Below are 138512 nucleotides of genomic sequence, written 5' to 3' on the forward strand. Positions count from 1 at the left end.
TCCTCCCCACTGCCTATTGGGTGGACATGAAGGGGTGCTTTGGATAATAATCCACTCTCCTGTGACTCAGATAACTTCTCATATTGATTTGAGGCATTCATTCACTTCAGAGCCACCTACATGTCATCTTCTAGCTTCTCTCCAGAGAAGACCATTGTGCCTCTCAACCTAAAGCTATGGAGGCTGACTTCCCTGCCTTTTTCAGGTGAAGATTATCTTCAATCAGTATTCTCAATCAATAGCTATTTAGCTTACTTCATGCTTCTTAATAGCTTCTCTCAACCAATAGCTATGATGATCTCTTCTTGGAGAGCCCATCCAAGCTATACCAGGAATCACTTAATCAATAAACATTTATTAACTACCTATTATGTACCACTACTGTGCTAAGTATTAGGGATACAAAAAGAGGCAAAAGACAGTCCCTTGTCCTCAAACAACTTACAATCTATTGGGAAGAAGAACAGAAAAGTTCATGCCGAGATCAGCTCTGCCCTTTGACCTCTTCTTAGAATTCTTCAGTTAACAGCTTTTCTTCCTCTGAACTTCTCTCTGCCCTGTTTTCCTCTTCTCTGCTGTGTCACTCTCTTTTTGACTTAACGGTCACTGCAGTGCTCTCACTCAGCCTTAGTCTCTTAACTCAATTGTTAACACATTTCTGGTCAGAATACCTTTTGAAGATTAATGATGATGCTCTGAATCCCCCCCAAGTCATCTCCTTAGGGCTCCATTTCTCCCCAATAGAATACAGTGATACTGTAATTAAACAAAGTTTTACTATTCTCCCTTCCCCTACCCTCCAGCAGTCACTTGTTCCATACACACAGAACAACTCCCAAATTGGATAGAGAATGTTCAAAGACTTTCTATGCAAATACTAACTGCCTGACTGGTAAGAATTCTGACAGACACTGACCTTTCTCCCACTTTTCCTAGCCCCAAGTGACAGCCTTATAACTTTCTTTGACCTCTCTACATAGATAACATTGTACTTACTTCTTCCCAATTGCACATCGATTATTCTTTGTAAATCCTATTTGGCCAAAGAAGAGAGCAGATTAATGAAAATGATGATGCTGTCACCTAGAAGAAGACTATTTAAACATGGTATTACTACAGTCCCCTATCCCCAAGAGACAGACCCATTATCATGAATATTTATTGCTATACTAAAAATTTACTAATCACGTGCAGTGTATTTGGCTTTGTTCCAAGTACATAAAAGATGGAGACATGCCAAGAAGATGTACACTGTTGACATTTTGATGGTGGATTTTCTTTTACAGAATGTCACTGGCTGGGATGATTATAGGCTAGATTACCATTTCCTTGGAGAAATGGCTTGTTCTCCTTATTGTACTGCAAGTTGTCCTTGAATTGGGCTCTCCACAAGGAGAAGGATATCTGCTTGTTGGATGGGAAATGGGATGTTGTTATTCATAATGACATTGCCCAAAATTTCCCCTGGAGATATAGGGTCTAGTGCCAGCACTGATAAATCAAGAAGTTATGTGCCAAGAATTTGAGGGATGTGTTAAAGGACAAATATTTTTTGAGTTACCTGACTTTCCCTAGGTCTATCCTATTTGGCTATGGACTCCAAGCATTATTCCTACATATTTTGTCTAATATTTAATTTGATCTTAGCATATGCATAATATAAATACTTAAAATATAAAACTGCCAGAGAATTTAAAGATCATCTAGCCCAGATGCTCTGTCCATGTATTCATTGTTTCTAATTCTGATCTGTGTGTCATCATCAACTCTATTTCCATTCTCACTTTTGTTGTTCAGTTATTTTAGTTGTGTCTGACTCTTTATGACCCCATTTAGGATTTTCTTGGCAAAAATACTGGAGTACTTTGCCATTTCCTTCTCTAACTCATTTTACAGATGAGAAAATTGAAATAAACAGTAACTTGTTCAGGGCTTCACAGGTTGAAAGTGTCGGAGGCCAATTTGAACTCAGAAAGATTCTTCTTCTTGACTCCAGCAGAAAAACCCTCAAGTTTACACCAAACTGAATAATGATGAAGAAATTTAATTTGGAAGTATAATATGTAACTTCTTTAACTCAAGAACTAAATAAAAAAGTCAGCCAGAAGCTCATAGGAAATAGATAAGAGGCTTTCTCCAGGAAAGCAGGCTATCAGAGACAGGCAAATATAGCTTATATAAGTAACTGTGCCCAAAGGCAATAAGAGCAGGGGATTCTCCTAAAATAACCCAGAGATAGGGAAAATGGAAGGTCAAAGAAACAGGGACCGCCGACTAGTTTGGTACCAAACAACACGGTACCACAGTTAAGACCCAAGTAGCTGAAGCCCAAGGGCTATGAAGACCCTAATACTATTTTGAGTCATCAAAGAGAACTCTGAAGTTCCAGATTTGTGAACAGCAAAGGTATAGCAATCTGAATTTGGGGAGGTGGAGATCAGGACAAGAACCCTGTAGGACACAGGTCATGACTAAACAGGGTCAACTAGCACCCACAAAAATCCAGCAGAGAGAAGAGGCTATCTCTGACATGAGACTCCCAATTCAGAACTAGATAGAAACTAATAAGAAAATCACAACTAGCATAAAACATTACTACAACTCTAGTGATCCCATAAAAGAGGAACTACATAACAATTGTAATAGAGATTCAAAATAAAAAATAAATTTTCCACAAGACTTTTATAAGAAGTCTTATAATAAATGAAGCAAGGAATTGTAAAAGAATGAAATAAAAAGCCCTTATGGAAAGAATTTAAAGGAGAATGTGATAGAAAAAATGATAAAATTTATCTGACATTTTCCCCCAAAACTAAAATAAACCAAACAGAAGTCAATGACTCCAGGGGGCAACAAAAAATGTTAAATATACAAGGAAAAGTTTGAAAAATAAAGGATAATGTAAGGTATCTAATATCAAAAGCAACTGGCCTGGAAAACAGGTCAAGAAGAAATAACTTAAGATTGACTGGACTCCCTGAAAAACATGATAAAAATAAAGCCTGACTACTATTTCACTGTTTCAGGAACTCATAAATGAAAACTGACTAGATCTATTAGAACTTGAGGACAAAGTTAAGATAGGATACACAATTTATTTCCTGAAAGAAACCCCTGAAGTGAAAAATTCCAGGGATATTATAACCAAAGTCCCAAACTATCATTTCAAAGAGAAACTATTATATCCATATAAAGAGAAGCGCAGGTAAGTACCAAGGAACTATGGACAAGATCACATAAGATCTGATATTTTCTATTAAAAATAAAAGATTTAGAAAAATTATTTCAAAAGTCAAAACATAAAGGTGTACACCCAAGTATCACTTTACCCTGCAAAGATAAGTATAATAATAAAGGGGATGGAAGTAAAGGTGAGGAAAGGAAATGATTTTTTAATGGAATAAAGGACAAGTTTTTTTTTTTTTATGAAAAGACTACTGAAAAGACTACTTTATGAAAAGACTATTCCTGAAAAGGAATTTTGAAATTTAAATGAGTTTAGAGAAAACTAGAAAAGTTAACTGATCAGTACTATGATGATGATGATGGTGATGATGATGTTTTTCCTTCATTCTTGAAGAAGACTATGACATTAAGGAGATATCTAATTTACCTTACAGAACTGATATGAGCATGAAATAACAAGATATATGTAAGAGCAAATATAGAAGAGCAAATTTTAATGCTAATTTTTATCATCCTCCTACCTCCACACTCTCAAACCTATGACCCATTATGTGGTTCTGTTAGACAGAATTAGAGTTTCATGTATGCCCAGTTTCATTCTGGGACACTATTGATATCAGAACCAAACCTAGAAAAATTGTAGAATTGCTCACCAGGGATCTCTGACTTAATAATGATGATTTGGTGGGTTAAGAGGAGAGAATATAAGAGATTCCCCTTTACCAAAGTTGATCAATACTTACCTTGAGATTTATAGTCTTAAAAAATTGTTTGGGGATATTGAAAGTTTTCCCAATTCCAAAGCAAGTCCTCAATCCACTACAATGTGTTGGACAAGTTAGATGAGTTAAGGGGATATCTACCCCAAACATGTGAAGGCTTCTCTCACCTCCCCCGCAGAATAGGCTGATGAGAACAATTTGTTCCAACGACCATGAAGACAGCTGAAGCAAGTGTTGTGGAATGCTTAATACCTAGTCAGACATCAAGGATGCCAAGGTCATCCACTGTATCCTAGGTCATTGCCAATTATCTTGACTTTTTCCTGCCACTGGACTTTGGTGACTCTGGAAGAAAAAATGAGGCTGATGACATTGTGCTACTCTGACTCACTTAAATCCAATTTATGCACAAGTCATGTCAACACCCTATGATGTCATTGGTCCTCTTAGAAGATGAAGGACAAACAACACAAGATGTTGAATGATACTGCTAAGAATGACAGAACAATCCAAAGAAATCTTATATATGTTATCTAAGGGAGCCTGCTCTCTTTCTCATCCTAAAGAACACATCAATGATGATCTGTATTCCTCCAGTTTGGAACTTTTCACCAGCCTTCAATCAGCCAGCACATTTATTGATATTCAGTATGGAAGTTACAAAGAAATATTGCAAACACTCTGTTTCCTCAAGAAACTGTCTAATTGAAATTATGGAGACAAATTAAGGAGACAAAAAAAACACATGGAATGTTAAATAATGGTTTAATGCAATAATACAGGAAATATCATAAGGTAGCATAGGATAAGTACCAATTAAGAAATGCACAGGAAAGAAAGGATTCTGGGCAGATGGCAGAGTAGGTAAGAAAGAAAATTCCAAGATTTCATCCATAAATAAGTCACAAAAGCCCCTCAGGATTAAGGTAAGAGAAGCGAAAATAAGAGTTGGGACAGAACAGTGGTTCTTCTTGAACTGGAGAAGATTTGAAGAAAGATGGGGGGCAGTTGGTCCAGATGAATGAAGTGTAAATACTTTCAGGCTAACTCCCTGAAACAGCAAGACATGAACCCTAGAGGCAAATGGGTTAGGAGGTAACCTCTGCCTGGGTCTCTAATATCATCTCCCAGACAGAGTGGGGAGTTGGGTTTCTGAGCAGAGGAAAAGAGGGATCCTCTGCTGATAAGGGATGCTAGGCCCAGCTGCATTGCTGAAATGGGGTCATGGGCAAGAAGGAACCAGCACACACACTGTGAGTGTAGAAGCAATGGCCCTGGACACTACTGGCTGCAGACCCTTATAGAAGAACTGAGTTCTCAGTCTTGATTCCAGGCCAGAGGGGAGAACTGAAGGCTATAGCCACTTGGAAGGTTCTCAGGGAGTAAGATCATTTCCACCACAGTGTGCAGAGGGACTCACTGTAGCTTGGAGGGAAAATAAAGGGCAGAGATTAGGCCCAGGACAAAGCTTTTGGGGTCAGATGTACACAGCAGGACTTGAGGTGAATATAATAAGTTTCATTAATTTTTTTTAAATGAGCATCGAAAGGAGAAAGAACCCCATCATAGCAGTTACTGTGGGAATAGAGAAGATTGGGTTCATCTTCAGAGGAAAATACTGAAACAAAAAAAAAAGCTTCTTCTTCCCTAAGAGTAACATCAAATGGCTATCTGTTCAGAAACAATCCATAGAAGAACTTTAAATATGATTTTAAAAATCAAATGAGGGATTAAGGAAAAAACTAAAAAGAATGTAAGAACAATCTAAGAAAAACAAACTAATTATGAAAAGAAAGTAAAGCAAATGAAAAAGGAGAGCCAGAATCTTAAGAAAGCAAATGACACTTTGAAAATTAGAATTGGGCAAGGGGAAGCCAGTGAAGTTATAAGAAATCAAGGAATAATAAGACAAAATACAAAGAATGAAAAAAACAGAAGAGAATTTGGAACACCTCATAAGAAAAACAGCCAATCTGGAGAACAGATCGAAAAGAAAAAAAAAACATAAGAATAATCAGACCACTTGAAAGTTACAACCAAAAAACGAAACCTGACAAAATAATACAAGAAATAACTAAAAAAATCCTGCAGTGTTAGAAAAAGAGGGGGGAAAGTAAAAATAGAAAAAAATTCACCGCCACCTGAAAGGAATCCTAGGTGGAAAACTGATAGGAATATCTGTTAAATTCTAAAACCCCCAGGTTAAGGAGAAAATATTAAGGGCAACAAGAAAAAAAATTCAAGTTTGGAAATGCCAATTTGAATTACAGAAGACTCACCAGCTACTACTTCAAATTATGCACAGGATCATACACTTGATATTGGTAGGGTCATTAGTGTTCATCCAATCCAGTCCATTTCTTTTACAGATGAGAAAAATGAAAGGAACAGAAATTTATTTGCCCATGGTTAAACAAAGCCACCATTTAAACTTACATCCTCTAACTCCAAATCCAGTGAGGTAGTTTAGTGTAGTGGATATGACACTGACCTTGGCTTCAGGAAGATCTGAATTCCATCCCTGCTCTCTCATACATACGGGCTCTGAACCCACAGAAGGACACTTAACCTTAATATCCCAGTATTTATATTGGTAAATATTTAACAACTCTGCAGAAAAATACACATGATGCACTTTTAGGCTTAATCTTCATTTTTAATATTTTATCTAATACTTTCTTAACTCTAGACAACCAGAAAATACAAAAATCAAACCCTGATCTGCATCATTTGCCTAATTCTTAGGCATATGTAAAAACACCAAAAATCTCACTACCGGATTTCATTAGCCAGATTGAGGTAGCTCCAGAACAGCCGGATCCAGGAAACTTGGTAATATTATAAATTAGATATGGCTTGCCTGTATACATGGATGGAGAGAGTTTCCACATGAGGAGTTATTATCTCTGATGAAATTCCAAATCAAGACCAAAAAAAAAGAAAATACAGATAAGTGCTATAAATTCAAAAGATGTAAAAAATAAATCATTATGGTTTCAGTAGCCAGTATACACCTTGAACATGAATGTTACTTGAACCTAAGTAACAATAATCTTCTCTACACAATGAATAAAAGAATGAATTTAGAATTAAATGTAAATATTGCAAAGCCTTTTGACTTCAAAGGGAAAAAATGTACAAAATATAGCTAAATCTTTTATCAGATTGCTCTTTCTTACCCTGCCCACCCCTTCCACTGTTTAGTAAATAATTGAATCCAACCTTGAAAAGAAATAGCTTGATTTGGAAAAAGCTATAATTTGTGGATGTAGAGAATCTCAATAGAAGAGGATTTGTAGTAATCTCTGTTTACTCCAACATCTGCTACATAGACAGATAGGAATTAATATCAAATCTTATCTTTAATAACCCTGTGATATTAATGCCCATTTCCTTTCCTAGCGGGCTTAGGGAAGGCTAAAATGCAGGAGTGCATGCAAATGATCTGTAAAAGAACAAAAAAAAAGAGGAAAAGGAAAATAAGGAAGGGTTGAGATATTTCAGGAAAACTTCTTATAATTCTGTTACTTAGCATTATGCTAATATGGTTTAGGGAGTCCTATCCATTCATTAATGCATTCATTCAACTTTCAAGAAGGTTGAGGAATTGTGTCATCTGGCTGTTAGAGAAGTTTTTAGTATTAATTCTCAAGTGCTTGAAGATATCAGAAGGGAACACCAAAGTGAATCAGAAGACAATGAAGCAGATCTGAAGTTGCTGAAAAGTTGAGTGACCTGGTCATGTGTAGATGACATCAACAAGGATGGGGATGGGGATTGCATGGAATAATGACATGGAATGGTTTGGGAGCAAGGACTATCCCACTCCTGTTCCTGGCAAAGCAATAAGGTAGAGGAAATGTGCATTGAAAAGTTTAAGAAGGAGCTACTGCCAGGGGGAATAGGAGGTCCAAAAGCCACAACAAGATAAGCTAAATAAAAGATAGAATAATTCAAATGGGGGGGGGTATGGACTTAAAGTGAGGTAATATGGGAAAGTTGTTCCTAACTAAGATGAAGGAGGAAAAGAAAGAAGGGAAAGAAAATCAGCATATATATTTACATACCATGTGCCAGATACTGTCCTAAACTTGTTTTATAGATATCATCTCATTTGATTTTTAACAATAATCCTCCAAAATAGGTGATATTATCTATATTTTACAATTTAAGAAACTGAAACAAACAGAAGTAAAGTGACTTGCCCAGTGTCACACAGTTAATAAGTTCCTGAGGTCAAATTGAAATCAGATTTAAAATTTTTTTTATTTATTTAAAGTAATAGGGTTAAAGTGACTTGCCTAAGGTCACACAGCTGGGCAATTATCAAGTATCTAAGGCTGGATTTGAATGCAGGTCCTCTTGAGTCCAAGACACTATCCACTATACCACCTAGCTGCCCCAAAACAGGTCTTTTTGATGTCAGTCTCAGCACTCTATTCACTATGCCACTAGCTGCCATTGAGCTAAGACTGGAAAGTCAAGATTCAGGAACCATGAGGATAGCAGGAAGATTGTTTTGGGCATGCTTCATTGGGAAAAGTTGAAACTTTGGTGTATTCCTTACTGATGTTTCCACTCCAAGCATCCTTTGGCTACTTAATTTCAATAGGAATTCAGGAAATCTAGGCCCTATACACCAGAAGGTATAATGATGTAAGGAACATTAGCATGAAGGATGGTTCAAATTTCATTATACATGTATGCAAATGAGAGAGGATATTCTGGGCAAAGGGAAAGCCTGATGTATTTAGGGAATACATTGCTTTGAGTATGGGATTTGGGTTATAGAGTGATAACCCAGAAAAAAAGTTTGGGGTCAAGTTGTAACCAGCCTTGAATGCCAGTCTAAGGACTTTGGACTTCATTCTCATAAGCTCATGAGCAGAAAGTCACACTAATAGTTTATTTTGAGAAGATTAATGTGGTCATTTTTTATAAGAAAAATTCATGACAATTCTAAGCTTCCTCATATGCTTGAGTTTCCCAGGTCTCTCTACTCTAAGGTTGATAAAGCTGTAGTCATGCTGCAAGCTCACCTAGCAGCTAAAGAAGCTACCCAGAAAACAGTTAATAGTACCACTGGTGTTCTAATTGTTTAAAAGAAAAATTCTGGGGCCACAAAATGGAACTTCTTTTTCACCAAATAAAAAATATATAAACTTCAAAAAGAACCAAATATTGTGGAAAAACTGCAAGATATAAAATGAACAAATAAAGAAAAGAAAAAACAGATTCAGAGGGAAACATGATTGGATGAATGAAAACTATTTATAAAGCCATGATGTACAAATGAGGTAATAAGAGCTTAAATTAGAATTATAGAAAGGAGGAATTTCACAGACATCAAGATTAGAAGACCAGTTAATGGAAGTTTTTTTCCCTGATAGTAACTGAATAATTATATTTGTTTTCCAGTAAATCTTGAATGATCCGTTATCAAGGACATTGCAAATGATTGAGTTTTTGTAAGAGGAGAAAATAAGGATCCTGGAAATAACAGATTAAAAAGCTTGATACAAAACCAATGATCCCCTGCCTACTCTCCAATTCCCTGAAAGTGAAGTTCATACCATCTGTATATGCCACTTAAAAATGATCACTATGATCATCTCTTATCCCTGTCCCCTTCCTCTACTAATTCTCTTTCTAGAAGATTTTAGGGCATCCAACCCATTCCCTGATATCATCTTTTGGGACTTTATAACAAATCCCATGACCTACCTGACACCTGACATTGTAGTTCCTTACCATCCTATATTTCACTGAACAACATTTTACTTCCATCTCTCCCATACGCATAGAACCAACTTTACAGCCTTACTCAGCTGGCCTCACTAACACAATAAGACTGTGGTGGTGGAACAGTAACCACCAAGATTGGAAACTCTACCCCACAAATCACTAAATCGTGTATTTCTTTGACTCAATATTAATTGGTTCATAACCCAAAGAGATTTTAAAAAAGGAAAAAAAGAAAAGTACTCATATGTGCAAAAATATTTTTAGCAGCCACTTGCATGATGGAAAAAACTGTAAGTGATATCAATTGGGGAATGGCTGAACAGATTATGGTATATGCCTATAAGAGGATATTATTATATCTAAGAAGTGATGAAAGGAATGGTTTCAGAGAAATCTAGAAAGACTTGTAAATTGATGCGGAGTGAAGTGAGTACAATCATAAAAACCCAATAACAATATTGTAAAGATATGGAACTTTAAATGGCTTAAGGACTCTAATCAATATAATGACCATCATTGATTCCAGAGGACCTACGATAAAACATGCTACACACTTCCTAAGCAAGAGGTGAGTAAGTCAAGATATAAAATAAGACATTTATTTTTGTATATGGCCAATGTGCAAATTGTTTTTTTGGATGATACATATTTATTATATGACTTTTTCTTTTCTTTCCCTTCTTCAATTGAAGGAGGGATATGGGAAACAAAATAAATGCTTGCTAATAAACAAGCAAAATGATTTCTAAAAATATGAGTACTAAAAAAGTCAAACTGTAATGGAGATTTACTATTTCATATTGAAATATGGAAATGTTCATGTTTGTTGATCAAGTTCATAATAAAATATATTAAAAACAAAATAAAATAAGATAAATTTTTACCAAGCATATAATCAAGCCTATTGTTTACAGGATCTTCCTTTTTCCTCTTTAGGAAAACTGTATTATTTCATAAAATTGTATAATGGAATTTAATTCAATAAAACATTAAGTACCTACTATAGTGACTGATAAGAGAACTTTGATAAGGCATGCTCCCTGACCTCATGACTCATACAATCTAGTAGGTTCCCCTACATACTTAAATAAATGTAATACAAAATAATACATGATCATTACCACAATGTTCCAAGCAAAGTGTTTTGTATTGTCCAAGAGATGAAAGAAAATTATTGACTTGAAGACTCAGGAAAGATTTCTCAGAGGGGGAGGCATTTGTGTTGAGATTTAAACTTAAAGGATGTGGATAAATTCAACAAGCAGAAGAGAAAATATGTCTTCTACACATAGGAGTCAGTGAAGAAAGGTTCAGAAATAATGGCACTTTTGTGGGGGGACGATAAACAGTTCAATTGTGCTGAAGTACAGAGGTTGGGGAAAGATACTAGCCCTGATTTTTTTTTAAATTAAATTCTGGGGCAGAGCCAAGATGGTGGAATAAAGGTAGAGACTCACCCAAACTCTCCCCCAAACTACTCCAAATACCCTAAAATATTGACTCCAAAAATTTTCTAGACTAGTAGAAGCCATTAAAAGACTGAGTGAAACAATTTTCTAGCCCAATACAACTTGGAAGATCCAGGGGAAGGGTCTGTTTCATTGGGGTAAGAGGAGCACAGGACAGTGCAGACCACTCTGGAGCAAACTGGTCCCAGTTATCCAGGAAGAGACCAAGGGGCAGGAGGTCAGGAAAAGTCTGCTGCACCAGAAAGAAGTATAGTCCAGCACAGTCCTCAGTAGAACAGAACAGACCCCAGCAGACCAGGAGCCAAACCTCAGGAGCCACTGAATCAGAGGCAGTGGCTTCTGGAGCTCTCAGTCCACAGACAGTAAGGGGATCAGAAGGAGATTGGATTTCATAGCTATCCCAGAGGCAGGACTCTGTGTTTTACTCAGACTCAGATCTGGGGCACAGTCTGGGGTCCCAGTTCCAGGAAAGAGGAGCACCTCCACTACAGAGCTTACCGCTGCGGCAGAGCAGGGACCCTCTTCATAGTTCCAGGTAGAAAGGAATGCTTGTGGTCAACTCACAAACAAGAATACAGGCAAAGAGCAGTCATAAAACCTCAGAAGAATTGAAAACTGCAGGTCCTTGGAAATATCAGTGAAAATAGCTGCAAAACACCCCAAAATCTTGGGACAAAGTACTCTCTACCCAGGAAGCAAGGCTCCATCTTAACAAGAAGTTAAAATCAAGTTACTGTCTGGAGAAATGAACAAGCAACAGAAGGAAAAAGCTTTTATGGTGGAATAGAACAGGGGAGAGTTGAGGGAGAGGAGTGAGTGAACCTTACTCTCATCAGAATTTGAACCAAGGAAATAACTTACACACTGAATTGAGTATAGAAATCTATCTTACACCAGAGGAAAGTAGAAGTGGAAAGGGATGAGAGAAAGTGTTGGGGCTGATGATAGAAAAGAGGAAAGATTGTGGGAGGAATAGTCAGGCACAAAACACTTTTAAGAAGATAATAGGTGGGCGGCTAGGTGGCGTAGTGGATAAAGCACCGGCCCTGGAGTCAGGAGGACCTGAGTTCAAATCCGACCTCAGCCACTTAATAATTACCTAGCTGTGTGGCTTTGGGCAAGCCACTTAACCCTGTTGCCTTGCAAAAACTAGGAAAAAAAAAGAAGATAACATGTAAAAGGAGAGAGAACATAATAAATGGGGTTGGAGATGGAAATTAAGTTTCTAATAACTGTGAGGAAAAAATATTGAAATAAGTTTCTCTGATAAAGACCTCATTTTTCGAACATAGAGAACTGAGTCAAATTTATAAAAATAAGAGCCATTCCCCAATTGATAAATGATTAAAAGATATTTTCAGATAAGATTATCAATGCTATCTATTTAATTCATTTAAAAAATGTCCTATCACACAATGCAGGTTAGAACACTTCTGAGGTATTTCTTATTCCTATTGGATTGGCTAATAAAATAGAGAAAATGACAAATGATGGAGGGGATGTAGGACAAATTAGACATTAATGCATTGTTGGAGTAGTTGTGAAAGGATTCAACAATTCCCCAGAGCAATTTGAAACTATGCCCAAAGGGCTATAAAACCATGCCTATCTTTTGACCTATCAATGTTACTACGAGGTCTATATTCCAGAAGACATGAAAAACAGGAAGGAAAAGGACGTATATGTACTTTCTGTTGGCAAGGTACTAGAAATTGAGGGGATACCCATCGGTTGGGAAATGACTGAACAAATTGTGGTAAATGATTAAGATGAAATGTCATCCTGTCATAAGAAATGATGAATAGGATACTCTCAGTTAAAAAAAAAAAAACTTGCATGAGTAGATGCAATGGGAATGTATTTTATACAAAGTAATAACAATGTTAAAGGATGATCAATTGTGAATGACTCACCTTTTCTCAGCAATGCTATGACCCAAGAGAACTCTGAAGGTTTTATGAAAAGAATACTATTCTTCCCAAAGACAGAGTTGATGGTATCTGAATACAAACTGAAACATTTTTTTACTTTACTTTTCTTTAGGTTTCTTTTGTTGTTGTTGTGGTTGTGGTTTGGCGAGACAATGGGATTGAGTGACTTGCCCAAGGTCTCATAGCTAGGTAATTATTAAGTATCTGAGGCTGAATTTGAGCTCAGGTCCTCCTGACTCCAGGGTCAGGTGCTCTATCCATCATGCCACCTAGCTGCTCCTGAGATTTCTTTTGGGGGGGGGGAGAGGGGTTACATTTATTTTTTGCAACTTGGCTATTTTGATAATGTTTTTCATGACTACATATTTCCAACCTATATCTAATAACTTGTTTTCTCAATGACAGGGATTGGGGTAAGAGGAAGAAAGAGGTTTTAAAAGTGAATGTTGAAATTTGTTTTTGCGTGTAATCAGGGGAAATAAAATAAAATAAAGCACAGAAAAAAGATAATAGAGATTCCTGAATTCAAGGTTAAGGATTTGTAACATTATTTGAAAGACAAAATAGAGCTAACTCTTAAAGGAGTTGAGAAAATATGTATAATAGATATATACATATATATATATATATATATATACATATATATATGGAAAAGGCAACAATATTAATGATGGATTGGAGATTAGCATTAGAAGAGAGTTGGAGAAAACTGACCAGAAGGCTACAATAAATAATCAGTGAAAGCAAGATCCTAATCTCAATCAGTAACAGTGAGAACAAAGGGTTGACAGGTACAAGAAATTTTAGGGTTATCTGAATTAGTAGACATTGCTAATTGAATAAGCAAGGACAAGAGAAGAATTAGAGAACCCGTTCTCAAACACAGGAGATTATGAATGAAGATGCTGCTAAAAGAAAGTATCTGAAGAATGAGAAAGATTTGAGATTTGGATGGGGGAGAGAAAATAATCTTAGTTTTGTAGGATCACCAATAGAACTAGAAAGTGGGCAGCTAGGTGGTGCAGTGGATAGAGCACCGGCCCTGGAGTTAGGAGGACCTGAGGTCAAATCTAAACTCAGACACTTAATAATTACCTAACTGTGTAACCTTGGGCAAGTCACTTAACCCCATTTGCCTTGCAAAAAAAAATAGAACTAGAAAGAATTGGAGAAGCCTTTAAGTCTTTTTACAGACATGGAAATTGAGCCACAGAAAGATCAAGTTACTTTCCCAGTATCACAAGGTTAATAAGTATCTGAGGAGGAGGATATAAAACCAGGTCTCCCTGAATCCAAAGGCTCAGCAAATAGAGCACCAGGCCTGGAGTCAGAAAGACTTGGATTCAAATTCAGTCTCAGACATTAGCTGTGTGACCCTGGGGAAGTTTGCCTCAATTTTCTCATCTATAAAATGAGCTAAAGAAGGAATTGGCCAAGAAAATCCCAAATGGGGTGAAGAAGAGTTGGACATGACTGAAAATAATGGAACAACAACTCCCTGACTTCATATGATGACTATGCCATTTATTTTTAATGTAAGGGGCAAGTTAGATTTTCATGTGAAAATATAGATTTGAATCTGGACCTCAAGACAGAGAGAGATTAAGGTGGGTATAGTATTTGAGAGTCATCTCTATTGAAGAGATGGTGAAATCTAGTGTTAACAAGATTACTGAGAGAGAAGATGGAAAGACAAGAAGACCAAGAAGAGATAGAAACTTGGAAATTTTCCTTTTTAAGAAGGAATAAAGGGAATTCTGAAGAGGAAGCTAGAAATTGTGGTGTCTCATAAGCCAAGGGATAAGAAAATCATAGAATGCTAGATCTGGAAGAGAGATAAAACAGTCTTTTAGTTCAACCCTCTCAATTAAAGAGTGAAGAGACTGAGTCCCAGAGATGTGGAGGGACTCCAAGAGCACACAATGAGTTGGTGGTAGAATGGATACTGGAATACAGGTCTTCAAACATCTTTTCAGTACATAATTCTGCCTTTTCCATCACTTCATCTTTTCTCAAGAGATGCCTGGACAATCATATGATTATTCACCAATAATGAAACTAAGCATTAAGAAGGCTTAGTCTATTGAGAGAATGGGAAGAGAAAAAGTTAATTGAAAAATTTCCACTGTCCCAAGAAGATGATTTTGGTGACCTCCTTACTCTCTGGGTATACTCAAGGAAAAAAATGAATACTAATTTTAGTCCCAGTTGGAGTTCAAAATAGAGGTCAAGTATGGTGTACTCAGAAACTGGAAACCCTAGGCAGGAGGGATACCTGTTTCCAGTCTTCTTTTTCTTCTTCCATTTTTCATGTCTTCACTGTTCATAAATGTATGATCTTTCAGTTACCTGAGTATAGAGATTTGCATATTATTTATTGCATATTTATTAACTCCCTGAAAATATTGTGATGCAATTACCTACTAATGTTGTTTATTCTAATCTTTTATAATGGACAGATCTGATTCGAGCTGATTTTTCTTTTTGTTTAGGTTCAGTACTGAAATAAAATGAGATGCTCATAGGTCATTCAATAATTAATTTAAAAAGAGGTGTACTTAATAACAGCACAGAAGGAGGATATTTCAACATTTAGGCCAGGTAAACACTTGTAATAGAATAATGGTGGCATATAATTATAATGGAATATTATTATGCCATAAGAAACTGTGAATATGGTTAGTACTGTGAAGCAGGGGAGGACTTGACTGGTCCAAGAGTAAAGTAAGCAGAACCAGGAAAAATAATACCCAAATGACTAAAATAATGAAAATGGAAATATGACCATCATAAAATAAAACCTTGAACAATGTGTATAATTGTTATATCCTGTAAAAAGAAAGGAGAAATTACGTATTTCTTCTTCCCTTGCCAAGACTGAGTATGAAATACTGCATCACATGTTGACTTATATTGAGTTTGCAGTCCACTAAAATCCCCAGATCATTTTCAGGCATACCTCCCCTGTACTTGGTCTGTACCATCTTGTACTTATGAAGTTGATTTTTAGACACTCAAGCTATAAAACTTTACATTTATTCCAATGATATTTCATCAGAATCGATTGATATGTTGGTTAATTTTAATGAACTACTTCCTTCCCATTTACAAGCACACACACACACACACACACACACACACACACACACACACAAACTTTGTTGTTCTAGGGAAAATACTCTCTGGGGAGGGTGTGTAAGAAGGATGTATCTGGAAAAAAAAACAAAAAATAGCACTTAAAAATACAATAATGTTACTCTCCTTCCCCATTCTGTTATACATTTCTTTGGAACCAGATATACCATTTTGTTGCTGTATTCCGACCATGAGATGTAGGATCATGAATTTTGAACTAGAAAAGTCTTTGGAAATCATCTTCTTCAATCTCCACATTTTCTAGATGAGGAAACAGAGTCCCAGAGTCTGTTAACAGGCTGTGCAGGGGGCAAAGCTACAATTCTAAACCAGATACTTAACCTCCAAATAAATTCCTTGTCATTATACTAGATTATGTCTCACCCCAACAAGAACTGGAGGTAGCTCTGAGATGATATTCTATTCCTGCATGAGACTTTTCCTGATCCCTCCAAATGTCAGTGCCTCTCCTCCATTTAAAAATTATCTTGTCTTTGTTCTGTGTGTAAAATATGTTTACAAATTATACATCTTATGCATGCACACATGAATATATAAGTATATATGAATGTGAATATTTAATGTATATATGTACATGAACATTCACACATTAATTACATTGTTTCCTTCAAAGGATGTAAACTTCTTGAGGAAAGAGACTATTTCTTTGTGTCCTCAGTGGCTAGGACCGTGACTAACATTTTCAAGTTTATTTTATTTACTTTTTTTCATGGCTATTGAGACCCGAGATTGCGTATATTGTTTTTTGACCTTTTAAAAGTTATTTTCTTTAAAAAGGCAGCTTCTCCTTTACAGTTCTTTTTTTCTGTGTCACATTTGTTGCCCTCCATAGTATTTGGTTTTACTATTTCATCCCAGGATTTATCCCTAATCGTCTCCTTCCCCAGCTCAAATTCCAGTTTAAAGTCTGCTTGGTCAGGATGGCAATCCTGCCAAATACATTGTCCCTAGTCTTTATGGGATGTTCTCCATTTCTTGAGACTATCTCATAGTTTTGGTATTTTAAACTATAGTCCAGAAAATCAAATCCCATTTTTAATATCAGATGATGAGCTATTCATTTCTCCTATTTCCTTTCTTTTCTTAAGTTAAAACCTTCAATTGGAAGTAAAAATGAAAATACCACCTGTGTACCCTAAGATAATTTGAAAACCATTAGATATATATATCCTAGCTTTTTTCTCACTACCAAGGCTCCCTTGTAGAAGTAAGCTTGATGAAGTTTGACAATCTTTCCATCATATTTTGGAAACAAATTCAGGAAAATAATATCTTTCCCCATTTGGAGAATTCATCTCTTCTCTTGGCTATAGCTAGTCCAATTATATTGATAGATCTCAAATCTTTCCTTCAATCTTGTCATCTCACTGAAATTTTAATCTTATAACTCTACTTATCCATGAGACATTTGTACTTACCATCATCTCAAACATGTCTAAAGCCTGAAATCAGCTTCCTTTCAATTAAATTAAAATTTCCTTTCATCAATGGAATCATAATGTTCCAAGTCATCCTAGCTTAAAACCTGGACTCCTGTGTGACTTCTAACTCTCTAGATTGAATTGGTATAAAGATATAAGTACAACAACGATTCCCCAATAAAACAATGCTCAAAGGCTATGGACAGGGAAGATTTTTTTCTGTTTCAAGTATAAGCCTTTTAAATAATGGTCATAATTTAAAAAAATCATAACATTGTATTTTCTTTCCCTCTTGTCTCCTCCCCCTCCCTGGAGAAAAGCCCTTGTGACATACAAATAGTCCTTGAAAGAAGAAATGCAAGCTAGAAATGGTAAAATGAAAGAATACTCCAAATCACTACTGATAATTGAAATATCTTTAATGTTTCCCCTCATTCACATCTTTCAGACTGAGAAAAATGATAAGAAGACACAGATATTGCCTGTTAGTTGAGGCTGGGTGAAGATAGATACACCAATGCACTATGACTTGGCTCAAACATTTGCGCTTATACTTTTTTAAAAAGCTACCATATGACATTACACACTCAGTGATGCCACTACTGGAAATAGATTCAAAGAAGATCAAAGGCAGAAGGAAGGGTCCTAATACTATCTTCATAAGAAAAAACATTTTTTGTATTACTTTTTGTAGTACCAAAGAACTAAAATGAAAGTGAGAGCCCATTGATTTGGGAAATGACTGACCAAATTTTGCTATACAAAAGTGATGGTATATGATTATGCCATAAGAAATTATGAATATGAAGAATTCAGGGAAACATTGAAAGATTATTACTTTTGTACTACCAAAGAATCAGAAGGAAAATGAGAACTCATTAATTTGGGGAATGGTTAACCAAATTTTAATGTATAAAATTGATGCAATATTATTCTACTGTAAGAAATTGTGAATATGAAGAATTCAGAGAAACGTGGAAAGAAGAGTGAAATAAGCAGAACCAGGAGAATGACTTGCAAAATTGCCTCCCTGATGTAAGAGATATCAGTGTTGAAGAACTTCAGAACTTTGATCAATTTAGTGCCCAATCAAGACTTCAGAGGACTGAAAATGATAAATCTTAGCAGAAAGGAGTTAGAATGTAGGAGCCAAAAGGCACTTTTAGCCATGGCCAATGTGTTGATAGGCTTATTTCTTCCAGGGAAGAAGGCTGAATGAAGCCCTTGGTAAATGATGATAATGTCAAAACAAATAAACATCAATGAAATATTTTTTAATTAAATGCAAAGATAGTTTAATGAAACATTTTAAAAGAAACAAATACTTCCTTTAGCCCATCAGTAACAAAATCCTATCTAATCTTTCTTTGAAATATTTCTTACTGGCCTTTCTTTCTCTCTATTATTATTACTACCACATTCTAGATCCCCTTGTCAACTCATGGATGAATGTAATATTTTGCCAGTTGCTTTCTGAGTCATTAATCAATCCAGTTCACCTTGAGCAGCACAACTGCAGAATATGACAATCTGATAGTTGGAAGAGACCTTAGGAGTCATCTGTTCCAACTTATAAACCATAGAAGAAACCCCCATTATAACATACCCAACAAAGGTTATCTAGTTCTCTACTCAAAGACCTTCAAAGAGAGAGAATCCACCATCTTTAAGAGGCAGTTCATTCCACTTCTGTAATTGTAAGGAAGTTTTTACTGACATAGAGCTTCAGTTTGCCTCAATGCATTGCTCATGGTTCAGTTGTCTAAAGCTACTACCTCATCCATTTGGCAGCCATAAAAATTTTATCATGTCCCGCCTGAGTCTTTTTCTTCTCCTGGCTAAGCATATCTAGGTCTTTCAACCAAATTTCATATATCATGAACCCAAGGTCTGCCACCATCTTGGTTGCCTTCTTCTGGACATCCTTTAGCTTATCAATGTCCTTAAACTGTGGTTCCCCAAACAGAACACAGTATGATTGATGAGACCAGAGTACTCTGATCCTATCACCTCCCTACTCTTGCTCCTCTTGATGCACCCCAAGATTCTTTTAGCTTTCTTGGGGGGTAATAGCATACTGTTGATTATATTGAACTTGTAGTTCACTAACATCTCCAAATTATTTTCAGAACAATTGTCATGTAACCCTGTTTCCCCCATCTTTTACTTTTGAGGTTAATTTTTTAAAATCTCAAATGTAAGGCGTCAGTTTATTGGATTTCATCTTATTTGACTAGACTAATGGTCTAACCAGATGCAATTTTCCTGGATTCTGACCCTATTATTTAGTATGGTAACTATTCCTCCTGGCTGTGTATGATATGCAATATGACAAATATGTCATTTAACCTTTCATGTAAGCTGCTGATTAAAAATGATCAGGCCAAGCGCAAGTCTTTGGTATATTCCACTGGTAGCCTCTTGCCATTGTGACAAAAACTATTAAGAATTGTTCTTTGAGACAAGCCACTTTACCAGTTTGGGATTCATGAAATATATGTAATCACCCAGTATATCTCTCTCCATCTTCCCCACAAGAATAGTGTGAAATACTTTATCAAAAGCTTTTTTTTAAAATCCAAATGAACTATATCCACAGCATTTTCCACATTTACTACTTTAGAAGTGTGATCTAAAAAAGGAAATTAATTTAGTCTAACAAGGGCATGTTCTTGATGAGGACATGCTGGTTCTTTGTAAGTACTGTTTCCAAATCCTGGATGTTCATCAACTATCTCTTTAATCATTGATTATTAAATATTTTTAGGAATTGAACTTATTGTTCTACAATTTATGATATTATTTTCTTCCTTTTTCAGAATATGGAGGCCTTTTTCCAGTCTTGTGGTAACACTCCCATTTTTTTCATGATCTTTCAAAACTCATTGACTGTGACTCAGCAACAATACCTGCCCTTTTTTTTTCAAAATCCTAGGAGGTAGTTCAACTGAGCTAGATTACTTATACTGAAGTGATTGCCATTTTTTAAAATGGTCACTATTTTTTTTTTTTACTATTTAGTACCTACTTCAAAACTAAAGCAGGTATTCTTAACCTTTTTGTCATGGACGTTTTTGACAGCCTAGCAAAACCTTTGGACCCTTTCTTTAAATAATATTTTAATGTTCACAAAATAAAATACATAGGATTAAAAAGAAACTGATTATATTGACATATGGCTATCAAATACAAAAAAAAGCTCAAGGACTGCAGGTTAAGAACCCCTGGTCTAGAAAATAAAGTCCAAGCTTTTGAATCTGGCATTAATTACACTCCATGGCCTTCCGGTACACCACAGGAACAAGGCTGGCCACAGAGTGAGAGTTTCTGCATCTCTGGAACAGCAGCCAAGAGGACATGGGAAGGTCTTAGCCTGAACCTGGTAAGGCAGTCAAATAGGTTCCCAGGAGATATAGGAGGAAGAACCCAGTCCTGTAGATAAGCACTGAGATATTGTGCAGGGAAGCTAACCAGAGAGCAATGAAAATAGGGAAAATGCAGGAAGACCAAAAGGTAAGTAGAAAAATAGAATTACAAGGGGATAATCAGGTGGGGAGATGGAAAACAGAATGCAGGTTCTTCCCTACTGCTTTGAGAAGTTCAATTTTAGCTAATTTAAAACTGGGGTCATGTGGTTATGCTCATCTCCCTCCCCTTAGACTTCAGTGATCTGTAGTTATAGTCAGAGCCAGTTCTGAAGTTTCCTACTCTCAGCTCTAGCTACCATTCATTTCATATCTCCCATTACCCCCAACCCAAACCCTCTGCTGTAACCAGGCTGACGTCCTTATAGTCTCCCAAATAAGTCATTCTCTGTCCTGTTTATATATCTATGTTCATAGTGTGAAATACTCTCTCCAAAGTTTCCTTATTTTAATTCCTATGTTTGCTTCCAGGTCCAGTTCCAACCCTCTTTCCTGTCTGACTACTCCCAGCCTATAGCAAGTTATCCTTATTCTGAACTTAATGGTCTTTACCTTCACTGTGTGAAGACTTCTGACTTCCACTACCTAGGTAGCTATCCCTGGTCCTAAATACTTTCTGGGTCAAAATCCTCTCCCTAGCAAAGCATTTGATTTTTTATTTTACTTAGTTCTCAACTTTATCACTTATTCTAACTTAGTTAGATGTACCTGGTTCCCAGCAAAAACTTTTTAATTAAATTTCATTGTAAATAAAGTAAATAAAGAATTCTTCCCCAGAATTTAAATTTGCTCATTCAGAGGAGCCTTTATAAGAATTAGGTGGGATATCCACCCATAAGGAAAATGTGAATATCCACATGTGGGAGATTGCATATGCAAAAAAAATAGCATGTCATCTATATATGCACAGATAAAAATCATGCCTCCAATGCCACAAAGATGCAATATTAATCATCATGATCTTAGGTAACTTCATGGATCACTGCTCAGCCTTTGCTTCCAGTCTTTTTTTAGTGTTATACAATATTCTGAAGCAACATCCATTAGAGATGTTGTCATCATAGTTCTTTAATCAGCTTTTTTAGCTGCCTCTCCAATCCACTGGGGTAGAAGAAGGAGGTATACTATGGTTAATAAGCCTCTCTCCTTAAAAACAAACAAACAAAAACCCAAAAGCTACAGTTCTTTCAGACTGTTCTTTCAGACTCCTTTTATGCCTCAACTTCAGTCTTTATTTAGTGTGCTATCCTCAAAAACGCCTGCACCTCAATCTTCCATCTCCTGGAAGAGGTAGAATTGTATGTCCTTCTTCTCACCATTCCTGCAGGAACTCCCCTTCAGTTCTCAACCAGTTGTTTCAGTCAACAAGGATATTTGCTTCAGCTTTCTTAGGCTATGCAGCCAATTTTATGGAAATTTCTGTAGGCTTCCAGTCAGCTTTTCCAGTCAATGACTTTGAAGTTCTCATCCAGACTGCATGGGAAGCTACAGATATTTTAGAATTCTTCAGCTAACTTCTTACTGTCTCCTCTAGTCCTCTCAATTCCACTATTACCTATCAGAATCAGTAACCTATCTTAGTTTTTCAGGACTTACTATATTCCCCAGATGAAATTACTGTCTTCAGGGCTCAACTTCTTCCAATAGAAAAAGAAATTGAAAGACACTCTGATAAAGAAACCTTTAACTTCACCCAATAGTTCCTCTGTTCTATGTAAAACAGTAATAGCTGTGCTGGTTCAGAAACTTAGACTTATCTTTCTACACATTTATTGTTTTGCATTGTTATTTTGCATTTCATTCATGAATGTTTGATCTCAACAAGACTAATTTCTTTGAGAGTTTTCTTTATACTTCTAGTGACTTGTACAGCTATGAGCAAAAAAGTGGACACTCAGTATCTGATTGTTTAATGAATGAACTAATGAATGAATAAGCTCTATTGTCTTTCTTACACTGTACTGTTGCATCTGGCCAGGCTGAAGAGCTTTCAAGGAAAGGAAAAGACTACATCCTCAGTGGATTTTAACAATTACATTCTAGAGATAATATCTTAATATTGTCCATAAAGGATTTCAATCTTGATTAGCAGCATCATTACACCCATGGCAGTCCTTACATTTTGGAATAAGAAAGAATTAGGTTGCTCTTTCAATTACAAGTGTTTTCCAGTGTTTAGGTATTTATCAACTTTCCCTACATGAAGATCCAGTCTTAGACATTGTGTAAAGATGGTAGTCTAATCCAATTAAAAGCAATAACCTTTACACATAAAAACACTTCTTGGTTAAATCAGTCAAATGGAAGTAGGTGTGAAAAGGATTTTTACTGCTTCTTGAATCAAAGACATTTTAGCTAGACGCACTAGAAAGTCTGCTCCATCTGAATAAAGGTCTTAGCCACACTCTGAAGAACTTATAAAAAAACTACAAGCTTCATCACAAGGTGTTAAAACAAGATTTTCAAAAACAATGAGGCATATACAATCACATTACCTCACTGAAAATTATTATTATTATTATTGTTATTGTTATTATTATTAATGGGAATGTTTTAGTGAGAGCAAAGTTTTTTGTACTATTAACAAAAATTTTAAATGTGTTTTCTGTTATTTTTGTGTCCTTTTTCTATGTTTTATATACTACATAGTCCTGCAATAGAACATTTACATAATTTATAGAGAATTTACATAGATGTATGTTGCATGCTTTAACATATTTTGCTGATAGATTTGCATAATCAAAATTTTGGAAGCCTCTATTCTAGAGAATTCTCATTCCTATTAATAATGTAGATCAACAACTCTCCTACAATTTACAATCTTAAAGAGTTGCCTGGAGGCACTGAGAGATTAAATGATTGTCAAAGTGTTGTCAAAGTGACCTTCTTAAAGTACAGATTGACATCACCCCACCTCAAATAAACTCCAAGGACTTCCTATAAACTCAAAGATCAAATATAAAATCTATATTGTGTTCAAAGCCCTTCATAGACTTCCCCTCCTCTGTTTCAGTTTTCCTACACCTTGCACCACCATCAGCCAGTGATACTGCCTTCTAACAAGACATTCCATGTTTTGACTCCAACCTTTTTGCTAGTTGTCTGGAATGCCTGGAATTCTTCCCCTCTTAATCTCTACCTCCTGAACTCCTTGACTTCCTTTAAGTGCCTTTGATACTCCATCTTCTATAAGAAGTCTTTCCTGATCCCCGTTAAAACCAATGCCTTAGCCTTGTTATCTTCTATTTATTTTGTGTGTGAATGTATGTGTGAATAAATATATGTGTGCATGTGTATATAATTCATATATATATATATATATATATATATATATATATATATATATATATCATATCTATACATAACTGCATGTCATCTCCCTCATTAGACTGTGAGCTCCTTGAAGGTAAGGACTATTTTTGCTCTTCTTTGAAACTCTAGCATTTAGCAATGTCTAACATAGAGGATTTGTTGACTGACTGATTGACATACATAGCTTGTGTGTGTGTGTGTGTGTGTGTGTGAATTAACGCTTGAACTCAACTCCAAGGTATATTCTCTCTCTACTTTACATCCAAGACTTAGATAAAATGTACATGAGATAAATACAAAGTAATATCAGAAGGGAAAGAGGAGCCTTAACTAGAGGTATAAGGAAAAGATTTTGCCAGCTTGTGGTTCTTGAACTGAGCCTTGAAGAAATGTAAAGGTTCCAAGAAGCAGAGATAAAATAGGAAAGCATTCCAGGCTTTGAAAGACAATGTAAAGGCATGGAGATAGGGTAAAGAATGCTAGTCAAAAACAATTAAGCCAGTTTGGTTGGAATTGTGGATGGAATGAGGAAGGATAACATATAATCAATCTGAAAAGAAAGATTGGAACCAGATTGTAGAGAACTTTAGATATTAAAGAAGGGAGTCTGCAACTGAAGTTTCTGGGTAAGGTAAATTCTGGGCTTTATAGTCAATCAGACTTATGTCCTGGCATATTGGGCATGGGACACTGGACTTCAGCTTCCCCACCATTTTGAAGTCTCATAAATCCCTGTCCAAATTTTTTTTAAAAAGGAGATAATTCACAATGCTGTGAACATTTATCTCCAAAGTTATATATAACAAAGGTCCTCACTATCTGACTTGGTCCAGGGGAAGATAAGCATCTTCCTAGAGCTCACACAGCAAACACGTGTTCTACTGGAGCCTTCATTGTGTTTCTCTGGAGGGAGACAATTTCTCTTCTCTCAGGGAGACAGTTTGATACAGGGAAATCAATGCCTACAATACTCTAACTGATCTAGAAAAAATACAAATGAACAGAACATTATCTATATTGTACTGTATTCCTTTTTATTTTGTTAAATATTTTCTGATTAGATTTTAATCTGATTCTGGCATGCTCAGGAACCTGCAGCAAATCTGATACCCTAGTAGATTAAGGAGATTAGAATTTGCTCCTGATTCTACTTCTAGGAAATTTATGAACTTAACCTCCCCACCCCTTTCTCCATCTCTAAAATGAGGGATTTGGATAATACAGCCTCTGAAGTCTCTTTAAACTCTTGATCTATGACCCTAGGTTAATTCATTTCTCTAGAACTTATTTTTCTTTTTCTCTTTTATCATTCATTTAAATAATAAATTTATGCTCTAAATCATTACTTATTCGAGAAATGCAAATTAAAGCTTCTCTGAGGTACCACCTCGCACCTCTCAGACTGGCCAATATGACTAGAAAGGATAATGGTCATTGTTGGAAGGGTTGTGGGAAATCTGGGACACTATTACATTGTTGGTGGAGCTATGAACTCATCCAACCTTTCTGGAGAGAAATTTGGAACTATGCCCAAAGGGCAACAAAAATATGCATACCCTTTGATCCAGCAATACCACTATATACCTGTCTATACCCTGAAGAGATGATGAAAAAGGATAAAAACATCACTTGTACAAAAATATTCATAGCAGCCCTGTTTGTGGTGACAAAGAATTGGAAATCAAGTAAATGTCTTTCAACTGGGGAATGGCTTAACAAACTGTGGTATAATGTATGTCATGGAACACTATTGTTCTATTAGAAACCAAGAGGGATGGGAATTCAGGGAAGCCTGGAGAGATTTGCATGAACTGATGCTGAGTGAGATGAGCAGAACCAGAAAAACACTGTACACCCTAACAGCAACATGGGGGTGATGATGAACTTTGATGGATTTGCTCATTCCATCAGTGCAACAATCAGGGACAATTTGGGGCTGTCTGGAGAATGCCATCTGTATCCAGAGAAAGAACTGCAGAGTTTGAACAAAGACCAAGGACTATTACCTTAAATTTAGGAAAAAAAAAAAACCTGATATCTTATTGTCTGATCTTACTATCTCTTATACTTTATGTTTCTTCCTTAAGGATATGATTTCTCTCTCATCACATTCAATTTGGTTCAATGTATACCATGGAAACAATGTAAAAACTGACAAACTGCCTCTGTGGGGGGTGGGGTGGGGGGAGGGAAGTAAGATTAGGGGGGAAATTATAAAACTCAAAATAAATAAAATCTTTTTTAAAAAAGAAAATAAATAAATGTAAAATTTAAATGATATTTCTTATTTTTATAGTCTAAATTTCCCTTGTTTTGTTTCTCCAATCTATACATACAGAGTCATCCCTTATAACAATGATTTTGGAAGAAAAGGAAGAAGGAGGAGAAGATAATTAGGAGAAGAAAAAGAAGGGAAGGAAGGAAGGAACAAAGGAAGAAAGAAAGAAAGAAAGGGGAGGGAAGGGAAGGGAAGGGAAGGGAAGGGAAGGGAAGGGAAAATATTCAGGATATTTGATCAACACATTGAAAAATCTGACATTATCATAGGACCTACACCACCATACATACATACATATAACTTTACAAAGGAGTGGGAGGAGCAAGTCTCTTTTTTGGGGGGGCAAGTTTGTTCTTTGTAATTTTGCAACATTCATTTTGTGGTTGTTCATTCCATTTATATCATGGTAACCAAGGTATGTATTGTTTTCTTGGTTCTGTTTACTTTACTCTGCATCAGTTTATGTAACTCTTTCCATGCCTCTCTATCTTCATCTTACTCATCACTTCTCAAAACAGTAATATTTCATTCCTTTCATGTACAAAAATTTGTTTAACCATAACCTTAATTTTCTTAACTATAAAATGAAGGCCTTGATTTGAATGATCTTTAAGGAGCCTTCATGCTCACTCCTATGATTGTATGAGCTTGCCTTTATTGTTGATGCCAATATTGTTGAAAATCTTCCTATTCTTTCTGCCATTCAGGGGTACTGCATCTATCTCTATGGAGCCTGCATCCCTCTTTTATTCTTTGGAATGACATCATTCTGGAAACTGCTCTTCACCATTTCTTGGGGTATCATAGATTTAGGGTCCACAACTGGCTAACCTTTCCATAACTTTTTTCCTCCACCATTAGAATGTAAGCACATGAGAATAGAAAACATCCTTTCTTATATTTGTATTCTATTGCCTGGCAAATAGCAAAAAATTTAATTAATGTCCTGTTTATCTAAATCTGTCTACTTTTCTATCTGTCAGTCTATGTAATCATTGACCCTTATCTTGACAACTCTTCCTCCTTAATAGCATATTAAATTTAGTACCTATAAACTGTTCAAGCTTGGTCAATGATACCAGCATGCTTATGAATCTACTTCTTGCTTCCTATGGCTATCATTTCTTCTTTAGTACAGGACATGGAAACCTCTTACCCTTCTAGAGTTTCTAGAGTTTCCTGAAAAGTTTCCTGAAACTCCTGGTTTTTTTTTTGAGGGGGGAGCAATTTGCTTTATAATTTTTCCAATTTTCTTTTCTCAGTTTGGGTTATTTGAATTCTACACTTCTAATTCTAGTGAGCTCAGTATTTTATATTTTCTAAATATTCATCTACTTTGTTTAAATGATAAATTTTATTATATAATTGGACAAAATAGCTTTAAATATTTCCTTCATTGCCTGATTTGTTGTGAATTCTCATTCTACATTTTAATATTGATCAGTTGGTTTTCTTTTTTTAATTATCAAGCAATTTTTTAGTTTTTTTTAAAGAACTACCCATTTTTGTGTTTTTTTTAAAATCAATTGAACAGGGAAGTTACTTATGTATATATGTATATATTATTATGTATAGAAATTCTGAAAAGAAAAGACAGGTGTGCACACATCTCTTTGATTTTCAGAATTTCTATTTTTGTATTTAGCTGAAAACTTAAAAAATTTTGTTGCTGCTTAGGTTTTTATTTACATATGCATTTCATTGATCTACTCTTTCTCTCTTGTTAATGAAAATGTTTAAGGATATAATTTTTCTCCTAAGAACTGACTTGGCTCTATGCCCCAAAATATTGGCATATTATTTTGTTGCTGTCATTTTCTTTGATTAAAAATTATTTGAAGTATCTATAATTTGTTGACAAGTTATGCTTATTAGGGACCTACCTGCCATGTTAAAAATATTGTAATAAGCTTTGGGGATACAAAGCCAAAATTGAAAGTTTTGCCCTGCAGGAGCTTATTATGTTTTATTGGGGGAAGCAATAGTATTCAAACAATTAAATAGTGTCATGAGAGAGAGGGAACAGCCAAAGGAAGATGTAATATTGGTGAACTTGCTTTGGGAAATTTGTGACATCATTGAAAGGAAGAGCCTGACTTGCTGTATCATCTAGAAAAAGCTTTTTTCATTGGTTGAAGAGTACCTAAAAAAAGTCTTAATAGAGCTTATCTCCAATTCTTTTCCTTCTTGTTAACAAGAACAACAAGAATAATAATGAATATTTATATGATACTTTAATTTTGGCAAAAACCTTTACAAATATCATTTCATTTAATCTTTACAACAACCCTGGGAGGTAGGTGCTGTTATTATTTTAATTTTGCAATCAAAGAAACTGAGGCAAACAAAAATGATTTGTCTGAAGTCACACAGCTAGTAACTGTACGACACAAGATTTTAATTCCAATCTTCTGGATGATGAACTCTACCAACTATCCACTTCTCTGCTATAAAATTAAATACACTACTCCTGGTGCTATTGGGATAGTGGCAGAGGTGTTCTGGAATCAGGTGGTACTGACTCTCCAGAGTCTGAACATTAAGTTTTCAGTGTGAACCTTTATACCTGGGAAATCAGCAAATACCACAAAATCAACAAATGCTACAAAAAAGTGATTTATTTTGTTTATTGTCTAGACTTGAGAAAGTGAAAGAGGAAAATGTTAATAATGCAGAGTAAACTTTAAAATGTGTCTTGGGTATGCATACACATATATGTACACAGACACACACATACTTGGGGAGGGGAGAATCTGTTGTGGAATATTTATCATACACCCTCAGATGGGGAAGAATTAATTTCTTGGTGGGAAATCAGGATTATTTGTTGGATGATTGTTGTCTATTTTTGAAGAGGACCAAAATGACATCATTATGTTGGGGTCAAGGTATGGTATTTCTGATTGTGGATAATCAGACCAAGATGGGCTCAAAAGGCATTATCTACCCCAGGTAGGGAAAAAATAGTTGACATGGACATTTGGGTGGAAGTGTCTCTAAATTTGCACACCTCATATTTCTTTTCAGTTACCTATGCTCATAGAGCACAGCATTAATGGGCACACCATGCTGAGCAGTGTTGTGCCAATGTCTCCCATGTCTCACAATCAGCTCCAAAGTTTTTCAGAGAGACTTTGAGAGAGTTCTTGTAATCGCTTCTTTTGACTTTTTGGTGAGTGCTCACCTTGTGTGAGTTCTCTGTAAAATACTCTCTTGGGCAAACATTTATTTGGCATTCAAACAGTGTGGCCATCCCATCAGAGTTGCTTTCTCTGCAGTAGTTTGCATTCTTGCAATTCAGCTTGAGAAAGGACCTCAGTGTCCAGGATCTTATCTTGTCCCATGTGATTTGGGTTCCTGGCATGTCCAGATTTCACAGCACAATGACTATAGAGGTAGATTCCCAAACAATGAGCTAGCCCTGGCTAGGAGTGCAACAACCTCATCATCTTTGTACACTGCCAAGGTAAGAAAACTTATCTACAGCATTAAAAATTTTTCTATTTGCTGTAACTAATAGTACCGCATATGAATAGTATGTGATTGGTACTGGTTGGTGGAGAACTTCTGTTTTCTTGAGATTGTTAGGGAAAAATTAGCACAGGCAGCAGAGAATTAATCCATACTTTATTATATCTTAGTCTCAGAGGTTGTGCTAAATTCACAATCATCTGTGAACAAAAATTCATATACCAACTCTCCCTCCACTTTAGTCTTGGCTTGCATCCTTTTCAAGTTAAATAATTTGTCATTAGTGAGGTAGCTGACTGATACTGTTTTTGTCCTTGTTGAAGGTGTCCAACAACATCACTGGAAACATCTTGCTAGAAAAGATGGGAGCAAGCATATATCCCTGCCTCACTCCATTGGTTACTAGGAAAGGGTGAGAGTATGATTCATTATCCAGAACTCTGGCAGCCATAGTATAATGAAACTGGCATACAATACTGATGAAATTTTTCAGACAACCAAATTTTGCCATAATTTTCCCCAAGCCCTCATGACTATATCAAAGACGTTAGTCACATTAGCAAACAATGTGTACAGACTTCTATTCTGGCATTTCTCCTTACTCTCATCATCATCCTCCAGGTAAAGGATTAGCCTATTAAGGAAGACTCTGACTAGAATCTTGCCAGCAAGGAATAAGAGAGGGAGTCCTCTGTGATTGTCACAATGCAATCTGCGTTCTCTTCTTTTACAGAGATGATCAATGGAGTTATCCTTGATCTCCTAAGGATAATTTCCTTTTGACATATAACCCTGAAAATTTTAGTCAAATTTTGTATGAGCAGTGAATCCCTTGCCTTATAAATCTCAGCTGGAATAGAATCAGCACCTGAACCTTTGTCACATGCCGATGTCATTCAAAGGCTATTCTTATACTGGAAGTCTGACTAGAGAGAGATTGACTTCAATCTGAGGTGCATGGTCGATAACTTCAGTATTGGTTGATGAGGGTCTGTTGAGAACATTATATTAAACCCACCTCTCCAGGATCTTGTCCTTACCACCAATCAATATGGCTTCATCAGCACTTATTAGTTTGATGCCTATTGGTTATCCTCAACCTGATTTAGCCAATCTACTGAAAGTGTTTTAACTATACTTTTACTTACTCTTCCCAAGGATTGAGATATCACAGGGGAGAATGGGTCCAGGTTCAGGGGGATATTTTTGTATTTTTATTCTTTGTTTGTTTGTTTGTTTAGGTTTTTTTGTAAGAGAAATGTGGTTAAGTGGTTTGCCCAAGGCCACACAGCTAGGTAATTATTAAGTGTCTGAGGCTGGATTTGAACTCAGGTACTCCTGACTCCAGGGCAGGTGCTCTATCCACTGTGCCACCTAGCTGCCCCTTGTATTTTTATTCTTCATATATTTTCAGTAAATACTCCTTTGTAAAAGTTTATTGTACTGATCCTAGTGTTCTTGCTAATATTTCATTTAAAAATTTTATGTCATTTCTTTAGAGATTTTAGAGTCAGTTTTCTTTTTCTGTTTTGATTTTCCCAGTTTATGTACAAATTACACCATAGCTATGTCATACAAGGAACTGATTTTAAAAGAGAAAATTGCTATTAAAGTTGTAAAATATTTGCATTTATTCAGAAATCAATTGTTTAATTTTTGTCATCTAAATGAAATCATTTTCTTAGATTTAAAATAATTTCCTTTTCCTTTGACTGAGATTACAAATTTTAGCATATTTAAAAAATTTAAAATAGTTTTATAAGAGATATATGACTGCCAGCAGCTGATTGCTAGGTGACCAAAATAGTTTAATAAATAAAGCTTTTCTAGAGAATTCAAGCTCATTATCCACATACTAGAATAAAATGTATAATTTAATCAATGTTATGTAACTAGTATAAGGGGTGGATATCCACATTAAAGCACCTCATACATTACATATCCACTCTCTCTCCAGGTTATGTTGCTTACTAGAATCTGTTCTCATAATACCATTAGATCTAGAATCCGAGAGAAAGACCATCACCATTTGGTTATGCTCAAATCCCCTCAAAGACCTAGGGATAATCTATCGTGGGAGAATTTAATCCCCCTATTTATCATTCTTTCTCGAGTCCCAACTGAAATGCTTCCAATTGCACAAAACCAGGTCCTCCCAATAATGATACTTTTAGATCTTGAGCAGAGCTAATTACTTAGCAATGGAGCAATAAGGCAAAGAAAAATAATTACATTACTAATAATTGCAATGCAAATGCAAGAATAAAAAAAAAACTTTACCACAATGTACAAATAAATCTGAGTGATATTCTTCTACCAGTGCACTATCCACCTAGCTGCCCTGCAAGGTAACTCAATGTGAAGACTATATTTTGAGGTACTTTCACAGTTTTGTGACTTTGAAATAAATTCCCACTAGAAGAGATAGTAAAAGATACTCCATTTAAAATAATTCTAGACAGGATAAAATACACTGGAGAATGCCTGCCAAAACAAACTCAGGAATTATGTAAGCAAAATTATAAAATTATACAAATAAAATTAGATTTAAATAATTAGAAAAATATTAATTTTTATGGGTGGCAAGGCTAATGTAATAAAAATGAAAGTTTTATCCAGACTAATTTATATATTCAAAGCCACCCCAATTTAGATTAAAAATTAATTGGAAGTTAAATAGCTTAATCCTAAAAACTGAATGCCTTAAAGGATAAATTATAGAAACATTCAACTTACATTAAAAATAATGACTTCAATAAGACAATATACCAAAATTTGTGCAATAAAGCCAAAGAAATATTTGGGGGAAATGTATATCTCACTTCAGTAAAAGTGAGGAGTACATAAATTAGTCATTCAACTATAACAAAACTTTAAAAAAATAACAAATTAAAAATACTAATTACTTTTTAAAATCAAAAGAGATTTAAAGAAAACTGAAAGTTTAAAAATAAATGAATAAATAAAAGTAGGAACTGACATTTTTGAGGAAAAGTAAAATAAATCATTAGCTAATTTATTTTAAAAAGAGGAAAACCAAATTACAAGTATAAGAACAAAAAGGGTGAATTCACAACCACATCAATAATAAAAACAACAAAAAAACACAAGACTATTTCAACAGATGCAGAAAAAAGCTTTTGACAAAATACAACCCTTTCCTACTAATAACCCCTTCCTACTAATAACACTATAAAGCACAAGAAGAAATGGAGTTTTCCTTAAAATGAAAAGTAGTATCTATTGAAAACCATAAGCAAGTGTTATTTGTAATGGAGATAAAGTAGAGGTCTTTCCAAGACATCAGGAATGGAATGAGAAAGTCTGCTATCACCATTACTATTCAATATTCTGTAAGAAATGCTAATTATAGCAATAATAAAGGAAAAATAAACTGAAGGAAACAAAACCATCATTTTTGCATCATTTACTTATTGAACTTATTGAATTTATATTGAAATATAAAATTATCTGGAGAGGCTATCTGTCAAATCTGAAGGGGCATTGCCTTAAAGAAATACTACCTTACAATAACAGGAATAAAAAAAAGAAAAATAAAAACATGAAGGTATTGAAAAACTACACATGCAACCTGGTAAGCTATCATTATCATGTCTTTAAACAAATGCCAAAGTGATCTGCTGAAAGCCCTTCCAGGAAAGGATAGGATGTCCATGACTGGGCATGTTAATAACTATTCCCACTCCCTTCTTTTATCTTATCCTTTTTCTTTCTTTCCCATCAAAGAGGGTACCAACTAACCAGAGGAATTTCCAACCATTGGCAGTTTTCAACTGGATCAATTCCAGGTCAGTGGATGACAAGAAAAGATAGAACCCTAGAATCTACCCCTGGCTCACTCTGGCTCAGATAAGAACTCTTCTAGGAATTTTGGTCTTTCTCCAGACTAGGATATCAAGGTTTTAATATAAAAATATTTTTCAAAATTAATTAAATTAAAATTTAATAAAATAACAACCTGGGAGCTAAGAGATAGGGCTATCTGATGAGGTATAGATTTGCTACTCTTTTCTTTTTTTTTAGATTTGCTACTCTTAATGGTGAGAAGATTAGTGCAATAGTATATAAATGATGTTGTTTCTGATCTTTGAAGGAGTACTTTACATTAGATAACCTGAAAATAGCAGATATGCTCTATATAGCTTCAGAATGTATTGCATAGGAAGGACAAGGGAGGGGGGATGGATTTAGGGTCATAGTACCTACTACTTCTGAGGAGCAAAACCTATCTCTGAAGTTTTCTTCCTATGTAACCTTGATGAGTTCCCTATCCCATATTGGGCCTTAGTTTCCTCATCTGTAAAATAAGGGGTTGGGCATACTTCTGAGGTTCCTTTTTAATGTTATATTCATAAACACTAAGATGGAATCTCACATTTTAAAGATGTGAACTTTTTGAATATATTCTCTAGTCCTATGATTTTGCCATCATTCGATTTGTGCTATTTTATAACATTTTGTATCTGATACAAAATCAATTCTATATCCCAGAAATTCAAGTGTGGAGTATATAAACATAGATACTAGCAAACTAAGTTAACTGCCTTTTTAGATGTGATAATAAGGTATTTAAGAACTTTATGAGTATAATTTGTCTCAACTTCAGCCAGGAACTCTATTCCTATTCCAAGTATTCCAGGAGAGGCTGGGGCTGGATTTGGGGAAGAATATGATCTAGTGAACAAACAGCTGTCTTACAGGTCTTGTTACTTGAAAGGCTATTCCCTCTGAAATATTTATGTTTGTCTATCATGAAAAATGACATTGTTTTTCTTCTAAGTGTGGGAAAATTTAGCTGAGTGGAAATTTACCTGAGTCACTGTATTCAGTGACCATAACAGTTCAGTGACCCTTCGCAACAATGGAATTGGCAAGTCCAGGGTGGTTCTTGGCCTTGACTATAATTGCCCTATTGAAAAATGACTGGGACAGTCTATTCATGAAAGGATGCTTAAAGACCTGATGAATGAACCACTCTCTCTGGGATATGGTCACAGCCGTTGTGTTTCTGATCCAAGACTAGATATCTGGTCATCTGGGAATGTATTCTAAGGATACTTTTCAGGATGTCCAAATGGGACTCATGACTACCATTTCTCCAGAGAACAGTAGAATTATTAACATTATTAAAAATTAAAAACAAAGGGGTGTCACATATAGGTAACCCTCTCCCTTCTGCCCATCCCCTAATACCAATGACCTAGAAAAACAACACAGTTTAGTGGATAAAGTTAGACTACTTTGAAAACATTAATTCCTGAGTGGTTACCAAACCATAGAGAGATAGTAGATAAATACAATGACTCAGGAACAAGTCAAAATATGGAAATGAGGGAAATGAGGTAAAAAGATACCAAATAATTTAGCTGGTAAAGTATTAGCATGGTGGATAGAGCTCTATTAGGAAGACCTGAGTTCAAATTCCATCTCAGATACTTACCAATTGGGTTATTCTGGAGAAGTCACTTAACCTATGTCTGCTTCACTTTCTTTATCTGTAAAATATGGTACTATTTAACAATAGCACCTTGTTGGTGTTGTTTAGTCATTTTTCAGTGGCATCATTTGGAATTTTCGTAGCAGGGATACTGGAGTATTTTGTCATTTCCTCCTGCTTATTTTATGGATGAGGAAACTGAGGCAAATAGGGTTTATTATGAGATGAAATGAGAAAAATATGTACGAGCTTTATAATTTCAATTCACCATATAAATGTTGGCTGATATTATTTTGTTGTTATTATTATTACTAAACTAGAATGTGAATCAGATTTAGAACTAGATATTTCCAGGCCTCTGGTGATTGGTATAGCTTCAGGTAAATGGTGGTATTGGGAGGAGAGAGGAAGTAAAGAAAATTTTTTAGGGGCTAGGATGAGACAAATGAAACATTTTTAAGAGCTTGAAGCAGCATAGTGGAATAAAGACTTTAACCTGAATCAAGAGAGACATGGGTTGAGTCCTTCCTCCATGGTGAATCATCTAACCCTCTGATACTCAGTTTCCTTCCCTATAAAATAGTAATGTCTTAAAGTATCCCTACTATAAGATTGCTCTGAAATGAGATATTAAATGCTTTGCAAACTTTAAAGTGCTAGAGGAATGTCTATTATTAAGACAGGAGGAAGGAGAAACGAACCTTGTACTGTTTTAATATTTAATATATAGATATAAGGAAAACAACTTACATGCCTCGCCAAATTTTAACAATGGAATTATCATGACTTGAGAAAGGAATCTTGTCACATATGGTTTTTAAAAATAACTTTCAAAATTATGAACAAAAGAGATACATGAGTACAAAGAGTTTTAATGGTGTTTTGAACCATTTCATTATCACTTTGGATGGCTTCATAAATGACACCTATCACAGAATAACTCCCCTAAGATAATCATGAGCATAGTGGGAATGACAGCAAACAACTCAACCTTTTGGGTAAAGGAAGGAAGAACTAACACTCTACTGAAGTTGAACCACAAGTATTCATAAGATGCCCAAGGTCTCTCTATTCCAAGGAGTACATGTACTCTCAGGTTAAAGTTTAATATATCAGGTCAGGCAGATCTCATCTTCCTGAGTTCAAATTGTGCCTCAGACACTTATTAGCTGTGCGACCCCAATCAAGTCGCCAGATTTAGAACCCAAAGAGTTAGACACAACTGAAATGGCTGAATATCATCAAAATAAGCCCAGGGACATCTGCCTATTTGGGATACTAGTAAATCAGAAGTAGGGAAGTATGACTATGGAGCATGGCCTATACTGTTACTCTTAAATGATGCATGGGTGAGTTTTGATGAATTACTTATTTTTTCTGTTAAACAAGGGATGGCTATCCGGGTAGAAAAAAAGGAAAGATATATCAGCAAATTAGAACAATGTAAAAACAGAAAATAATACATTTTTAAACAAAGCAGTAATTCCCTGAGGTTATAATTACATTAAAAGATCCTAAATCATTAAGTAAAAAGCAAGAAATGTAGCGAGAGAATGCCTGGAAGAGCAACAGGAAAATCTAATTGTACTTATAACAGAAAATATGCGATAGAATTATATGTTGTAATATTACATCATATGTCTGTAGCCCCAACTTGCTGAGGTGGGTTTGGGTGGTTCCTTGAATGGTATCCTGTGATGCTGCATAAAGCTTAGTTTCAGTGGAGGGAGATATGACTCCAGATTGACTGAGAGGCAGAGAGAAAGAAGGAAAAATAGAGTGAGGAATGGACTTTTGAATGATCAACAGGAGACTCCCAGAGTCATAAGCATGTGCAGAGGAGCCAGAATACATGTTGCTTGATTCCTACTCTCTGTACCCCAGAGACTTTTAAGTGTCTATTTCTCAGGTGAAATAATTCTGTACTTGGTTTAGCTGATATTTCATCTCACTCTAAGATTGCTGAGTCCCTTTTTTCTTGGGTAGTCTCTAGTCTATCTCCTAAACTAATTTGAATGACTTTCCCTCATTTCTGTATTGTTGTTTGCTTTATTAAATATTTTTGCTCACTTTATTGCTCATTCTCTTTTATGTAATGAATGTTTGGTGGGAGCGGATATGAACTGACCAAGATTAAGCCATTGTCCTTTCTGGTTTGGGGTATGACATTTTCCTATCTTGAACAACCAGGAAAACGGACTTTTATCCTAAACCCCAATAGAACACCTTTTTCTTGGAAGGCAAATAAAGATTGAATATCTGATATAAGATAGATATTTTTCTTATTCAATAAAGTTTGAAGATGGGAGAGCAAAAAAGTAATTGCCTGGTGATGGGCATCCTCCTCTCTTCAAAAAGGTAGAAATCACAGTCTCCTTTGGGGAGATAGGGTACAGTATTACAGATTATATCTATCTCTATATAAATTTCTGTTAGACACAGCCTGGCATAGATCATGATTCCTAGGCTATATAAATTAGTGCTTAAAAATTGCTGAGACTAATTTTAAATTATGATTTTAAAAATTCAAATGACACATTTATTTCTGTTATTGGCTATAGTTTACTTAGTTTCTGCCAGAATAATAGGGAGAAAATACAGACAGACACAGAGGCAGAAGGCAGCAGGTGGTTCCTTCCACTGTGTATAGGAGATTCACCTGGGATGGCCCACTTCACCCCACCCCCATCCCCATTAGGCCTGTAGGAAACAGCAGAGTCAAGTGACAGCTGATTGTTAAAGCACTTCTGCTGGGGCAGTGAATGAAGTTTAGATAATCAGAAGAACCGATGAATTTCTGATCTAATCTGCCTAAAATTAGTGGTAAGAAACCAGGGCAGGGAAAACACTGAATGGAATTAGAGGATATAGTATCATTAAGACACTCACCATATTTGGTCTTGTCTTCTCTTATTGTCATTATGATGAGTTGGGTTGTTTATGAGTTTCTGTTTCAGTTCTGGGACATATTTTGTATTACTCCAGGAAACCACATCAGAATTAGGGAAATAAGTGATTTATGGTGAAGTGCCAGTTCATAACCTATCTGAATTATTCCAATTAAACCCATTCTAGATTTCATAGCTCCAAAACTGAAAGGGAGTTTGCCTAGTGTGCCTGACCCATTCCCATTTTATAAATTGAGGAACCAAAACACAGAGGTTAAAGCAACTTATCCAAGCTAACAAAGGTAATAAATAGCAAAACTGTTATAGGAGCACAGGTGCTTGGCCTCTATAACTAAATGTTCTTTCCATAACACTGTCCCCTGAGAAAGATGCCCAGCCCTAGGCATGAGATGTCATTTGTGTCAATATTCCCTAAAAGATGGTTAGTTCATTAACCTAAATGGTCTTATATATGTAAATGCAAAAAAAATGAAGTCATCATCTACAGTCCCAAAACTAGTTAAGAATCTGTTCTTATGATGAAATGAGCCTGTAGAGTCTTTCTCTACCCACAGTTAACAGGAAGATGTACTCTTCCATAGAGGGTAATTTACTAGGTTTCAGTATGAATCTCCTCTGAAGAACTCATTTGGCACTTCATTCTACGATTCTTTTTTTGAATAATATATATAAGAATGAATTTTTTCTTAACCTTATTTAAATCATAATATATGGCAAAAATTTTGCTTTAAAGCCTAAGTAAGATAATCTATAAGGCAATATATGAGGCAATCACATATGTTCATTTTAAAGATCCTGATTAAAAGAATTTGAAGGGAGAAAGCTCTAATGACAGTGGAATATATGACAGATGGGAAAATGTTATTGGAATGACATGTATCAAATATCCTATATAACCTCAAATTTCCTGGAATTTGCATTACCTTATTTATAATAAAATTATATTAAATCAAACTAACCAAGGACAAGACCAGAAATAAAACATCTAATATGTAGAATTTTTCTTAAGAAAAATTATTGGGTTGTTGCTTTTTTTTTTCTGATTCAAGTCCATATGGTAGGTAGATTTGAGCCAACAATATGCTAGCCAGTAGAGTCTTAGAACCTGAATAATTAATATCCAAGAATGACTTATCATTAACATACTGATTTTTATGTAAACAAGTTCTTTTACAGTGCTTGAATATACTTATTTTACTCTATGTATTTTTAAAACATCCTAGAAACCTTACCCATACTCTTAATTTTTATCTTTAAAAAAAAAGAAATTTGTATTGATTCCTTTTGTTCTTATATTGCAATCTTTCTGGATATTCCCTGCCCCTAGAACTCATTACAAAGAAAAATAGTTAAGCAAAAACACCCAATGCAATATAAATGAAGGAATGGAAAATATTTATCAATTGCTTACTTTCTATAAAGCTTGTACTGAGAAACTGTGATAATAGACAAAAGAAAGAGTTTCTGCTCTCATAGAGCTTATGTTCTGGCAAAAGAAGACAACTCAATTAAGGGAGTGGTAGCCAAGGAAAGATGTTTTAAAATGTTAAGTCACAGAGATGTTGAATAGAATCACAGTTAGCTGTTACACCATCTTCCAGAAGCAACAATAATATTAGTTTAATTGTTTCCAACTTAAGACTGTAGAAGAAGGGCAGTCTGATGTTGGTTATTTCTAGGATGCCATGTGCATTTGAACTTGATGACACACAACTGCCTTAGGATGACAGCTCCAAACCCAAAGCATAGTGTCAATAGATCTAATGGCTGTAGATACTTCAGTGACAGAGTAGATGGTTAAGAGGGATGATTAGATGGGATGTAAAGCTTGTGACTAATTTTTAAATGCATAGCAGTCTATCCTTGTAGCTCAATGTCTCTTTATTCTAAGCAGGGTGGTGAGTTTCATTAAGTATTTTCAGATACATAGACAAAATAATTACAACTCAATTCAAAATAATTTTAATTCAAGAATTACAACTCAAAAAATTACAACTATTCAAGCTTAACTATTAATGATCTTTTCACTAATGTTTTTAAAATCATATATAGTCTTTCTAGTTCTTATTTTACACTGTTTTACAAATTTCCTGAAATCCTAACATTTATCATGTACAATAATATTCCATTGTGTTTATACACCATGATTTTGTCAGTCATTACCCACTTTGTTTCTGATTCTGTGTTTCTATAGAAAATACTGCTAAGAGTATTTTTGTGCATGTGAGACTTTTCTGTCTTTGCCCTTGGAATCAAAATATGTAGAGTTTAGTTACCTAATATCAAATTGTTTTCCAGCACAGTGGAACTGAATAACAGCTAGTTACTCTCTATGAAGCTTATATATGTGTGTGTGTGTGTGTGTGTGTGTATATACACATATATATATACTTTAATTATAATCCTAGTATATTAGTTACACTAGCCATTCTCAATCATTTTGATCTCAAGATCCCTTTACACTGTTTAAAAATTATTGAGAATCCTAAAGAGATTTTATGTGGATTTTATCTAGTAATATTAACTATATTAGAAATTTAAAATTCTTAGTATTATTATAAAACTAGTTTTGACCCAAGGGATTCCCACACCATAGTTGGAGAACTACTAAGTTACACTCTTGATTTTCTTAGTTAACCCTTTCTTTATAGATATCAGCTTCTGTCTGAATGATCAAAACTCCAAAATAGTGGAGTCTAAATTAGTGGTGTTATGGTTTTTACTCAAAATAAAATGAAAGTTATTAGTATTATCTGCAAATAATAAAGTAAAGAAATTGAAAAGTACAAGTTATCATAGGAATATAGTAGAAAAGAACAAAAAAAAGGAACTAGATTTGGAGCTAAAATTGTTCATTGTGTCTCACTCTTCATGATCCCATTTTGGTGTATTCTTAGAAAAAATACTGGAGTGGTTTGACATTTCCTTTTCCAGCTCATTTTATAGATGAAGAAACTGGGACAAACAGGATTGTGACTTGCCCAGGGACACAGAGTTGGTAAGTGTCCATTTAAGGTCAGGTATTTCTGTCTCCAGGCCTGATACTCCATCTGCAGGGTCACCTAGCTTCTTTCAAAATTAAAATATCAGTATTTGGATATTTGTCTCTGATATAACCAATAGTGGGCTTGGGTAAATCACCCCACCTCCTTAGGGCTTAATTTTATTTCTTATACAATGATGAGTTGGGTGAGTTGATTTATAAGGGATTCTCCAGTTTGAAGTCTATGGTCCTATGAAATTTTGTTTTATGTAAAATAATGCAAATTAGAAACATCACCTCTGTTGTTTTATATAGGATATTAGATATATGAAATATATTGCAAAGGAATTCAATAAATACTGGTTGATTAATGTTCTATACCACTGGATTTATACTTCATCATTTTCACTGCACTGCTAAAATATTTTGAGGATTTTCCTGGAATCAAATTTTTGTCTCCAGTTGGTCACAGTCTCCTTATAGAACAGTTTCAACTCTGTCTTTCATTCAAGCCAATCAACCAAGTGTCAGTGTCCCTGTGATTTAGGTCTAGTCATTTGCAAGTGTGGGATAGACTAAATGATTTCTTGAGGGGCCTGCTAGCCATAAGAATAATAGCTTTATCTGATAGAATAGTGACCTTTCTTGCAGAGGACAAAGTAGGAAGTATGAGCTTATGGACTGAGTGAGCTTTTGGTTCTAAGCTGAGAACCTAGTCTATTATTTGTGTGTAAGACAAGTTGTTTTCAATATATTTCAGATTGGGTAATCATTATTTAATGTCACTTTTTTCCTGCAGTGCAATATCTGCATTACAGCAATTCTACTTTTTTTTTCCCTATATGATCTAATTGATCATACCATGCATGAAATACTTGAATGTTAAAATACAGGAAAAAGGAAAGAGAAAACATTTTATTTTTCCTTGGCAGTTACTATAATCATTAGGGGGGCAAGCAGATTCAGTGAGTGCATTAGATTTTCTGTTCCTTTTTCCTTGTGATCTATTTGATTTTATCAATGATGTTCATCATATTTCCAAGCTCCAGGGACACGTAAAACTTTGTGATGTGTTTCTCTGGGAATCTAGGACTTTTCTCATCCCCGCCTCCCCAACCACTGTTATATCCCCCAAAACCCGATAAAGTCTTAATATGGATGGAGGCATATTATTTTCACTTTAATTTTTGTGTTGTTTTGTTCTGCTTCTTTCATAACATGACTAATATGGATATATGTTTTACATGATTTCAAATATAACCTATATCAAATTATCATCTTAGAAAAGGGGAGAGGGGAGGAAAGGAGAAAATTTGAAACTCAAAATTTCATATAAAAATGAGTCTTAAAATTGTCTTTACATGTGGTTGAGAAAAAATATTATTTAAAAAGAAAGTACTGTGTAAATTCTTATTTAGTCAGCTTTTCTTGAAGAGGAGTAACTGTAGTTCTCAGATCTATTCCTTTATAGTACACTTAGACTAGTCAATGATCATATACTTTCACATTGATGGTCAGGACTGTTGAATGACTCAATAAGAATTTATTCCCATACTTTCTAAATTATGTGGTTATAATAGTTATATATTTTTAAATGATCAAAATCATTCTTTTCCCAAAAGCAACTGGTAAAAAAAAGGCCACTATATAACTATTTGATTGAACTATATTTGTAATCATTTGAACCTGCCTACAAATGATTTGAACCTGTCTACAAGGCTACAAGTAAACTACTTGTAAAATATTAACTAAATTCTGGATTGTAGGGATGCAAAGACAAAAATGCAGTAAGCTTTACTTTCATGAAACTTCAACATATATGCATGCCATATATATGTATATATACATACACAATATATAGGCATACATATATATATATACAGAGAGAGAGGAGAGGGAGGAGGGAGAGAGAGAGACAGAGAGAGGAGAGAGAAAAAGAGACAGAGAGAAACACATACACACAGAGTGAGGGAGGGAGGGGGAGGGAGAGAGAGAGAGAGAGAGAGAGAGAGAGAGAGAGAGAGAGAATTCGATATAATCTAGGGGAAGGTGACAATAGAGTAGATCAATAACAAATAAGGATATAAGGAAAATTGTTGATAACTGTTATAGCTTTGAACAAGAGGTAGTCTTTTATGCTTAGGTCATTGGTGTGTGAAACACCATGCTATTGTTCTATCTGAAATAGTTTTTTCAAGAGTTAATAGTCACTGATGATTTCTCTCTCAACACATTCAACTTAGATCAATGTATACCATGGAAAAATATAAAGACTAATAGACTGCCTTCTGTGGGGGATGGGGGGAGGGAAGCAAGATTGGGGGAAAAGTTTAAAATTCAAAATAAATAAAATCTTTCTTTTATTTTTTTTAAAAAGGAATTAATAGCCGCTTTCTCTACACCTTGAGGGAGGTTGCTTCATTCTTGTCTTTTTTTTTTATCCCTGAGCATAGTATCTGTCATATGATTGGAATATTAAAAATATTTTGCCAGTTTGAATGGAAATAAAGTTGAATTCTTAACTCATCTCCCTGATTTCTCAGCTAAAGCTCCATGTGCCTAAGCTTGCATTCCTCCTTTTTTTTTCTTTTTAAAGCAACACAAATGGGCACTTGAACATCTTTGTTCCTTCCTAAAGCACTTATCCAGAGATAACCATATGTACAAATCGGGCAGGATATTTTGATACAACTGAGAAAAGAATGCTGAAATATGACTCAGATAAAACCAGGTCTTGTTTAATGTTGAGGATCTGTGAAATGTGGATTTTTTTCCCCCAAAAGCTAAGCGGTAGTCAGCCCATTCTTTTGTTTGGGTTTGGTTTTGTTCTGTTCTATGTTTGTGTAGCAAACATTCATGAAATGAGAACCCATCTTGTACTTGGGAGGTACAGAAGAACGAATGGTGCTATTAGTTAAGCAGTGCTGTGTAATTACTACTCAGAGAAGCAGAGAGTGAAATATTACTATTTTCGGATATCACCAAGGTGGGGATTATTGTTGAATTTTTTTTTCCTGGGGTAGGATGGTGAAAATCACTGAACATTATACCAAAGTATGGATCTCAGATATATCAAAACTAAATCATTGGGTATTATTAGTGATGTGTTAGATATTATTAGTTAATATCCTATCAGAGTAGAATGATAGAAAGTGGCTAACTACTCTCTGTGGACATTTTAATCATTTGTGCTAGGGTAGTAGGTGGTCTGGGAGTCTTCTGGACTTCCCCTATAATTTCCGGAAGGATTTTAGTTGAAAAATCATCTTGAAGATTGAGAGTCTCTAATTGTACTTGATGAAGAGGTCCCATGGTTGATATAAACAAGTCTTGCTTCTGGTCAATAGGCTAGACAGTGTTTCTTGAATGGTTGCTAGTCAGTGGGCTCTTAGGCCTACAACTAAATCTTTATAGAACAAAAAACCAAGTACAAACATTTTCCCCCAATAAACAAACTCTTTCCTCTACCTCCTGGATCTCTGAGGGTGAAGTAGGCTCATGCTTAGCCTGGTTCCTACTCAGCCTACGGAGCTCACTTCTGATGGCAATATCAAGATGAAGTCCTTCTCTCAGCTGCAGCTAAGCTTCTCCTAGTAACATGACTGATTATCTATAAACTGAGCCTGTGGAATGTCAGGAGGCCTCCAGTGACCCTCCAAAACCTAGAACTGTCATCCCTTCACCTCAGAATTGGAAAGAACAAAGTCAGAGGCCAAGGATTGAGGCTCCTTTCACAGGGCTCCTTGGGAGCTGGCCCCAAGTTCTTCCCTCTTAGAGCTCTGTTTTTCCCAATAATGTCCAGAGCAGAAATCAAAAGATTCATCAAGAGAAAAATGTATGTAGGATTTGGAGCCTAAAGACTTTGACTGGAATTTCTAGGGTCAATTTCTTCACTTTGGAGGCAGCTAGGTGGTGGATGCAGAAAATAGAGCACTAGTCTTGGAGGAAAGAAGAATTATTTGGTCTAAGACACTAGCTGTGTGACTGTGGACAAGTCACTTAATCTCTGTTTGCCTCACTTTCCTCAATTATAAAACGAGGGCAATAATAGAATCTACTTCCCTAGGTAGTTGTGAGGATCAAATGAAGTATTGGTAGAGAGCTCAGCATTGTGCCTAGTTCCTAATAAGGATTTAATAAATGGGCTTTTTTCCTCCCTCTTCCTTCCTTCCTTCCTTCCTTCTCTTCCATCTTTTCTTCCTTCTCATCCTTCTTCCCTTTCCCATTTTACCTCTCTGCCTCCCTCTTCCTTCCCATCCTTCTTCCCTCTCTGACTCCCCTTTTTTTCATTCCTTCCTTCCTATTCTCCAACCATTCTCCCTCTCTCCCTCCCTCCCTTATCTCCCTCCCTCTTTCCTTCCTTTCCTTCTTCCCTCCTCCCTTCCTTCCCTCCCTCCCTCCTTTCCTTCCTTCCCAACCTCCTTCCCTCCCTCCTACCTTACCTCTCAGCCTCAATCCCTCTTCCCTCCTTCTGATCCTTCTTCCCTCTCTGACTTTTTTCTCTTCCTTCCTCCCCTTTTTTCTATCCTCCATTTCTCCTCCCTCCCTCTCTCCTTCCTTTTTCCCTTTCCTCCTTCCCTCTTATTTGTAAAATAAGGAGGTTGGACTAGGCGGCTTCTGAGTCCTTGCTTGATCTAAATCTATTATCCCATGATTATCAACCTATTTACTGAAATAAGTATCTGGCTTATTTGGAATTTAAGAATAATTTGATTATGTTGAAAGTCACAAATGATGGCAAAACACTTTTAAGCTTTAGGGGAAAACACTCTACAGCAGGCTCCTCCACATTAAAGCTTTAAAATAGCACATGGTTATAGCAAATTCATTTTTAGTTTTAAATTGACTACAGTAACCTCTTAAAGAAGGGTCAATGCAATCCTCTGAAATTACTCCCTTCATTTTACAGTATGTTCTTTGAATTTTGAGCTCTGCCAAAGGTTGCCAACCTGAAGTTCCTAGAAAAATAGCCATGGAGTCCAACCGACAGCATCCAGTCTGTCATACAGATGCAAGAAGACTTTCATGTCCTAAAGCTAGGATTTAAATGATGCAATCCTAGGATTCCATGACAATTAAAGAGCTCTGATTCCCTATAGGATTTATTTTTCCCCATGGTATTTAACAAAATGAATGATGAAATCTCTGAGAGTCTGAACAAAACTTTAACTATCAGGGCAGGACACACAGCTATTTAGGATGAAGAAAAGGTGAGCCTCTGGGGGAAAACTTTACTACTAGTTGAAAAGGAGATTTGATTCCTGCCTGCTCCCATCTCCTCAAGCTCACTTTTCCTTCCGTACTGACATTTTAAAAAAAGTGAAAAAACAATTTTGTTTTTATTCTTCTAAAATGTTTGATATGGAGATCTGTTGAAAATTTACATGAGTTGTATTATAAATTGAGCAAACATCTACAAAGACCAAAGGACAGAATAGAGGGGAAGAGATGTGGATAAATCAGTCAAAATCTTTTACATTGCTCTGCAAAAAATTTCTGGAATCTACCATGTATTCCTAGTCATCAGAAGCATCTTGTAAAAGCATGATTCATAACATTTTCTCCAAAAGTATGGGAAATTAATATTTACAATATTCCTAAATAACGTGGGATATAAGAATTTTTCTAAAAGTGAATCAAAAAGTCAAAAAAGCATTTTTTAGGTAATTATCTTTATTTTAGCATTTTGTCAGATCCTGTAAAAGAAACACATGATGGCATGACATCACTTTTGCCCTGAAGCAGCATATATTTAGTTAATTTCCCAAAGTAAATTTCTCACAAAATACACAAATATGAATAATTTGAGATAATCTACAGCAAGATAGAATGATAAAATTTTCAAAGATGCATTTCACATAGCTATTTATATTTTATTCAGATTATAAAGTTACTAGAGATGTCAATTTTATGCCAATGTAAATCTTGAAATTAAGAAAGGGATGGTTAAAAATTCTTACAAACATCAAAGACAAAACATTGAGTCAACATCACATGTGGATTCATTCCCATCTGTAAATAGAGCAAGAAAGCACCTGTACTTTTTCCTTCCAGTTTCTGAAGGAAACTTTTTTTGGCAGTTTGACAATTAACCTGAAATTTAATTTGGTGATGATGCTGAGTCAGTCATAGGATTATACCAGAGACTACAAGGAAATACAAAAACCTTGGTGCTCGCAGGCATATGTGTGTGTGTGTGTGTGTGTGTGTGTGTGTTCTGTATAATACTGTACAGCAACGTGGCTTTTGGAATTTATTTTTCTTGATTCCTTTATGCTTACCTTTCATATTTGATCTATATTCATTCATGTAGCAATGCTTTGGAAGGCTTTTCTCTTATGAAAGTCAATGCAAGTTATTAGTACTTTGCTTTTTTTTTTTTTTTGATTGGCCCAGGTGCTCCTCCTGTTTTCCATTTTATTTTGTTAAATGAGGTTGGGGTCAGAAAAGAATATTCAATTGCTATCTTGCCTTGAAGCCTCTTAACTAGGATTATTTTCTTCGGGTGGTGATATTAGATGAAAATTAGAAATGATCATTTAAATACCACCGAGCTACTAAAAACACATTTCTTCATCAGTTTTTTTCTTTTAATTATAAACTTAATAAGTGGGAATGGGATAAAAATGATTCTGAAAATGGACAGTCAATCTCACACTAGAGAAGCACTTAATAGAGTATTTTTCCCCAAATCTGGAAATTTTGATAATTTTGGTTTGGGTGAATTTAATAACAGTAATGTCTATTCTCACTGCAATTTATAACACTCCTCACAACAGGAGCTAGGTAATTCAAGGTAGGTAATTCAAGAATTATTATTTCCATCACATTGGTGAGGAAAATTGAGGTTTGTGTAAATGAAGTGACTTGGGGAAGGTCATCAAGATAGTAACTGGAAGAAGGAAATGATGCCCTTATCCCTTCCTGATAAAACATTGTAAAACATACTAGTTGATTCAGCGTTTTTATCTCTCCTGATCTCCATGATTTAGCTGCTACAGAATAATGACAGTTCTCAATTAGAATCTTGAACCTCATAATACAAATATGGAATTGGACTACAAGACTTTTGAGGTCATTTCTAACTCTAAGAGTCTGGGATTTTATGGAACAATTTTCATTAAATACATCCAAAATAATGTGCAAATGGCAAGTTGCTTTAGATCATACTGGTGAGAAAGATGAGATTGTTACTGGTAAAGTTTCATATTCTAACAATGAGCTACATAAGTAAAGTGGAAATATTTTCTCCATCTGAGAGAACATTTTTTTCAATTAGGTGTGATAGAATTTCCCAACTATACAGCATCTACTATGAGACCATTGTACCGATTGAATTATAGATCTTTCAAAAATGCACATTTTTCACTTTGAACTGTGAGGATCAAGAAAAAAAGGTGCCCACAGGTCCAATACAAATCATTTACCTATGGAATTCCAACAACTCCAATGGTTACGTAGCACAGCAAAATCAGAAAGCAATAAATTGCCTAGTGTTGAACAATTTACAAATATCCTACAGAATTGAAGCCAGATTTGGAATGTTGTATGATTATAGGAATTTTAAACACAAATTATTATTTTTATTCAGTTTATATATCCTCGTCTCATTTTCTCATACTTCTGTAATTCCTCAGAGTTTAGATAGATATTTTTTTTTCCCAAACCATGAAAGGACTAACTACATTAAAAAAATTATTAGTCTGGAAATCTGATCTGTGAAAAAATTCATGACATTAATTCAAACAGAAAAAAAAAGTAGTTTTTCTGTTTCACATAAAAGAAATGCTGTTTGAGGAAACTTACTTTGATACTTGGATGCTGATAAACAAAATTGCATAGAAGCCCACTGGGACTGGAAGAACCCAGGATGAACACCTGAGTTCAAAGCCTTCTGGAAGTCACTGAACTTCAGTTTCTTCATTCATTAAATCAGGATAATTGTTGACTAACAGAATTGTTGTGAGGATCAAATGAGAGAATATATACCTTAAAAGCATTAAAAAATAGTTGATGATTGTCTATTATTACCTGTGATCTAATTGGTGTGGATACTTCATATTCTTCATCTTGTGTGATTTTTGGCTAGATTTTCCTGCACAACTTCCATGAATGATTCACTCAGTGTATGGGAAGTTTTTCTTAGATTCTTTTATTATTTGGTGTAGAAAAACAACAACTTGGGACCAGTTAAAGTTTTGTGAAGTTTTCTAAATGCAACCCAACGTCCTTTGCTCAGTTTAATTCTTGACTATGAAAGATTGCCTCTTTTCCTTTTGGGTTTTCATCAATTTAGGTTATCCCCAAGGGCAGTTCCTAGAAACTTGAAACTAAGCATATTGTGATATTTTTCTTGGTTACTTTTTGGGAGTACAATTGCTACTACCTCCCATAAATATATATATTGGGTCCTGAAATGAGAGAGAGACCAAATGTGGCAGTTCCATTATAGTCACTGATGAGAAAAGATTACTCATAAAAACATATTCTAGAAATCTGTTCCATTTCACAGCTACTTTTTGTACCCTCCCTCTAATTTCAAATATGAAAATGACTTAGATGGTCTTCTGCTAAGTTATTTACAGCTTTGCTTCCGTGTTTGGCTTTCATGTCTCTCAGCTTGCCAAGAAAGTTAACAATTTGCAGGCTAAGGAGTTTTCTGGCCTCTTTCAGCCTTCTTGTTGTATAGATAGCTATACATTGGTCATTCTCTAAGACATACAGATAGAATCACTATCTTTAATATTATTCATTTCCCTTTTTCTCCAAGAATCAACATCTGAATCTTGGAGCTGTTGTAATTAATACACCATCTTCTCATCTTTACTTTTCAAATTTGGTTTTGGTTTTATCCTGCTTCAACTGCCTTCATGATCACTGGAATCCATTGTTCTCATCCACCCTTCTGCCTGGGAAAAATCTTCACATACTTGGGGTAAATATCATCTAAACACCCCAAGAGCTTGAGGCCTGTCAGTTACTCTCAACCCTGTTTGGCCAACGTCAGAGGGTTCTGTGGCCACTGCACATGCTACAGTTTTTTTGGAGTCACAAGGGAAAAGTTGGGTGACAGTTGGACATCCAAGGTGGAGGAGCGGCCCTGAAAAAGGCTTGGCAAATCCTCATTCTAGAAGCGCTAGTCCTCCCTGACCACCCCATATACCTCTAATTATCATATGTTACTAAGCAGTAACTTAATTTATATAGATTTGCTATGGTGTGGGGAACTTATCTTTTAAGAACCCAATAGCTTTTCAAGTCATAATGAAATGTAGGAGTAGTAACTTGGAGTGGTCAATCAGTCAGATCAATAAACATTCATCAAGTTTTATTGTGTGCCAGATAAGGGGGCTAAGCATTGGGAATACAAATGCAAAATAGGCCAATCCCTGCCCTCAATTACAATCTAATATCAGAAAACTAATAAGAAGCTGAAAAAAGTGGTGGTGGTGGCAGCAGTAGAACAAAGATGGTACGTACCCTAAGTGAAGACAGCAGGGAAAAGTCAGAGAAATTGGAAAGTAGTGCAACCAGGGGAGAAATGACATGTTCTGAGCTAGCTTCCTCCTTAAATGAAGGTTTGGGATTCATGGTTCTATTGTCCTATCAGCGGGAGACAAGGTGGAGATGAGGATGGGATCTTGCTGGATGATGAGTTTTTCCCAGTAAGGAACTTCCTGTTGTTTTCCAGTGAAGTAAGAGAAATTCCAAAGTACAGCCAGAAGATAAATGAGAAGTGGTGAAATAGGATCTATGCCTTTTAAAACGAATTCATAGTATTAAAAAATAGAATTTTACAATCTTAAACTCCAAACTAGTTAAACAACAAAAGAAATGTGGTTATAGATGTTCAATATAATTTTCACTTTTGACCATCCCTTCTGAAATCTTTTCCTTTAATAATCCCTTATTAGGATTTCTGAAAAGTTTCCAATATTATTGTCTTTGTCTTGAATTACTGATGATCAAAGCATAGTTTGACAATTTAGAAGCTCTTATCAAGTTCTTTCTAGAATTACTAGAAATAGATACAAGTACCTAAGCTGGAATTATCTTTGTGACCTTCCTAACCATTGTAAGGAAGAATGAACAAGCAATGACCAAGCACAAGTATGATGTGTTTTGTTACCCCGTTGAAGCCAGTTATGCTGAATTCTTTAGTTGGCTGTGAGTAGTCCTTTATACTTATTGATGCTTATGGAATGTGGTTTCGGTCTTCCACTAATGTTTTGGTTGTTGGACAGATATGGCACCCTGATTATCAACAGATAAATTACCATTTATCGATGGTCCAAGATTGTCAGGGCGTTCTGCTCTCATTTCTGCCACCCTGTCACTGTCATTGTCATTGTTGAAGCAGAACACACAGGACTGAGTTTCTTTTAGGTTAACCTTTCATTAGTTGACACTATTACCTACATCTTGTCTTCCCTTCTGACCTTTACAAAGTTAGGTTTCTGTTGAGCTTCTCTGTGCTTAGCAAAGGATAGTCCCTGGACAGTTTGCTACCAGGACCTAAAGCAAAGCATTTCCAGTCAGAACTTGTATCCTTGTTGGCATAGCCTTTGAGAACCCAAAACAAAGCACTAGCAGTAAGGCTCCTGTTAAGATTATATCAAGTTTTCCTTAACATACAAATGACTAAAGTGGATTATTAATTACTTAGGTTAGATATGTGAAAATATATTCTTATCTTTGTAGTTTACAATGCTTGCTCAAAAAATTCAATGTGACATTTCTTTATTTTTCTGTCAAAGATTTTCCTGTTTAAGATGTTCTATTAGTATAGCTGTCTTTGATACGTAATGGGCATACTAGGCCACAGATAGGTCCTGAATTCTATCCTTTCAATATATTAAAATGTCTAGTTGACAGAGTTCATCTGAAATTTAACAGGCTGAATACAGATTATGCTATCAATGTGGAAATTTACTGTGTGAACTTGGATAAATTACCTAACTTTGCTTGGATTCAGGTTCGTTGTCTGTAAAAGATGGTTAGACATATTGACCTTTAAGGTCTCTCTAGGTTAAATCTACGATCCTTTATTTAGACTTCTATGACCTTAAATTATACTCACTCACATCTGCATAGCAAGTGGAACAAAAGAATAGCTAATATTTGTTCACATTAATCCGTAATAATACTTTGAGATTTACACAATGCTTTTCTTCATAATACCTTTTTGGAGGCAGGAAGGGAAAGTATTTTTCCATTTTACAGAAAAAGATGTACAAGAAGCTAAAATATTTGCCCATGATTGGAGAGCAGGTTAAGTGTTGGGTCACCTGATTTTAAATCTAATGCTGTTTCTATTCCTTCATGCAAACATGGGTTCATTTCTTATTTGAATGATTCCTTATAGGTTGAAATGATATATAATTCACCTCTGTTCAGTGAAAAATCAGGTTTGTTTCTTGCATAGTACCTCACATGTAACAAATTAAAAAAAATTGCTTTCCTAGCTTTTAGAAATACAAGTCCTTTCCAGCAAGAAGTTACAATTTATTGCATAATGTTCTATGAGAAATGCTCAAAAGAGTTAACTTTTTTTAGGATCTTCAGGTGAAATGCAGGATTGCTATAGAGACAAGTCCTCGTGTATTTTGACATGAGTGTTGACTAAAAATAGACTATTGGAACAAAATAGTAACTTTTTTTTTTTTGGTATGCATGGTACACGTATGGATATCTATCCTTACTTTTGCAGATATTCTAGGTACAACAAAAATCTATTTGGCTATTATATATGTAGACATATACATGTATAATTAGTTTATTTGCAAGCCAACTCACACTTTATGGTGCCCAAGGATTTTTGTTCCTTAAGTGGCCTGTGATAAGACACAACCTACAGCTGCAACCGATCATAGAAGCAGTGTAGTATAATAAAAAGAGCATGAACTGGGGAGTCACAAGACCTGGATAGTCACGTGATAGCAGATGAGGTCATATAACTCCCTTCTGGGCTTCTCTTCCCTCATCTATAAAATAATGATAACACTTCCCTTTACCTGGTCTAAATAAAGATTAATCTTTTATATGGTAGAGAGGTGATTCAGCAGCTACTGTGTACTAAGCTCTGGAACTAGAAAGACTTCTAACAGTCTTTAAAAAAGGCAAAAAATCAGACTCCCAATGTTTAGATTCAAAAATGTATTTTATTTATTACATTAAGTACCACAACATAAGACTAGAAATTAAAATTACTGAAGAAAATTAGCCGCTCATGATAAAACCAGTAAAATGTTAACATAAAAACATGGAAATATTTGCAAAAGGAGTTAAGTATGTGTTGAGAGGTCAAGTCCAACATTTAAGTACTGCTTTTCCATATGCTATTTTCTCTTCCCTTTCCTTTTTAAGGCTTGTTATTCATCAACACAATAATGGCAATCAGAAAACATGGGCATATTTGTGTGTATGTGTGAGGCTGGTACATCTTTTCTAAATTGCTTCTGTTCTGAGACCTTGAATTCTGGGACCCTGGCTTATAAACCATATTTTTTAGTGAAATACAAGAAAGAGTCCTCAGAAGTCATTTATTTCTATTTATAACTCAGTTTGGGTTCCTTTGACATCACACCATATAAGAGGTCATGAAACCTCTGCTTTTAAATCCAGCCCACCTACCAACAAAAACCCATTCTACCTTTTTTGGACAGCTCTGTTTGCTTGGTGGGACCTAAGACTTCCACGCAGGTCAATTTTGAAAATGAAGTTTTAAAGGCTTTTAGTATGCTGTCAGATGGTTTTTGTATGTATTTGATTTTGTAAACACCCTAAGTAGGGTATTTCTATTACCAACTTTGGGTTATAATTTAATACTTTAGTTTTGTGTGGCCTTTTTTGGTCTGGGATCAAATACTGGTATGATATTAAGATGGCTTCTAGGTGCTGTGAAGCTTGTTTTGAATCACATACAATCCATCGCTAAATTGTGTTTTGTGATTTTCTCTCTGGAGCCCCGGAGAAACTGTCCTTTGCTTCTCTGCATTCCACCAGAAGTTTCAATCAGTTAAGATAGTTTCCATTTCCCATTTGAAAACTGTTGGAAAAAAACATCATGAAGATTTGCATTTCAAAAATTGATAGCAAGGCCATTACCAAGAGTATTATTTGCAAAGCCTTTGAGAGGTAAAAAAAAATATGATCTTGAAAAACATATACCCAGAGATGCCGTGAATATAAAAATAGAATTTTATGTTTATGTGATATTTGCATTTGGTCAGTCCTTTAAGGGCGAAGGAGTGAGGCAGAAGGAGATCAGTTAAAAAAAAAAGACACTGACAAAGGTTAATCACAAGAAGAACAATTTAAAAGTCCCAAAGTATAATTGGGCTGAGGAGGCAGGGTCGTTTGCCTTACAAACACAAAACGCAGCCGCTGGAGAGGAGTTATGTTTGTGTCTCCTGGGGAAGGGCACAAGTTTGGAGGCGATGGCCAGGCGGCCTTGTCTCCGGCCTCCTCGGACCCGCCATGGGGCTGTTTAGGGCTCCTTTGGGTCCAGAAGGGGAGATGGCTGAGGGCTAAAGTACAAAAGTGGGGGCGCCTCGGTTGCGCCCTCAGGCCCCGGGGGGCCAGGAACCCCCGGAAGCGCCCCTCGCCGGGCCCCGCCCCCTGCGGCGCCGAGCTGCGGAGCGCTTCGCGGGCCTCGAAGCGCTTCGGCGGCGTCGGCCCGGGAGGTGCGAGGGTGGCGGGGCCCGGCCCACACAAAGGGCGGCCCCCGGGGGCGGGCCCCGGCGCGGGGAGGCCCCGTGACGCGGCGCCGCGCAGCCCGCTCCGCGCACATGGCCCTGCAGAGGCCGCCCCTCCCCCCGGGCGCGGGCGCGTGCCCGCGCCGCCCCGCCCCCCGCCCCCGGCCCCGGTCGTTCCCGCCCAGGGCGGCCGCGCGCCCCGCCCCCCGCCGGGCGAGGCTCTCTGTGTGCGGCGCAGCGCGCCTGCGCAGGCGCCATCTTCCCCCCCGGCGCTCCTCCTCCTCCTCCTCCTCCGCCGCCGCCGCCGCCGCCGCCTGCGCCCGGCTCCCGGCCCGGCCCTCCTCTCCCCATGCCGTGAGGCGCGGCGGGCACACGGCGGAGCCCAGCGCCCGTGCCGCGCCCCCCAGCCCCGCGGCGGCCCGCGCGCAGCAGGATGCGGGCGCCGCGCGGCCGCCGGTGATGGAGCCGGCCCCGGGCCGCCGCCGCCGCCCCCCGGCGCAGCGCCAGCCGCGTACGTACCTCCCCTCCCCCCCCACCGGCCGGCCCGCGGGCCCGGCGCCTCGGGCGCGGGCGGGGGCGGGGCGCGGGCGGGGGGCGGCGGCCCGCGGGGCCGGCTAACGCGGGCGCCCGCCCGTCCCTCCCCTGCGCTGCAGCCCGCCCGGCCCTGCCGCCCCGAGGGGCCGCACACAAAGCCCCCCGCGCCATGCACCAGCCGCCCGAGGCCGCGGCCGCCGAGCTGGGCGCCCGGAGGATGCCCCGGCGGGGCAGCGGGGGCGCCCAGGCCGAGGACCCCGCGCCGCCGCCGCCGCCGCCGCCCGGCCTGCTGCTGCCGCCGCCCGCGCCGCCCGCGCCCGGCGCCGCGCAGACCAAGAAGAAGAGCGGCTTCCAGATCACGAGCGTGACGCCGGCGCAGATGTCGGCCAGCGCCAGCTCCAACAACAGCGTGGCCGAGGACACGGAGAGCTACGACGACCTGGACGAGTCGCACACGGAGGACCTGTCGTCCTCCGAGATCCTGGACGCGTCGCTGTCGCGGGCCGCCGAGCTGGGCGAGCCGGAGCGCAGCTCCTCGGAGGAGACGCTCAGCAACTTCCAGGAGGCCGAGACGCCCGGCGCCGTGTCGCCCAACCAGCCCCCGCTGCCCGCGCCGCCGGGCCCGCACGCGGCCGTCAACGGCAGCGCCCACCCGCCCCCCCACCCCCTGCACCCCCACCCGCACCCCGGGCACCCGCTGCACCCCTGCCCCCCGAGCCCGGCGGCCAGGAAACTGTCGGCGGCCGGCGGCTCGGACTGCGCCCCGCCGGCCCCGGCCGCGGCCCCGGCGCCCGCGCCCCTGCTGAGCCTGGGCCGCCCGGCCCCCGGCCCGGCCCCGGGCGGGCCGCCCCCCAGCCTGCTGAGCGGCATGGGCAACGGGGCCGCCCCCTCCGCGAGCGGCGGCCCCGGCCCCGGCCCCGCGCCGCCGCCGCCGCCCCCCGCCGCCGGCACCTCGAGGTTCAGAGTGGTGAAGCTGGATTCCAGCTCGGAACCCTTCAAAAAGGGCAGGTGGACGTGCACCGAGTTCTACGAGAAGGACGGCGGCGCCGCCGCGCCCGAGGGCGCCCGGGCCCCCGGCCCCGCCGAGCCGCCGGCCGACCGGGACAGCGCGAGCGGCAGCTCCGTCAGCAGCGGCCTGAGCACGCTGAGCCACTACACGGAGAGCGCGGGCAGCGGGGAGGTGGGCGCCCCGCCGCCCCCCGACCTCGGGCCGGCCGGCCCCCCGCCGCCGCCGCCGCCGCCGCCGCCCCCCGGCCTGGCCCCGCCCCAGCTGCCCTACCCCCCGGCCGGCCCCCTGGGGCAGCCGCCCCTGCCGCTGCAGTACGGGCCGGCCGCGCCGGCGCAGGGGGGCCCCGGCCTGGTGCAGGCCGTGCCGGTGCCGGGGGGCGCCGGCCTGGCGCAGGGGGGCCCGGGCCTGGTGCAGGGGGGGCCCGGCCTGGTGCAGGCCCTGCCGGTGCCAGGGGGCGCCGGCCTGGCGCAGGGGGGCGCCGGCCTGGTGCAGGGGGGCCCGGGCCTGGTGCAGGCCGTGCCGCCGCAGGGGGCCCCCGGCTTGGTGCAGGGGGGCGCCGGCCTGGCGCAGGGGGGCCCCGGCCTGGCACAGGCCGGCCTCCCGGAGTACGTGCTGCAGCCGGCCGGGCCCCCCATCGCGCCCAGCCCCGCGGGAGCGGCGGCCGCCCCGGGCGTGCCCGCGGCCCAGCACACCGTGCCGCCCGCCGCGGGGCCGCCGCCCGGGCCCGGCCAGGTGCTGGCCGTGGGGCCGCAGGTGAGCCTCCCGGCCGCCGTAGCCCAGGGGACTCCTCCGCCTCCCCAGCCCGGGATGGTCCCGGGAATCCCGGCCGGCGCTTCAAACCTCGCCGCGCCGCTGCTCATGGCCCCGCAGAGCCACCTGGTCCCCGTCCAGCCCCAGACCCAAGGAGCCGAACCTGCGCCTCAAGGAGAAGCTGCAGCCCTCGGGATGACGAACCAGCAGTTGCCTCCAGTGAGCCCGCTGCTGTCCGCCGGCGCCGGCCCCGCCGCCAACCCGGCCGGCCCCGCTGTCCCCCCCGCAAACGTGGGACCGCCTCAGAACCTGGCACAAAGTCCAGCCGTGCAGAATGGGAACTTGGTGCCGAGCCTCAGCCAGCCTCCCTTGATAGCCACCAACATAAACTTGCCGGTGACACAGCAGATCCCGCTAAGTTGCACACAGTTCCCCACCCAGCCGCTGACTCAGCCCATCGCCAGCCAGACCGAAGAAGCCAGGCCTCCCGCGGAGCTCGCCGCGGCCGGCGCCCCTCCGGCCGGCGCCGGGGAAGGCAGCGGGGGCCCGGCCTCGGCCCCCGACGGCAGCGCCGGCGCCGCGGCTCCGGCCTCTCTGTTCCCGCTGAAGGTGCTGCCGTTGACCACACCCCTCGTGGATGGCGAGGAGGAGAGGTAAGACCCTGCCCCGTGCCTGCAGATACCCCCAGGAGATTGGCAGCCAGTCTTTTGCAAACCTTTTTTATGCTTACCCAGCTCCACTGCAGCATCTCAGGAGCTGTACGTTTAATTGACCATTTTTTGGTTTGAAAAATATTTTGAGGATGATAGTAGATTTTGTTTTCAGAATGAGAATGAGGAATACCTGAATGGTTTCAAGCTATGCCTAGAGTCTGAAGCTTCCTATTTTTGTAAACGTTAATTACTCTGAGCACAGTTGCTTGGGATTTTTCACCAGCAGAGATGAGTCAAGTGGACATTCCCCTTTTGCTTTATTCAAACAATTTACTAGCAAAACTAATGATCAGGAGTTTAATTCCTGAAAAATTGTGTCCTTTAATCTCCATTTTTAAGTAATGCCATTTCTTCGAGGCATTGTATATCTCTTTGACCACCTCTTTACGTATGGTGGGCAAAATTGTTTTCCTATATTGGAAAAGCTGGACATCCCCCTTAAACCCCCCCCCCCCACCTCCTCTAGTTCTGAGGCATTTGATTGGATAACCTATAGAAGATAGTGTTACCAAGTGCTATCACATCAAGATGGTAGGGAAAGGTTACATAATCTGAGTTTTTTTCCTAGTGCTCTATTGCTTTTATGAACCTAATTAGTTTAGATTTTTGATTTTTAAATTGGCATAACCAAACCTTTTATGTCGTTAAAGGAACAGAACCTTTTATATAGTTAAAGGAACAGAAGCGTTTTTCATACTGTTGTTGTTTCATTTGTGTATAATTTATTAAAGTCAGTAACATTTTTAATAAGTTGATGTTTAGAATCAGATGTATTTGGTTTTAAAATTTTTGTAATATTGCTTAATTTCCATTAAGATTTCTTCTTCTTTTTTTCCTTGCCCAGGAGTAGGCCATGGTGGCAGCCATTTTAGAATAAGGTATTGGGTTTGATAAAAACTCTAGAGGTACGGAGATATGGGAGCATGGGACGGAAAAGAAGTATGGGGAAGGAATTGTTTGTCATCACATGCTCCCTCCTCTTATCACGTTAAAGAAAATACAGAAAGTCTAAAATAATATTCTTAAACTAGTGTCTTCTCATAGTTGGTAAATGTGCACATACATAGCTGATATTATGGGATCAGAGTTGAGACTTAACTGAGGTGAAGTTGAAACTCTGCCCTGATAGTTTTATAGGTCAAAATAAAAATTGATTTTGAGAGAATTTCCATTCACTTATACTGTGGGAAGAAGATGGGGGGGGGAGGTGCCATACTTCCCTGTAGGTTAAAGAAACTTAAAACCTGAGTTTCATTCCTGTCAGTTAAAATTTTTAAGACAATTTGTGTGATTAAAACTTAGGTTCAAGTATTGAGTTCTTTATATACTATACATTGCAGATTGAGAATATGATAAAATCAGCAGTCTAGAGAAAATTCAGGCCAAGTAAGGGTTCATGTCATATTTAAGAGGGGGGCGTTTCAGATAAGGATGAGAGGATCTATAGAGGTCGTTGAAACTATCTTTTTGCTACTTTTTTTTAAAATGTTAGAATTTGAAATTAATAGTGAATAAAGTTTTAACTGGATAATTTTGACATTTTGGTAATGGAAGTTGTATAATTGAATTTTCTCTCTCTCTCTCTCTTTTTTTTGGCCTAATAAAACTGCAATCCTACAAGGTGGTTTCCATTATTCTGGTAGTGGAGGTAATCATATTAAAAATTATTATTAGGCCTCTTAATTTACCCATAATTTTTTACAGTAACCTAAAACTCATATTTGGGTCTCAATCTAAAAAAGCTTTTTAGTCTTGTGTACTCTAAATCCTTAGAGGTAGTAACAATTTAATAGTCAAACTTAAATGAGGTAAGTCCTCAGACTTTTTTTTTAGCTAGATCTGTTTTATGATAATCGAAAAGTAACAAATCAAGATAAGTGAATAGAACTGGCAAATGAAAACCACACACTCTTAATCTACATGTTAATAATCTATCCTGATTGTTAATGAATGTTTATGGACTCCAGTATATTTGAAGTGGTGTTTTGATCCCTTTTTTTTTTTCCCAGCCAGTAAGAGAGGATATCTTTCCAATTTTCTGGACCAGACAGTCGAAAGACATCATTTTTACTTGATACCAAAACATTTCTTGCCTATTGAGACTGTGCAAATATAGTGCTGGAATCACAAAAACTTTGGTGTGGAGGTCACTTTTTCTGCTTGTAGCAAAGAAACACAAGGGAGTGTAAATACAAGCACAGTATCTTAAGGCAGTTTTTAATCTGGAGAAGTCTGGTTGCTATTGAAAGGCAATAACTGGGGGAATAAAAGGGCAAATGTTTCTTTTAATGGAAGAAGTTCCTGGGTTATTTCAGTTTGGCTAGGATCTTTCCAGATCAAGTCCCTGTATTTTAATTTATTGCTATCTCCTTGAGACTCCCTTTGAACCTTGAGTTGTCACTGCTAAAATTCCTGATTCCCCTCCCTCCCTTGTTTACCCCTGCTCTCCCCCTCCCCACAGAAAACAGCTAAAATGTTTCATTTCCAAATACCTCCTTGTAATGGGGCCAGAAGGAAGGAGTACTAGATCTAGACAAGGTTGACATTGAATCTGGTGTACAGTAATTTGCTACAAGTTGTTTCTATCATTTCTCTACAGTTGGGATGTATGTTGACTAAATTGGCCCTTCAAAGGAAAATTGTACAACTGGAAGAATGATGTTCTGGCTTTAAAAAGTTTTTCTTTGCATGCATGTTCTCATTGTATTTGCTTCTGTTACATGACTAATCAGCCAAGAGTAAAGCAGAACTTGATTTGCTTGAATTGATGGGGAAAAAGGATAAGGGAGAGTATGGTATTGATAAAGGGATAAGAAGAAGAAACCTTAATTACAAATACGTTTGTGGTAGTAATACAAATGAAGAGTAGTTATTTCAAAATGTGGTTGATTAAAAGAAAATCTTTGAGAATCAGAAAAAAAAACCATAGGTTTATAGATTGAGAAAATGTTTAAATGGTCACTGGAAGTGATTATAGGGAGGCAAATAGGTCAAGGTACTATCTCTTTGAAAATTATGTACAGTTTTGTGTGCACATCGACACTTGTGCTTGTAGGTAGTATGCACACAAGCATATAGGTGTATGGGGGTGAGAGAGTTGAAAAAATCAGTTCTGGAGAGGATCCGAAAAGATCTTGCCCCTAAGCTGTCCTTACAACAGCAGAATAAACTAAACTGTATTCTTTTAAAGTGTTCAGAGTAGAGGCGCTAAACAAATCTATCTTAGGACTTTGGTGTTTTTGTAATCTGTGGGAAGTAGAAGTTTTTTAAGGCTAAGACCTTTAAATGGGAATAATACTATAGGTGCTGTGAATGGAAATAATACTACAGGTACTGTGTTGAAATTTTTTTCCCTGGGTGTAGTGTACCTTAAAATGGGGGCTTGAGTTTTGATGATAAATAGCTTCATGTGATCAACCAGTTCTTTTCTGCCAGTAGTTGAATTTAGACTACAGAGTTGTAGATGTAGGTGAAGGACTGACTGCTAGCCTAGTGTGAGGAAGCTCTTGGCATTAAAACTAGTGGTAGAGCAGGAAACCAGGGGCCAAATATTCAAACTTGATATAGATATGGTTTCTACTCTCCAGGGTTTGTGAGAAGAACTTGGCACCATCACAGACTAGTTCAAAGGATGTTACTACTTTCTGTTATATTTTTATGTACTTCGTGCATGGTCAATTCTTTTTTTCTTGATTTAAAAAATTTGAACACTGCCTCATTTTAAACAAATACAGGTGAAACCTTCATGATTGACTTGAATACTCCGTGTAATATGCAGTGCAAAAATTGTCTTGGGATTATTTGTTGGAGCATTTTATCATTTGCTTTACATTTTGCATCGTATTATAGTTGTATTCCTCTCCTCTCTCCAGTTGTAAACTCTCAGAAGCCAGGGATTGTCCTTTAATTTGTCTTCCACGTCTGCCTGATGCCTGTTATTAGGTGCTCAATAAATTAAGGGTCCAATGAAAGAAAGGATTGAGGAATTCGTGTACTAATTCCTCTTTTTTTTTCTGTTTACTAAGTTACTTTATTAACTTGTCTAGTAGCAAGTTGTCATTGACTTCCATGTGGTGATCAGCATGTGAGTGCCTTATACATGCTTTTTCATTCATCATTTTGTTGTTTGTTTTGGTGTGTGATAAGGGATTGTGTAATCCTAGACAAACCATGTAATATCTTCATCTGTAAAATGGGAATACTATGACTACTTGCCTCATGGTCATTGCAGAGAAAGACTACCTTGCTATTAACATGAGTTGTGTTGTATAGAGTACTATGATCAAGCACATTTATCATAGTAATGCCCTGTCAAGTATACTTGGATCTAATTGTGTAGTTTTGTATTGCATGTGTGAGAAATGTTGTAAATATGCACATAGAAATTGGGTCTTCAAATGAAATAAACCATATCCAGGATTTTACTGTAGTAAAATGGAGTAGACACCTCTACTTATGTTTCCAGAGTCAGTTATACCTAAAGGTCATGTTGCTGTACCTGAAAACTGAAGCTCTACTTTCCCTTTTCTTGTCTGCCCCCACCCTCTACACTAAGACTTAATCTTTTGGTAATCAGAAGTGACTCCTTTCCTTGCTGCTCTGTCATCCTTGCCTTCTCACAGTTTTATTTTCCATATTCTACTTAATTATGGAGTAATGAAGTCTAGTTGCTAGTAGTTTTTGTTTAAATGTTTTGTATGGCGTTAGAATTAATCATTTCCTGTTTTGTTTTTTTTTTGTCTGATAACCTTCCTTAAAAAATGAACTTTGAGAAGAAAATTATAGAGATGTCCTGAGGGATTTTTTGCTTAGAGTGATTAACTGGTAAATTAGAAATAGAACTTAAAATATTAGACTTGAAATGTATTCTGCCTATCCATGTTCTTTCTAATTGCATATAAATATGTTCATAGTATGCATTTTGCAATTTACCCTTGTTTTCAGTAATAACTTGTTGAATTTGTCTTTTCAATTTTTTTTCTAATAATAACTTTTAATTCTGGAGAACTATTAAGGGAACTTTGAAGTTCTGTGCCTAGGATGAATTTTGATAGTAACTGGAACTTTTGAGACAAATAATCATATTTCAGCATCCATATGAGTATTCTCTTTCAGACAATCCTCTTAGACCATAATGCTTATTTTAGAGATGCTGATGTTGCTTAATGCTTTTTTGAAGCTTATTTTTTGAAATTTTTTTTTTTTTTTTGCAGTCTGTAGCACATAACTTTTGAATCTCTTCCCTGGTGACTAGTTTTCTTTCTTTGAGAGTGAATTTAATTTTTAGGAAAAGTTAAAATGTCATTCAGAGCAGAATGAATGCTGTTTGTGAGGAGGTAAATGGATAAAGTGCATTACTTTAGAGACAAGAATACCTAGTTTCAGATTTTCAGATGCTCAGTGATTGTGTGATCCTGGGTACTCTGAGCTTCCATCGCTTTCTCTGTCAATGCGAAGGAATTAGACCCTCTGATTTTTGAGGGCATTTTCTAGCTCTGATCTGATGACCAAGCTAGGATTTTTAAAAAGGTATAAATGAATTGATCACAGAATCTCAGATCTAGACGGTATGGTAAAGGGCTGGCCAGTCCAACTCTAGTACCTGGGTAAGAGTTCCCAGTACCATCATTTGAAGGCCTTCGATGAAGCCTTCATCTGATTTGTTTTTTTTTCTTTTGTTTCATGTGTTATATTAGATTCATTTTTTAAATTAAAAATGTTTTTTAATATTAAGTCATTCATATGAAAATATTTCAGTATACAAAGAACAAAAAAGGATAATAAATGAAATAATGAGCCCATGTTTGTGTCCTCTTCTGAACATTATTTTTCTCCTGTGTAATTTAAAAAAAAAACATTTTTTGGGGGGGGCGGTTTGCAAGGCAAATGGGGTTAAGTAGCTTGCCCAAGGCCACACAGCTAGGTAATCATTAAGCGTCTGAGACCGGATTTGAACCCAGGTACTCCTGACTCCAAGGCCGGCACTTTATCCACTACGCCACCTAGCCGCCCCCCAAAAAATCATTTTTTGATGCTTTTTTTTTTTTCTTGGTCATTACATAGAAAACTCTTCTCCATTCACCCACAGAAACCCTCTCGTAACAAATAGATATAATGAAGTTAAAAAATTAAACCCATTGACCCTGTGTATAAATGGATGCCTCTGTCTGGGTGTCTCTTAGTCCATCACATTCTGCCTAAAGGTTAATAGTAGTTATAGATCTTTTGAAGTTATGATTGGTGACTGCATTGGTCAGGAGTTCTGGAGTTTATCAGATTTTTTTTTCCTTTAAATTATTGTGATCACTGTGTAAATTGCTTTCTTGGCCACATTCCTTTTCTTGTGTGGTTCCTCAAGAGGTAGCATCATTAGAGTAAGTGAAGAAATTCCCACAGGGACTACTTTGATAGAATCATACAATGTTAGGGTTTAAAGGGAACTTGGGGGTATGGCTGTTCTAGTATATAGTACAGTTCCATTTAATTCATGAGGAAGCAACTTAAGAAGTGAAATGATTTTTTGAGATTATACTTGTAATGGTCTGGAAAAGAATAAAATTGAGCATAAAATAAAAATTTAACACCTTCAAATTTTGACCTAGAATGAGTTGCTAGGATCACATGTTTTAGACCAGACTTAAGTACTTTTAGAATGTGAGTTTGCTAGCCTTGCAGCGCAGTCTGATGTACAGAATGCTGGGTTTGGAGTGGAGAAAACAAATCAAGGGAATAATTAGATTGTTAAAAAAAACCAACAGGTATTTTTATCAACCTCTGGTTTCTGATTTTATGACTTAACTTCTCTTGGCTTAAAATTCTTCAGGTCCAGAATGAAGAAAATGGACTTGATGGACTCACAGGATCTCTGCAATTTTGAATCTGTGGTCATTTAACTTTCCTGTAATGTTAGTGCCTTCGGACCTCTGGCACTAAGTGTTTTGGCCTTTAAACCGCAGGGAAAGGGATGTTGCTGACAATCAGCATCGAAAAAAGATTGAACCAAATAATGGGTTGAATCTGAGAGAGAATTTTAATGAGCTAAATGTAAAGTCTAGGCTCGGGTTCAAAAATGCAACTCTGTAAATCACGATGAGAAAGGTAGGATTCCCCCATAAATTGATGGGGGGAAAAAATAGAAGTTTTAGTGAAAAGAAAACTCAGAATCAATCAGCAGTGTTAGACTGCAACCAAGACAACTAAGTCTTATTCGGTATTTTAAGAGGAAAATTGTCTAGGGTTAGCAGTTCTTAAATATTTTGGTCTCTGGACTCCTGTCTTAGAACAGTTATACAGATACCTTTAGTTTATGTGGGTTATGTCCAGGGAGATTTGTTGTATTAGAGATGATTATCTGATAAATTTTAAAAAAATACTAATTCATTAAAAAATAACAATAACAAACTCATTATATGTTAAATAACATCTTTAATGGAAAATAGCTATTTTCCAAAATAAAAAAAATTTACTGTGAAGATTGACATAATTTTATATATTTTTGCAAAAATCTTTAATGTCTGATCTAATGGAAGATAGATGGATTCTTATATCTACTTCATTCAGTTTATTATGGTATATATTGCTTTGATTGAGTGTGTGAAAAAAAAAATTCTGGCCTTACATACATAGTTGGAAAAGGGGAGTATTTTAATGACCAACTTTAACTATTACTGTAAAAAATAAAATTACTTTGTAGGTTCCCCTGAAGGGGACTCCTGAGGTAAACAAAGCACACTTTTGAGACCTGCTTGATGTAAGTTTAGGGTTGCTGATAGTCCTGTTGTATATTCATTTCTCTGTACTACATTTTAGGGAGTAAGCTGGAGAGTGTTCAAGATCAGGGTAATCTGAATACTGAAGGGTCTTGATTATAGAAGCTTGGTTGAAAGACCTAGTTAAATAGACTGGAGAAGAGAAGACTACTGGTTCTTGGGGACAGTGGATAGAGGAGGGGGAACCATAAGTTACCTGTCTGTGAAGAATTTAAAGAGAGATTAGATTAGACTTGCTCCACTTGCCTCATGAGTATAAGAGTATAAAGGTAAGGGCAATCAGTGGAACTTTGAGAGAAGCAATTTAGACCTGATAATAAAGGAAGCCTCTTTTAATAATTAGAACTACATTAGAATGGGCTTCCTTGGCAGACAGTGACTTCCTTCCCACTGAAGGTTTTCAAGTAAAATCTGGTTACCTTCTTTAAATTATGTGGAAGAAGTTATGGCTTGAGCTATATGGCATCAGAGGTTCTTTTGATTCACTAAGGTTCTTCTTGTGAACTGTGTTCATGATTGATCTGACATGTATCTTTTTGAATTATATAGTTTAGAAATAGAGAGTTGAAATGCCTTTTTTTTTTAGGCAATCAACGAGTATACATTCTTGATACGTGTTTTGGATCTCAGTTTTACCATCTAGTTTATTTGTTATTTGTTTTAGTTTCTTGTCATTTGCTACTTATTTCAGGTTATTGATAAAAATGTCAAGCAGTATGACCCAAGGGCAGAGCCCTCCAGTATGTTCTACTGCAGAGCTTCCTTAGGTTGATATCAACCCATTAATTAGTAGAATTAGAACTTTGTTAGTCAAGAAGTTCTAAACCTACCTAACTGTAAATCACCTTTTTTGTCAAATTCTTTGGTGAATCCAAGGTATTCTTATTGTCTAGTAACTGTCAACAAGGGAAGTGAATTTGGTTTGCTTTGACTTGTTTTTATCCATGTTGCTTGTAAGGTACTGGAGAGTCTCCTGGGGTTTCCTCCTCACTCTGAAATGAACATCTCTATTATTTTTAAGTGTCTTAGATTTACCGGCATCTAAATTGAATGTGAAGGAAAGATATAGCTCCTACTCAGGAGAGGTTAGGAAGGAAATCCATGGGAGTAGAGAATGAGGAGAAAAACTAATTGTGCAAAGCCATTGAGGTTGGAAATAGGTAGTATTCTAATTTTGGCCTGAAAGTTAAGATAGGGATGCTATTTTTTCTTTCTGTTTGTTACAGCAGATGTTTTTGGGGTCTATGAATTTTAAAAAGAAGTTTTTTTTTAATGGCTAGATTTCAGTGTGATTAGTGGTTTTTGTTGTTTTTTAAATTTCATGTATTGGGGTCAGTTGGGTGGTGCAGTGGATAGAGAGCACTGGCCCTGGAGTCAGGAGGGGACCTGAGTTCAAATCCAGCTTCAGACACTTAATAATTACCTAGCTGTGTGACCTTGAGCAAGTCACTTTAACCCATTGCCTTAAATAAATAAAATAAAAAAATAAATTTGGTGTATCTTATTTTCTGTATTTGAAAACTTTGTTCTGAAAGGGAGTCTATAGGTTTTTACCATATTGCCAAAAGGGTCCATGACTCTAGAAAAATTAGGAACCCTTTTTATAGAGACAGGAGAGGCAACTGAAGACCACTATATTTATACAAAGCATTTTCCTCATAACACTATGAAGTATTAGTGAAAATTGTACTTTACTAAAAAGACCCATTTAGCCAGAGAGAGGCAATGATTTGCGGTTGTGACAAAACTGAATCCAGAACCCTGGTTTCTGGGTTAGAGTCCATTATTCTTTTTACTTAATAACCTACGTTAACTTGACAGGCCCATATTGAAGAAATAGGAGTTAGCATTTTAACAATAAGTGATGTAGCAAGAGAACTTGTGACTTAATAGTTGACTCTTATGGATAAAGAACTAGGCTCCCATCTCCTCTCCGAAACATAACCATCTGTAATCCTGACCAAGTCACTTCATCTCTCGGTGCTGGTTGAGCTTTTGGAGGACATGTCCTCAGTCCATTAAATTATAGTTTCCTCTGCCATTAAATTACAGGACCTGTTATCTTTTCTTCTGTAATATGTAGGGTTTTAGAAAGAAATTTACAAACATTGTTTTCTTAGGGTCTTCATAATATTTGTGTGCAGGAGATATCATAGACTATGTTTTCACCATTTTAGAGTTGAGCAACCTGAGGCACAGTGAACAAGGCTGTGACTTACCTGTGATCATTCAGCTAGTAACTTGGGTGGTTTCAAAGCCTTGATTGAAAACCTAGTGCTCTTTCCATTATGCCTAACACAAAAACTTGCCCATAGGAATTTCAAGTAAAATCATTATATTTAAATGATTCCATGTTGTTTTAATGTCATGGCTGTTTGCTCATAATTTGACACTGAAGAAAAATCATATTCCCTGGTTAACATAGACAATGTAGTTGCACTGCATGCTTTTCTACTCCTGTGGTAAACAGGAACATGTGTACAAAAGATGGGAAGATATGACTGTATAAAATTTGTATTCACCTAACTTTTCTAGTACTACAGGAGTAGTACTAGTACTAGTACTAAAGTACTAAAGGAGTTTTATCTGTATAAAGTATACCAAAAAAAATCTGTGCTACATACATATAATTACTTAATGATTCCCCAATGAGACTAATTTCATTAAATGGTTTGTTTTTATGTTTTTGTTTTTAAAAAAGAACATGGTAAATTCACCCAGATCAGGAGAGGTTGAGGATTTTTATTTGTTCATTTAAAAAGGAATTTTTATACTTTGTTGTACGTTTAAATCCTTGTCCTATGTAGCAGTTATAAGAGCACTAGCCTTTATTCATCAGAGTCTTTTGAAGGGCATTCAGAAGCAACCCCCTTAAGGTGACAGAGGACTCTGCTTTGTGTTAAAGGTGATTTTTTTTTTTTTGTAGAATATGGAGAGTGTGCATGACCAAATTAAAAGCTTGTAACTTTGAACTCATGCTACCAAAGCACACAATCCTAAAAAAAATACCTAGCATATGTATCATGTAACAGGAATAAACAATTACTTGTTAATAACATTGATTCCAAATGCAGCTATTAGTGCTAAACGATTTAGTGTCTCTAATGGTACTATCTTGCAACACTAATAGACATTTTAACAATAGAACTTAGTTTTGAGTTTACAGAATTATATAGATTTCTTTTTTTGTTTCTTTTAAAAATAAAGCATCTTGGCTTTATTTTACAAATATCTTGAGAAACTTGACCCTAGAGGGTTTATGAACTGGAGTCAGAGGCTCTGAATTAAAATCCCATCTCTGCTCCTTGCTTGTGTGACAGTGCATGAGATAGACCCTTTCTAGATGCAAATCTATGCCCTATGATGATTTAAAGGAATATTATTATTCTTGTTATTTTTTGCTTGTAAAGTGATAGCTGCCATACCAATTTTTAGGGATTAGAAGACTTAAGTAAGAGATCAAAAAAAAAAAAGATAACTTAGTATTTAAGTATATTTATAAAAGTTGATAATCCTGTTTGTGACTGTTCTCTTAATACTATAATAGATTTAGAGATGGAAAGGACCTTTAAGGTTATTGAGTTCAACCACCTAATTTTACAGCTGAGGAAACTTAAGGCCCAGAGAGTTAAGTGACTTGCCAAGGAGCATACAGATGACTAGCTTCTGAGATCTTCCAGATCTGGTCGTCTGTCCACTACATCTTAGGGCTTCAGATATTTAAGACTTAAATATACATTATGTAAATAAGGATTATTTGTTTTTTTTTAAAAATATAGAATAAGTTTATATCTGTGAAAGCAGATGATCATATGAAAATTGAACAAACCAAATAGGTGCTTAAAGTCAAGATATTTAACAGCAAGTAGATAAAACACTCAGGAATTTAAATTTTTCAGTTTTCATCTGGATATATTGGTATTAGTTAGACATATAGCTGATTAGACCAAAGTCAAAAAACTAGGTAAGAAGGACCTTGTATGCAGAGATGTTCCTGAAAAGTGTATAAAGCTAAAATTTGCATACTGAATTATTTCCCCATTGATTTCCATTATGATTTCAGAGGTGAGTTCCGACAAAAGTCCAGTTATGGACTAGGCTTTTAATGGACTCATGGCAGGTGGAAGAGACCCTGAGTTCCTGAAGGCTATGCCAGCAGAGTGCAAGCCCCGTCAGGTCTGGAAAACCTTCTAGTACGACGGGACTGTCCTCTGAGGACCCACCTGGCTAAGCTTGGAGAGACTCATCACCAAAACGTGGGCCATCAGGTGAGAAGTCTTTGGCCACAGCAACTCATGAAATCATCTACTCAGGTGTGGAGGAGTTGTGATCTGAATCAGTGGAGAAACTCCCCCACCCATTGATGAAACCACAGATCTGCTGAAATATTACCACAAAGAAGAAAGTTTATAGAAAAGGAGTTGTTAGAAAAGTCACATTTAACAATCTTAGGTGTTGTTTCAAGGAAGAAATTTGACTGGAACCTTGCATTGATCTATTCTTTTAATTTTTCTTAAAGCAGCAGGTCTAAAATTAGCCAAATGTCCAGTCAATCCATATGATCCATGTACATTTTGTTAAAAAGCAAACATTTACTAAAATATAATATGAACTTATTTTGTATTTTATTGAGAATTCCTTTTGTCATTGTGGAAATTGAATGTTGACGCAGTTAACTGGCCAGTCATTGATGTTAATATTCACCAGACTTCATTGAGCTGAAATGCCCCTTGAAATTACTAGCCACTTAATTTAGACTTTTCTGATTCATTAATACCACCACAGTAATAATTTAAGAAGTAAATAAATGACTTTTTCTTTTAAACTCTAGTTGGGGCAGCTAGGTGGCACAGTGGATAGAGCACTGGCCTTGGAGTCAGGAGTACCTGAATTCAAATCTAGCCTCAGACACTTAATAATTACCTAGCTGTGTGACCTTGGGCAAGTCACTTAACCCTATTGCCTTGCAAAAAAAAACTTTAAAAAAAACCTGGCTTTTTCATGGATTATAGAAACATTTGGTGGTAGTGATGTCTGAAGCTTAGTTCAACAGTTATTTTGTTTTGGTAGGAGTAAAATCAATTTTTTTGACTTGCAGAACCCAGGGCAAATCAGGGCAAAACTAAGGGAGTATTTTTTATAAATGTGAAATCTGCTAAAATTGAAATTGAAGGGCATCTAAGAACTTTCAAAAGGGCAATATCTATCTTGATTCAGTAGTAATCAATCAAAATAAGCATTTACTAAGTGCCTGTGTGCCAGCAGCTGGTGATAGAGAGCCAGAGGTGAAAGAGTTTCTTTCTTCTAGGAGCTTAAATCCCCTTTGAGTGAGAAAGTATAATTGAGGGGGATACAAAAATCTAAGAAGCAAAGAGGGGAGGAAGCACTTAATAACCTTTGACCATAAGCTAGGCCTTCCGTGCAGGGCTTTACAGATGGCCTCACTGGATCTTCTCAACAACTCTGATGGAGGTGGTAATGTCATCTCCATTTTACAAATGACAAAACTGAGGCAGATGGAAGCTAAATGATTTACTGAGGCTCACACAACTAGTAAGTGTCTAAGGTTGGATCGGAACTTGGGACTTTACAATACTTTTGTAAAAGGTCATGTGCTTGCCTGTTTTGCTTTGGTCATAATAAGATGTTTGAATTTAGTGTGAATCATATCTGAGTTTGTTTTTGTTTTTATTTTGAGCACCAACTGGCCAAATCATCTCCCCACTAGACCATCTAACTAGCAGTATTGAAGATTTGCCTTGTCCTCCCTAAATAAGGAACCTTGGGTATAATATACTTTGCTCCTTTCCCCTTGTCCTTCATTACATTAAATATGTAGACTGTTGAGCTACCTAATAGGTTTGATGCTATAAATGTACCTTTCAGTTCTTGTCACTGATGTGGACACATGGCTTCCTATGTATGCCTCTGTAACTGATTTCCTTGTCATTATAGGTCCTCTAGCCATGACTCTGTCTCTATCTTGGTTCCTAGAAAATTTTATGAATATGTGCTGTAGATGGCAGTAGAGTTGTGCAGATTCCAATATGGGACCATATGTCTGGTACTCAAGGACATTTGATGCCCTGGGAAGCTTGTTAACTTACTCCTTCCCCTTCTTCCTTCTCCCCCCCCCCCCCCAAAGGAGCATATCATTTTGTATGATCCAGATAAATTATACAGATGAGGCTTTTAACTTGGTTGTATTGGGGTTTATAAACATTACCCAGATCATAACTCTAAGGTCTCTATTGAAGTCACTGTCAATTTAAAAAAAAGTCACCCCGATACGTCACTGTTACTGTAAACATCCAATGACTTTTGAATAGTCATGAGTCTAATAGTTTTGCGAAGAAGGATATCTATTTTTAGATTATAAGATCTTAAATTACCAGGAATATAATATTTAAATTAATGTTTTGGCTTGTAAAGCCTTGGTGTACAGATGAGGTTCAATAGTATCTTTGGACTTCCATGTCTTTCCAGTGTAGAATTTGATAGCTTAATTACTTTCATACTAAAGGAATAGTTTACTAATGGTTTCAGTAATCTTGTGCTCGTAGTCATTTTCATATCCAGGTATATGGCCTATAAAAGTCCCTTTTTTTGATCTGCTTAGCCCTTGAGGGTGTTCAGAAGTCATTGTGCAGTCTTAAAGTTCACAGAGATGCAACATCAGCTTTTTAAGTTATTTTGCACATTATTAAGTGTGTTTTGTGTGCAACATTATTAGGTGATGAGAGCATGTACTTTTCAGTTGATAGGTAGTATTATGTAGTGGAGTGAGGGCTGACTCTGAGGCTGGAAAGGCCCAAGTTCAGATCATTCCACTGCTTTACTTAACTAGCTGCATGACTGGGTAAGTAGCTTAGCTTCCCCTTTCCTTCTGTATAATGTGTTACTGCCCATAGTTGTCTACCTTTGATGTAATCATGTGAGATCAGGCATGTAAAATGTTTAGCAGTTATCTCCAAGTACTTTAAATATCAGCGGTCAACATTGTTTTATGCAATTCATATAGCAGAAATGATCCATCATGAAATAATATTTTGGATGGGGCAGCTAGGAGGTGCAGTGGAGAGCCCCGACCTTGGAGTCAGGAGAATGGGAGTTTGAATCCAGCCTCAGACACTTGCCACTTACTAGCTTTGTGACCTTGGGCAAGTCTCTTAACCCTGATTGCCTCTCATCTAGGGGCACCTCCAGTCAATATGGTCACTGGATGCCTCCAGAGGAAAGTAAGGCATCAGGTGCCTTAGCACAACACTCCCTCACTCAGATTCAATTCAGGTGCTTTTCATGACATCACCTCGCTGATGTTATGGCTCTCTTCAAGAATGAACATCACCAACATCATATTTTGGATGGATGCTTCAAATGTGGACAGTGAACTGGGCATGGAATTGAATAGGAGGAGGAAAATATGTTGAATTGCATTTGAGAAATTTCCCTGGTACTTTTAATACCCCCAACCTGTAACTAAAGTCCAATATCTTAGCATTAGAATTCTTTCACTGTACATGAAGTGAAATATAAATAGTGTAGTTTCCAAAGAATGAAAAGGTGCAAGTCCCCCTAAGGAAAATAGAGTTGGTTGGAGTTGACTGCAATATGTTATCAATGAAGAGGTAGTCGGAAAGGACCATCATAAAAGACTTAAGGAGAGGAGCCAATCGGTCAGTAAACATTTATTAAGATCATATTGTTTGGCAGGCACTGTGTTAAGTTATGGGGATTTAAAGAAAAGACTAAAGACTGTCCCTGACTTCAAGGAGTTTTCAGGACAGTAACAGAGGGATAACTGTTCAAAAGTCTATGCATTCCATTGATATTTTGGACAGGGAGCCCACTTTAATGAGAAATCTAAAATTAATGTATTTATTAATAGTAATAGTGGTATAGTTCTCCAAAAAAAAAAGTGATGCTTGTATCTTCATTACACTTGAGCTCCCTAGCCTGGTCCTTTTTTTATGACCAGTGACAAGACATTAGAAATATTAATTTGGAGGGGAGTCTATAATGGATTATTTCTTTGCTCTGTCCTTGGTCCTGCTCCCATGCAATACTAACTTACTTTGTTGGATGGCAGAATTAATATCCAAGAAGATTTCAGTGGTCTAAAATGATGGTCAAAATGTAATATGAAATATTACTGGCCTTGTGGAATTTTTTTTTTTTTAAACATAAAGGTGACAGTTGTGACCCAAAAGCTAGTATCATAAAGACCTGGTTTTCTAATGTCCTTCAAGTTAAAAAATGTGAACTAGCACTTTGTGCTAGTTGCTAGATGCATTAATAAAAGAATAGGGATATAGGATTTTTCTTATCACACTCTTAAGATTTTGTGAAGCCAGAGTTTAAGCAAAGACACTTAAAAATATATCATCTGAAGCCTTTCCTTACTCTTAAGCCTACAAAGACTTAGAAGAGAACTTGATCATTCTAAGTATATGAAAAGTTGTCATGTGGAAGGTGAATGTGTTTTGTTTAGTTTGTCTTTGGGAAACAGAAGCAGGATGAAAACTACCAGGAAGCAGATTTGTTCTCAGCTTATAGTAAAATATTCTAATGATTGGAACTGCCCCTGAATCGAATGCTCAGCCTCAAGTAACTGAGTTCTGTACAATTAGAGATTTTCAAGTGAAAGATGACTTACACGTTTGATGTTTGGGCATATATTGAAAGATATTCATGTTTCACATATGGTCTTGATTTGTCATTTAATATCTGAACATCAGTTTCTTTGTCTATAAAATGGGGATTATAGCTTCTGCTCAATTACCAGGATAGTGAAAGATCAGTTTATAGATACAGATATATGTGTGTCTATGGATGTGTATTTATGTATGCATATGTATGTATGTAGTGTTTTGTAACAGTAAAGTCCCAGAAGGATATGAGCTGCTCATTATTCAGTAGGATTACCAGAATTAGGTATTATTTAACTTATGGCTATGGATTGAACTCATTGAAAGATTTTTGAGTTAGAAGCTGAACTTAAAAGTGATGTCCCTTTTACCCTGAGATCAATTTTCTGGTTATTCATATTCTCTGGAACACAGCCTAGGAAATGAGGGCTTCACACATCTAAGAGAGCTATTGCAGAACCTTTCCAGTATAGCCCTGTTATAGTTATCTTCTTGGACTCATAAACTATTCTTTTTTTCCATTTATTTCTTTTATTTATTATTGAAGGTTCTGTGCTTTTTATCAGCTTGCTGCTTCTTCCACCAATGCAGATCACAACTCCTGTTGACATTGAGTGATTTTTCAAGACTTATGACTGAAAAATCATTCTTGGCTTTTACTGCCTTGCTGGCAAACACTTCTAAACTTAGACTGATTTGGCGCAAGTCCTACTAGTAGATGTTTTTTTTTCAAATCCCTTTTAAAAAAGAAATGTTTCCCTGACTCTTTCCTCCTATATGTTACCCTATCACAATTTGAGCTCTTCCTCAGCAAACCAAAAACCAGTTAGGCAGAACTCATTCCTGGAAGGATCCCATTTGACATTATGTACAATATTCTTCTGTAGTCCATCTTCCTTCGTCTAAAGAGGGGGAAGTGTGTTTAATTATTTGTCTTTGCAATTTATTTGGTATTTTTAATGTCATTTTCATTTGCATTGTTGAATTATTTACTCTTGGAATTCATTTACCTTAACTCTGAATCAGTTTACCATGATAATCTGAATTTCTCATATTTATCATTTTGCTCTAATAGAACTCTTGAATTCATAGATGCTACAGTAGTCCAACCGTTTTCCAGTTTATCAGCACCCACTTTGTTTCTGTTCAATTTATTTCCCCCCCACATCAAAAAATACCACTAAGAATATTTTAGCATATAGCAGACCTTTCTGGCTTTATTTTCCTTTGGCAAAATAATTGGTTGGATGAGTCAAAGCATATGAAATGGAGTGGCTTTTCTCACACTTTAAATTATTTTCCCATTTTCTGTCTGACATAAACTTAAATTCAGGTTTAACCCAAAACATAGTGAAACAGTGAGGAAGGGAGGAAGGAAGGAAGGAAAGAAGACTCCTATTGACGGTCACTTCATACCGATTTTTCTAGATTACAGTTGATCAGGAAGGGAGTTAGGTTTGAAGAAGTAACAGACCTGAAGAAGTAGACCAGAGATAGCAGTAGAGGAGCAGCTTAGCCTGGCATGGAGGAATGAAATGAAAGCCAAAAAGTATAGTGCTGTAGAATACAACTGTTAATTTTCTACAGTGATGACTGTGTGCTATTGAGAAAAGGTAAAATTATCTTTCATCCTCTTTTTCCTCTAAAATATTCTGTCTGATCTTGTTGGAGTGACAGCCAAAGTTGTGGCATATCCTATCAAACTAGAAAACTTGAGAGTGATAGTGTGGTCGCTGGGATCTCAGCTGAGTACCATGTTCTCTGACAGTTCAGATGGTTACCGCTGGACGGCTGCTACTGCGTGAGGTTATCTTCCACTTGTAGCCTCATTTTGAGACAGGAGGAGATTCTGATATGCTTAGCTGTTAGAGTTGTCTGAGCAAACAGTCTTTATGATTTCTGAAATAATACTGATGTATTTACTGTTTAAAGAAGTAGGGAAGCACATATATATATATATATATATATACATTATATGTATATTATACACACATATATTTGAAATATTTCAAAAAATTTTTTCAAAAGTTGGAAAATTGAAAACATTTAGTAAATTAGAAAATTCATATAATACTATTCATATATATTTTAACACAATGCTCTATAAATAAGGCATTACTATATCACGAAATCATTTAAATTTTTTGCTAACACCTCTTAAAGCATTTGTCTAAATTTTGTGTATTCCTTTAGTATTTTTATTTTGTTTTTCCTTTTCTATAGTAAGATTGTTGAACCTTTAGGTTATTTAGTTACTATACATTGATAGTGGTAATTATTAGCTCCAGAAATTTGGCTAGAGGATAAAAGATTTAGCATGATTATTCCAGTCTTACCTGCCTACCAAATCACTTACAAGTGACATTGTGGTTCTAGACCCATTTCTTCATCTATTATTGTTATAGAAGCACTTGATCTTTGCCTGTCTTCACTAGTTAGGTTTTGTTTTGCCAGTATGCTTCTGTAGGCCATAAGCAAGAAAATTTGTATACAGGGATCACAGAAGACTTTAGTAACTAAAAAAGTTAGAAGAAACACACTTCACAATTGTTAACAGTTTTTTTTTTTTTTTTTGGAGAAATCCGATCATCATAATAACTGAAATATGCCCTCACAAGTATTATTCTCATCTTAAGATGAACAAACTGGGTGGGCTTGGCAGCACAAACCATGCTACTGGAGAGATAAGGGTGATCTGGTCTGCACCGGGCCAAACCAGTTAGATATACCCACCAAGTATAACATCAGTGCACCTGGGAGTGGGTGACTGGAGTAGACCAAGGTTCCTATGCCAGTCAATATTGTGATGAGACCTGTGAAAGACTGTGGCATTTCCAGTGTGGATGAGATAATGGAAACTCAAGTATCAAAAAAAAGAAGAAACTGAGACTTTAGAGAGTTAATGATTTCCTCAAGGTATGAAACAAATTGGGAATATGAAAAGTCAGATTCAAACCAAACTATCTTGGAATGAAATTATTTCTATATTGTTTTTTCTATCCCGAGCTGCCTCAGCATGTGAATTTCACAGAGTACTAGAATTTTATCTTTTGGTAAAATTTTTCCCCCCTTTTTGTTAAGATTTTTAGGTAACTTGAAAATATGCATGTGCAAATGGATGAAAATTAAAAAATATCAGGGAGACTTAGTTTCAGTTACATCTGGAAGTATAATTTTACTTCACTACTTAGAGCAGCATAACAAAATCTGATTATTTTGTAAATAGCAACCAGATCTCCTTTCTCCTTGGCCCCTCTTAAATGTGTTATAAAATCTAATAAAGTATATCTGTTATGTCAAAGATGCCATGTAAAGTAAGTTGGTTTTTGGTTTTGAGCAAAACTGATGTTTTGTCCTCCACCCACTCCCCACAATTCCCCATTTAAAAGAACTTGTGTTGTAGTAATCTGTTGCTAGGCTTTGTTTTGTCTATTTAAGAATGAATGACTAGTGTTATATGGTGCCTGTGGTAAAAGACATGAACTAACAGTCAATTATTGGTGGCTGCTAAAACCAGTTCTGCTACTCATTATTATTTATACTACTTCGGGCAAATCACTAACTTCTCTATACTTTAGTTTGACTCTCAGTTCTAAAATCTTATGATTAAATAGAATGTCTCTTAAATTGATGAATCCTCTGGAAACAAAGCACTTTCAAAACAAAGTTAATTATTTTATTTTTGTTCTTATGTGTGTGCAAGACTTGATTCTTCATCTGGGGGTCATAGTTTCTGCTTTGTGTTACTTTGTTGGTGTTGACAGGTTTTCATTGCTGTGCCAACAGCCTTGTTAACTTGGAAGAGAGAACAGAAAAGGAGGAAGCTGCTTTTCTTTATTTTTGTTCTCCCCCCCCCCCCCCATCTTTGCCTCTCTTTTGAATAAAACTGATTTCTTGGAAAAGGAGATAGCTACTTTGCCCTTCTCAGTGTTAATTTTTTCTTAGTGGGAATGAAGAAGACAAGAATTCATACTAATTCATACATTCTTAAATACTAGGTCCAAGATGGGAGAAATCAAGCCTGATTTGGAGGATAATGAATTCATGATCTAGCTTTGCTTTTCAGTCAGTCACAGTTCTTGAAGCCTCCATAATAGGCAGGGTGTTTCTTTCAGTATTAATGACCTTTTATCAGGGAATCTGTTTTAGTATTTTCATTCTATAATCCTTTTCTAATTCTTTTCAATTGTCATTATGACTTTGATATTTCTATATCACGTTAAGCAACTTCTGTTTAGCATGGATTCCATTGAAGTATATCCACTTGATTAATACTTGGGTTTCAATCCTTCAGGCTTGTACGCTTATATGCTTTCCTAGGAGTTGGTAACTTTCATCAATGCAAAATCTTAACTTGTCTAGTCATTCCATTTATCACCCTATAGGCCAACTTTGTGTTGATGAGCCTTTCTAGATTTAGGCAGCTTCTTAAATGACAGAAGTCTGTCTGTCACCATCTCATTCTCAGATTTTCTGGTTTGTTGAGGCCTGACAAACCCTATTCTCTTATTGGAATGTTCTCGAAAATTTAGAATTGCTTTCACAGCAAAGCATTTGCTATATAGTCAGACCAGTTGAGAACTAGAGATAAATTAGCTCTCCTATTAAAATTGTTTTGTTAACATTCTTTTTCATATTCGTTTTTCATGCTGTCATTTTAAAGTATGAATTTTTACCACTAGGTTAATTTCTACATGTTTTGCTAATTTTTTTAATTCATAAGATTTCTAATACAGTCAGGAAGGAAGAAGTACAGCTTTGGGAGGGAAGCTCTTAGGAAATCTCAACAAACTAAAACTAAGCCAAGAAATAAATACATTCATTTCACTTCAGCTAGTGTTCCTCAAGACCCAGATTATGTCAAATAAATTGGGTCAGTCCCTGAGGATAAGGACAGAATCTCTACCTTCAAGGAACTTTCATATGAATAGATGTAACTGGCAGTATTCAGAAAGCTTCCTTCTTCTCTCCCTCCATCCCCCCCCCCCAGTCTGCTTTTCTCACTGCTTAATAACTTTAAATCTAAGAAACATGGTTGCCAACCTTCATCAAAATGTCAGATATCTAACTTTATACCTTATTTGATACATTGCCTATTATATATCCTTGGTTATCAAAGTAAATTTTATAGAGGCAGAGAGTTTTAGACTCTGGAAGAGACTTGATAGTTTAGCCCCACCTCAAAGTCATGACCTGCTAGAGGTGAAAAGGATCCCAGAACCATCTAATCCAATCCATACCTGAATAGGAATTCCTTCTGTAGAACAGAATAGCTAACAATTGACCATCTGGTCTTTGTGATTTAGAATTGAGTTTTTGGTAGAGCATATAGAGATGTAGCATTAATTGTTCTCAGATAACTTTTTATAGGCTACTAAATTGTGACTTTGATCATGAGAAATCATAAAACCAATAGAAAAATGAAGCTTAATCAGTATGTACATTCCTCTGTGTCTTTCTTTGTATTAGGCATTTATTTGTATATTCTAAATAATTTTGCAATGTTGAAAACTTACTGATTGTATTTTGTAAAGCACACTGTTGCATGATCTCATTTAATTTTTGAAGAACACTGGTGTCAACCTCAAAGAAGTCCAGAGAGACTGACAGAAAAATCTAACAGCTGAGATTCACACTTGAGTTTCTGACCCAGAGCCACTATGCTCTTCTTATTACATCATGTTTCTGTATCCAGTGTAGTTCTTCATACATAGTTGGCATCAGATTATATTCTCACTTTTAATATCTCTAGCAAGGACAGAGAAGGAGCACACTCTGGTGGTTGTTGTTTCTTATAAGACTTCTTGCAGCTGGTTCTGCCATCATTCTCATTGGTGAACCATGGTATAGCTATATAGAATATCATCTCAAGTATATTTGCCTCCCTATGGAGAAAAATCATATCAAAGATACTATATGTTGGACATATTTTTGTATACTGGAAACTAAATTATTATTGGTATTAAGGTGAAACATTTCACTAAAAGTAAATTTTAAGACATTATCTTTTAAGCAATTTTGAGAAAGATTAGAAAAAAATTGCCAGAATTATACTTTTAGTAAGTCTGCTGCCTTAAGGATTAGACTTGGATAGAGACTAGGAAAGCATCTGTGTTTTTTGGTTTGTTTTTTCCAATTTCATGCAAAACTGGTTTTCAACATTTATCCATTTGCAAGTTTTATGAGTTCCCTTCCCCCCTGCCCATGACAGGGAGCAATCTGCTAAAAGTTGTACATGTACAGTCGTGTTTAACATTTCATATTAGTCATGTTGTAAAAGAGGAATTATTACTAAGAGGAAAACTGAGAGAAAGAAAAGACATAAAAGAAATTTTAAGAAGTGACCATAGTATGCTTTGTTCTGCATTGACTCCCTGGTTTTTGAATGTTTTTTTTTTTTTCTGGATGTGGATGTCATTTTCCATAACAGGTCTCAGAGTTGTCTTTGATCACTGAATTTTTGAGAGGAGCTGCTTCCATCATAATTGATTCATTTCACAATGTTATCATTAATGTATACAATCTTCTTCTGATTGTCTCTTCATTCAGCATCAGTTTATGCAAATTTTTTCAGGCTTTTCTAAAATATAGTCTTTTGATTTCTTCAGATTAATACTCCATAGCATTCATATATCACAACTTGTTCATCCATTCCCCAATTGATGAGCATTCCCTCAATTTCCAGTTCTTTGCCACTATGAAAGAGCAAGGCATCTGTTTTAATAGCTCAGTGATAATCTATTTTATTACTTTTTAGATCATCATAGACCCAGTATAGTTTTATTTAGATGAATGAAAAAAAGTAAGGTAAAGATTGTGTTGGAATTTCATTTATTAGAGAATTTTAAAAAAGAAAGGAAGCCACTCATTGAGTATCAAAATCAGTAACTGGTTTAGTGATAGTAAGATAGTAAGAGAGATAGCACTGGGTGGGGGGTGGGTGTGGCTTAGGTGGTGTAGTGGAGCACCAGCCCTGGAATCAGGAGTACCTGAGTTCAAATGTGGCCTCAGACACTTAATAATTACCTAGCTGTGTGGCCTTGGGCAAGCCACTTAACCCTACTGCCTTGCAAAAACCTAAAAACAGAGAGAGAGAGAGAGAGAGAGAGAGAGAGAGAGAGAGAGAGAGAGAGAGAGAGTCAGTAGTATAAAAGATTCAAAAGGTGTGAGATGTGATGCAATTTTTTTTTCCCTACTGACTTGCTTTGAGAACTCTCATTAGATCAGCAAACCTTGTTATAATCTGTTTTATCCAGCTAAGAGGAGAATAATATTCAACTTCATCTAGAATTGTGGGCACTTTGCTCATGAATTTGTTGGGAGGCTCAAATATAATTAAATGCTTAAAAGATCATCAAACATGAGACAAATGTAAGCTGTTATTTTCATGGTTATGTCCATTACTAAAATAAATCATACATAATGAGAATTTTATGGCATTAATCTAAATTATCTATTTTAAAATGAAAGTGCAAATTTTATCTTAACTTGTTAGTAATTTTTAACACTATTTCATTTTTGCTTCAGAGGGTCTTCATTTTTTGTAACATAATGTTCCTCATAAATGAATGAATGATTTACTTGAACTGACATAGTGAGCATGGGTATGGCACAGGTCAGGCTCCTAAAGGGCTTTCTGATCGACTGTCATGACATATATGGAAAGGGAAACACCTTGACTTTTGAATACTAATTGAAACTGGTGTGGTATCTTGGATTTTATTTCTCATCTAAAAAATGCTTTCAACAGAGAAATAGTTTCAGATAACTTTAAGTAGAATAGTTTAATCATTGGGCATGAATTGATAAACATTCTAATATTTTAATGTTTTAAAAAACTAAACATATAAGGGCTTGTTATATTGTAAAAATTTTAAAGTTTTGTTTAACATTTACTTTTTTCCAGTTCCCCTATAAATCACATTGTCTTTAATTTCTTCTATTTTTGGAAATGCATGAAAAAGATCAATTTTTATATTAAATCAGTTCTTGAAACACTGAATTTGACTCTAGCTTAAAGCATAGATCAGTTTTGAACTGTTGAGAATCTTTTCATGTTAATCCACTTGACTATATGAATATCATTAACAGATGGTTGCCATGTTCCTTTAAGAAGATGAATTAGTATAGTAATAATACTTGCCAGGAAAAGTCACTATCTATCTACTAAAGATAATAAGGAAGACTGAATTTTTTTTTTTTGTTCAAACCCATGATTTTTCCCCACATGGAGGATGTTGTATAAACTAAGCTGTACCAGTACAGATCAGTCAGTCTTCTATAATTTAGTCTTAATTGATTGGGGTGAAGGGGTGCATCTTGCCCATGGTCACACAGTGATATTTGTCAGAGGCAGAGCGTGAAAGAAGGAAATGAAGCTAGCATTTTTAAAAATAAGTTTTTGTTGCTATTTTCTATTTTTTATATCACCATAGTATCTCATATCCCTCCTTCCCTCCTCCCAAAGAATGATCCCATATGACAAAATAGAATACTTTTAGAGAGGAACACAAAAGTCAGCACAATTGGATTGATACATTGAAAATGTATGAAAACTTATGCAATTATATGATAACTATGGACTTCCTATCTCCACAATGGGGTGGCTTAGGGGTATCTTTTTGTATACCTTTTCATTCTTGTCTTATTGATCTTTATAATTTTGCTAGGGTTATTTTTGATTTTAGGGACATCTGGTTCTTTCCATTTACCTCGTAGTTATTAATGTATGGTGTTTTCTTAATTCTGCTCATTTCACTCTACATCAATGCATATTATATCATGGGGTCCTTTGAATTTGCCTTTTTTTGTGATGCCAGTTGAAAAAGCTTTACATTTTTCTCTGTATCTGTCACACACATCATTTCTACCAGTGCAGTAACATTCTGTTATATTCATGTACCACAACTTGTTTAGCCAATCCCCAGCTTATGGGGATCTCCTTTGGGGAAATTGGCACTGTTAAGTCCTTTACAAATACTTTCTCAATTTGAGGCCTGTGAGGATCCTCATTTGAACAGTTGAAGAAACTGTGGAAGAAAATGACTTGGTCCAGAGTGACATTGGAGTACAGGGCTTTTGGAGCCCAGGCCCTGAACTCTGTTCCCTGAGCCACAAACTCTTCCTGAAACCATGACTTAACCCCTCTATCCTTTGGAGCATTCTGCTTTTTTTAAGTAAGAAACTATGAAAAAAGGATTAAAAAGTAGTGTTAATACTAGCAGAATAATTTTAGAAGCACTTTGTTCATTGTACTTTAGAATCCTGTGATATCAATGGTGATATTAATAGGCATTGTACCAGGAAGATAAATATAAAATATTAAATGATTTTTAGCCATTTGCAACTTGATTGTTTCTCATCATTTAATCTTTGATAGTTTAATGCCTGTAATAAATTTATCACAGTATTTATCACAGTGAGCATACATACCTTTGCTTACAATTGTGCAAGAGAAGTTTTGAGCTCCTTTGAAAGAATAAGTAAAAACTTCTTGTTATTAAATTGGTAATTGTTTTTATGACTTTCTCAGACATTAATAAACAGATCAGCAAGGTGTTATGGAGGCCCTGTGACCATAAAGATGCTAGATTTGGTGATTTAAATAATTACTCAAACTAGGCACTAGAGAGTTTTCTTAGGTCCTATGATTGCTTCTGAAATCAACTCCAAAAATGTTGGGATTTGGTAAAAGGTTTTAAAGAATAGCAAAAACATTAGAATGAATGTGTAAATATATAAGGTCTCCAAAGAACAGTTAAACTAAAGCATGTCATTACTTTATAATTGCTCATTTAGATGAAATACTGAGGGACAAGATAAGTGAGGAAAAAAGGTAGATTTAATAAGATTTCTAAAGACCAATGCTTTCTGCTAGAAGCATCTGTTGCTATAAATCAAAGTATAATCCTGGCATGTTGGAGAAAAGCCCTGCAAACAATAGGACAAAGTCATAGTAGTTATCATTTTTGGAGATTTTATAGGACAGTGGTTTTGTGCTAAATTTAGAATAAAAAATATAGGGGTTTGAATCGCTTCTGCTACTTATGATGTGATTTTAGAGCCATTAACCCTAGTGGACTTGAGCTTTCTTGCCTGAAAAAATGAGAGGCTTGATTTTATTTTCTATGATTTCTTCCATTTCCAAATCTATTGGCATAGGATGCTATGACATATGTTTGAGTGTAGGTCTTCAAATTGTAATGTATAAAAGAACGATGAATTATGTTTTCATTTTTTTTTTTGTACATTTGTGGTTTTGGAAGTTGAGTTGGTTAGCACTATGGACATTGAAAAAATTGTTGGCCTTTCCTCTCTGATAAGAATTGTGAAATTTGTGGAATTAAATCTAATCAGTCAAAAATCAAGGGCTTTTATTTAATATGTGATAGGCATATGACTTGACTGAGTTCTTTTTACCATGATCATTTGATTTGAGACATCTCTTGCTTTTTTCCTATTGGTCCCTTTATTGCATTGCATTAAAAAGATGCTTCAAACATTTTAAAATAAGTGTCTCTCCTCTATTCTCTAGTGTGTCCATATATTTTCTTTCATTTCTCTTTGGCACCATGTCTTGATACTGAATTTTCGGTCAGACTTATAATTATGGGAACTGCTTGTTCCAGATTTTCTGAGCCCTAATTTCAAGAAAAGAAAGCCTACTTTGAAGCTCTGCCAAAGGAATAGCCTTTATTAGACCATTTATACTGATTTTCGATTAAGAAGAATTGGTTCCCAAACTCATAGGTCATACTGCAATGGATTAGCAGTAGGAAGCAGTGTGTGTTGGGGGTGGGGGGGTTTCTGATGTACACCATCTTAAAAAGTCTAGGTGCAGTTTTGCAAATTGTTCCTAGATTTCCCTAGAGTTTGATTACATTTATTCTATCCTTTTAGTCTGTTCTTTTGAAGTTAGTAAAATTTAGCTCTTTCTACTTTCTTGTTTAGTTAAGAGATTATTAATACTTTGGCCAAATAGTTTTCAGTTCTTTATTTCCTAAGTAAAGTAACCGAATATGTGTAATTGGTGCCTAAACTCATTTCAGGCTTACAAGTCTATGCAATTCACACACTCATACACGCTCTGTCTGTCTCGCTCTGATCCCTATTCTATTGATGGGAAAAAGAGACCTAGTTAGCTTAAAGGATATTCAGAATCATGCAGCTAGTAAGAATTGATTCTAAATCCTGGACTTTTTTCCCAAGTTGTCAGGAATCAGATCTTGTGATTTCTTTAACTCACACCCACTGTTCTTGTTTGGACCCTAATTACCTCTTCATTGGACCCTTTTGATAGTCTCCTAATTGATCTTCCTACTCCAAGTTGTTTTGCATTCCCAGCCATCCTCCACACAGGTGCTAAAGTGATTTTTTTCCTTCTGTATAGGTCTGGTCATTTCACTCCTGTGGTTCTTTATTTCTTCCATTCTCAGGTATAAAAAGAATTAAAGTTCTATTATTGGGCCCTTTTTAGCTTTCCATTCTTAGATTTTATTCCCCTATAAGCATTCTTATGATCTAGTGATACTGACTTCATAAAATAGATTTAGATATATTGTATTGATCTCTATTATTGATCACAGAGAATGGCAATATCTGTGCTTAATAGATGATTGTATCAGTATTAACATGATTAATTCTATTAAAGTACAATAATCTTGGAAATTTGGACATTTTTAGGGTGTTCACAAATTAATAGCTGTTGAATTCCAAATCTGCAAAATGATAAAAACAATTTTAGGAAGTCAGTATTTGAAAGTTATAAATATTGAGTTATTTCCTACCACACATGCAGGAAAGAATTGGTGTAGGGAAAAAATGTTTGGCTATTAGAGCTTGAAGATTGGTGTTCAAATCTTGATTCTGCCACTTGCTAACTGAGTGACTTTGGACAACCTGCTTTTGCCTTCATGGCCTAAATTTTCCCATTGATAAAAGGAGGGGGTTGAATTAAATTGATTCCAAAGTTCCTTTCATCTCTCTGTTTATGATGGAATGATTCTCCCTGTTCTATATCATTGTGTTGGAAACCCAATTTAAAATTTATGGTGCACAGTTGGTATTGTGGATAGTGATCTTTTATCAGTATCTTGTTACAATGACAAATGCCATTCCAGTTACCCTTATTGTTTTTCCCTTCTTTTCGTTTTTTGGGGAGGGGTCATGGCTGTGTGCCCAAGGTACACAGCTAGGTAATTAAGTGTTTGATCTAGATTTGAACTCGGGACCTCCTGACTCTAGGGCCAGTACTCTATCCACTGAGACACACCTACTTACCCCCTCCTTTTCTTTAAAATAACGTTTGTACCAATTTTGAAATTAAGTGACATCTTCAGTTTCCAGTTTTTAGAATTGGTAAAGAGAAAAAGTAACAGGCTGAGAAATATCTGATTGGAGAATTCACCAACATTCAATTGGTGAATTTTGAATTGAGCCTCATCTTAATCTTTCTTAGTACCCCAACCAATACCTTCCATTCACATGCATTCAAAAGTGATGCATTCTGTATTGCCTTGTGTTTGGATAACAATGGACTTTTTTGTAGGTGGAATGAATATATAGTTGGAATGAAAAGATAGGAAATGTGAAAGCTGATTATATTGGTGATTGTAGGGATATTATGACAGATTAATGGGGTAAGCAGACCATCTTGGAAATCTTAAAATATCACCAACTTAAAAAAATGTAAAAAAAAGATTAAAATGCATGAAAGATTTATTACAGATGACAAGTTAATTATGTAAGCAATAGTTCTTACTTCAGAGTTTTTTGGACATTGTAGTTAACTTCAAAAAAGCTTTATAAGAATTTTACTGCAGAACATATAGCTAAATATTTTAAGTAGGGAAGATGTCTTGGAAAAATTTTAACAGTGTAAGTTTTTAGAATTTCCATTGCGGGGGGAAAACCCCTCATTGGATAAGTGAAATAATGGTATGTATCAGAATTTAATGTTCACTCCTCTAGTTGATTGAGTTGTGATGAATCTGGCAAATTCTGCATTTTACGTTTGAAGTGGAATCCAGAGATTACCAGAAGACTTACATTCTTGAACCTTGCTAAATAGCTTTGTCAGATAGTTAAAATAATTTAATTTAGTGTACTTAGATGAACGTGCTGTGAATACTTATTGAATGAGTAAATCATGGGTAAGTTTTTTTACATACTGCAAAGAAACTTGTGGTACACAAAACTTTCAGAATATTATATCCATAAGTATCAAAAGAGCATCAAAAGATGTTTAGTAAATTATCTAAGAAGACTAATAACTCACCTAAAACATACGCTTTTGCTTGCCTTTTATGGTTACTTGGGCCTGGGTGGGGAATTCCGGAGACTGATGCACAACTGTTTCAGAAGGTATGTGCTTAAATATTTATAAAATGGATAATTTCAGTCTCTTCCTTTCTCCCCTTCTCCTTGGGTCTGAGAAGAGATAAATGAGATTTGTCACTTTTTTATGTTATTACAGGCAAATAAGTGACTTCTTTTAATTATCTTGCAAATTAATAGTAAGGAAGGTTTGGGAATGAATTAAATTCCTAACTGAATTCTTAGATCAGTATGCCTTTGGATAAAGGGGTTGTGAAATAGTGACTTGATAATTGAAGTTCACATAAAAGTAAAATTGCTTTGGAAATTGTTTATGGCTTTTGGGTGATGCTTGTATTTTAATGATCAAAGAGGTGAAAAATTCTTACTAGCTTAGATTCAAATAAGTGAATCTAATAAATATTTTTTTTAGTATAATAAAAGCTCAGTAATGTAGCATTTGCGTTAGTCTAAATATGTTAGGATTGACTCTTACCAAGTAAGCAAATTAAAACAATGTTTCTTGGAAGATTAGCAGGATCTTAAGAGTGAGAATACAATTTAATGCTGGTAGATTTATTATTGCAAGGACCTAGTTCCATAAAGCATTTCTGTTTTTGTTCTTTTGTTTTGGACTTCCTTACAGTCCGCAATAAGAGATGATTTTAATCTTTATTTTTTTCATCAAAATACCAAATACCTTTTCACACTTGATAGTGATATTTTGTGTAGAAGTTACTGTGTTAGTTCTGTAGAAGCAGGAATATAGCAGGGAAAGTCCCTAAACAGCTAAAAAATTGTGCACTTAAAAATGCTCTTATATTTAAAGTTTAGAACCTCAGGACCTTGACCCAACTTAGAGATTCTTACTTTGAATACTTACTAAGAAGATTGTTTATTTCCCCTCCTCTCCTTAGGTAGGAGGAGGAAAATAGGAAACTGGGAGCTGTAAGAAGTTGAGAGGTGAAGGCGGCAGAAAAACTGAAAGGGAAAAATCAGAACCCAAAGTAGTCTATAGGGAACTCTTTTAGTTGAGGGACAATATAGTCTTATGTACTCATGCAAAAATAGGAGATAGAATGTATGTGAAAGATCATCAAGAGAGCTCTTTTCTCTGTTGTAAAAATTGGGAAGGAGAATCATGTATAATAAAGGTAGAAAGATAGATGAAAGTTAGTGTGAAGGGCTTTAAATGACAGAGGAGTTTGTATTTGATTTGAAAGGGAATAGAGAGTCAGCCTAATGATGTAGTCATGTCCAACTGGGTGGAAGAAATGGGAGAGACTTGGGGTAGAAAGACTAGTTAGGAGACAATTGTAGTCAGGCTGAGGTGATGAGGGTCCAAACTAGGATGGTAATTTTTGGGAGAGAAGAATGTTGAAACAAGAGATGCTGAAGGTAAAATTGACAAGACTTGAAGGTCCATATAAACTCCCTACCATTCTCTGGAAAAGATGGTGGACACATGGCATACCCTAAGGAAACAGTTGGAGAATCTGAGTTCATGTGCTATCTATCTCTATTGCCTATTTTCTGATTGACTTTGGCAAGATGCTTCATCTCTGGGTCTCAGCTCCTTGATTCTAAACTGAGGATATTGGGCTTAAATAACCTCCCTTCCAACTATGACTTATAACTTCATACTGTAGGAAATGACCAAGGAGATTACTTCACCATTGTTAGGCTATCTTTGAGAGGCCATGGAAAATGGAAGAGGTATACAAGGACCAGGGCAATTTTTTTTTTAACCTAGGAAGAAAATTGAACTGGAAACTAATTTATTAATAAGCTTGACTTCCAGGAAAAATGTAATAAAGAGATGTTTATTATATAGATTTTTAAAAATGGAAATGATAATCAAAAAGACCCAGCATAATTTCATCAAGAAAAGGTCATGTCAGATGAAATAAATTTTTTTTTGACAGGATCAGGCTGGCATATTTTTTCACTAAACTGTGTGACAGAATATCTTATATGCTGTTACTGTGGATGAATTGAAGCAATGTGAACTCAACAATACAATTAAATGGATTCTCAATAAACCCAATCATTATTGACTTGATGACAACTTGACTCTCTCTCTCTCTCTCTCTCTCTCTCTCGATATCTTGGGGGGGGGACACTGTGCTTGACTTTGGACTATTTAATAGTTATTGCCAATGACTAGGCTGTATGTATGGCGTGTTTTTTAAGTTGGAGGGGATACAAAGAAGGGCAAAGACCATTAAAATCTTGATAGGTTGAAGCATTGGCCCGAATTTAATAATCTGAAATATAATAGAGATAAATATAAAAGTTTTTTCTTGGGTTAAAGTCAAACTCTCCTAGTATAATATTGGGAAGGTGTTGAGCAGAAAGCTGGTCACACATGAAAAAAGATATGTGCAATTTAGTGGGAAGTGTAGACTCAGTCTTAAGGATCTTAGACTCTGTTAAGAGAATAGTTTTAAACTTCATGGTGGTGATATTGCTACTGTAGTCTTTTCAGGTTAGATCAATTTTAGACTCTAGAGTATTGCACTTCATTTTAGGAAAGATTTTCCTAAGTTGGAGACCACAAGATAACGGGGTAGTTAATGGTTTGAAATTTCTGACAAATGATCGTTGGTGGAAAGAATAAAGATTGTTTAGCAAGGGGAAAATTAAGCTCAAGATGAATATGAGAGCAATTTCAATTATTTGAAGGACTTTTATTGAAGCAGGGATTAGATATGTTCTGCTTTACTTCAAACCAGAATTTCAAATCAAAGGATAGAAATAGAAAAGGGGCAATTTTTTGCTTTTAATGGCAGGAAAAACTTGCTTAGTATACAGTTATCTCCAAGTACTTTAAGAAGTAGTAGATTTGTCTTCCCTTCTTCCTTTCTTCCCCCAAAAGTTGCCCCCCCCATTTAAACAAAAGCTGCATAATCACTTAGTTTAGAGGCTATTGTCACTCAAGTACTGACTGGATGAATTAGCTCCTGAGCGTCCCCTTGTATGTTGTGATATCATGATGCAGTGTTGATCCTTTTTGTAAACAAAAAAGGTTAAATTGTTTTAAGCTGGTGTTTAAGAAGTCAAGGAAGTTTGGAGACATTTTTAGAAGGATAAATCATCAAAAACTTCTAGTCAAAGGTATAAGTTTCATTGATGTAGAAAATGCATGTACATAAAACATTTAAATGGAATATCTCATAATATTTATGTAAATGGTTATTAAAGCAGTGTGACTTTATAAATTAATTTCCCTGTAAATTAGTAATGTTACTCGTATATGTATCATACTCAATTTTGGGTCATTGGCTGATCTATTATTGATTAAACGTGCAGTTTCTCTATTGAAATGTTATTTTAATCACTTGACACTTTTCAGGCCAGTGATTATTAAGTATGTAAATGAGATTTTGTGTAGATTATAGAAAATGTAAAATACTATAGACAAAGTAATATTAAGGACTTAGAGGAGAAATTTAGAAATCATTGGGTTCATTCCATTCATTTTAAAAGTGAGGAAACTTTGGCCCAGAGAGGGGATATAACTTGTCCTGAATCATACAGTAAATTATTAACAGTCTCAATAAAATATCACTATTTTGACTCAGTACAATGCAAGTTGTTGCTTCCTATTGATTTATTTTATTCTCATTATATTTCTGAAGGAAAACAAGGGACATTGAACTGTGAAAAGAAATTTTGATTTGGCTTATAAAGAAGGATAAACTCAAAGAAAGATTAAACTCAGACTTAAAGATGAATTTGGTCTTAGATTCTCTTTTGTGTGACTATGTATTAGCTAAGTTAGTCATTCTTAGTAGAAACATTGTTTAAATCTTACTACTGAAGTAGAGGTTCCTAATTAATGGTTATATGGAATGCTTCAAAGCTGCTTTCAGCCAGCCATTTCCACATTCTAGCAATTTAATGAAATTTTTTTTATAGTTTTACTTTTGATAGTTTAAACTGCCATTTCCACTACTTTCCTATTTATAATTGCTCATATAAAATAAAGTGTTCTTAATGTGACATTGTTAGAGAAATAAGTTTATCCAAAGTCTTAGTGTCTTTTCTTTGCTGAGCATAATTCTGCTTCACCTTTTTCCCACCATAAAAAAATGAAAAATAATAAGAGTTTTAATTCTCTTTAAAAAAATTTCTTTTAGACAGTAGGGGACTAATAAGTTGTGGAAAAGATTTTTTTTTCCTCTTAGAAACTTGCATATAACCCAATATAACTTTTAGGGGAAAATGTTTTTCTTTGAGCACAAAGTGTTAAATTGAACTGTTTTAACCCTACTTAGGTAGATGTAATATTTTTAGACCTAAGTATTATCAATGCCCATTAATTACAGCAGCAGCCCCAATTTTTAGGTGAGAAGGAAGAAACAAAAAGTGAAGGAAGCAGTGTCATAGGAGAGTTGAAGAAAGAGGCAGGGTGGGTAGAATGTAAAGGAGAGTGAGAAAGATGTCTTGTGAGGATGTCTTGTGAGGCAAATGCTAATGCCACCAGCAGTAGTTAATTATTTTGGTAAATCTAGCCATAGACAACATCTTTAAACAACTTATTCTGATTAATTTGTTCAATCAACCAAAAATTTGTCATTTCAGTCTTTTGCTTATATAATAACTATTAGTCATGAACATTCAGATGAAGTGCCTTCTAAATAATTAAAGAGAAAATAATTGGTTTAGTTTCTATTGAGAGAAAATAATATCTAGATTAGTTTCTATTGTGTCTTATATCTAATTATTTAAAAACTGGTATTTTGTATGTAATATGTATTCTAATTGCCTATTAACTTGAATGTTTACAGAAATTTTTTTTTAAATAATGATAATGGAGTAACAGAATCCAGGTATTCTTAACAAATATAGAAAGTTGAATCATTAACTTATTTCAGTATATAAAAATTTTGCATCTTACCATGGTCCTTTAGACAGTAATTCCTGGCTTGGTTTTATAGATTTAATTAAGGACTTGGGAAGGTTTCTAAGTAATTAAGATGCCACAAAATTATTTTTTTCAAAATCCTAAATCATTTTTAAGTTACTGAAATTATCCCACTGTTAATGAGAGGTAACAGTCCAAACATAGGACATTGTTGACTTTAAAGACAAATATAAATTATTGCCCTAAAACAAAAATTCTAAAAGATGTTTTATGTATAAGACCATATTTCTTACTATTTATGGATGCAAAAATTCTCATGAGAATATTTGGACCAAATTGGATTATTTTCAGTGAAATGCCATTGTGTTGATATTTTTATTTGATAATCATTGCTCCGAAGGATTTTGGGATCTTCTTTCAACTCTCCTTTCTCATATATGAAATCTGAGAAAACATTTGTTCATGGTTACATAGCCAGATAGTGGCAGAAATAGGATTTAACTATAAACCTTCTGACAGGTAATATAGTACCTTTCCTAAGTACAACAATATCCTGGGATTATTAATTCCAAATACAGAAGCATAAACATTAAAACAAAAGACTGCCTAGTACACTAATTGGGAAACTACACAATAGGCCAACTTTGAGGATCATGTTGGATCTAAAATATTTATGAATTGCATTTCTTTCAAGAAATATTCCTACCTTTTCAGACTTAGGGACATGTCTTAATGTAATGTGTTTGGGAGAAGGTAGTACAAGAATAAAGAAAAGTTTTTCTGTTCCACAACTTGAGTACAAAAGTAAATCAAGAATTGTAATTAAAAATTTAAGTCATTTCACATCTACTGTGGTCCTTGCAACTAGTGATTCTGATTTCTACCTAACTTAGTGGTCTGGATTTTATTGATTTGTTTTTGTGAATCTCTAGTCAATAAAATGACAAGTTTGTTTTGCTAAAATATCCCTTGTAACTGGAAATTCCTACTGGCTGGGGAAAGCTGATGGAAGCTGGTAGCTTGCTTAAGTTCAAGAGTGATGGACTGAAACTGATTGGACAGATAGACTAAGTCTGGCACCAGGGCCTTGGATCATCAGGTGAGGGGAGTGGGGGAATTACTGCAAGGGAGCCTGGACAAGTTATTGAAAGAGACCAATTTTCGTAATAATCTTTACAAAAGTCAACTCAACTCTTTTTTTTTACACAAAAACATTTTATTTTGGTCATAATCACATGTTTTTGAACCGAAAGCATATAAAAAGATAAAAAATTCTGGAAATGGGTTAATATCTGCAACAAAAAACAATCAGTTATTTAATTTTACCTGGATATATTTGTTTCGAATACAGTTTGTAGCGAATAACTGAAGAAAACAATCTGAACAATTCAATTTATTAGCAATCACTCAATTTCCATAGTCACCATAAACGAAAGAAGTTTGGTTTATAGAAAGAAGTGTAACTTTAGAAACCATAAGTACTAATTTAAGATATTGACCACAGAAAAAGCATCTCCTGCTAATAAATACTGAGCACACACTTCTGGAAGTGAAAAACTTTAGAAAAACTGTTACAACATTAGTGATCAGATTCTTTTGAATTCAACTCAACTCTTCATCTTGATCCTTTGACTTCCATTCTCAGAAAACTGTCACAACCAGATATGATAGTACTGATGTGGAGAAGGATGATATTTTATTTTTTAAATTTTTTTTAAAGATTTTATTTATGTTGTGTTTTACAGTTTTCCCCCCTACCCCCCCCCCCCCCCCCCCCACAGAAGGTGGGCTGTTGGTCTGGTTTCCATTAGAATACATTGATCTAAGTTGAATGTGATGAGAGAGAAATCATAAGGGATAATATTTTAAACTGAATTTAAGAAAGAGAAGTGAAATGAACTTTGGCATTGCTAGTGAGACAATCTACTACACATTTGAGAAATAGTATGACTTCCAAATGACTGTTTGGGCCTATTTATGCTAGAGGTTAGAAATGGACAAGGAATTTTTACACATGTCCTCTGTTCCTATTCAGGGAGTCTGTTCTGTTTGTTTTCTTACTCCTTTCCTCCTTTATGTAGCAGGCTAAAGTTTTTGTTAGTTGACTGGCCGTAGGATCCTAGATTTAGAGCTGGATGGGATTTAGAGTGCCATTTAGTTCAATCCCATAATATTACAAATGAAGAAACTGAGAACCATAGAGGATCAGTGAAATTGGCCCAGTCACTCTTCATTATTAGCAGAGCTGTAATTAGAAACCAATGTTCTCTGAATTCAAATCCTGCACTCTTTCGATTATACAATTTTGCTTATATTGTAAAAATGTCTTACTTTAAAGTAAATGCAATCTAAAAATAAAAAAATTCAGACAAATTGTGGGACAATATTTTTAGAAAATATTTCACTTTATTTGCTATTTTGAAATAATATCTAGTACATTTAAAGTGGTTTAATTTATGCATATTTGGATTAGGAACAGTTTTGAAGATAGTAGTCATGAAATGAAAAAAAAAAACCTTGTATTGCCAGACATTTAAAAAAAATCAAATATTTGAGTTCTATCTTTTGTGTCATACTGAAATAATATAGGATAATTGGAGGGAAAAGTAGATCATATTAACTTTTCCTTTCTCCATATTTGGTTGTTTTCAAACAAGATAGAAATTAAATGCCTAGTATTATTCTTTACCTCAGACTTTGATTCTTAGTGTTGTCTTGCCTCTTCAGTGATTTTTAAAGCCTTGAAAAATTGTTTCTTTGTTTATCCATAAAGACCTGAGACTTTTTTTGGGGGGGGGATATTTATGCTTTATCTTGAGGGCTGTAATGGCATTACAAAATGTATTTCTGTGGTCAAACCCAGTCTATGGTTACAATACCTCCTTAATCACATTATTATCTATATCTTTAGACAATAATATTAATATTCTTTCACTTCTCTCAGTTCACCAATAGTTTTCATCAATTTTCTTTTTTCAGATATGTTTTAATTTTCAGGTACTTAATGTATCTGTGTCAAGTTACTAGAAGCAGGAGTATGTGATTTTGGTGGTTTATGAACCACCACAATTTAAAATTTCCAGAATTACAACGTATCAATTTAGCCAAACTAGTTTGGCCAGTTTTGCTTTGTATGATCTGACTTGATGGTACTATCATAAGCAAATCTCACTAAAGATGACCCTTTTACACAGGAAATTGATTATATGCATATAACTGTTAATCTTAGGCTGTTCTTTTTTGAGCTTGGATGTCAAGATCCTTGATTAAAACATTTTTCAGTTTTAGCAAATATATATATATATATGTATACACACACACACACACACAAACACACACATTTTCTTTTCATCCTTAAAATTATTATCATTTTAATAGATATATAGAGCTGTCTTAACCAAAACATTTTTTAAATGAATGAAAATACAGACTTATCCTTTGGATAAGAAATGAGTGATTGATCTAAAATACTTTAAAGCAACATTGTATTTTGCATTTGTGACTGTCATTGTGGATATTCTTTTATCATATCATGTCATCATGTCCACCAGTCCTACCCTCCCCCTCTTGTGATTCTTTAAATTCTTTGTGTATCTTTACATATATTCTCTGTAGAAGCCCCATGTACCTATGGTGCCTGCTTTAAAATTGTTTTAATGACTCAACAATATTGGTTAACTCTCAAGATGTCCGTTGTCTCATTCTAGCCATTGACTGTTCTACTTACTTTTGATCTCAGACGTTCATACTTGATGAAACATTTTATGCCACTTATAGACAACTTATTGTTGGTAACAGACTTCTAGATGGTATAGTTTGATCCCCGTGTGTCTTTCCATTACTCTTGGGTAACTTTCATCCCATTGAAATCGTGATGTTCTATGACTTACAGTTATATGGCATCACTAGACTATTGGTGATAAACAAATGACCTTGATATTGTTTTTGAGTACTTCTGTAAGAATAGAGGAAGAAATCATGTCTTTGTGCTCTCCTGAAATTGAATATCTATGATCCAACAGCAATAATATTGTTTTATTTTTAAATGATTGAATAAGTGCATCACACAGTTGTATACAATGTATTTTTATTTCAGTTCTTGTGACAAAAAAATGATCACTCTAAGTGAAAAGGCAAACAGTGTCCTATTGCTGACAAATTGATTGATTTCTTTACTTGGGAAAAAATTCGATTTTCTTCAAATTGCATTTACACTTAATTTTTGTATACAGGCTGTGATGTTATGGTTTAAAAATGGCATGAGAGTCTAAAGACAGAAATATGACTGTCTTCATCTATTTGAAAGTTTGTGTCTGTCTGTCTCTCTCTCTCTCTCTCTTTTTTAAGGTTTTTGCACGGCAAATGGGGTTAAGTGGCTTGCCCAAGGCCACGCAGCTAGGTAATTATTAAGTGTCTGAGACTGGATTTGAACCCAGGTACTCCTGGCTCCAGGGCCGGTGCTTTATCCACTGCGCCACCTAGCTGCCCCTAGATTGTCTCTTCTTGACTTCATAAATGAAGGACATACTGTCTATTTGGAAGGTTTCTGTTTGCTCAGGGACATGACTGAAGCTGTAGAGAAAGTCTTTTAGAATTTAATAGAAAGAAAGTTGACTAGCCCTGTCCCAAAATAGGATAGATTGCCCCAAAGGCATTGACTTTTTCCCTGCCTGGAGGCTTCCTGGTGAAAATTAAATGAACCCTCCTTAGGCCAACTGGGCTATGTGGACTTTGGAGGTTCCTTCAAGTTCTCTGCTCTGTGAATTGTTAGCCTTTAGTTGGGGAAAGCTAACACATATATAATGATTTGTCTAGGCTTTTAACCTGATGTCTTAGTAAAATAAAGAGATTTTATAAAACAAAGTGGAAAAGGTTTCCCCATTTCTATTTCAGTACTTTTTTTTATGATAAAGGCTTTTTATATCAGCAGGAACTTGTTCTTTTACATTGCTGGATATAATCTTGCAGCTTTCAAATTCTATACATTTTATTACATCTTGTCAAACTTCTGCATGTTGAAATAGAAATTTAGTTTTTTAAAAGTTGTGGTTAATTTGTATTAATTTCACTCTGTTAAATATATTTAGCACATTCTAAAATATGAATGGTATTTTAAGATGTTAGTACTTCAGTGGCCTTGCATTAAGTTGATTTGTTTATATGTGTGTGTGTGTGTGTGGGTGTGTGTGTGTGTGTTTGGTGCGCATGTGTATACCAGAAAGTCTTTTTTTTTTTTAATGATTTCAAAGTGGTGGTTTTTAAGAGGATAAATTGTGCAGAAATAAATTATGCTTCAGATTATTCTTGGGGAAATAAGCATATATAAATTTTATTAAACATTTCTGATAGATGAGTTTAGTTTTAAAGTTTTGCTTTTCAACTGCATGTTTTAATACATTTAGTAATGTCAAAATATTTGTGTAACAGTTTCAGTCTTAATATCCATAGAATAAAAAGTTCACTTTTCTTTGATCCCTCATTGTTCTGCCAGTAAAGTGTAAGCTCTGGTAGCTTTGCACTTGGGACTCCATGGACTCTTGGACTGTTAGAGATACCAGCTGACCTTGTTGATGTGACAGAGACTTTCTTGCCTTCAACAGTTCTCCTTGGTCATCTGCCAAATCCTATGGGCCTTGTTCTCTTCAGGGATGACCAGGAGAACTCATGTCTGCAAAATCACAGACTTCTGAAAGGTTTGAAGTGTCACTGAACATTTGTGAACAGCAAGTAGTAGTTGGATGAAATACTTATTCCTTTACTCTGAATAATTTTAAATAGTGCAACCTGATTAAACCATAAGAGCAAAGCAAAAATCAGAATCACAGCAAAAAAAGTAAAAGGTGAAAAGGGAGAAGAAACAAAAACAAGGACAGTTGACTAAATTAGATGAAGAAAATACCATGAAAGGAATTTGCTTGATGCTTATTCTACTAAAAGTTGGATTTATGGGACCTCTTTTTTTGGTTGTTGACAATACAGATTTGCCAGTTTTATTATTTAGCAGTGGATTGAGACAAACTGTTAAGTTTTTTGTGGTTTCAGTTATTTTGGTGCTCAAAGTTCAAGTCATCTCTTAAAAAGCTGGAGAATTTTTCCATTTTTATGTCTGGATTTTGTATTTTCTGCTATATAACACTTGTTTGGTTTGGTTTTTATTACAGTTTTATTTTAAGCTGTTTTCCTTCTCTATTATGTCCTTTGCTTTATTAGAGTATCAGAATGGAGATGATCATCTACAAGATCCAAATAGCAACATCTTCTTTGTCCCCTCAGTTAATAGTTATTACCCCAGGTATCTGAGGAGTGATTTGCCTTTGATGATCCCTTTCTTTGGAAAAAAAACTTATATTCCATAATCTTGGAATCACTATAGACTAGTTTACACACTGAACCCCTAAAATAACAATTCTACTTTAGGAGAATGTCCAGTTAGATATATTCATGAAGCAATTTTGTGTTGTTTCCTAAGCATCTAAGATTTTTCTCTTTTAGACTTTTTGTTTTTGTTTTGGAATGCTTTTAAGGTTTTTCATATATGGATTTTATTTACAAAGGGAAAAAACATGACTAGCAACTTCAATGATTTTTCCTAATATCAAAAGTTTTCTGACTTTCCACTTAAGTACACATTTAAGTGATAAATGTTAATTTAATGAGTTTTTTCTTAAAAAAAGTCTTCATATTTTACAATATAGTTCAAGAGAGTATGTAGTTTGAGCTCTTGTTTAAAATTCTGTTGGTGTTTGAGACTGGAGGCAGAACTTTTCATTTAAAACCACATTCAAGCATAAAAGTAAAGAAAAATTAATTCACTTTTTTTAGTTCAAAGTATCCAGGTGCCATTTTCCTTTCATATTGAAATCTATAACAGTAAATAACATAGTACTGAATGAACTAGACAGAATTTAATTAGGTTAGAGTTTTGCTTTTGACTAGTTGCTTTTCATTTCATGGATGGAACCTACCTACTTTGTTCCCCCCTCCCCCCATAATCAGATAAAAATTAACTAAAGCAGAGTTCTAGCTATATTATGTATAGAAACAGATAAACTCTTTTAATGATTTATACAAAATAAAATGATTCATATTTAGATAGCCAGTGTTAATGAAAAAGTAACCCTTTGACTTTGTCCTTGGAGAGTTGAAATTTCAGAGCTTTAGCTTTTGGGTGAATTTTTTTTTCCCCTCTTAGATATCTACTAAAGTAATTAATTTGTATTTAACCTCTCCAGATTTACTAGGAGAGCTTCTTTGATAAAATTAAGCACCTTTTAAAAAAAATTGTCAATAGGAAAGTACATTTATTTAGTTAATTTAAAACCAAGTTTCTTTTGTATTTGGCAAAAAAAAATTGCATCATCTTAGGAATGTCCTTTGGACATTAAGTCTTTCTAAAGCATCAGTAAGTGTTAATGTTTTCTTTTTCTTATAACAAGAAAATTTATCAACATTTTAGTTTTGTTTTAGATATAAAATACAGAATGCTTGATTACAAAGACATTAATGTTTCCCCTTTCCCCTTATTCCACCTCTGTTCTGGGTGTTTGATGGACTTTTTTCCCCCCTTCCTGGGCTCATTGACTGTTTCTATTGACAATTTGAAGAAGTTTTCTTTAGTATTATTGACTTCTAGACCAACATGCCCAACATGCTTTAGAACCATTAAGTATTGAGTGATAGTTTAGGTTTTTTTAACAGTATAAAGGGGGGAAAAGTAATGCCTCATCTGCTTTAGAACTTAGGTTTGACTATCCAAATTTGTAAATGATATATTATGACTGAATTGGCAAGTTCAGATAGTCACAGTTCCATACATAAATAAATAAAAGTGATGACAAGTGTGTGATAAGTATGTTGCTTACATTATTAAATGTTTAAAGGATTAGCACTCTTTCTTCTCCCTTGGAAATAGGACAGATAGTATGTTGAATACATGTATCTTTTCAAACCTGCTCTTGTACCCTTGTCCCTCAAATATCTTTCCAGTCTATTCTTCAGGGTCTTGCTTTCTTCATTTCTGTTGCTCAGAGTACAAAAGTAATTGTGAAACCCCTTTCTTTAAATCCCTATTCAGACTAATCATGTCCTAGAATCATTCTACATTTGTTCTTTTTTTCTTTTAAACCAACCTTCCTATTGTGTTGTTTGGAATCCCTGTTCTATTATAAATAAATTTCTCTATATCCTTTTTCTTTTCCACAAATGCTCCATCCAGTTTCTTGCTTTAACTGATGCTTTGCTTATTCCAGATTTCTCAACCCTTCTCTTTCTGTTCTTTTCCACTCACAGGGCAAAAATGAAATGTTTTCATAGTTCTTGCTCCATTTGTACTTCCACAGCATATTCTGTCCTTGAGACAATTTAACTTCTTATGAAGTATGCTGGTCGTACAATTACTTCATTCTCTATAGCTGTTGCTTGGGTGCTGGAAAGACAAGATGGATAAACTCCCTTTTAACACTTTTGTCTACTTAGTCCCTCTACAGCATTGTTAGTGACCTTCATTTATTTTGGCCATCCACAAAAATATGTCTTCCTTGAACTTCACTGGAGGAACCAACATCCTTAAGTAGATAACTGTTTAGTAAAACATTTGATTTAACTATGTTATCTGTTACAGGGAGAAAAGGCTCTTTTGTCATTTAAATAAAATGAAATGATTCGTGTTGAGAGAGATGAGAAATTTTACTCTGGTTTCATTTCCAAGTTGTAGCTCTTATTTAATTCTTTTGGTGGGACACTTTTGTCTAGTTCTTCAAAGTAGTTTCTTATTTGTATTTCACATCAAATTTATCAGGAGAGCCTCTGTCTTCAATAACTTTTCAAAATAAGGGTCATGCATTTAGATATTAAAAGAAAGAATACTCAAAAAAAGCCTGCCGAATAGAAAGTACAGAATTACTTGGGAAATTTTAACTTTTACTTATATCATACACAGTTTCCACCTAAATCCCTTGGAGAAATCTTTGATAATATAATTTGGCAAGAGGAAAGACTCACTGAGCTATTTTACTTTCAAATTCTTAGATTCTGAATTGCCTATTTTCAGTCACATCTTCTATATTTCTCCTTTCTTTTTGCCCTTCTGAATTTTGATTTTAATTTGCAGTTCATTAAATCTCAAGATCATAGGTTTAGAGCTGGAAAGGGACCTTGGAGTACAGATCCTTCATTTTACAGAGAGAACAGATGCAGAGAGATTAAGTAACTTGCCTGTTTCTTGCATATATTCTCAGCCTTTCTGATCTGCTTAATCTGAGACTTTCATTGACAGCAACTTCAAGTGTGTTTTTACTAGTATCCTAGAGCACTTTACTTCTTGACTTTCTAATATATTCTTTCTGATAAACTGAACCCTAGAAAAATCACATCATTACTATTACCCTACTTTACTTCTCATATTGTGGAACATTTGGGGAAAAAGTCATGTAACAGCACCAAATTAATTTGTCTATATAAATTTGTGCTCACAGTGTTCATTATACATTATTCTACATCCTGAACTCTGATTGAGGCAAACCATTCATTTGATATTCTTCACATATAAAATTCTCTCTTCTCCCTTACTCTTTTCAACTCCTGGGAAATAAGTCTTAATGTCTACCATTTAAACTCTTGTTTTATTCAGAAGTTTCAAGTAACATCATCTTCATTTTTTTTCTATAGGCCTTTCTTGATCTACGCACTGTCATTGCCCACTCCACTCTACCCCATATTCATCTTGTATATGTATTTCTCTGCATATTGCCTCCTTTTATAGAATGTAAACTTTAAGGGGAGGTTCCTAGTAGGTGTTTAATAACAGGTGCTGGTTGGTTTATTCCATTAACTCCCTAGCTCAGTCCCTCAAACAGTCACTCATACTTATCTTACTTTGAGCTTGTGATTGTGGCTATTGCTTAGATAAGAGTGGTCCTATTTTAATTTCTTATTTCATGTGGAAATTTCTCTCTTCATTTCTCCATTTCTTTTTTCTCAGAGTTTCTAAAACTCATCATGATATAGAATTTAGTTAAAAGATTTGGAATCAGCTCTTCCATAATTGCTGTATAGTTTTACTATCTCAGGTGCTCTTTTGTTTCTATAAAGTAAGTATTAAAACACCATCCTGGATTGTTTAAAGGTTCAAATAAATTATACAATAAAATTATCATCTATCAGTTAGCCATTACTTATTAAACATTTATGATATGTCTGACTGGCGCTGTGCTTGTTATGGGGGTAGAAACAACAAAAGAGTTCATTCTTTCCATGAGTCTGCATTCTGGCAGCTACAGATTTAAGATGAGGTCACTTAGAAGTCATGTAATTCTGCCCCATCATTTTATAGATAAAACTGGTGTCTAGAGAAGTTATGACTTGCCTAAAGTGATTTAGTAATTTCATAACCTGGGATTGAAACTCTGGTCCTCTAAATCCAGTATTCTTCCCTGGGAAATAAATACTTCATATCCATAAAATTTCATGCAAATGGAAATTTTTGTTGTCCTAAAACTGTTCTCTCACCTTCTTGCAGCATGGTGATAGTCCTTTATCCTCTGCCTTTATCTTTGCCTTGCCTTGGTTCTTTTGATCCCTATTCTGGTATTGGTTTTTTTTTTTTTAATTTCAGCAGCTGCAACAAATTCCATATTAAAAAAGCTATGGTTCCTGATGCTTTAAGGGTTGCTTCTTTCTCTATTTCTCCATTCAGTCCTTCTCTCAAAGATCACTGATTACTTTTCATCTCCAAACTCAGTGACTTTTTCAGTTTTTGCCTCCTTTTATCTTTCTGCCCCAGCAGACTCCGTTGACTTAGTCCTTTTTTTCCATCCTCTTGGTCATCTTACTATATCTCTAATGGCCCATTCGATAATATCTCTTTCCACCTCCAGATGAAGGCATGTTATCCCAGCCCTTGGTGTTCTGATCTTTTTTTTCATTCAAACTTATCTTTGCCTGGTTCATCTCTTTTCATTGCTTCCACTTCTCATTTCATTACAGCTGATTCTAAATCTATTTTTCCTACACTGACTTTTATCAGCATTTAGATCATTTATTTCCAGCTGTCTGTTGGATCTCTTCACCAAAATTCTCCTACCAGAATCTTAAGCTCAACATATTCAAAGTTAATTTTTTCTCCATATTAGCTATTTTCCCTTGACTTAATTATTTTTGTAAATGTTATCACTATCTTCTCATTTATTTATATTTAAAAGCTTGAAATTAAAACTCCTTTCCTTTTTGCCAATATTAATCATTAGATCCTGTCAGTTTTATTTTCTCAAGTGTTTCTTACATCTCTGACCTTACCTTTATGTTCTCCCTGTCACTATCATATTTTTCATTGCTTTGATTTTTGAGGTACATTTTAGTTCTCTTCAAGCCTCCCAATATTTTCTCCCTCAGACCAACTTAGACACTATTTTTAAAAGCCCTAGTTTTGGTCATATCACTTGCCATTCCATATAGAATGAAGTCTAAAATTTCTTATTTCTTTGAGGTTGAGGCTTTTTTTTTATCTGCCTGTAACCAGGTTTTCTAGGTCATTATCTCTTACCATTGCCCTCCATGCGTCCTATTCTTTAGTTGAGTTTGACTGTTTGTGCTTCAAACTTACAATCTCTATTTTCTTGCTTCCTTTACTCTGTGTCATTTTCACTATTTGGAAGGACTTAATTTTATTTGTCCTTTCATGTTTATTAGCTCAGATGCTTGTAAATTCTCTTTTTCCTGGCTGAAAGTATTCTCTTTCCAGTGAACTAGTGCAATATTGTGTACTTTTGCTAGAGCACTTTTCAAGTGGCATTATAATTTTCATATCCACATATTCTCTCTTTCTGGATTGTAAACACCTTTGGCAACTTGAACTTTTGTCTTGTTTTGTGTTTATATTTTAAGTACTTTTAAAAATTGAGATTTGTTGAGTTTCTATTCAGAATCATCTTTTTCTGGGATATGACTTTAATATCTCCTGAACTTGATAAAAATTGCCAAAAATAAGTCTATAAGAACCCATTTTGTCCAATTAACTTAATTAGGAGTTCATTCTCTAGGAGAAATTGAAATAATTGTTCATTTTTGCTATAAGAGATTCTTTACGTTGTGTATGACCTCATAAATCCTTCGATTGCTTTTAAAGTATTAAGTCCTGAGGAAATGGGAATACTGTTTCTCCTAAAGGCTTCTAAAATCGTTTAAATTTTGCTTTAGAATCTATTTTTATTTATTTGAATGTGAGTATTTATGCTCTGGAAATCCTTAGTTTTCAAGATAAATCTAAGATGCTTATCTGAATTGGGAGAAGTTTGAAAATTCTTCTGTTCCTCTGTCTGTACCTATTCAATTTCTAATACTATCTTTCTAATCCGTAAGTTAGTAATTTCTGTTATTAGCTTTCAGTAAGTAAAATAATAAATTTTCAATAAGTAAAATATTTTAGAAGAGTAGTAAGAATTTTGTCTTTGACTTGACTTTTTGAATTGCAGCAAAACACTCAGCACCTTTCTAAGACTATAAGGCATAGATGTATTCTCTGACTTCAGGGAAAGAGAATAATACTTCCTTTGTTCCCTCTATCAACAAAATATCACAGGTCTTGCTCCTTACCCACACTCACAAATTGCATTCGTTTGTGGGAGCTTAAGAGATGAGAGGATACACATATATTTTTCAGGTATTTTAAAATCAGTTTTTGATTCAGTCTTGGATAGCATGAAGAACAATGGTAGGAGAGAGACTAATTGAAGATTTGTCTTTAGCTGAATACAATCTACTAGGTCATGTATCTTTTTTTTAGCCAGTTAAAGTCAAATATAGCAAAGCACTGCTAACTCAGATTTCACTAGTTTGGAATTTGTTCTTATAACCTAGAAGAATACAATTGCATGAAGAATGTTTACTGTCTAAAAGAAATAGTTTTCAGATACTTGAAAAACTTAGTTGCCATGGAAGTAGACCAAACTGCTGGAACTTTAAAATATGCTATTAAAACTTTTTTTTTCAGTTCTTTAAAGTTATTTGCTAAAGACTCTTGGTAAATTATACTTAATGAGTTACAGTTTTAAATACATATCTCTGTGTGTATATATATATATATATGTATATGTATATGTACATATATATTTTTCTATAATGAAAATAAAACTGCATCTTTTTTAATTTCTGCAGTGAAAAAAGATCTTACTGGTTTATTTGTTCAAACTTCATTTATACTTGTTCCCTTGTTCCAGTCCTTACTTTTCCAAGAAATTAGTAAGTTTATTATAAATTATGTAACAGTAACCTACTGATCTAATGGTATGTTCTCTTTGAAAACAAATTTTGGACTTTAAATACATGTATTAGACTTTATTATCAGCTTATGTTCTTATGGGTAAAAAATTGGAAGTTGAAAGTTGATAAGGGCTCTGTAGATATCTTCTGGCTAAATTATACTTTCCTTTGATCACTTCCTTTCAAGTTTCATTAAAAAATTGGGAAGGGGGGATAGGGTTGGAATTTTAATATTGATGGTTTTTACTCAATTATGTTTTTTACAATGGTTGTTATACACTTTGCCCTGATTACCATTGCTTTTTCTAAAGTCTTACTGCCTTTTTCTTTAGAAACAGAATTCTTACGGCACAAGGTCATTTCATTCAGACTTATTTCATTTGTTCAGTTAGATTATGAAATAACTATTCCTTTTCAGCTCAAAACAATTCCAAATTGGCGAGCAGAGCCAGGAGTTGGGTCTAAAAGGTGAACTGAGAGCATTATAACACCAAGTATATGTTGGTTGTTGCTGTTCCTTAAGTACAGGATAATTAGAAGTAAGCATTCAATAATTCTTATTGATTGTTAGTTTATTAGGAGCACAGGCTTTTAGCCATTCACAGGTAAGAAATCTTTTAAATAACAATGGAGGGACTGTTGTTACATGTCAGATTTATTTATCCTCTTTTTGTTCTTTCCCCAAATCCATCTCCCATAATGGAATAGTAACTAGTTGGCTAAAAAACAAGAGCATCAAAAATATCTTCATATCCAGCACTAAATCTCAAGTTCTTCATAGGGTTTTCTTTCTTACAGAAAGCATAACTTGCCCTATACCAATAATAAATCCTTCAATTCCCTTATTTCTTGTCACATATCTCTGTGACTTACTCTTAATATGTGCTTGTAGGACCTTTTACACATTTTTTTTCCTTTTCTACTTCCCATAATAAGAGTTTTCTCTTGTGTATCTTTATCATCTATTAGTTGAACACGTCTCCCAGTTTTATTTTCTGTGTTGTAGTCATTAGCAGTAACTTCTCTTTGACACTGTTCTGAATGCCAAATGGTCACCCTGTCTTTTAGTATGCACCTTGATTCTATACCTAACATCTATATCTACCCACCCAAGCAGTTTTCTTTCTTAGCCTAAATGTTAGAGAAGTGAACTTTTATCAATGCCTTTTCAGAAAGTCTTGACTAATTTTATGCTTAGTTTTGGTCAGACTCTTAACAGGGAGGGACTGAAACTTGCAAATTGATATTGCTTCTTATGTTGGTAATGACTTAAAGAGGAAGGACAAATTCAATCTCTTAGGTTATTACCAATGTTTTAGACAATTCTCATTAGTTTTATTATGGTCTCCTCTTTGAAAGCCATCCTTTTGTCTTTGACATTAGGATTAATTGTAGTGGAGCTCCCCTTTGACTTTATATGAGAATAAACTTTTACTGTCCCTCTAAGATAAATTCATTCTTGTTTTCATATCTGTCTTTGAATTTTAATATTAGTTTTCTATTCTGCTGTACAATTTGAAAATAAACACTCAACTTTGAGACTAAGTTGATTTTCATATACTTTATTATGGACTCTATTATATCAAAAGTATATTATTAGCCTCAAGTCAGGTCATTTCTTAATAGTGGCCAAAGAATTTATCATTTGTGGTGGTAACATTTTTGGAGATTAAGGCACTAAAGAAATTATGGAGAAAAGCAGCTTCTTTTTGTCCTGAGAATAAGCCATTACAAACTCAAATGATCAGAGATTGTAATTTCTTAATAAGAGTTTTTTTCTTAAATCTATATTCAGCTCTCTATTTCAGTGCTTCTCCCCTACCAGAGGTGCAAGGAATGATCCTAGAACCACAGATACAGCCAAGACCACGGAGAGCTTTTGACGTCAGGGGTCCACTTTCTCCACTGAACCATTGGAGGCAGAATATCCAGCTTCTGGAGAGAGTGGGAAAGAATAATAAACAAGTGGGTGCTTTCCATTATTTACTTGGGTTTCTTTATAGATCTGAGTGTTCTTCCATTTAGTTATACCAGTGATTTCACTGGGTTCATGCAAGAACCAAGTCATGTTGCAGTTGATTTTTCAAAGATATTAGCTATTTATCTGGTTCCTATTCCCAAAAAAGGAACTAGAATTAATTTTGTTTTCCCCTCACCTTCTCCCATTTATGAAAGTATTGAGTGATGGGGACATGAATGAATGGTGAATGCTGTAGAAGCTTATAGACATTTCAAGATAGAAGCAAAGGTTGTTTTAACAGTTAATTTTGTTTTGTATTGGTGGGCATTTTGATGCTCTGATATGTCCCAATGGCTCAAAAAGTTTATGTTTGACTTTTGAGCAGTCTGGATATCTGAATGCTTGTATTCTGTGCAACAAGATGTCCAGATATTATTCTGTCCTGCAAGTTAGAGCTACAAGATTGAAATTTTTACCAAATTGGTTTACACCCTACCCAAAGTTGAGAATTTAATGCAAGTAAATTCTTTAGAAGATACTTTAAATAATATCACTAAGCTTTACTATAGGCTTCATTCTGTAATATAAATGCAAATAATTTAAACAGCAGGATATAATATCTATTGAAGCTGATTTTAAATATACTGAAAGGTAGTTGTCCTTATCCTGGAAAAATGTTATTTATGTCAAAAGAACTTTGACTTAGATTTTTCTTAGTTTTAGAAGTTCTTGTCATCTGTGCTGGGTAGTCATTTGAACAAAGTGCCTTTGGCCAGTTTACTTTTCTCCATGGTAGACTCCTACCGTGACTTCAGGTATCTTGATAATGGGTTAATGGGAGACTGGTTTATTTCTTCTCTAATTGACCAGATTTCTTTCAACTGGTAAACATCATACTTCAGCAAAAGGAATTTCTCTAGCAGAGTCTTCATGGATGATGTCTGTCACATATGCCAACACCAGCAGTTTGGAAGGCAGTGGTGAATGGACCAGTATAAGATATCTAGAAGACACAAGGATGAGAAAATCACCTGTTCTTTCCATTAAAAACTTTAAAATTTGCTTTCTGGCTTTATATGATGACCTGTTGGTACTGGAAATGGAAAGGCTTTACATAATGAACAAAGCATTTCAGATTGGAATTAATGTTTACATGACCATGAAAATAATTCTTACCATTCAGAAGACTGAGCTGCAGGAAGTTCCAAATACTATTCTCTTTAAAAACAGTTCTAGAGAAGTCTCTGCACCTGTTTACTTTAGCAGTGAAACAGACGGAGCACATTTTTCTGCAGTTGTATATTTAGGGAATCTAAAATGGATGGCCAAACTGAGATATTCTTAACACAAATGATTCCCTGCCCCATGTTTTAAAGGAATTAGGAAGATAAAGGAGGAAATTTAATTTTCTAGCTAAACTTGACTTGTACTTTTAATTTGGGAAGTATTATGATCTGAAATCCTATTTTCTAATCTTGGGCTTTACCTACCATCACATGTATCAAATCTATCTACAAAAACTCCAGTTTAGTAGTAGAAGAGGCTACAATGTGAGTAAATACTTAGTTTGGTCTGTCTTCTTCAGCGTATACCTTGTTTAACTGGAGATATTGTGCTGCAAGAAGGTATACCTAAAGGAGAATGCACAGTACAATTTCAGTAAGCTCATGGGCAACTTTTTAAAAAATATGTGATGGAAATTTATAAAATGTTACTCTAAATTTAATAATTAGGGGAAGTGCTTATTTGGATATTGATATATAACTGACATATTTGTTGAAAGCACATTTCAGTAGACATAGCAAGCAGCTTTGCACATTTTTGAAATTGCAAGTATATAGTTTCAGATTTGTTAACATTAAAATGGAAGATTTTGCTGCTGGTTTACACTCTCTCCCCTCCCCACCCCGTTTTTCCCTTGCCCCAAATTATCAGATTCCTCTAAATTTAATTTGTATTATAAAGAGATTATTATCCTTATAATTCCTTAATAGAGGAATATATGTAAAAGATACTTACTTAGCCTTGAAGAAAACTATCTCAGAAGGGGATTTGAATTCTCATAAAGTATACTATTTCAGTTCCTATTTTTTTCTCGTAAATGTATTACTAAAATGATTTGATATGATACTCAAGAATTTTATAGAAATAAAAATTTTAAAGTTAAGATAAAAATAATTTTCTTGAAAATCAAGTTAAGCTTCATAAGTCATGACACACAAAACCAACTTTAAATTTCAGACTTAATATAATGTTTTTATTGTTGGTTGGTTGTTGCTGTTTTGAAGATGAAAAGTAATTTAGTCTCTTTAAATTTCCATGCATTAAGTCTAAGTAATCCCTTAAAGTTTATATTTTAAAAAGTGCTTGACTCTATAGATAGTGCTTATAAAAGATTTTTTAAAAAATTAAACTTGTATTCTTACATGAATTTATTTAAATTCTATTTTGTTTACCTAAACTCAACATTTTCTTGACAAATTTTTAAATATCTGGTGTCAATAAGACTATAGATTGTTTATAGCACTATATTTTCCAGTGGTCATCAAGACAAAACTGGTATTTTTCTCAGTTTGGTTAATATTTTTGAATATTTGTATATATGATTATTTTATGTAAATAAATGTTTTTTTCATGAAAAATGTGATTTTTATAAGTGACTTATTTGTATTTCAGGAATAGACCTTGAAAATGAAAGTTTAAAAATAAATTTTGTATTTTCTCCAGACATTTCTAAATATGACATACTATTTAATTGATTTTTGTTCATTTGGAGGGAGATTCTATTTTTTTTAAAGTGAAATGGATTTAAATGAAAACTGTTTTTTGCAAATTAGTATGTGAAATAACTGATTTATTTAGTCTGCCTACATTTTTCTAATAGCTTAATCTTTGCTGTTTGTCTCCAGAAGCATATATTTTGAAAACTTTTTTAAATCAGAAAATGAGATTCATTTTGATACATAGCAAGTAAATACTCCAAAATATTTTAGCCTTTTATAAGTTAAAAAAAAAAATCTGGCAATCTGTGAATGATGTAGAATTTAAATTTCTCTGAATCTCTGTAGTATGAGCTAATTTGAGCGACTTACTTAAAAGCTGGACAGATTAAAACATTAAAAAAAAATCCTGACATTTGAAGATGATAGATCTTATCAGGCTTGGTCCCAATTGAAAAAATTATTGGAGGGGAGAGATTTATGTTTTCAACTCTGCCTCAGATATGGGAAGAGAACTCTCACTATTTAACCCTTGCTGTTAGTACCAGTTCCAAAGTCTTGACTTGTTTCAAATGAAATAACATTTGAATAAAGGGCTTTGCAAATCTTAAAGCACTATATTAATGTTTGTTTTTATCATCATCATCATCATTATTGTTAGGAGTACACTCTAGTGAAAGATATCATGGAGAAGGAGAACATTTAGAGTTGAATAAGAGTGAGGTCTTTTGGGAGACATCAATTTAATTGCATCAAATGGAAGAATTTACCTTTTTCTGTGCAGAGTCTGCTAAAAAGAAGCACATGGATTTATCTCTGGGATATGAAGAAGAATTTCATCAGAAATGGACTATGCAGATTCAGGATAAGATTGAGTTTTAGGCAGGAAATTTCAAGTTAAATAAACACTTTGCTGGGGCCCAAAACAAATTAGTTTGGCCTGAAATGAAATAATGGTTTTGTGAACAACATAAGAACTTAGAAATATATATATATATATATATATATATATATATATATATATATATATATATATATATATATATAATATATGCATATATAAATATGACCCGAAATAATACTATTGAATGTTTTCAGGCTCATTGCTGTTGGTGCCCCTCCTTCTGGTAAGTGTGTTGGTAGAAGCTAGTAAAGTTGCTATAGATTGATCACATTTTTGGAATCAGACTTCAAAGAGCTCTTGATAAGACTGAGCTCTTGTAGCATCTACATTTTACCAAAAGCATGGTAAGTTTTTGCTTATTATTAAGGGGAAACATGCCAGCTTAAATTTTGAATCCATTTTTAAAACCAAATATAGCAATAATCTTGATTATGCCCTTAAAATCAATTTTATTATGATTATGGAAGCATTAAAACTTACCTTTGGGCAGAAGCAGTTGGCATGACCTAATAACTGTTAATATATATTGTCAATTATTAAAAGGAAAAAATTCTTTGGTTAGCCTAATATGCATTTAATTTATTGGCATTTGAAAAATCCTTCATTTCTTTTCAATATTAATCATAGAAGGGGCAGCTTGGTGACACAGTGAATAGAGCAGCAGTTGAATTCCCACATCAGCTACTTACTAGCTGTGTGATTATGGGCAAACTGTACCACTATTTGCCTCAAAAAAATAAAAACCCACTTAATAAAAAATGCAATACTAAATTGAACTGGTGGCCATTTTGTTCAGTGAATGATAGATGGATGAATTATTCTAAATTGAACCTTATGTAATAGCAAGGTTGGCTTAATTTTGTGTCCTCAAGGCATAGTCTTGGACATATATGCCTATAACACATTTTAACATTATTAAGTCCATTAATAGTGCATTTTTTTCCCTTTTCCTAAAGTCCTTCCCAACCCCCACCAAATTGGGGAAAATTCTATACTTTAAAAAACATTCTAAAATTGAAGCCAAATTGATATTTGTATATTCTCACAAAAGGAAAACTAATGCCTATCATGACGATAAAGTAATGTGAGAGATTTATTTTCCTTACAAAATTAATCTCATTGTATAACACTATATATACAGAATAAACCTATCAAATACAGTTAAAGGGTTTTTTATCTTTTTTTTTTAAAGGCAAAATGATAGAATAAGGGAAATGCCTTTTTTTTTTGGTCTAGGCCTATGAGTTTTTTGAAGTGGAGGGTTCTTATTGTGAGAACTACCTGTGCTGATGAACAGCTTATTTATTATTCATAACCATTATGGCCCAAAAGCAGTACTTAAACTCTTAGTTTTCCTAACTCTATCTACTGTGCCATGCTGCCAAAATTTTAAGGTGTTAAATTATGATTTCTTTGTTTTCTTCTCTGCTTAGACAAAAGCTTCATTTACAAGGTGCGGTTTTCACAGTTAACTATGGGAAAAATATCATTGTGGAATGATTTTAATTTTTAAAATTAGACACTTAGATGTCTAATAAATATCTTTAAAAAATACCTTTACATTCAAGATCCTTGTGAGGAAATCATTTATAATAAAAAGACAGAAAACTCTTTCAAAAGACAAATGAAGTTTTCAGAATGCTTTTTAGGAATTCTATTCAAAAGTATCCCTGAAAGAGGTAGGTAAGGAAAAGGCAGCCAAGTATTAAAAATGATTTGAAATAATTGATTTTTTAAAAATAAAAATTGTCCTTCCATTTTGATTTTTTTTTTAAAGTTTGCAACTTGTTTGATCTAATTAATTTACCTAATTAAACAAGTCAACTTTTGGTCATTGACTCTAATGGATGGAAGAAGATAAGTAAACGACTGGAAAACGATTATGTATTTTTTGGAATGCGTTCTTAGATCTCGTACACAGATACTAATACTGTATCTTTATACTTCAACCAGACTGTCCCAGTGAAGTTAGTCGTTTGAGGAATACCTGGTGTTATTGACAGTAATTCATCTGTAGTGTAATAAGAATTGACTATTACTAAAAACTTTTAATAAGAGAAGATATATTCATGTTCATTTTTCTTTTATTAATTAATATTGAATATTCATTGACCACATGGCTCAGAAAGTTGTTACTGTTTGAATTTGAGTAGATATTTCTATTTGTTATTAGGTCTATAGTAGAATATATAAAACATAATTACTTAATCCAGTGATCTTGCTTTGTTCTGAGAAGTTCATGCTGCTTTTTACAGTTATTTATTTTCATATTGAAGAACAAATATTTTCATATTTGTATGGGTAAAACTGAAACATTCATTTCTTGAACTATATTAAATGATAAAGATTTCTGAATGGATCATTTGGTCAATATTTTATATTTAAACTGATTTCTTGAAGAATTCAATTAGGTTAAAGGACTTTTTTCCTATAGCTTTACACATATTGTTTAATTTCCAGAATTGAGGGGATACTAATCTGAAAAGTGAATTACTCTTTGATTTTTTAAGATTCTTTAGCTAGTGCACCTCACTTGGTAGTGAGGTAGCAGAGGCAGTGGAGAGAGGGTTGAACTTGGATTCAGGAAGATCTAAGTCCTAGTCCTGTTTCAAATGCTTACTAGCTGTGTGACCCTGGGAAAGGCAACCTCTTTTTCCTCATCTCTAAAATGGGAGATCATGATAGTCCCCCATCATAGGTTTGTTGGAACAATTAAATAGGATTACCCATGAAAGCTTGCAAATCTTAAAGTGCTATAGAAATGCCAACCTAGTTGAGTATTAAATTAATGGAAAGTTAACTGAAAAGTGAATTTTCATAAATTGAATCATTTTGCCACTGATTTATATGATCATTTTAGAGAACACGTTTTTGTTTCTGAGTGAATTTTGGTTGTCAGGGATATCCAGTATTTTAGTTTTAAATTTCAGTTTATCATATCACACCAACATCTAATCTATTATTTAATTTTCTGTAAACTTTACTGAAAGGATTTTTAATTCAGGAGCTATAAATTAAAAATACATATTTTGATAGCTGTACCTCATTCATGATTGTTTTCCTTTTTAATCTGAAGTATTTTATTTTATACAATTAAAACCATTCTGAGCATGGGTTCATAGATTTCACAGGACTTTCAGAGAGAGCCAAGATCCAGAAAAAGCTAGGAACCTCCAGTTTTTTGAAATGTATTTGAGTCATTTGTGAGTTCTTACTCTTTATCAATTCTGTCTCATCATATCTATTGTATATTAATGTTTTTCATCATTTAATTTGAAAGTGACTTGAATGTTATATTCAATTTACCTAAGGTTGTAATGTATATTCTGCAGCAGTGGTGTCAAACATGGCCCTCGTGACAAGCAACACTGGAGTACATCTTCAATCAGATTAAAATAAAATTGGGAGTTACTTAAAAAAGACAATAAAATGTAGATAATGTTACATTTAAAAAATAAGTCAATATTTGATCCTTACATACAGATTAGTAATCCAGCGTTCTTTCTCAGAGTGACATGATTACTTTACAATATCCATGACTAAGTATTCATGCAGCTTTTGCTTGAATAGCTGTAGGAAGGATCAGCTCTCTAGTTAATTAGAGTCCACTATCTTTAAATATTGAATCATTCAGTGGTAGTTCAACACACTTTTCCTTGTTTCTGTAATCCTATTTTACAACTGAAGATACTAAAGCCTTAGGGTGTATGGAGATTAAATTATGTGACCAATAGAGCTGAAAACTGGAACCCAGGACACCTGATTTGAAAGCAACTTATTTTCTTTTGAGCCAAAATCTTACCTCTATCTTCAGTTAATTGATTATATTTACATGCTCTGGGGAAACAACAAATAACAATTCCTCTAAGATGGAAGCTATCTTTAAATATTTGAAGGTTTATTACATTTCTCCCTAATGCTTCTGTTTTGTAGACAAAATACCCTTCAAAAGTAAGTTCCTAGTCTGTTGAACTAAGAATCAGGGAAACCTTGGGTTCAAATGTCATCTCATATACTAGTAGGGTGATCTTGGGCAAATTATTTAATTACAACCTCAGTTTATTCATCTTTAAAAGGGGTTGTTAGTTGTAAGGACCAAAGAGATAACATATTTTGTTGTCATAAACAGCGAATACTTTTGAGTGCTATTTAAATCCTAGCTATAATATGACCTTTTTTTCCAGTCTATTCACCAGCTTGGTTTTGCTTCTTTTTTTGAGCTACTTCATTTTGTAAGTGTGTCTCTTTTTTTTTTTTAAAGGTACTCAGTGAAAGAATTACAGTACTCTAGTTGCTTTCTGATTAAGGGACCATAACCTTTATTCTGAGTAAAATATTTCTATTAAGTCAACCTAAGATTCCATTGACTTTTTAAGGCAGTTAATGGCAATACTCACAGTGTTGACTCATATTGAACTTAGAATCAGCTAAAGTTTCTAGTAATTTTTCCCTGTGTATAGTTATTTAGTGACCTCTCTTATATTTGTATGGTTGAGGTTTTTCCCTTTTAACCTGTTGAGGTATTTCTGCATTCTGATTTTATTCTCCACAGTCTATGAACTGTTCTTCTAGCTTTGTCTCCTCTTAATGATTTGATAAGCATGCTATTTCTCTTTTCCAAGTCATTGATAAACCATGTAAAATTTCATTTAGAGAAATATATGTAGTGATATATATATATATATATATATATATATATTTAAAATTCATGAAAGTTATTTTTAATTCATATAAAGAATAGGTGTTATACCTATGTCTACATTTGGATAGGAGAGAAAATTTCACTGGAAAATAATTTTAGGACATTTAACTATGTAGAAAATAATTTTATTGCTAATTATTTTTAAACCATGAATAATTAAGCTAGAAGAGATGTATGTGTTCAAGTTTATCAAATTTATCTTGATTCATTTCACTTATATTTTATATAAACTTCACTTCTCTATTTTGTAAATCATTTATTCTCAACTAGACTATCAAATTCAGGCAGAAGATATAACAAATTTGTAAGGAATAAATTATATTAAGAATCTTTACTCAACAAAATGCTAATTAGAGAGGGGTCAACATTTTTTCACTGAGAATGCTAGATAAGATACTTTCAAAAACTCACTTCTATTTGAAAATTAGGGATTTTTATTAATTTCAGGGGCTTTGAAAGCCTTCTAAGAGACCATTCTCTTAAGTGTTACACATGCATGCTAGAAATAACTGCATAGTGAACTTGAGTCAAGAAGGTGAGAAATATTGTACTTTTTTGGATGAGAGTAATATTTATAATTTAATAATAAACAATTAAGTAGAGGGTCCTAAAATGGTAAATTGTAGCTCTTTTTACCAAATTTTTAAAAAGTAACATTCAACTTAAATTGTGCTTTAGGCAATAGAGAAATAATTTATTTTAGAATGTAGACATAAGTAGTAGGAATGTTTGACATTAAGAATAGATGTCTTTCTAATGTGTTCATCTTTATTTAACATTAGCAGAATGGTAAAAATAATTTCATCTTAATGATAAAGTATCAGATAAAATTCAGAATAAGAGACCTCTATAGAACCTCAGATGACTTTAACCTAATGTCTCTTTTACAGACTTGGAAGTTTATGACTTGCTCAGAGTCCTTAAATCAGTCATTACAGACCTGGGACTTTGTAGCTTGTGTTAAATCCTGGAATTTATAAATATTTAAAGTGTAACAGGAACTGAGAGGAAAGTATAGAAATCTTGACATCTATTCTTTTTCTCTATGCTCACATTTCTATATATTTCTGCTAAATATTTTATGTAGTGATGGTATATGCATTTTTAAAATCCCAGTGGTTGTTGTACTTACTATCAAGTGGCATATCAGGATAGACACTTTTTTGGGGGGAATGACACCCTCTTTTGAAACTCATTCAGCAGTGAAGCTAATAATGCTAAACTTCCCTGATAACTACTTAAAAAATTTTTTTGTATATTAAATGATACTTTTGTGGTAACGGCTTAATTTAATACCCCAAAGTAATCTCTTCATTTTTAAACTTTTGAGTTAGTCACATCATTTATCAAGCTCATGATATTTTCAAATTGCAAGAACATAGCATGCTTGTCTATCATCTTGCACAGACTTTATCACCAACTTTTAGAAAATCTTAGTACAGTATAACAATTTTAATGTACCTTCATGTGGTTAAAAATTATATATTCCCCAACAGAGTCATCTAGTCCAGCACCACCTGAAACATTTATGAAGATGAGTATTAGAACTCTCTGAATTATTGATTGTAATTTTTCATGGTTGCTGTTGCAAGTGTAGAATTGAATTAAAGTATCAGTAGCTACAGAAAAAATACAGTGTTGCTAGTATGAGAAGTGAAGCATTCACAAGTTAACTTGATGTAAACAACGGGAATAATTGTTAAATTATTGGTTCTAAAGGGATTTAGATGAAAAAGAATGATTCTTTGTACATTTTCATTATTCCTTTATTACATATGAGGAGACTGAGGCTTAGGTAATAAATAATTTGCCTAGTTATACCACTAATTGAGGCACTAGAATCCAGTTCTTCCTATCTCCAAGTCCATCACTCTTATCAGTTTTGTCATTATTGCCTCTATAAAAATATAAAATGCTCTGCAAACTTGATAAATGCCTGGATCCCCCCACCCCCACCCCCAGTACTAAGTATCAGGTGACACTCAAGAGATAATTCAGGGTCTGTTTCTTCATGAATCTTCAGTTTAGTAGCAGGATAAAGCCTTGGAACCATTTACATAAATCTACATTGTAGTTAAGTATATGAAAGAAATTCACTAAGTGTATGAGAGACAACATTAATATTGAATGCACAATAAAAGCTAAATTGATTGAAATTCTATAGTTAGTTTGATTCTACCTTCATGTCCTCATTTCCAAAATTTAATGACTTCCATTTGACAAGTTTATAACGTGAATGTTTTAAAATAAGCAATTTAAAAGTTCAGTGGCAGTTTAAAATTGTGTACTCTACTATTTACACTGATAAAGTTCACAATAATAACCGCCTTTTAGAAACCTATTTTCTCTCACCACTAATATAACTTGGCACATACTTTGTGTTAAATTTAGTAAGTGCCTGCTCTGTGTCAGATGTTGTATTAAGCATTGGGATACAAGGATGAGAATTCCTCCTGTCAAGAATGTCTTCTTTGACCTGTCACTGTATATCTTGTTTTCCCTCCTGATAGAGTGTAAGCTCCTTGGGGGCAGGTGCTTTGCCATTTTTGTCTTTGTATTTCTCAGAGTTTAGTGAAATGCCTGTCTCTTTGGCATTTAATACCTTGTTGAATGAATGATCCTGAGGCAATTCACTATCCTAAAACTTTAAGGAATTCATATAATATGAATTGTTATTCTTGTCATTCTCCTTATCCTTAAGGAGAATGGATATTTTTTATCATTCTTTATTTGGCAGAGAAGTAACTTAAGATGTTATGAATTCATAAGTTTTGTAAATATTTTCATCTCAGATCTGAAGAGGTTTAACTGACTAACTCAAAGTAGTTATTGTTTGAGACTATATCATATTTATATTTAGTCAAGATCCATTTTCTGCCCCTTCTAAGTGATTTAGTTTTATAGCTTTCAGGTGAAGGGATACTTGGTGATGTTTTTCACCTTCTGAATATGTCTATTGGGAGTGGGGGCAGATAACTCAAAAAGACACTTGAGAAATAAGTGATTTGAATTTTTCCCTTTTCCATCTTACTGTTTCTTTTGTGAAACCACTTCTTTACATGTATCTTTCTAAGAAACTTGACTGAGCTTGAGGGAATAATAAAGATAGGAACAAGTAGCTCTCATGCTCACTTAAAAAAAGTTTCAAATGCTTTTTTCTTGCAAGCTGTTTTCATCTGGTTTTTAAGATCCTAATGCATTATTCTCAGAGCACTATGTGCCCTTGTATCTGATGCTTTCAAACCTCACAGCTTAGGAACACAAACCAACTACTGAATACCAAATCATGTTGTTTTTTTTTTTTCTTCTTGGAAGTAAGACTCATTTAAATATCAGGTTTATTTTTTGACAGGACACAAGTTATGCAAGAACAAGAGTAGTTTCGGGGGGGGGGGGGGCTTTGATTTCATCATTCATGCATGGATTTTTACTATATTTTCCAACCTGAGGTCCACAGAGGTAGTGAGGTAAATTGGGTGTGTTTCAAATCATTTACATTATGAAATGTAAATGACATTTCTACAGTGAACTGATTTTAAATTGGCCCAAGGATATGATATAAATTATATTTGCATTTGTATGTTGACCATAAGTGTAAGTTTATACCAATTTGCTTTGGTCCAATTATATGAGGGATAGATAATTTCTATGAGAAATTCAGAATATATTTTCAGTGAATGATTAATTAATATTTACAGGTATTTTCATTTAAAATATTTAAACATGATTCTATCACAGTTAAAAATTTTGTCTTAATAAACATGGTTATGTTTTCTTTTAAAAATGGAGAATGATCTTCATTTGCATGTATTGAATTAAATAATTTTCTTTTAGATTTTTATATTGAATGCTACCTAAAATCTCCCAAGGATTGCAAATAAGAACCATTATATTTTTCTTTAAGTATATAAACTATTGTAGATGGGGTTTTTTTCCTTCTTTAATTTTTGCAAGGCAATGGGGTTAAGTGACTTGCCCATGGTCATACAGCTAAGTAAGTATTAAATGTCTGAGATTGGATTGGTACTTGGGCTCTCCTAATCCAGGGCAGGTGCTCTTATCTACTGTGCCACCTTGCTGCCTCTATTCTAGATTTTTCACAGAGCTTAATTTTTTAAGAGGCCCGTGTTAAATTTTTGAACTTTTTAAATGTGAATTTGAATGAATTGTTGGAGAGAGAACCCACATCTATGAGCTCACAGATGAATCAGCAAGAATTTATTGAGCCAACTATAGGCATTGTGGTAGATAGGCCACAAAGCTTAAATATTTTTAAAATCAGACTTTACCAACTCCTCTATAGTTAAAAAAGGTACTTGATATTTCTTGCCCTTTCTGGGGCCTGTGAAAATAATGGGAGTCTTGGTATGTGCTGTTGGCCATGCTTCACCATATACATGGGAGCTTCCTAAGTCTTTACTCTCAAAGAAATATTGCTTGATAAAATTGAATTGTTATGCTTTTTAATATTAAGTGTTTATGTTTAATGTTAATAAAGACATTAAAACAATTTGTTTCATTCTGTTTTCATTCTGTTTTTGCAGCCTTCAGCTGTTGAGCTGATTTCTTTCTGAACTTCTAAACAATCCAGCAAAAGACATCAAAATACCCATATTGTATTTAATAAACTAACCACCCCATGCCCCCACCAAAAACCAAAACCAAAACACTTGTTTTTTCTAGACCATGAACTAGACATGTTCATTTGGTGGGTAATATTGACTATTAGGGATAATCATAGAAATTTTATATAGAAGCTCTATGACAAATTCCAAAACCCCTTAATGTTATCTGATTGTTGGTAAATGTGTCAGTAAAATTGAGACATGGGCTGCCCAATTCCTGGCCATCAAAACTTGGTACTTTATAATTTTGGTCAGATGACTTCTTAGAGTAGCTTTTTTGGAATGGAATGACCTTACTTAAATAAAACATGATTGGGAAAAATGCTTAATTTGTTGTCTTAAAGACAACAATTAGTAAGAGTGAACTTCGGTTTTAATTTCCAGTCAAAAGTTTTACAGTTTAAAAATAAACCATTAATTCTTCTTTAGAAAAAAAATTACCAATATCCCAATTCTTTGATGTGTAAAGTGTTATTTTTATTTACCTTTATTCAGTCATATTTGATAAGACTGAGTACTACTTGAGGAATATTTAATAGCAATGAGAATGTTTAATTTGTTATCATACATACATATTCTTTTTATGGCCTTTAGTTTAAAGTTTAAACCAGGTTATAATATTAAAAATGAACTATAAATTATTTACTATCTTTAATAACCCTTGATCTCCTCTCCCAAAAGATCTTCTCTTTCCATAATCTTGAACTATATGTGAATGGATTTAAATTATTAAATAAGTACACATTGCATAAACTTTGATACAAAATGATACTATTTCCATTCAAAGCAATTAAAATCAACAAAATTAAACTCTGAGATTCAATAGTATAACATTGAAATGAAGACTATATTAATTTCAAATAAACTTTTTTAGTGAGATTTGATTTTGAAAATGTCATTTTGTGAAGTAACTAATATTAGTTTGGCTTTAAAGCTGGACTCAATTATCCTGATCTGTTTATAAACAAGTGGTTTTAAATCTTGCTGACAAGTTCTAAAATTTTTGTTTGATTTAATTTTAAAATTTTGCTAAGCTAAAATGTTTTAAGTTAAATGTTTAGTTCTTGGTTGGTCAAACTATAATATTAAGCCTTTAGAGAAATCCTTTTCTTTTGCTGGATGAGTCTTAGGAAAGCAAGAATGATGTTTTTACTGGAAAATACTAAACTCATATAAACTTATTAGCTTATTTTGACTTATTCACAGTATGAAATACTGTGATGAGCACACTGATTGTAAAGTCAAAATCATTAACCAGTATAATTTGATACAGTTCAGCAATTTTTTGTCAAAGCAATTCTCCAAAACTAAAACCATCTAAGTTGTAACCCGTGATTTTTAGGGAAATACCCACAGTATTGAAATAGCGTAACCTTAATGAAATATGTGGTCTCAAGTGAAGATTAGGATGAAAATTAGAAATGACATGAGCCTATGGAATGAATTCTATTGAACAGCTCAATTTTTTCTGAATTTTACCCATATAAGACCTAAGGATGACATGTAGTTTTGAGGTTTGTGGGAAATGTGCATTCCTTAAAGATTAATTCCAATCATAATGTAAGCATAACTTGAAATGAAACAAGAACACCAAGTTCCATAAATTGAACATGTTTAAAGTTAATTGAGATTTTTTTTTGGTTTTAATTACAAGACTAGATCATTTTGGGTAGGGCCATTAGGTGGTAGAAATCTGAATTTGTTTTCAATAGACTTGAATTTCAGTCCTATGATCACTTTTCTGAACCTTTTAAACTTATGAGCCAACGGACTGAACCCAAAGTTCTGTGATTCATGAACTGAAATGGGAGGCTCACATAGTTGGGGGAACAATATGCATTTGAGATATATATATATATATATATATATATATATATACACATATATATATACACACACACACATGTATATATATACATACATATATGTATATATATGCATATTGTTTAAGGCCCTTAATGGACCAAATAAACAAGGAAGCATATTTGAATTGGTGTTTCATGTCACAAAACTGATTTGGCCAGAGTTTTCAAGTGTTGATGCCTGTATTTGAGGGCTATATCTTTATAATAAAATTTTTTAAAATCAAGTTATAAAAAGACTAAATTCTTAGGATTTAAAAGCTGGAAATGCATTTTACTTAGACTGGGATATAAGATACTATTGATTCTTACGTGTCAAGCTTTTTTTTAAAGAAGCAATTTCTGATAAAATTGTTATAACTGGAGGAAAATTAAACATGAACTCTTTAATGAATTATATACTTAAAAGTTTACATTATACTTTGAAGTTGTCAACATAAGTAACCCAGCCTTTTTCTGCTAATATTTTGAATATTAGTAGTTTTTAAATTTAGAATCTTCTAGTGCCAGGATCTACCTTAAACTGTAAAGCATTAGAAGCTATTCGATTTTAGAATAGTGTCATAAGGTCTAACCTACTTTTTTTTAATTCACTATAGCTATTAGGGATTCAGTATTTATAATTCTAATCATTTTGGGTTTCATGCTATAAAAATCTGATTTCAGAAACTTTCAATATATGTATGTACATAACTGATAAATGAGAAATGGAGTTTACATTTTTCTTAAAATTTTGATGTTAACATAATCTATGTACTATTTAGACTTTAATTGAATTCAACAAACTTTTAAGAATCCTAATTGTACCAATCACTGGGGATATAGGGACATTGTTTTGTACTTGAACTCGTATTCTACTGGGGAGAGGAGTTCTGAGAGCAGCATTAGAGATGGGTGGGGAACTGCCATACCACATAGGAGGTGGCATGTAAGCTGGCCAACATTAGATAAGGGTTTTGGCTGTGGATGTGTGAAGAGAGGACTTCTAGTCATGTTGGAGCAGATGTGTGGATCACAGAGAAGGAAGGGCACAGGCAATGTATTCCAAGTTGACAGACATGAAATGGAATTATATGGAGATACCCCTGCATATTTTTTTCCTCTGTTTGGCAAAAATATCTTTTCCATAAAGGTAGATTGTACATGAAACAATCTACTATATGTAGCTTGTATCTGTGTGTGTATGCACATGTAAGTTTCAAAGCTTTTCTGCTTGTGTCTCTGAAGATTACTATTAAAGATGGAAAGGTTCTTGGGGGGGTAGATTGAGGAGTTGACTTTTAGGTAAAAGGGAACCCAAGTATCTTTGAAAGGGAACCCAGAAAGGATTTTGGGCACAGGAGTGGCAGGGTCCCACTTCTGCCTTTGGCAGATTATTTTGTCAGCTGTGTGAATGGAAAGGAGGAAAGAGATTGGAACCAATTAAGATTATTGAAGAATTAATATGGTTGGAAGAAAGGAGAGTAGTAACAAAAGATTTAGCTGTAGTATTGATAGTACTTGACAGCTATCTCACTGCAGGAGGTTTGGAAGAAGAAAAATGAAGATTGACACCAAAATTAAGTATCAGGGTGGCCAGAAGGTCCTTTTAATCAAAATGACGGTTTGGAGAATTCAGTGGAATGTAAATTCCTAAGGAATGGGGAGATGGTCCTTCTAAATTTTTCTATACACTGCCTAGCATAATAAATTCCTTTTGATTTAATTATAGGAAGATATAAGGTAAGTCCATTGATATATTAAGTGAAAGTTTCTTTTAAGTATTTGCTTTTTCACCTTTTCCAAATGACAGTAGATTTCTATCTTTCCTGAAAATATAACTTATGTGAAAGAGTAGTTTAAGCACATATCAGCTACTACCATCCTCTGAAATTCTCAGCAGGATAATCACAGTGTTCATATAAAATCTCAATTCCTAATTCCCCAATCTCTTTATAAAAGACTATAGTTGGACATTTCCTTTTTGCCTTTTGGACTCTTCTATGCTTTTATTACTTGTTTTGTAAGAACCTCTCGATTTTTAAAAATTTTTGTCATTGGTCCTACATTTCATAAGAGGTTAGTGTGATTCTTTTGAACTCACTGCTTTTTTATGATTCAGTGAAACAGATTTTTTACTGGAATTTCATAAAGTTTTTTATTTTTCATCTATTAAATCCAATATTAATATTATCTGTTAACCCAAATAATCCTGTAAGAAATTCAAATGAAGTACATCAAAGTTATTTAAAAAAAATTCAATCTGGTAAGCTTTGACCTTTGCCTTTTTAAAATGGCACATTGACAAGTTATAATCACTTAACTTTAAATCTTAAGTAGAGAAATTAGAAATTTCTCTCTGTTCCCTCTCTGCTCATAATTTTAACTAATCCTTGAGTGAAGCATGATAATTTCCTTTAAAAATCAAATGTAAGACCACATAATACAACCTTTACTGAACAACAATGCTCCCAAGGTGAATTTTTCTTTCACTCTAATTGTTGGTTTTTACTTCCACCCCATTATCACCACTCCTGCACCCATTCCTGCCTAAATCTATCTGCATTTTTAACCATTGGTGCTTGCTTTTCCTTTCTAGAATTTAGTCATCCTGGTCTAGCTGGTTTAGTAGATGACTGTGCTGGACCTGAAAGCAGGAACTTGAACCTAATTGAAGCTAATTGTATTTTCCTGAGCAAGTCACTGAAACGGTTTCCATTTTCTTCATTTGTAATTGCTTCCAGGCTTACTGTGAGGGTAAAATGAGATATTTGCAAAACCCTCTGAAAAAACCTTTAAACTCTATATAAATGCTAGTTACAGTTCATTCAGCAGGATCACTCTTGACTGTTTTTGTTCTCTTCTGAATGCTCTTCAGTTTACCTGTAGTCTTCCTCAAATGGGACACTTTTCCCCAAATATGATATTCAAATGTTGGAGCCAGGCAGAGTATGGTAAAACCATTACTTTTTTAGTACTGAACGCTATGTTTCTCTTAATACATACTGTTTTCACACTGCAATTGACCCATTAAGTGTTTTGGGTTATATTAAAAACACTCCAGTTTTTTTCCAAATGCACTGCTTTTTTAGCTATATTTTTCATTGTGTATTTGGGAAATTGATTTTTAATCTAAAACATCAAATTTTAAATTTATCCTTGTTTACTTTTACTTTACTAGGTTTGGTATTGGAGTTTATAGGTGTAATTTTGCATCTTGAATCTTAAAATTTGGTAAACTTCAACCAGAAAAAATTAACCAACTGCTTTTTTTCTTCTTTCTCACTCAGCTGTTCACTCTGATTTAGATTTTAGACATTAAATTCTGGTTAACAAATGCTGGAATTATTTTCTTGGCAGTGTTATGAGCATTTTAAAAAACTATTTCTGTGATTTCCTCCATGGAAATTGGTGAAACTTTTCTACAAATACAAATCGACAGCTTTCCTGTAAATTATTCTTGATAATTATATAGGAATGCTGAGATGCTAAGTGCTATGTCCCAGGTCACACAGCCAGTATATGTTGGAGGCACTCCTTGAATTTCAGTCTTCCAGATTTAGATCAGCTCCTCTGCTGAAAGAGGACAGCATCTCTTTTAGTAGATAGATAACCTTAGTTTTTTGGGGAGTAATAAACATATAGATATCTTTAATGCAAACTATAGTATTGCATTGAGAGAACAGGCACAATTCTATGGGAGTTGAAAGGGCACGTTCTGGGCAAATTCTACCCATTTATAAACTCATGGGGAGCTGGGAATGTATTTCATCCAACGTCAAATAAATATTGAATTTGAGAGTTTTCTGAAGGAAGCATGGCATTTTGAAAGGTCGTAGCAAGGAATGGAGAAGTAGGGCTCTGGACTTAGGAAAATAGTGTGCTTAGGGAATTAATGAATAGTATCTTGTCTGAAACGTGTGTTTGTAGGGTGATAGTGGAAGACTGCTGAAAAAGCAGGTTGTGGCTAGAGATGGGGGATTTCTTGAAGTTTTTGAGTATGGATGTGATATGCTTGAAGTTCTCAGATTTGGGAAGATTATAATAACCATTGTGGTGTGTAAGATGGAGAAAAGACATCTCTGGAGGTCAGTTAATATGGGAGGTGATGAACTATAGTGGTTTGAAATGAGGGATGCTTTGACCAACAACAGCTCTGCTTATTTTTGAACCAGAAAAAACAAGGAAAGAATAATCTCATAGGTGAGAATACTTTTATTTATATCTTGTGTTGAAGGAGAAAATTAAATAGGCAAATAATGAAGTAGGCTTGAGTCTTTGTAAACTTATGATAAAGGTGGTCATTGAAAAATTCTTTGTTACCTCTTGTTTACCTTCTTGAATTAAATAATATTATTTTGTTGTTTTTGCTGTAATTCCATGCATGAGAAAATGTGTAATTAACTTTCTCATCTATTTTGTCCATAAACTTGTACATTATGAAGATGGCTTGTCAAATCCAGTGGTTATTGTATCACTATTAATTTATAGCCCCTGATTCATCCAATTGATGTCTTGACATTCTGAAGCTCTTTCCAGAAGACTTTTTGGAAGGATTTTGATTTAAGAATAAATTTAAAGAAACTTAGAAGTTTTCCTGGGAACCTAGGTCCTCTTTAAGAAAAAAAATAAGTTTCTAACTTCAAAAATGGCTTTTCAAGGCAAATTTTGAAAATGAACCACTTATCATTTTTTCTTAAAAGTGCTGAAGTTTTATAATTGAATAGCAAGTTGGTCTCATCTTTTCCAAGATGAAATAGTGCTGTGATTTCAAACTAAAATTAAGTACAGGTTAATACATTCATTTAATGGAGTTCATTCTCTTGACAGTTTCTCATGTTGGGCTGCTTCACTGAAAATAATTACTCCCCACTCTGCTCACCATTTCCAGTAAATCCATAACTTTTTTGTTAGAAGGGATCTTTGCACAAACTGTTCCCTTGTCTGGAATATCCCTCTTCACCCTTTCCTCTTAAGAATCCCTAGCATACTTCAAAGGTTATTCAGTTTATGGGCTATTTCATGGGAGAAATCTTTCTGACTGGCACCCATGTCCTCATCAAATTTGTTTACCCATTGGCTTGTCTGTGCCTCAGTAGAATGTAAGCTTTTACAGGGAGCAGTTTCAGTTATTGCTTCAGTGTTCTCAGGGCCCAGAGTAGGACCTTGACTGTATAGCACATGCTTAGTTTCTTGCTTATGGAATTTGAGTAGTGGAGCCTGAAACAGGTTTGAGATCAGGGAGTCTTTCACTTTTGTTCTTAAATCTCTTGCTTTTCCCCCTCATACTGGCACACACATGCACACAACTAAGTAAGTCTTGTTTAGTATTGATGGTTCCATTTGTGGAGATACTAGTGGTTGATGAGACAACTGGAAGATAATTTACTAAACTTCGATTTTTTTTTCTGTGAAATTGGCTACATATCTTCTAGGGAATGCTCTTTCATTTTAATCATATCCTTTAAGCACTCTGAAGAGACGGCATTAAAAAGACACAAGTAACAGTAAAATAAACTGTGTTGGCATGTTTAACATCAGATGTCTACCAAGATGATTAATTAGTTCTTTAATGCTAACAAATTGATCAAAATATGAATCTAGAAGTGCTTTCACCAAATTTATTTTATGCTTTGTATTGTTGACATGCTTTTCTTGGGAGTCCAGTATGAGTTGCCTTGATCCAGACTGCTTTTAATTGTTTATCCGGCATTGTCACACCTATCCTTGGCTCTTAATTAGTAGTTTCAGAGTGCATTCTGCAGGAAAAAGATAAAAATAGGATCCTCTTGTGATAGTACTTCTGAAGAAGTGGTTATGGTTGCTTAATAACTGACTATTTCACTGGCCTATTTAGTATATTCTGGATTGAAACTGGTCAATCACAGTTCTTATTTGGTAAGGAGATATTCCTTTGTAGGAGTTTTGGAGACTTATTGCTCAATCTTTAATCGAGTTATTTCAGGTAGGTTTACAGGTATTTAGTATGTAACTGACTATGTGATCTCAACAATAACTTTTATATGCTTTCTAATGCTATACACTTAAACCTCATCCATGTGCAGTTTTATCTTTGTTCTATGTCTGAAATTAAGAGTTTGCCATGAAAGTGAATAGTTTAAGAAAATCAGAAGGGGAATATTTATTATTTACAATGACAAACTATTTTCAGAATTGTCTAATTTCAAATTCAAAACAATTTCATGTTTTAAGGTCAATAAAATTACACTGATACTTTGATATTGTAGTTGTAAATTATTTTTAATCTGTTCTTTAAGAAAGTATCTTTAGGATTAGTCTAAATTGAGTTATATATACTTGAAAGTAATTTTAAAAAACTTTAAAAATTCTCTCCAGGGAAGCTAGGTGGTTCAGTGGATAGAGCATCAGTCCTGGAGTCAGGAGGACTTGAATTCAAATTTGGCCTCAGACAATTAATAATTAGCTGTGTGACCTTGGGCAAGTCACCTAAACCTCATTAAAAACAATTCTCTCTTCCAACTGTTCCTCTCTTATCTGAAATTTTGTTTAAACTAAACTTTAAAGTTCCTCACCCCCAAACCTTCTCTTTTACCTAATGTTTTTGACTTGCCAACCTTTCCAGTAAACTGCTAGGAGTTAACAGTTTTGCCTTTAGAATAATCTCTTCCATCAGTCAGTCATCTTTCCAGTCACATGACTACCTCCATAGTTCAAACCCAAGTCACTCACGGTTTTCTATATTATTGAAATACCCTTTGCTTTTCCCTGCCTACTCATTTTCCCCCCAAACCCCAGTCTAGCCTCCACACACATGCATGAAATTTAGGTTCTTGCACAGTTTACCTGTTCAGACTTGAGAATCAGCAGTAACTGTCTGAGATTTCTCGAATAAGATAAAAACTACTCTATTTTATATTTAAAGCCTTTAACAGCCTTATAATAAATTATCTTATCAGCTATTTCACATTGCATATCTCTTGTAGTTGACATTCCAGCCAAAACTACCTACTTGTTATTCTCCATCTACTGTCCTTCTGCCCATTGTTATCCTTGGGTACATCTGGGATGCTCTCTCTACACAATGCCTGTAAATCTATAGCACTCTCTTCAAGGGTCTGCTCAGGAACCCTTGTTGATCCTACTTGGGATTGCTTTCTTAAATAATGTGCATAAGTCAATAGATGCGGACAGCACCTCTGAGGCAAGCAAAGTCCCTTCATTTCATGGATGAGGGGGCTGAGACCCTACAACTTTTAGGGTATTGTCTCAAGGTCAGACAGATAGAATCCCTGGGGCTTCGAATCCACATCCTGTGGTCACTTTTCTCATTTGCTTCCTCCAGTAGAATATTAAACTTGGGTAGTGGTAAGCATTGTTTTCTTGTTTGTCTTTGAATCCCTAGGATCTATCACAGTGCATTGCTCCACATTGCTGAATATGCTTTCGGAATTAACTTTAACTGTTGATGTTGTCATCCCTCCAGTCACCCAGATGCTTAACCCTTTGTCTTTCTCTTGTTATTCACCCTCTGATTCTAAGGATGGCTTAGTTCCATTGTTCCTAATGTGTGTTGCATGTGTTGCAGCTTTTCTGAATACAACTAGAATCTTTCCAGATCTTATTTCTTCCTATTCAGATTTTTGTAATAGCCTATTGTCATTTGATTCCCTTACTTAAAGTGGCTCCCTTTTGCCCATAAGTAGTTTTTACCAGAATCAATAAAATTAGCAGATTGTATCTATATCCATCTTTTCCCTCCTTCAGACCAATCTTAAGATGTCTCTTATTTTTCCAAAATTAGTTTTGTTTAACCCAGGAAAAATTCCTATCAGTGGGTTGTTTGAAGAGGCAGGTGGTAAAGTCAGTGGTGTAACATGGAGGTTGACCAGAGCCATGGGAATATTTGGGAAATAGCAAAATAAATAAAAATAGGATGTAACATAGATGATGTTAATTTGTGGTTTTGTTTTTTTTTTTTAAAGCAGTACAGGCCCATAAGTTTCTATTTCTGTTTGAATCTGATACCATTGGGCTGAAGTAATATATTGTTGAATTTTGAGTCTGTTCTGAATTCCATTTCTACCTTGTCTCTGATTGTGGGTGATTCACACAACTACTCTGAACCCTTTTATTTCCTCATTTGTAAATTGAGACTGATGGTAAGCTTAAAGAGTCCTTTATTTGGAGTTGGGAACAAAGCTAGGCTCTGTGACTTAACATTAAGTGGGCAAGTCACTTTAGCTGAGTGACCTCTAAAATTGTTTTTAACTCAGAAATAGGTTATATTAGTAAGAGTTTCCAGTATTGTATTACAATTTTCTTTTCACTGTTTTTGTTTTGTTTTGTTTTTTTGCAAGGCAAACGGGGTTAAGTGGCTTGCCCAAGGCCACATAGCTAGGTAATTATTAAATGTCTGAGACTGGATTTGAACCCAGGTACTCCTGACTCCAGGGCCGGTGCTTTATTCACTACCCCACCTAGCTGCCCCAGTTTTTGTTTTATATTTAATATTATTCTGAATGATCAAATTAGATCAATTATTTTAATAGTTATAAAACCTTTATTATAGTGCCTGGCAATAGTAAGCACTTAAGAAATGCGTGTTCCTCTCCTCTCTCCCATGTTGATACGTGATTTACATTGGCTATTGTGTTTTCTGTTCACATAAAGGAGCTTTGAATTTTTTAAAAGTAAATAAGTATTATTTAACAAAAAATTTCATTCAGTGTTTTTATGGAATAGATGCCTTTTTTAAAATATGAGGGATCCCCATATAATAATGAGACAAGCTATAGAGTGTACATTTAAAAAAAAAGTTCCATCTTGAAGTAATATCTAAAGACAAATATTCTTTGACAAATATTAAAGCTGTTCTAGGCCAAAAATTATTAACAATAAAAATGTATTTATGATTTTACTTTACCTTCAGAGTGGTTTTTTTGTGCCCCTTTTATTTTCATATACATCTTTTTTATCTAATTAACATCCCCCTGACGTACAACAATGTACTACTTCAGTCCAATGGTATCATATTCAAACAGGGGATGTTTCCCTTTTTAAATGTGGCAATAGAGAGAGGCTTAAGAGAGTTGAATGTCCTGGTCATGTTTAGCTATTGTCACTTTAAAATTACTTTTTAGTTGTGAAGAAACTGAATCCTTTATGTATTCTGTTAAATTTTTTTTATTCCAAATTGAAAAAAATAGCTAAGTAGGTTATTCTGGAATCTTCTAGCAGTGACAGACTTGATAAGACTGATGGAACCAAAGAAGACAATTTTTTAGTTAAGAGAACTCTCCCCAGTATCAGTGTGATTCTACATTTTCTCAAATATGATCACAAAAGAAACTTTTAGAGGCTTTAATCTTGACCCTTTCCCTCTTATTCCGTTCCAGAAAGAATCAAATTTTGTGTGAGACTGAATTGGAAGAAACTAAAATATCTTAATTTTGGCTACTCATAACATATCCCAGACTGGACACCATGGGAAATTTGGGGAAAGTGACCGCTGTAATTTGTGACAGAGGAACCCTGATTATTTTCAGAAAGCAAATTTCACAGCTTTCAGAAAAAAAATCATGTTTCTCTTTACCTGAAATTCTAAAGAGGATGTCAGACCAAAAACTATGGGAAATTCTTGATGAAATCTTAAAGAAACAAGCAAACCAAAAAATCCCATTAAGAGCAAGAGGGAGAGTTGTCTACAGAGACTAGTGGAGCTACATGGGGAAACAATCAGCCTAGATTATAAAACCATGTTCAGAAGATAGACACGAAGGAAGTCACCTTGAGAAAAATGTGTGGTGCTTTATGATTTGCCTCAGATTCGTTCAAACTCTGAATTGAGAACTGAACATCAGAAAAGGGTTTGTTTTTCAAAGCTGTGTTGAAAGAGTTCCAAATTTTATGCTTGATGTCAATGTTCTGGAGAAGGTAGAGTCCCTTGATTTTTAACAGGAACAGGGCTGTTGTTTTCTTTGCTAAGGAAAATGATCTTTGTACAGGAAATGGTAGAAAAAATTGATGACAAAAAGTGATTCACAGAATGAATAGGGAAACATAGTAAGAGAACACTTGCCATGTCTTAACAGAGATGGTATCTCCATTTGAGTTAACATAATAAATTAGATAATAATAGCAATGATAATATTAGTATTTACTCTTAACATCTTTTAATACTCTTAAGTTTTATCCCATCCTCACAAAGACCCAATAGGTGATATTTTGACCTCCCACTTTAACCATGAAAAAAATGGAGGTTGAGAGAGGACTTGGGCCTGGTCACACCACTAGTAAATTCTTAAGTGATTTGGACCCAGATCTTTTTAATTTTATCTATTTAAGGCAATGAGGTTAGTTGGCTCGCCCAAGGTCACACAGCTAGGCAATTATTGTCTGAGGTCCTATTTGAACTCAGGTCCTCCTGACCCCAGGGCTGGTGTTCTGTCCACTGCGCCATCGGCTGCCCCTTTAGATGATGTTTAAGAGCTTTGTAAAGAGGTGATTGGCCTACTTACTGTCTTCTGTTCTGTAAGATCATGTGTTTCAGTCTGGCTGATTCTTGTACATATTCTTTCAGTGGAATGTAAACTCCTTGAGAGTTTACTACTTGTTATGTTGCCTTTGCATTCCTAACATCTTGCACAAATTCACAGTAAAAAATTTGTGTATTTGTGTATGCCAGTGAAATTAAGACTTTTTTATACCTTTGGAAAGGCATGCTTTCTTTAAAAAAACATCTTTTGTGGCAATATGCAAGGAAAATTCTAGAATTTCCTTTCATATCTAATAGAGGCAGGGTAAGAAATACTGAAAACCAAGGGATAGGGGATTGTGGAGATAGTTGAGAATCTACCTAATGTGCAATTGACGTTTTCATGTAGTTGTTTTTTGACACATCTTTTGGTACTAATATCAGACTCAAGCTCTTGTACTTAATTCTTGTGCTCAATCAGCCCAGGTTCTCTTTCTGGTTACTCATTTCTTTAATCTGTCTCCCTTACGTTTTATATGTGTTGGTCATCCTTGGAAATATTGTAACCTGACTTTTCTCAGTCTGCATCTCTCTGTTTTGGAGGATGATGAGGAGACTAATGTAACAAAATTGGCAGTTCCATGCTTAAGAAATAACCTTGGATGTATAGAATTTGGAAGGTTATGGAAGTTCTTGAAATCTAAGGAAAGGAATTAAGATTTGAATAGACAACAGGAAGCCATTCTAGTTGCTTAAGTCGAAGAATAACATTACAATCAGTGTCTTGGGAAGCTAAGCCTTGAAATGATATATAGTGTGACCTAGAAGTCAAAGAGACTGTGGGCTGATAAAGGTCTGTGTTAATGCATCAGTGGGCTTTGAGAGAAAACATTGAGGCATGTTTCACCAGTGGAATCAACCTTTTTTTTCTTTTTTTTTTGAGTGCTTGGGGATAGTTGGTGAAGGAAGGGGAGGAATTAAATTTGGCTCTACAGTTGCTACTCTAGATTGGTACTACTTAATGGCTGAGGTGTGCAGTAGAGAGGAGTTTGGATTTTGACATGCGAAATTTAAGGTTTTGACAAGGTATCTGAGAGGAACTGTTCAGCAATTTCTTTATCATTCAAAGCCATCCTATTTTATTGCACATTATATTCAAAACTCTAAATACAAAAGAATTGCACAGAACTTGGTTATGGTTTCTAGCTGTTTAGGGACTAATATGAGTTTGGAATGCGTGATCTAAAATCTTGCCAGGAAAATAGAGCTCAATAATGAAGGAAATAGATTTGGTGAATCTCTATATGTTTTCTTCTATATGCAGAATATTTAGGTATAAACTCATAGGTAGAAGTGGATTTGAACTCTGAACAATGAGTTAGAATGTAGAATCTTTTAATAATGACAGCCTTTAACAATTTTTGGCCTGTACATAAGTCAAATTGCTATGGAAATTTTAAGACTTTAAATAACAAATTTGAGTTATTTAGAATGTCTATAAAGAAATGTTCCTGTTTGTCTCGAGCTGTTGATCTTCTCAGAATCTTTTGGGGGGGGGGGGATAAAGAACCTAGAGTCCTTCTGAAAGATCTCAGAAAGATGTGAGAGATAGCTGAAACATAGATTTGGGGGTAGGGAGAGTGGAAGTGATAGTAATGCTATGAATGTAACATGGTGTTCCACCAAGGGAGACCAGCCAGCAGATTCATGAATTATTCTGACTTATCTTTCTCTACTCTTAATTGTTGAAGGGACTCTGTTTTTAATAGTACTCTATATCTGTGAAAACATGTTAGCATTTTGGTAAGTACATTTTAATTTGATCAGTCTAGCAATTGTAAGAGATTCCATTCAGTAAATAAAGTGACAACTTCAATCATACAGAGACCCTAGCCACAGAAAATGAACACAAAAAAGAAGAGGCAGTTCAGCAAAACCAACAGATTTATCAGCTCCATCCCCACTGAAGCCTTCTCTTACGTGATTAACCTTGAGAACTAACTAACAAGAATTTGTTCATTGTTTTTCCCTGAGATTTTTCACAAAAATGACAGCCTTTTTGCACTCCATTACCAGCAAAGGCTGTCCTCCTGTTGATAGCTGGAACTAGGACTTGCTGCACCATGGGGGTTAGAATCATTGCATCTCCAGGTTTACCAGGCCCTACTTGAACAAGAAGCTACTCTTGATAAAAATCCCAGGACTTTAACACATACCCATAGACATATCTGAGAGGCTCTGACTCCCTGTTATACTTTTGGATAGTTTTGATTAAGATTTTCTTGACAGCAAACCTCACTTTGCCTTTTTTAAAACTTGTACATATTACTTCCCAATTGCAGCACTCAAGACCATAACTGTACAGAGTCTTCATCTCTATGATAACCTTTCAAAGCCTTGAAGATTCCTATGACTCTTCATTATCCCCTCCCAGTTTTTTGTGTCATCTGCAGATTTATTTATTTTATTTTTAAAATTTTATTTAAGGCAATGGGGTTAAGTGACTTGCCCAAGGTCACACAGGCAGTTATTGGGTGTCTGAGACTGGGTTTGAACTCAGGCCCTCCTGACTCCAGGTCCAGTGCTTTATTCCCTGCCCTTCATCTGAAGATTTAATAAACATAACCATCACACATCTCAAGTACGTTCAACATCCTTCCCTGGGATAGCAGTTTCTAGTCAGCTTTTTTCCCTAATCAGAGCCCTACTAACTCATGATGTATTCCTATTTTGTCCCTGCCCCAAGCCATGCATTCTCCTTGATCTGATACCCTGCTTTTCTCCACAGTAGCTTTAAAAACAAAACTCAACATTTCTTGTTGTTCAGACCATCAAGTGTGCATGATAGGCGTCACTTTTGTTTTTGTTTTTCATTTTATATATGCATTGGCAGTGGTCCCCAGAAACAATTTCCCCTTTTCCTCCTTCATACAATTATATTTGTGTGTTTAGAATTTCATTCTTTTCTTTTTTGATTTTACTTATTTAAGGCAATAGGGCTAAGCAAATTGCCCAAGGTCACACAGCTAGGCAATTTATTTTGTTTCTGAGGTTGGATTTGCACTGAGGTCCTCTTGATTCCAGGGCTGGTGCTGTATCCACTGCATCACCTGGCTGCCCCTAGAATTTCATTCTTGAAAACTTCCCATCCTTCTTGGACTGATTTCCCCATTAGAAGTGTAGGCCATGGGATTCTATTTATCCTTTCTCCAAAACTTGCGAAATCTGCTGTTCCAAAATTGAAGATGACTGTCTGACAATTTTTCTGTTTTATTCTGTTTTCTAGCTATTCAGGTAATAGAGGATAGGTCAACTAATAAGTGACATTATATGATGCTTTATGGTTTCTAAACTCCTTTTAATGTACCTAGGCTATTGTATTTGATTCTCATGAGAATTCTTTAGGAAACTGGACTAAATGCATAGTAAGTGCAAATTTATAAGCACATCTATTAATATTATGTATAAGTGTATATGTAAGACTATACTAAGTCCTGGGAGTGCAAAGAAGAAAAAGAATGTGTTTCCCAAAGCAGTTTGTAATTTGGTGTTGTTTATTTTGTTTTTCTCATCATACCAATCTTGCTTGTAAATTTCTGGAGGTATTATCTTTGTGTCTTCTCCAATGCTTAGCATGATGCTTTACACATCATTTAAAGGTTTTGAATGAGTGAATATGAACAAAGATACATTATAGTCATGTTCTGAAAGATAAACAGAAAAACTGGAAATTGTGGATGAATGGATTTGGAACTGCATGGGGGTAATGAGGGGAGAATTATTTTCCAGAATTCCATCTAATTAGGTTAGTAGATAGGTTCTTAACTCTAAATGGGAAATGTGGTGAGAGAAATTATTATAACTAACAATTAAAGGGAGCAAAAGTTAGTTACTAAAGGTTTAAGTACAGTGGTCAGGAACATTTGGTGTGCTTATCAGATCAATGGATATACTGATGCACAATGAGTCCAAGCAGCTAGCAATGGTTGTAAGTTTCTACTCAAATGCTAGAAGCTAAAAAACATAAAATATGAGAATTTGAAAGCTTAGAATGCATCACTTAGGTTTGGTGGGCTGGGTTTAAACAATGGAGTAGAAAAAGCACAAATTCTATTGGAAAGAAAAGAATAAAATGTATTTTTCGAGGGCAGTGTTCTATGTTAGAGATAGTTTGTACTAGATTAAAATTCAAAGTGCATCTAATCTCTGTAAATGCAAATTTTATGGTAAAATAAATATGATAGAATCAGTTATCCTGGAAAAATTTGAAGCAGTTAGGGAAGTTGGAGAATTTGATCATATTAACATGGGCCCTTTCAAATAGCCATTGGTAAGTAAGTTGATGGTCTACTTCAGTAGGATTAAGATGGAAAAATTCATAATTCTCAAGATTAATAAATGAAATGCTAATAAAAAAGGAAGTATGATATTAGGAAAATAATAGTTTGGAATGTTCTAACTGTAAAGGAGCACATCATATTTATAACCTGAAGGAAGGGGAAATTTGTAAATTTGAAAATAGAAGGAGTGTAAAATGTAAATGAATACTAAAGGATTGTTTTACAGAAAAAATTGAGGCATCTCTTGTGTCTGATGACTTAAAGTGATATGAAGTTATTTCCTTCCCTTCATTCAGAAGTCTTATTGTTGAACTCTAGAATGGCCAATGCTCAGTCAAGAATTCTTTATGCCAACCAAATATGAATTGAACATTGATGGATTTGAGATAATAGTCATATTTCAGTCATCAATTTTGAATAATAGTTTTTATGATTTTCATTTGACTCTTAACTAATATGATCATGTGAATGTATAAAATTATTCATTTATGGAATAGTTATAGTAATTCATAATGCCTTCAAATCTAGCATTTTAAGACCTTTACAAGTTAGTTAATAAATGAGTTAAATTGGGCAGCTAGGTGGTGCAGTAGCTAGAGAGCACTTAATTGCCTGGCTATGTGACCCTGGGCAAGTCACTTAACCCCATTGCCTTAAATAAATTTAAAAAATAAATGAAATAAGTTAAACACAGGAAGTTAAAGGTCATTAAAATATGTACATGTAAATTAGAATACATGTGTAAGTAGTGAACAGAAAGATTAAAGCAGTAATTATAAACTTAAGTAACAGTTTCTGATGTTTAGATAACTGATCAGAAATTTTTAAATGATTATAAATAACCATTATTTATAGCTTAAGTAAAAAAAAACCCTATACTTCAATTAGATAACAAACGTTTATTTCAGTATCCTTTCTAAGTGTGCTTTTTGTTCCCTGG

The 138512-nt window shown here is 35.3% G+C and overlaps 1 protein-coding gene across 1 annotated transcript; it reads left to right on the top strand.

Moving 5' to 3' along the window:
- The first annotated feature begins 55866 nt into the window (after positions 1 to 55866).
- Positions 55867 to 111705, top strand: LOC141492157 (TSC22 domain family protein 1-like). Its single transcript, XM_074192748.1, has 3 exons — positions 55867 to 56569; positions 56621 to 58109; positions 107833 to 111705. The coding sequence occupies exons 1-3, from the start codon at positions 55867 to 55869 to the stop codon at positions 108047 to 108049; spliced, it is 2409 nt and encodes an 802-aa protein (XP_074048849.1). The 3' UTR covers positions 108050 to 111705.
- The last annotated feature ends 26807 nt before the right edge of the window (positions 111706 to 138512 follow it).

The sequence above is a fragment of the Macrotis lagotis genome, chromosome 6 (genome assembly GCF_037893015.1).
Source record: "Macrotis lagotis isolate mMagLag1 chromosome 6, bilby.v1.9.chrom.fasta, whole genome shotgun sequence".
NCBI classification, from domain to species: Eukaryota; Metazoa; Chordata; class Mammalia; order Peramelemorphia; family Peramelidae; genus Macrotis; species Macrotis lagotis.

Coding starts and splice junctions, on each gene's coding strand:
- LOC141492157 (XM_074192748.1), top strand. CDS start 55,867: ATGCACCAGCCGCCCGAGGCCGCGGCCGCCGAGCTGGGCGCCCGGAGG. Junction 56,570..56,620: donor CAGCCTGCTGAGCGGCATGG/GCAACGGGGCCG, acceptor CCGGCCCCGCGC/CGCCGCCGCCGCCCCCCGCC. Junction 58,110..107,832: donor GTGGATGGCGAGGAGGAGAG/GTAAGACCCTGC, acceptor TCTCTATTTCAG/TGCTTCTCCCCTACCAGAGG.